The sequence below is a fragment of the Rhipicephalus sanguineus genome, chromosome 3 (assembly GCF_013339695.2).
Source record: "Rhipicephalus sanguineus isolate Rsan-2018 chromosome 3, BIME_Rsan_1.4, whole genome shotgun sequence".
Lineage (NCBI taxonomy): Eukaryota > Metazoa > Arthropoda > Arachnida > Ixodida > Ixodidae > Rhipicephalus > Rhipicephalus sanguineus.
The window spans coordinates 127164382-127304586 of NC_051178.1; the positions used below are offsets into that span (position 1 = coordinate 127164382).

A 140205-nucleotide genomic window follows, 5' to 3' on the forward strand; every position below is an offset into this window, starting at 1 on the left:
TACCAAAAGCAGTAGCCAGCCACTTCAATCAACAAGACCACAATTCGACAAGCCAAACTTTACATTCTACAAACAAACTTCCGGTCACCACGTGAGGAGGAAATACATGGAATCGTATTTGATACACAAATTTCAATTCCTACACCCATCAGGAAAAATCTAGCTGTGGTAATTTGGAATCGTTAAAAGCCATAGCATGATTCCTATAATATTAAGAGACATGAAGTACGCTCAGCTTTCAAAAACCTTAACCTATTCGCAAAATAAAATCCCGACCAGCTCCCATAATACACTATCAATCTTTTTTAATATCTCTTAACCTTGCATTTTAAATGTGCCATACGTCTGTCTAGATATTATGCTCTTAAGATGTTTTCATTTTTCTAGTGAATCCGAACCACGGTTCCTTCCCTCTTTCCGCGCTCCAAAGGCGCTTCTGGCCAGCATTGTCACAGCCCTCGCTTTTCAGGAAGTTCGACGAGTCTTATCCGATTGTTCCCCCCGGCCGCCCCTAGTTCTTTCAACGTTTTTTTTTTTTTCCGCTTAATTGAAGGGCGCCCAATTTTGGAAGCCACCGACCGACACGGATGCATTATGCCAGCCAATTACTTCACCCAAGCACGAGCTTGCTTTCAGGCAACCCTTTCAATATCACTTAAAGTAGGCAGGCGCCATTTTAAACGTACGCCGCCCGAGACCTTCCTCATTCTTTTTTTTTTTTTTTTTTGTCGTCTGTAGCTGCCTTCCCACCACCTTCTGCAGCTCCTTGGCGGACATTTAAACGTAAGCCGCCCGGTTTTTCTCCCCGCCTGTAGTTTCCTTCCTCACCACCTTCTGCAGCTCTTTGTGATGGCTGCACTCGCCCTCTCGCTTGGTTGTACCCGCCCCCCCCCCTTTTTTTCTTTTTTTTTCTTTCTTTGCAGCTACCTTTAACTCTGACATGGCAGACCCGAACGTGTTTGCAAACTCTCTTGAAATGTGGCAAGGGCTTTACTCCTCTGCTTTCGAGTTTCTCTCTTTCCAGGCATCAATTACCAACAGCAACAGACGCGCCGCCGCTGACATGACGTCATCACTAACCCCTTAAAACTAACACGCCAGGGATGACAAGGCGCCTTTGACAAAGATAGGTCCCCTATCGAAACGTCGGCCAGCCTGATCTGAGGCACTTTCTCCTGTTTTGAAATCTATAATCCTCTAAGGTGTCACTTAGTGAAGACTTCTCGAAGGCAACACGACACTGCCGGAAAAAGTTACATGAATTTGGCAAAAACTCTGGACAGCCATACTGTAAACAAATTGTATATTAACAAAACTGCCTATGTGTATTGCCATATTACCGACCGTGTGTGCGGACTTGAGACTCGTGAGGAGCACAACAACAGTAACTCTGGTAATGCTTCCCCCATCACTCTTCCAGCTGCTGCCAGTTCACGCGCCCCAGCAACATAGTTAGCACGAACGCAATCAGCCAGTCAGGTATCAGTGCTGTATTCCAATGTACGTAGTGCATGTAACAAGCGCGACGACTTTTCTTCCATTATTGACACGTGTTCTGCGGATGTGGTACTGTTCACAGAAACTTGGCTGTCTTCCGCAATCCATGACTTGATTTATTGCACTGCGAAGTGGGTTACAAGATTTATCGTTCGGATCATACTGATGGTAGAGGCGGTGGTGTGTTGATAGCTGTCCGGGATACCTTGGTCTCTAGTGCGATTATGGTCGACACTAAGTTGGAATTTGTTAGCGCATGTGCATTTACAGGGCATAGAAAGTTTATCTTCAGTGTGTGCTACAAACCACCACAGTGAAGGCAATTAAAACAACACTCTGACCACGACTAAAAGCAAATAAAAGCACGACGTTCCGGCCCCCGTACGGGAGCCTTGTTCACAAGTGAAAAATGACTGTCTTTTTCACTTGTGAACACAGACAGTCATTTTCACTGTGAACAAGGCTCCCGTACGGGGGCCGAAACGTCGTGCTTTTATTTGCTTTTAATCGTGCTCAGAGTGTTGTTTTAATTGCCTTCATGTCTGTTCCAGACCAGACGGGTTTCCGTCCAACTATCGATTTCAAACCACCACAGTCTTCAACAACATTTTGTCAAGAATTACATGATGTCCTAAATAAGCTGACTATGCGGTTTCCCAAATGTCCTTTATTTCTTTTTGGAGATTTTAATCTGCCTTGTATAATCGGGTCTACTGACCCACCAAGTCTTGCAGCAAATTCAATGGAATGTTCGTCATTTTTTAATGTTTGTTTAGATTTTAACCTTAAGCAACTGGTACTTCAGTCTACTCGTTGCTCACCTCATTCCGCTAATGTGCTAGATTTGCTGCTTACGACCACTCCAGGACCCGTCTCACCTCTAGTCTTTATGCCTGGTCTAAGTGATCACTGTTTTATTCACTGCAGTATTCATGCCCATTTGCCTTACACGAAGCAAGTTAAATTTATTAAAGATTATAAAAACGCCAACTTTACCGCAATAAATAATGAACTTGCTAATTTCATCACAGAGTATATGCCGAGTTTTTATACTCGCACCATTCAAGAAAATTGGTTGATGTTTAAAGAAAGGTCGCTTTTTTGATTGACCACTACATTTCTAAAAAACGACTCCTTTCTCCTTCTAAAGCCCCTTGGTTTAACGCCCATTTGAAGCGCTTACTAAACAAGAAGAAAAGGATTTTCCGCCGAGCAAAAGTGGTAATGACGTCTGAGCGCTGGCACGCGTACTTCGTCGCTGAACACGAGTACAAAAACGCCATAGCACAGGCTAAAAACGTATTCCACAAAACTACCCTACCCGCTCTACTAAAAGATAATCCCCAGCAATTTTGGAATGTAGTTCGTGGCAGCAGATCTACAACTTTTCACTTAATCGATATCAATGGTGATGCTGTTTCTAGTCGTGACTGCTGCAATGTGATGAACGATGTATTTGTTTCTTGTTTTTCTGGCACAACACCCTTTTCCATGCCTTCTGTCGAAGATCCTTCCTTTTTTCCTATGGATTTCATTTCTGTTGATTCACATGGAGTGTGCCGTATAATAGAAAAAAAACGGCAGGCCTGCGCTGAAACCGCAGCAGTCACAGCGAAAGCTGGAAGAGCGGCGTTTCCAGAGCCCGCTGTAAGCTCTCTTGGGGCCACAATACAAGTACACTAGAAAGGTACCCCCTACGCCATAAATCCCAATTTTTGTGAAGTTGGGAACACCTACTAAGCCATTATTCATCATTCTGCGGAGAAGCGAGGCACCAGCTACACATCTGTAAGGCATTATGTGCACTTTGTTGACGCGATGACTGATGACGATGAAGAATTATGGCTCAGCCCTTTGTAATGGGTTGGAAGTTTTAAACGGCCCACCAGTTATGTACTCTGCACTGGGTGACGCCCGGTCGCTATTTCCCTCTCCCGTCATGCTGTATAACATATGTAGACGTGGGAGAGAGACGAGGGGGGCGAAGAACTTTACTGAGACCCCGAGGAAATGGATCATGCGCTTACGGGCTTCCTTGGCAACCAATACAAGTGCAGTTGCGAGGAACCCACTGTTGAAAATAGAATAGTGGGGCAGAGTCTTGAGGGTGGGGACAGGATCGCAAGGAGGAGGAGAACGAAGTGGATTCAGAGCTAGCCTTCATGAAGTAAAGACGTGTTCCTGATCTACGACCACGGGTCCTCGTTATTTACATTTGGTGCCGTGAAACCCGGGATAGGTCATTCGTGGACTACAATTACTTCGGCCGAGCGTCTTCGGAAGGTGCGTGGAACTCTCAGGGTCAGCGTCTCTCGGATTATTACGATCCTGACAGAACTACTGCAGAATCCCGATGCCGAAGCGCGACGTGTCATGACACACGTCAACATTTTGAAGAGCAAAGAAGCTGAGCTCTGCCAGTTGGACAGGAAGATCCTCGACGTTATCGAAGACGAGGCACTTGACACGGAACTCGGGGATTCCGCAGAATACCATGAGAAGGTCTTGTATGCAATCGCTGATGGGCAGTATTTCCTGTCTGAACTCGAACAGTCTGTTCTCCGGCGTGACACGTGCTGTCCTCCTTTTGCTTACGCCAGACGTGACGGTGGAAACTATAACCGAGCAGGTTCGTGTAAAATCGCCGACGACAGTGACAGCATCTCCGAAGGCATGCAAAGAGACATGACAAGTTTCGGAGGCACAGATTCCAACCACAAAAGCGGATTGTCTGCGAGTCCACAAAGGGATGAAAAAGAGAATAATATCAAATCGGCGGTGATGACCTGCAGAAATATGGAGCCACCGAGAGAGGAGGTCTTTTTTGGCAGTGATCAAGCGACGATGATGTGCGTGGAAGGTCCTCCTGAGCAAACGTTGCACGCTGTTAATTGCACAAGAGAGGAACAGCCATTGGAGAACTGTGGTAGTATTCCGAAGAGGGATAAAGAACCGAAAGAGGATCAAGCGATAGCCATTCTCGAAAGTACAGGCGGCAGTCGTGAAAACGGTGGAAGCTGTGGCATGAATAATGAGGTTGAAGTTGATGAACAGTTTGTGTCCAGTGAGCAACTGATGAAGCGTGGAAAGGAAGAAGATGCCGACAGCTTGCCCACCTGCAACAATGACTCCTTCAATGGAGCTAGCAGTCGTGCCGTGTTTTTCTTGGAATCTTCGTCGTTGGATGCACAGCCTGGATGTCAGGATTTTGTTCCGTTCAGCTTCGTGGAACTGGACGAGGTTATGACCGAGCGAAGGGAAGAGCGCATACACAAGGAGGAGAAAGCGCTGCTTCTGCCTCGGGAAGAGAAGTGGAGGGTCCCGAAAACGAAGCCAAAGAAATACCACCACCACGCGAAACTACTGTGCGAGCATCTCAACGAACATATCCCTACCGAGAAGCGGGAGAGTCAGGCACCGGGACTCGCCACTGACGTGTGAACCGATCAGCAGAACAAGCGTCGATATCGGCAACCTTCTCGAAATGCGGGACTTCGCAGGGTTCGGGCCGCAACAAGAAACGTCGCTGCAGGTATCTAGGCACATGGAGAAGACTCCCAAACGCTGCAGTAAACCGTTTGCAGGAGAACCTGAGTGCGGAGTACACCACCAATGCCACACCGAGATGGAAACGACGGAGATGGAAGCGCGCACCTCATTTACACATCGGATGGGCAGGCTTCATCACCGACTGGCGTCTGAGACGCGGCGACAGTGCAAGAACAGCTGTCCGAGTGACGTGACTGCATCACGGACGAGATAATCACAGCCTCTTCCGTTTGTTTGGCTACGGGCCACGTGGTGAACCGGATGGTGCAAAACCTGTGTGTAATGGAAGCCAAAAAATGACTGATGTGACGTTTTTTGTCCTCTCCCCCTCGGAGGATGTTGAAAATAGAATAGTGGGGCAGAGTCTTGAGGGTGGGGACAGGATCGCAAGGAGGAGGAGAACGAAGTGGATTCGGAGCTAGCCTTCATGAAGACGTGTTCCTGATCTACGACCACGGGTCCTCGTTATTTACACCCACTACGCTATAAATCATTGTAATTTCACTGAGACCCCGAGGAAATGGATCATGCGCTTATGGGCTTCCTTGGCAGCCAATACAAGTGCACTTGCGAGGAACCCACTACGCTCTAAATCATTGTAATTTTACTGAGACCCTGAGTAAATGGATCATGCGCTTATGGGCTTCCTTGGCAACCAATACAAGTGCACTTGCGAGGAACCCACTACGCTATAAATCATTGTAATTTTTGAGAAGTAGGGCAGCAGGCACTGTGCCATTTTTCGTCATTCTACGGAGAGCCGTGGTACCTGCTTAACGCATGCAAGGCATTATGCGCACTTTGTTGATTCTGTGCCTGATGACGACGAAGAATTATGGCAGATCCCTTTGTAATGGGTCGGAAGCATTCAACAACCTACTCGTTGTGCAATTCGCATTGTGTGACGCCTGGTTACAAAATTTGCGTTGTGCGACGCTTGGTGCTTATTTTACCCTTCTACCACGCTATATTGCATATGCTAATGTGGTTCCTTCCCGACATGAAGCCTGTATAAGACCTTTTTGCAATGCAGTTTCAAGCACCGGCATGGCTCAGAGGTTGAATACTGGGCTCCCACGCAGAGGGCCCAGGTTCGAACTTCGTTCCGTCCTGGAATTTTTTTCTTATTTCGTTTTTTTTCTTATTTCGAGCGATACTGGTTACGGACACCGGCGGCGGCAGCGGACAACTACGGCGCCAAAAACGGCCGGTGAAATGATCTTATAACAGCTTTCACTGTAAAATGAAATTGTCTAGCTCTGCAGGTAATGGCGACATCAATTCAAAGTTCTTAAAAAACACCAAGCTTTATTCTTCCATTATACTTGCTGAGCTTTTTTCAGTCTTTGCAGTCTTCCACTTTGCCAGATGATTGGAAGGTGGGTAAGGTGGTTCCACTTCACAAATCAGGTAACACCCACTCTCCCCTCAATTACAGGCCAATATCTTTAACCAGTGTACCCTGCAAACTTCTTGAGCACATCATCTATTCGAATTTAGTACCTTTCTTGAATCCAATTCATTTTTTTCGCCTTGGCAACACGGTTTCAGGAAGCACTTCTCTTGTGAAACGCAGTTACTCTCTTTTACTAACGATCTTTTTCGTGCTTTTGACAACAATTTCATTATAGACTGCATATTTTTAAATTACGCTAAAGCATTCGACACTGTTTCGCACACTCTCCTTCTTAAAATGAGCAAGCTAAGTATAGATCCTTACATCCTTGACTGGATTCACTGTTTTCTAACAAACCGTCCGCAGTATGTTCACGCTAATAATTATAACTCTCCTACCGTTGCTGTTACGTCAGGCGTACCACAGGGTTCGGTTTTAGGTCCATTACTTTTTCTTATTTATATTAATGATTTACCTGTCGGAATTAATTCTATCATTAGGCTTTTCGCTAATGATTGCGTGCTGTATCGTGTCATTCATAACCCACATGACGTTTCTACTTTGCAGTCCGACATTGACACTGTTTCTAACTGGTGCGACAAGTGGCTCATGAAATTAAACATTAGTAAGTGTAAAGTTATGAGAGTAATGCATCACAATAAAGTTAATGACAATTTCTCCTATACCCTTAAAAACTCCACTTTAAACCCCGTTAGTAGTTACCGTTATCTTGGTGTGCATATAACCCACAACCTCTCTTGGAATATGCACGTTGAACATGTAATTAACAACGCAAATCGCATGCTTGGATTTCTCCGCCCTAATTTTTCATCCGTTCCTTCAGATTTAAAACTTAAATTGTATACAACACTCGTTAGATCCAAATTAGAATACGCTTGTTCTATTTGGGACCCATTTAGCTCCGTATTAACTACAGCCCTTGAGTCAATTCAGAACCGTGCAGCTCGTTTCGTGCTTTCTAATTACAACTGCTACGCCAGTGTCTCTTCAATGAAAGCTACCCTAGGTCTACCAACACTTAAATCACGCCGTAAGTACTTCCGCTTAAACCTATTTCACAAAATCTTTTACACGAATCCAACACTCAAAAATGATCTTTTCCTTCCCCCAGATTATGTATCACCACGGTTCGACCATCGTCTCAAAGTTAAAATTCCCATATGCCGCACTAACACTTGCCATGCTTCTTTTTTGCCGCAAACAAGCAGTGACTGGAACCACCTTCCTGCCTCCATTGCTGCAATCGAAGAATCTGCCGCCTTCAAAATAGCAGTTATAGATGTATTGTTCTCGGACCACTCCTCTCTGTAATGGAGAGAGACTCGGGAGAGAGACTCGGGAGACACCGTGGTGGCACTGCAAACAAAACTTTATCGCACACACCACGGCAAACAGAACTCTAACACGCACTCAAAATTTACAACAAAAAGTACCATTAGGAAATGCGACGCTATTGCGCAATCACTAACAGACAATCGCAAAACCTTCGAGCTATGCCTAGCTCCTCTCAACCCGAGAGTCTGGCCACTATGGCCTCTCAGTCACTCGCGATACCAATGGAGCGTTCTTACGGTTCGCGGTGTCCGCTGACTCGGTTGGTGGTCCCAAGTCGACGTTTGGCCCCGTCGTCGCAGCTCCTGTCGACGACTCCGGACCGTCGCCGTCGATCAGACGCCTCGCTGATCGTCCTCCTCGCCGATGCTTCCTTCCTTTCGGAGAACACCGGTCTCTCCCAGTTAGGCCTAACTGTCGGCCTCTCGTCAGTGCCACTGGCTCGAACTGTCGACGTGGCTCCGTGATTGTCGGTGGGTCGCCGTCGTCTTGCCGAGCTGTGGTAGTGCCGCAGGTGCCACGAGAACTGCGTGATGAGGCTGCCGCAAGCCCGGGACGCCTCGCTCAGTAGACCCCGAGGTCGTCGGCCACCCTCCCGGGGCATGCACACCGCTGCCTCCAGAACTCAGCCCTGCTGTTCCCGTCGCGGACGCGACGCTGGCTTGCAACACCTTGCTCCTCGACGACTCCAACGAACAATGCCCAACACTTTTTCTGTGGTCTCCCACCTCAGCTCGGACGCGTGGCACGCGCCTTTCTCCGGCCAATGGCTTGCGTCGACGTGCAGGGGTGCACACCATCGGGTACTTTTCCATTCCCCGCACACCATCGACGCCTTGCGCTGTCCGGCGTGCGCCCCTTGCCCCTTTACTCATGACAGCACTCTCTGACAGACAAAAACAGCTCTGCATGCGGTACGGAGTTAAATAAATCCTCGACATCAATCAAAAATAAATATCCTATTTCTGTCTGCTCTTTTAAAAAGGTAATAACATCTGTCGAATTTCTTGTTAGGAATGGATCACGCAAATCAAGGGTTTTCAAAAGGTCAAGTAAAAAAGAGCTGACCTGCTGTAACCTTGTACCGCGTTCACTAACGATACACCTGAACGGCATATCCAGCTTGTGCGTTTTCACAGCGAAAAACACATCCAAAGTTCCTTTCTTGCATTTGCTAATTGCATTGGCTAATTTGGAGAGCTCCATTTCATTACACATGGCTATCGCCTTAGTCTTCACTCTGCAGGCTTTGCGGCTCACCTGTACAAAGTTCTTTGATAATGCTTGAGCGGCCTTTTCTTTGTACGATGACATTGACATCACCACGAATCCACCTTTATCTGCTTGTAGCGGTCGAAGGTCGTTCCTTTCAAAGAAGGAGACAACTTGCTGTGTGCTGTCCTTTGGTAGAAGGTCCCTTTTCCGTGCAGTTCTCACGATGCTGTCAACACCATCTAAAAGGCACCTTTCACCATCTTCCCCAGCTTTATAAGCCAGTTTCCTGTTTAGCGCGAGCAGTTCGTGTGTCGGGATCCTGGGTGGAACGCTGTATTTCGGTCCTTTCTCCAATAAGGCAGCAACGCCTTCAGGCACTGACGCATCGCCAAGAAGAACCAGGCTGCAGGGTTTCACGGGCGCCTTCCCTACTTTCCTTGGCATGAAATGCAGGACTCGTTGCCACAGAAACTCGGTCTTCTGCATTGCGACCCACCTGAAGATCTTCATTTTTTCTTCAGCAATCCAATCCGGGTCACGAGCACAGCACAACACCCGAATCCAATCGTACAGTAGCCTAACCTGCCTCCAAATTTCCGACTTCATGATCCGGCAAATCCGCTTGACGTGACCACTGGACGGTGTAACCATGCCGCAAAATGCCACAATATCTGCCGGCACCAAGCCGTTTCGAATGCAGTAGGTGTAACACCTCGCGCAGCAGATTGCAGAGGCGATGTGACCGATGAGGACATGTACTTGAGCACCATGAAAATAGGAACATTGAAAAGGGCCCACTGTATAAGAAAGATGTTCTAGTAGAACTCGTTGTTGGGCTGGTTGGTGCATTGCATCAAGGAATTATACCAGCCGAAAACAGACGAACACAAGAAACGGTGAAGGAGACAGGAAAGCGGCTAGACTACCAACTCTTTTAATCACCAAAGCGAGGCTCAAATATATACACTCATGCGGTCACATGGTCATATCACTATCGCTCTTTACATCAACCAAACTAACCATATAGGCATAACACAAAGCATGGCATGCTATTACTGTGTCATCTTTGCATCCTCATTTCCTTCTCGAGATTACAAAAAAGATTGCAGGAAATCTTGTTCCATTCTGCGCAATGCCACAGAGCTACCACTACAACATGCTTCGCCCTTCATCGCAATGTGAAAGGCCTCAAGTATTTCACGTGCCATTTTCTCATGACTTCGGCCCAAAATTCTCAAATCAGTCAGTACCGGCTTACATTTGCACTGTTTACAGTGAAGGGCCAGATTTGATCCTGTTCCCTTTTCTAACGATTTGAAATGTTCCCACGCTCTAGTGTTTACACACCGACCAGCAGTGCATTACGTGGGGAAATCGTGTACTTGTTCCGTAATGCTTGCGCAAGCAAGTATTGCCACTTTGTCATGAAGGTCACCCTGGAGTTATGCATATGGAAATGCTCGCGTGCAGCTATGTCTGGTGGCCTCTGTTAACTCAAGACATTGCAAGTGTTGTTAAAGGTTGCTGTACATGTCAGTTGACGCAGAACGCTTCGGTGAAGTGTATCGCATCACTACAATTGCGTTCACTACAATCTTGGGGTTGACCAAGCCGCAGATGGCAACGAATCTACCTGGATTTCGCATTTGTAGAAAACAAATGGCTCTTTGTGCTAGTGGATGCACCCTCCAAGTGGGTTGAAGTGTTCATGATGAACTCAACAACGACCAAAAAGGCCATCGGGAAGCTGCACAGGGTGTTCGCATCGTATGGCCTTCCGCATGAGGTCGTTACAGACAACGAGCCGCAGTTCACTGTGAAGAACTGAGTTCCTGCTCAAGAACGGAGTGCGGCACATCAGGACACCTCCGTACCACCCTGCGTCCAATGGTAACACTGAGAGGTGCGTCCGGATGGTGACACAGGATCTTATGCGACAGATTCTCGACGAAAAGTCATCGGGCCCCACATCACCGCATAGACCTATTTCTGTTCAGGTACCGGAACACACCTACCACAACCACGCGGCAGACACCAGCAGAACTGTTCCTATCGTGGACACCCTGCACTAGCCTGGCTATGCTACAGCCAGACCTGGAGAGACATATGGAAGAACGTTTCTCCAAAGTAAAGGGCCAAGCGGATGAAAAAAGAGGGTTGTGGAGAGCTTATAAAGAGGGCGAAAGCATTCTGGTCCAAGGCCTTCATCCAGGTGAGCCCAAGTAGTGGCTAGGTGTCATCGAAAAAAGGTGCAGTGCTGTTACGTACATTATGCGTGTAGGACCCGGGAACAGATTCGTGCATGTAGACAATTTACGTCCGCGGTATTTTGAGAGCGACGAACAAGGCCCCAGTGAGTCTCCTTGTTTTGTGCCCAGTTCAATTACAGACCCTATGTCGGAAGAGTCTCCAGCAGGGCCCCTTTTTCCTGTGCTGGAATCTCCAAGCTCTGAGCCACACGAAGACTTGGCTCCTTTGAGACAACGGAATGCCAGTATGCAAGAACCTGCATCCCCTCTAGATGCACAGGTGCAGTACTCATGCAAGAAAACCTCCCGATTGGTACAGGCCATAACCATTGCGGCAAGGAGTGTAGTGTCATGCGAAGCCTGTGCGACGTCGCACTGATAGTGCTGTGAGCCGGGCGCTCCATGTTCTTTTCTGGCTCAGCACTCGCACACTGATAAATCGTTTACATTGTTCGCCACTCATGGCCACTCTGGCTCTGCCTCGTCCCTCGCGGCTACAACAGTCACGACACGGATGTCCAAACTCCTTGAAGGCTAGTTGGTTGAACATATCACAGTGGCCAAAGTCCAGAACTGAACTCCATAACCGAGCCAAACTCCAGAATCGAGTGCTTGCACCTCTCATAAATCTACTTGCATGTCGTCGTTGGCGTGGGACTTCCATCGCTTCGGGTCCTTTTTGCAGCCGCCGTTGCCTTTCCCATTCCCTAGTATGGCAGCTTAGTACTAGTGCCAAGCTTGATGGAAGAGCGCAGCTGGGTAACCTTTTTTGTTTCTCATTATTTTTGTCTTTCTCTTTCCTTCTCTTTGTTTATTTTGTATCTGTTTCATTCTATTTCTTCCTCTCTCTTCTTCTCTTATTTCTGTTTCTTCTGTGGCACTTACCCGTTCATGATGATGATAGTCTTCTGGTAGGCCGTACAAATTACGGGCTAGCTGAAACAGCCTCACTGTCAATAGCGAACACACACAAAGACAATACAGAAAGACAATCACTGGTGGTTGTCCAGTCTTTCTGTGTGGTCATTGTGCGTGTTCGCTAGCATATTATGGAAACAGTCTTCCTCCTTTTCTCTTCCTTTCTTTTCTGCAAAGAAGGCGACAAAAACATCCATGTACTTCTTGTGTGGCATGCTCGGTGTGCATGCAAATGTGTATCAGCCACTGTTGTTGACAGTGTGTGCATGCCTTAATGTGTGTGTATTTGCGTGAGACAGTATAGGCCACCGCTGACAGTGATCAAATGTGCGAGGAGTGCATTCCATTCAGACCTTGAGTGCTGCACAGTGTGCCGAGAAAGGGTTGGACATTTGCATTTGCTTGGTGCTTTTTTCGCAATGCAGACACATATGCGGACCCTTAAACACAATATGCTCAAGTTAAGACATTTTTTGGCGCATGTTTCTAAGATTTTAAAATTCCACAGCTCTTACACTTGTGTAACACAAGAAGGCAAAAACTTAGCTGCACTTGGATAACCCATTAAGTTATACAACAGGGGTTAGACTTTGCAAGACAAGGAGCCGCAGTGGGAAGCATGCACGCAGCACTGGGATAACCTTGTGGACGCCGCCATCGAAACTGCCACCGCTCCGTGATGTAAGCGCACAGAGCACGCACACCTGCTCTTGGGCGAAGCAACAACTCTTTTGCTGCAGTGTAGCATTAAGAGACAAGTAACCAGCTGCACTGAGCATTTTTCGCAACATCATGTTTCTCGCGAGCTCTCTTAAGGTCACAGCCAAAGGCTATGCCACCATAGGCAGATTAGGTTTTCACCTCCACAATGTGCACAGACTTCCAACACGTACCTCCTCCTGCATGACAGGGTCGGTGGGCTTCACTTCGGTGATCAGGGTGGGAGCCACGTACTTGTTGTCCACGTCCACATCTCCACCAAACGCAATGGGCAGCCCATCGAGCAGCTTGGCTATCCTCCTGCACCACATGCCAAGCTGTAATAGCCACACACTCATACAGCAGTCTCACCTGCAGTGGTTGGTGTTGACGATGCGACCCAGATCAGCACTCTCTTTGGGCTGCTGGGAGTAGAATTCGGTGATGACCTTCTTGCAGGTGTCCACAAAGTGGGCGTACACAGCTGTGTGGCAGAGCACGTAGTCGGGCGCTATGCATGTCTGGCCCGCATTGACATACTTGCCCCACATGAGGCGGCGACACGCCACCTGCAGGTCCACTGCCTCGTCCACATACACGGGGCTGCATTGCACGTCGCCCACTTAACCACTACGAATAGCCTCTCATATCCGGTCTTGCCCAAAAACGGGCACTTTCAGTAATTACTGAAATTTAACATGCTTTAAGTTTCTCTGGTTTGAAATAAAAATGCATTGCAATGTATTCTTACTACATTTTAAAAATGAAACCGGGCAGATCCTCCGGGCAGATCACTTTCTTTCGACATCCTGATTTTCTGGCTTTAAGATCACTTATGGATAGACCTCTATATCACAGGCTGCTACCTTCACAAATTCGGTCCACACAGAGGCGTATGAGAAAGTTTGCAAGCTTGTCCTAAATGGGCCTTGCAACACTTTTTCAGCATGGCCAGAAAACGCTGCCAATCGGTAGTCGAGGCTCCTAAAACACGCAAGCCTAACATTATAGCGCAGTCTGCAGCCTGGAATTTACAATTAATTCTCAAAGCCAGATAAAAATCGCTCGCTATTCTCTCGACAAATGACTACACCATGAACAAGTCCGCAACGATTGGCTGATTTGAGCATCGCGTGCTGCATAGTTACCGCCGCCACGAGATGCCACAACGTGCCCGCGTGCTCGCTTGCGATCACACTGAGAGTAAGTCACACGTTCAAAGAAAAAGAAGAACGAGCACTAGAGGTCAAGATGCATGCTGAAGAACGAACATAGCTTCTTGCCCACTTGTCATCCCCACCTCCCCTGTGCAGCTTTCAGAGCACTCGTTGGCACGAAAGGAGAAAGTGCTTAAAGCATGCCATAAATCCTTGTAACTCCACTTTTACTTCATGGATTCGAAAAACTTTTGCGGCTGTCGATTCGTGAGGCAATTAATTCTTTCCATGAAGCCATTAGATGATTACTTGGAAAAGTGTTGCAGGGCACGGTAACTCTTTCGTCCCGAGCTTATAGAATGTGGATCGCCAGTGGCCCGAACGCGCCGAGCAAGAATTAAAAAATATGGCCATTCCTATCAACTAGTTGTGCTCTTTAAAAGAGCACATTCCGCAGGCACTAATGTTTCGTTTAAAGCATAGTTAGTTTTTTTCCCGAGCAGCAGCGATTTCTAACCATGACTCAAAGATAGTGGTCTGCTTGGTTTATTTGCAAAAATGGCAGACAACCCGCTAGCGAGACCCTCTCGGAAGTGATGTTCCTTGGACAATTCTGTTGCGTTCGCAAGCGATTTTTCTGCTGTTTCTTGAGACTCTGAGGATGATGCGAAATCATGGAAATATAGTTCGGATGATAAAAAACCGTAGAACGAGCCCGGATCACAGTTAGGTGTTGATCAGTACATTTCACGCTCTAGCACATCGATATTTTACGCCGATTGAATTGTCATGAGAATGTTGGCACTACTATACTTCCCATTCACGAATGACGTGTGGCTGTCAGCGTGACATAGTAGGTACTCTCAATAAAAGGAGTACCGAGCATAAGTTTCAAGAAAGGAAAGGCAAGCAAGTCCGATGAGGATTACTGGTGTGTAGCACAAAGGTGCCCAAAATGCTCCCTTTGGCTTAGAGTGTCGAGCGATGAAAACGGGTGAAAATTAAAGCAACAAAGAAGGAAAGAAAACGTTAAATTCTAGGGCTATACGTCCCAAAACTACAGTGGCAGAACTCAGATCAATTGTGACTACCTTCTAGTTCCTTAACCTTCACCTAAGTGCATGGGCCTTGTTACATCTTGCCCCAACATAATGTGCAGAAAGCACAGGACTGGGTTGATTAGCGGAACATGAGAGAGGCCTTTGCCCTGCAGTGAGCGTAGTCAGGCTGATGATGCTGATGATGATGAAATCAAACCTTTGAGATCATCAGTCTCTGCATCAGAAAAAACTAAGAAAGGCCTGCTAGCGCACTTGTCCCCTGCTTTATGGATGAAGAAAGCTTCCACGATTTCGCGCTCAACTCTATCTTTCTCTTTCCTGAACTCTGTGCAGTGAAAATCAAGGGTACAGCCACAGCGCTTGCAATGCTCACACAAAAATCCTCTCGTTTGATTGCACACATTCAAATTACGCTCTTTAACTCTCTCATTTAAGCATCGGCTGGTCTGACCAATGTACTGGTGACCACATCTGAAGGGAATGCTGTAAACAACGTTAGAAATGCATGCTTTAAACTTGTTTAAACTCTAAGACCAGTGTCCCCTCTTAATATTGGGTGATAACCTCCACCAGCATGTCAACTCTCTTAGGCTTGTCGTTTGCTTTGGAGCGTTTAATATTTTGCAGGAGGGACTCGCATACCGTAGTTGTGAGGGGTAACCTGCACTCTTTAGTCTCAGAACTTGGCCACAGAAACTTTCGGAAAGAGCATGACTCCAAGTCTTATTCACGGCAGAGTTTAGGCAGTTCATTGCGATACTGAGCTCGACAAGTTTGAAAAGGGTCTAGGCATTTTTCAACAAGAGCAAGAACTTTTTTGATTCTTCAGCAAAAGCTGCCCCATTGTACTCTAAAAGAAACATGTAATTATCTATGAATCTGATAGCTTATACCACATTCATTGGGCTAAGGTCAGTGGCTAGGGTGTTGTATCATGACTTGACAAGAACAGGGGCTATGCATGAACCTATGTGATACAAGTACAGATGGCCGGAAGATAGCCGGAGACTAGATAGCAAAATGAGACATCGCACTACGAGAGCCCAAAACGAACTAACCCTTTATTTTCCCGCGTCCCCATCTTTCAGTCTCCAGGCGTGACGCCACAACACACAAAGCAACAGCGGCGCGCGAGGGCGCTGCGTGTTAGCTATTAACATTGTGACACTATGCAAATGGCCTGCCTTTTGCAGAGAGCATATATCATTCCATTTGACCAAGGTGGATTTCAAATAGAACTGAAGTGATTCTAAAAAATGGCTATTAGAGATACCCAATTCAGTTTGGAAAGCTATTTCCCTGTTTGCGGTCGGCTCTTTCAAAATCTTGCATTCACTCCTTTCAAGCGAGCGAGCGCGATGTCGCAGATCAAAAGAATGAAAGAAGTTGGCTATCCCAATTCAGTAATTTCGCTGTCTTGTGAAAAAGTGCTAAGAAGCCTCAAGTCAGTAGAGTGCGAGGAAGGCAGTGCCAAGGCTCATACCAAGCAAGTGGTGGCCATTCCCTATGTTCATTCTCTGTCTCACCGCCTGAAAAAAGTGGCCAGGAATTACAAGGTTGATGTGGTTTTCACATTGCGTCGTGAATTAGGAACAATTTGTGCAGCAGTTACTTGAAAAGACCGTGACAATTCATCCGAGCGAGCCACGTGTAATGTGAAGCATAAAATGAAATTTATGCCTTGTGAGTGCGGGGTGGTTTACCGCTTGCCCACCAGTTGTGGGAAGGCATACGTAGGCCAAACTAGCAGGTGCCTGAATATAAGATTACGTGAGCATCATAGCTCTCTGAAGGGTGCACCGTATTCTCATTTGGCCATGCATTGCAAGAGTTGCGGCTGCGCACCGGTCTTCGGTGAAACTTCCGTGATCTTTCGTCATAAAAACCAGAGAGCACGTGAAGTGGTGGAGGCCTACCAGATAAATAAACATGAAGATTCATGCATCAGCCAGTCGTCTATGGCACTATCACATAATGAAATACACTTGTTGGAAAAGGGGTAGGCATGCGCGTGGTGCAGCGAGGCTGTTCGCAAAGGGACACATCACCCTGGTGGTGCACGTTCCTCTCATATTCAGATAGTTGAATGTGTTGCTCGTTCTTTTGTTATCAGGCAGGGTTTTGCCGTGGTTGCTTTGTTAGTTTTCTTGCGTGTGATTTCTGCGATTAAAAACCAGTTGTGTAGCGCCTGTTCTGTGTCGTTCTCTTCTTTTTCGTGTACGTTTTTTGCGCTTCGCCCACAATGTTCCCTGAAATCTTCAATAGCTCGCTCAATGCAGATTAAGAAACTACTGTGGCGTCAACTATAACATAGATCAATAGCATCTACAGAAAAACCTTTAAGGTTCTTGCTTTAATGAAGTATAGCACCCACTGGGAGTTCATAACGAGAAACGGGTTGTTGACTGGCAAAAGTATCAGTTTTTCCTGCAAAAAGAGACAAAATGCTTTTGCACTTGGTCTCTTTTTAAAGGAGTACTGACACGATTTTGAAGTGCAACAAAACGGACGTTTTTGGTTTCCTTGGCATGTAGTGTTAACGCTCTCCCCACACCGCATCCGGGAAACACGTATAAATATTTAAGTTTGATTTTTAAAGTTTTCATCTCCCAGCATCTGCAAGGCAGCTTCACCGCATGGAGAGCCCTGTGACGTTTCAAGTCGGCTCACTTGGTTTGCGAAATCTGGGTCCTGCATGCAGCCTAAATCCCAGAAATCGCTGTCGGAGGCACTGGACGACAGTTCACTCATCATGAACCACGTTCGACTGACAGCAAAGGACAGCAGGTGCATATTTCGTGGGTTGCTGTCTGTCCGTGACGTCACGGGCCGACTTGACACGTCACTATGAAGCCGCCCTCTCGAAACCGAAACCGAAACTGCTGGTTGAAAGAAGTGGTATTAAAAATACATGCAATGCATCCCCAGGCATCAAGACACTCTTTTTAGGGTTATCGACACCCGTGCTTTCATTTAGAGCAACAATCCGAAAAATTTTTAAATTCATGTCAGTACTCCTTTAAAGGAAAAACTCAAGCTTTTGCCATGTGTCATGCTCTGATACGATGACTAAATAAGGTGTCTGCTTGGTGAGTTTTGGTTGTAAAGAAAACTTCATGACAGTCTTTGGATCTATAACAGAGAGCTGAGCATAAGTATTCATTCTAAAAGACAGGGCGTGCAAACACGGACAAAGAAAAAAAGTCAAGACACCACAAACCGCTGACCAACAACTGCAAAGGCACACAATGGCGGAAAAGAAGAAAGGCATGAAAACTTGTCTGCACGTGCCCAAGCAACCGGTCAACCTATCAATCTGGCAAGTGTGGGGATCTGCGTGAAAGCTAACTGCTAAGGCATTTGATTTCTTTATGCAAGTTTATCTATAGGGAATCCAAGCTCAAGGTTGCGGCGCGACGACAGCGCCGCGCTGCGACTCTGTCGGAAAGCTCTAGAGTTATCGGGTGCAAGCGTGGCCGACTCAGACTCAGCCTCCTTCACGGTAGCGGTAACGCACGTGTTCTTCTGTCAGTGCGGGTAAGTGGGGGGCCATCAGCTCGCCCCGTTGAACCGAGAGGCTTGTTGTGCGAAGCTGCGCATTTCCGCGATGGCAGAAGTGATCCCACGGAAGTGGACGCAAGGTCGGGAGTATTGCTGTGTGATGTGGCTGCCACAACAGTACATACAACACCAAGGCACGCGATCCGCCCGTAAAACTGTATTGGTTGCCGGACGTGTCGCACGAGAAATAAAGGCGGCAAGCGTGGACAGCTGACAGCGCTGTCGAGCCTTCTATTTTGGCTGTCTGTGTTCATCGCTTTCGTTCGTTTCGACTATCTGAATCAGTACGTAACGCGGTGCATGCACGCAGCGACTACAGTAATGATTACTCACTGTCTTCTCGCATTGTGAAAGTCCAGTTACGGTAGTAGGTGAAACAACTTTCTGTTTTGATTCCCCGTGTTCGTGAAACCTACCCGTCGTTGTTGAACGTTCACACTCGCATTATACCATTAGCGTTGCGCGGTTGGTTGAATGCAACTGAACTCGACACATTCTCAGAAGTTCGGCGGCTGTTTCTCACGCGTCGGGAAGGCTGCTTTATCCCGCCGGAACGGACGTCTGTGCATTTGCAGCAAGCTTTGACATCGTTCTGCTTGTTTGCTTTGTTTTTGTCACTTTATTTGGGTGATATATATTTAAGCCGCTAAATATAACTGGCACTTCATACATGCTTTGCATTTGCAATCTTGAAGTAACCCCCTTTTGACTTTGTGCGATTCCCTAGCCGCGTTCGCGCAGCAGGTTTTATACGCCTGTCAATCGATATCCTCATAAAACGAGAGTGTAAGCATGACGCGAGAGCCGAAAAAATGAGGCGAGCAGTTCACCTTACTTCACAGTGGTTAAATCTCAGCCGGCTGCCTCGCGTCTTAATCGGCGGGTGATTCTCCAGCGGCACAGAGGACTTGACTCCAACCGTCTCAGGAAACCGTGCCATGGCCGTATAATTTCTTTTTTTCGCACGCCGCAAACGTTTGTTCACGAAAGCACGTGGCTGCTACTGTAAGCATGTCATGTCAAAACAACAATCATATGATTCGTAGTCTGCACCGCAGAACATCGATAGCGTGTACGGCTTCATTTCGGAGTGCATGTGGACCATTATTCATCTTTAACATGACAGAATGAGACTTACCTCGAGGTACACATCCTACACGGTGTAATCGCAACTTGGGAAATGCATTTCGCTTTGAGTCGGGCGTGTTTTCCGTCAACGACGGCTAACTTCAGACCATCGGGAAGCATGACCGGCTCCATGGAACAATTGACAGTCCATAAGCCAGCGCGTCCCGCCTTTGATCGACACCACACAATGAGGAACAAGGACATTCTTCTTCATACAGTTGATGTGCACTGGTTCAACGTTGGCAACAAAGCTGGTGGAATGGCTGCCGCAGCAAACAACAGGAACACGAACGGTTGATGATGGAGGTATGATAGTGTCGCCACAGACACACAATGCCGTCTCGCCATCCGCAGGGTTTTCCAGGAGTGCTGACGGTTTTGTGTCCCCTTAAGAATATTGTCCCTGTGCGGCAGTCGACAGTGGCACCACACTCCCGCAAAAAGTCCATACGCAAAATAACATCATGTGTCGCCCGGGGAATAATCACGAACTCCGTCGTAATAACGTGGCCTCCCAAAAACACGTCAGCACTACACACACCAACAGCCTGCAGCGGCTCACCACTCACTCCGCAAAACATCGACGCTTCATCCCACTTAAGGGGAGACACTGGTCTCGAAACGAAAAGTTTTATTATTGGAGATATTGTAATGAAATTGGGTGTGTATATGTATTTCTTCCTCCTGTTTTCAAAAATATAATTAGTTTTCATGTACTTCAATTAGTTATCAAATTGTGAGAGCATAAGTGAAATCTAATTAGGTAATTTCTTACGGGTCATTAAGACACTTTCCCTCAGTATTTTTAGGTTCTGTTTAAGATGCAGCTGTAGCCAAAGACCTGCCATGTGGAGCTATGCTATTTATATTGTCACTGAGATATATCATCATATAAGAACTTTCAATTGTATTGACATTGTGTAATCTTGAAATGCAATTAGCTCACATTATTGTTCACAAAATTTCATATGTTCATCTTAGCCACAAAAAAATAGCATAGCTCCACAGTCCTATTTCTTACGAATTCAACGGTATAAAATTTATCAAAATTACCTTACAAAAACATAATGAAAAGATCCGTAAGGCTGGTCAAGTTGGCAAAAAATGTGAAGCTGAGAAAATCGCGTTTGAAGATTGACACGCACTGTATAAATTTCTAAAAGGAACCTTTAACCATAAATTTTATTCACATGTTCCCCATCTGTTTCCCTTCAAAACAAAACAGAAAGTGTCTTGTTCCACCCAAGGAATCATATCTAAAAAAATTTTCCAATGTGCAAAGCATGATCAAAACCCCACCATGACAAGCGGCTGGGGGGTTCTGGAAAAGCCATGGGGTATGAGGCTCAAGCGACTGGCTGCTCATGTCTTTTCAGTCTTTAGGAAGAACCTTCTAGATGTTAGGCAGCATGTTACCCTGGGTAATAGGTTGCTATGCTTGAGAGAATACCTTCAAAGTAGTCCAGGACTGTAATCTTCAGTTGCACCCGTTTTGTGTCTCCTTGCAAGAGTCTTTTTTGTGTTGGTGCTCTTCAGATGAGTTGCATTTGCCTTGCGTAAACGCAGAGAGTCTTTTTCTAGGCTTCGTCGAACAAGGCAATCCCCAGCAATATAGCCCAAACTTGCAGCAATGGACTCGTTGGTTGCCCTTCTTCCTTGGTTGTAGATGGCAACAGCCTCAGCGGCAGCTCGCTTCACACTTTCCAGCGAAGCGTTCCCATTCTTTGAAGTTTGGGTCCAGATGACCGAATGAAGACTCTCACTCGCGTTCTGGGTCTTCCCTTCACAGCACCGTGCCAGCAGGCTCTCATCACTGAGCCTCGCAAAGACTGGCTCCAGAGCAGCCCCAACACAAGCCGGCAGGGCATTCTTGTGTGAAGGTGGACTCTCCCCATTGGCCAAGGCTCTATTGTACTTGCACCAAGAGCTAGCACCCTCGGGGCACTTTGAGTGCTTTGGTGCATCATCTGTCGATGTCATGTGCAGCAGTGTAGCTTCGACTGCCCTCTTCATAGCTGGCACGTCATTGATATTGCTCCTCAGGGCATATCCGTAGTAATTCGCGATCTTCTTGATCTTCTCTTGTGTGAGCTTTCCTCTACCCCCAAGAGACTCACCCTGAGCCTTCTTTTTGTCCACAAGGTTCCGTAAAGCTGCACCCATTCGCTTGTGGACATGGTTGATGCAGTCCTTTTTGTCTATTTGGATAAAGCCGTACACCTCGGCTTCGGACAAGGCATGAAAAGTGCGGCTGTCTCCATCAGAGAGCACAGTCGTGTAGCGCAGACCATGCTTGGCCCAGGACCTCTGAAACATGGTCAGCGCAGCCTCTACTTCCATGCGGCCAGAGTTGCATTCGATGTTTCGTTGGCACTCGTGGGTTGCCAGCCAGTCGGTGTACCCTTCGTCTTGCGGCTGTGGTCCCAGGGCACAGCCGAGACAAAAGTTTGAGTAAACAACATGGTCAATTACAAGGCCAGTGTAGAGCTCAATGATGCAGCCCACACCTATGTGTGAGCTCCGACCTCGCGTCATCCATGAGCCGTCGAACACAACATCGATGTTCCCTATGGGGTTCAGGAAGTCTGTATACAGCTCTTTTATTACTGCCACACTAGCAGCTTCACTTTCAGTCGCTGTGTTTTCGCAGGCTTTCACTAAACTTTTTAGGTGTCCCTGAAACGTCTTGTGGTGCAAGCCTCGGTGCGAAAGGTTCATACACGCACTAAAGTCCGAAAGGGCAGTAACACCTTTGCCTATCATCTGTATCCCCTTCATGGCCCTCATGTTGACTTCGAAGGGAGTGATGGTGGCAGTTCCGCTCACTCTCGGAGAAGAAAATTGCTTCTTCTCGAAATCACAACTGCTGCAAGAAAAAATAAGCTTTACCGCAAGGCCGTACTCCTTGTCCGTTGCCTTCCTCACGCTGAGACTTTTTGCGACGCATTTGTCGCACTTCGCTTGTGCAAAAAAGTTATTCAAAACTTTCATATCGACGAGCAAAAAATCGGTCCCGGCGTCACCGGTCTGGCACTCCGCGCTTACTCCAAGAAGGTCGAACTTGCGCTGGGTAGCCGACTTTCCAGACAGAACGGTCTTCGTTTGCGCCGATCTCTCAACTCGCTGCGCCTGCTCCGCCGTTGAGTAGTACGCGGCATCAACCCGAAGTGTTTCGCTAGTCGAACTTGGTCCCACGGTGTCGTCAGTTGAAGTTCCCGGCAGGTCCAAAGGGTCCGGCCGCGACTCCAACTCCGCTGCCGACGGTGCACTTGTAGCCGGCGCCTTCTTGTTCCAAGCCCGTTTTTTACGGCTTCCAAAAGCTCGTTGCGTCGATGGTTTCAGACGAGAGTCTCCAGGCATCTCGATCGCGTGGAAAAACTACCGGCACAAAGTAGAGACACGGTCCGTCGAGAAACACGCACGATCGCAAAAGCAGGCGCACACAAACGGACAGCCACGGCGGAGAACCAAACACAAAGAAAAAAAAATGACGTGTCGGTCGCGCCAGCCAATGGGAGACTCGGAAAGGCGCGCTTGAAAAGCGCGCCGCGTGAGAGCCAATCAGTGGCCTGGAAACGACCTTCAGAAAACCCGCGACGGCGGCCGTTCTGCTTGAGCGACGCCATTTTGAGATGGCGCAAAATGTGCACAAAGAAAACAGCTTCAAATCTAGCCCAAGATGGCGGCGCTCGGCCCGCTGCAACGCAACGTTACTAGAACAAACTCAGTTTAAAAGCTCCGCCGGAGAGGCGGTCCGCGTGGCGGTCGTGAGAACTAGTGGCGCTGCAGTCACGTCTAGCTCCCGCGGCTGGCGCTTGTTGTGATCGGCGCCGCCGATGTACGAGCGCACGTGGGTTACAGCGTCGTCTGCGCTTTGTTAGAATAACAGAGAGCTGAGCTGTGGTGTATAAGAGCTGAGCTGAGTGTGGTGTATAAGATCCCTTTCAGCTGCGGCCGCTTCTACGTAGGACAGACGGGCCGATGCATCAACCAGAGATTATTAGAACATAAGAGATCGCTAACAGGAGGCTCACCTTCTAATCTATCTTTACATTGTCGAGATTGTAAGTGCACGCCAAAATTCGATGAATGCGCAGTGTTGTACCGTCATAGAAATGAAGAAACGCGCCTGATGATAGAAGCATGGCATATCGAGAATAGTGGTAACGCATGCGTGAGCCAACCGTCGATTAACTTGCATAAAGATGAAATCAAATGCCTTAACAGTTATCTTCAACGTAGACCGCCACGCGTGCCGGATTGATAGGTTCGCCTGTTGCATGGGCATGCGCAGATAAGTTTTCGTGCCTTCTTTCTTTTCAGCCGTTGTGCGTCTCTTCAGTTGTTAGTCGGCGTTTGTGGTGTCCTGACTTCTTTCTTGTGTCCGTGTTTGCACGCCCTGTCTTTTTAGAATGCGCTTTGTTAGCTCGTCATTTTTGCGACTGTTCTTGACCAGGCTTAGCGTCTTGTACGAAGACACCTGTATGATGTAAGAAGCGTAACGAGGGCGAACAGATTCACAGTGCGGTATGCCGACTTGCTTTGCGCCGGGCTGCAAGAGCGGCTACCGCAACGACGACTCCGCTTCACGACAGTTATTCGGACCTCCAAAACACCCTACGCCATTCAAGCTTTGCATCGCAAAGATAGAAGGCTTACTGCGAAATGCAAGGTCTGTGACGTTCATTTTGAGAGTGACGACATTGTAAAGCACTATCGTCGTGTCGTTGCGGGACAAGAAGTTTTGATCCCACGTGGAAAGTGGGAACTCGCGCCAGGTGCCGTGCCGCGCTTTTTCCCAGCACTTCCACCTCACATTTCAACGCCAAAATGTGCGGGGTTTAGGCGCAAATCCCCCCCAAAACGCACGGCGTCCCGCGAAAGCCCGGTGCCCAACTTGGAGGAGCCGCCAGAAATAGAACCGCAAAACGAAAGGCAGGCGATTACCTATATACGCTACCGAGACTGAGAGTTGCATCCCACTGACATTCGATAAGTTGTCAGCTGTCGCTATGCCTTCAAAATAGTGGATTTTCGAGAGATTTTACGACGAGGTATTGAACAAGATGTGCGGAATATTTTACACTCGCCGGCTCGGGAACGGCCTGCTCAGCGCAAAAATTTGACACGGTACGTACACATAGAAAAGACGATGACCAGCGCTGGTCCTCGTCTTTTCTATGTGTACCGTGTCAAATTTTTTGTGCTGAGCAGTTTAATAATGGAATACCAACTAGCCCAATCCCACACTTTGCTTCCGGAACGGCGACTTACTTGTGCAAAAGATAGTTGTAGTTGACGAGCAGTTTAACTGCGTAGTGAACGGCTACAGCACTTAACGCAAACGGCTGTCGTACAGTGTAAGAAGTGCTGCGGGCGTGGAACATCTGCTCGGTGAAGTTGAATAACGACTTTTAGCGACAGAGTACGCGCGAATAACTGCTCGGTGCTCACATCACGGCCGCTCTGTTCGAATTGGTTAAGGTACCGTAGAAGGATGCGACTTAGAAAGATGAGACACCGAAAATACAACTATCCGCTGAAAAAATTGCTCAGAGACGACATCTATTCGATGTAATCGCACACTGAGATTTCATTTACCGAGTTCTCGTAAAATTTTCCGATTTTGGGTCAGTATCCCTTTAACCGTCGCGAAAACGTGTCTTGTAAACATTGCAAAGCATTGGTGATGTTTTTCGAGAAAGTTTTTTTCAATAAATTGTAGAAACATGAGTACTGTTTTTCTAGAACGTTTTTGTATCTCGAGTAAGTACGCTTCTTTGTACACTATAAAGGCTTTTACAAACTAGTTGGGTTGTTCTTGGTCTAGATAAGACGGCAGCGGCTAAAATTGTGGTGGTAGTTGTAAAAATTACGCTGAAAACCCTCAGTCGCTTCGAAACTTGTGGGGTTCGTGGTCGTCCGCCCCAAAGAACGCCGTCGGAGACTGCTGGGCAACTAGAACATTTATTAGTTAAACGAAACTTCAGCGGTTAGGCAAAACAACAGTAAAACTTCCGGCCCCTAACCTTGGCCCCGGCGGGGCGCACGCCGCGTGCACAAGCGCTCTCCGCGACAGTCTGTCGGCCACTCTCCCATGGCTGTCCACGGTCGCTCTTTATACGTTCCTCCTGACGCGTGGAGCATGCGCACTGCCGTCGGATCGTAATCATTGTGTCGTAGGATCGTGTCGTAGTCATTGGGGGAGAGGGGGTTTATCGGCGGCGATTCCCACAAACTCCTATGCTTGGAAGTTAAGCGCAATGTAGACAGCTCAAATATTGTCACAGGGTCGTGACGTCGACGAAGGCAGCAGTCAGCAGGTCCGAGATGAAACTATTTATTTGGCCGAACTTGTGGCCGGGAAACTGAAAGTCAAACTACAGCAACACACTGATAGCGGCGAACAGAGCGTCGACCGTCGATCAACTGACAAGCGGTCAAGCGCGTCGGCTTTTATACAGGCGCTATCGAACTTTCCAGCGATATCGCTGCTGGCGGCGTTATCTCTCGACAAAGCTGGAACATTCGCGCGCAGCGCGCAATCTTACCAAAACGATCTACTACAATCGCGAAGCTTCTCGAACACTGCTTCGCGGACAGCGTCGAGCGTTGATAACCGTCATTGCTGGTCAAACCCAAATACATCAAAATAAAACAAGTGGGCGTGGCAATATAGACCGAACATCGAGTCTTAGTCAATCAATGAACAACGCACGCGGGCCAATGCATAGAGACGACCTTATGCGTATCCACCTAAGTATCCACCTAACAGTACTATAAGAAAGCTGCCGCGCAGTTGCCGCGAGCAACTGCGCGGCGGACCTCAGCGTTGCCGTGGCAGCAGACGACGCGCCGATAGTGGCGCAAGACGGAACTGCAGCGCCGCTAGTTCTCGCGACCGCCGTTCGGACCACCCTCCTCCGCTGGCGGAGATACGGAGCTTTTAAACTGAGTTTGTTCTAGTAACGTTGCTGCAACGCTCATGGCGCGCGCGGGAAGTTCGAACAAATTTCGTCCTTTTGGGGACATTTTAGTGCTGCCGGGGTGCTTTGAAAGCCGATTTTATCGCGTTTCCCGACCGAATTTAGCGTTAGCAATTTGAGAGTAGGTGCTCAGAAGTACAAACGCCTCGAAAATAAGCTTTGCGAAAAATCGATTTTTTGACCATTTTTGACCGTTCCAAGACCCGCGTCTCCCCTTAAATACAACCTTTTGTCCCAACGTATTTTTAAAACAAGCACACATGACCGAAATTGTTGCCCCCGTGTCTAGCAAAGCCATCACAGGCACATTGTCAACAAAAACACACACTTTGTTCTTGAGCATTAACATAGGAGGTATTTCTCACATTAGCACATCTGCGGCGACCTCACCTCCATCGGCCGCGCTTGCTAGTTTTCCGATGGCAAAGGAGACGTAGTGCAACGCAGCGGTGAGGGTGAACAGGGAGCACGAGGACGTGGTGGTGTCATCAAACTCCTGTCAGATGTCGGGGAGCGATTCCAGAAGCTGCGTGCCCAATAATCGTCACTAGGAGGAACGTGTGTTGCTCGCGGGACGCTGTGAGGTCGTTCGGAAGGTCGTGCAAATTGCGGTGGTTGGCCATACCGCGGGGCTACGCGACAGTTGCAAAACTGCGAGATGTGCCCTGGGACACCGCAGGAGTAGCAGACTGGGAGAGGTCAAAACCTTGATTGTTCTTTGATGAACCGAGCATCATCTGCTCTGGTGTAGTGGGTCGGTTCGTCTCGTACATCATAGCGATAGATGTCACGTCGCGAGAAAGGTGGACGCTGAGCGCGCCGGTCATAGCTGGGAGCTAGAAAGCGCGAGGTCCTTCTTGACTGTGGGGCTGCGTTGTACTCTACAGCCGTCGTGGTGGTGCCGTCGTTGCAAACTCGTACCCCGCACCTCCACCACTCTGTTACGCGCGAAGGCGACTGGGACGTTACGGCTGAAGGGGCCATTGGTTAGGTCGCGAAGGTGAGCGCAGAAGCGGCCAACAGGTTGTCTCCCTCAGCGTTGTCTTTTCCCTAGCTGCAGCTCGGGACGGCCAGCAAGTTCACTCTTCTTCGTTGTCCTCACAGGTATGTGCAACAATATATATGTGACGCTTCCCTCTTTCTAATAAAAAAAAGTCGAAAGTCGCACAGTGTGTGTCCTGTCTCTTCCCTGTCCGCGTCTTCAAAGCGCACCCACATTGTCGTCATGCCTGTAGTCTTCGCTCACCAAGTCATGTGAGCACAAAATGAATGGCAGCTTGAACGCACAGGTTACTAGTCTTTTAGACGTAGGTTATCCTCGAGTTGCAATGGCCCCTATCGCTGAACGTTTAAAGGAGTCCCCTTTGTTAAGTCCGAGCATGGTTGCAGAAAGCAGTAGGAAAAACATGTCGTAGGCAGGCACGTAGCCAGGGGGGGAGCTGAAATTCGTCCAGCCTTCTACCGTACTTACTCGCATAATTTGCGCACTTTCGCGAATTTGGAGCTCAGAAAAGGGGGTGCACAAATTACGCGAAGATTTCGCGAGCACATCTGAAATAACGCACAATATATGGTCCTAACACGCGCGATATAATACATTAAAGAAGAAAATAAATTATAGCGCAAACGAAGGGTTTTTAACAGAATTAGCACGTACTTTAACCAGCCAGATTCGGTCATGCACGGTCTAGTCAGATTCACTGGTTGAGAAGTCCGACTGAGAATCATCGCCGCGGCCGCTGTCACCGCCCTCCCAAAGCGTGTCGTCCTTGGTTCCGTCAAGTGCGTTGAGGCGTCTTCTTGAAGCTCTTCGCGACAATGCTGGGAGTAACGAGGTGCCACGGCACGGCGATACCCGTGGGCCTAAGCTCTCGCACATATCTGAAAAGGTATTCTTCAACGGCAGGAAACTTTCCATGCTTCGGTCCTCGGAACGGTCTCCTTCCCGGTCTTGTATTAAAAAGCGAACTCTTCTGCGGCACGGTTCCCGTTTCCTTAGGCAAATTCTATAACAGTGAGCTTGAATTTTGCCGAATAGTTATTGTAGCCCAGCGCAAGAGAACAGTGAAAATGCAAATGGCTGATCGCGAAACCTAAACTGCCTAAACTTCCGAAATCAACGAAGGCTGCGTCGCAGCGCGGACGCAGAGGAGGAGGGTCAGCACAGGAAAATGTTGGCGCGACTGGCCCTCGCACACCTCCGATGCAGAAAGTAGTCCGTGCCATGTCGCGTGCATGCATTCTCACGGCGGGAGAACGCTCGAACAGTTCCGACAACCGGTGAACAGGTTTAGGTGTTCGGGTACGGTTGGTACGGTCTCGGCGGTTTCCGGAGAATAGAACGAAGTAATCGGAAGAAGGGACTTTGCACTCGCAGCCTGTCTTGTGTATGACTGCGCTCGCCTCCTCGGTGAGGGCCGCGGGGCGCGGCCGCCCAAAGTTTCCCTGCGCGCGCGCGCCGGTGAGCTGGCTCGAGCGGGCCGGGAAGCGCAAAATATGCGAGTAAATATTTTTCTTGCAATACTTAAACGGAGAAATTTTGGTCTGTCTGTCTTTCTGTTTGTCGGCACGTCACTCGATTCAGCCACTCGGCCAAAGTTGAACCACTTGCCCAAGGGCCAGCCATCTTGAACTGGTACGGCTGTTCATACTTGTGAACGTTGTCGATCAAAAAGGAAATATCACGCATATCTGAGGCGCAACATCACTAGGTAAGTGTTAGGTGGTGTGTTCCTTTAATAGAAAATGCATACGTACGTAATTCTAAAGACCCTAGTTTCTTAAGCTGCGCTGAAAATGCGACTGCGCTGAAACTTGCCTTCCTCCGTGCCCTCTGCACGAGCTCATTGTTGTGTTTCGGTTTCGGTTCTGTATTGCACTGTACGAATGCTATGGGGCGCCGCTCTGGCATTCCTGTTTTGTGGAGAGTGTGTGGAGAGTACTCGTTGAGTGCGGACGTTTCTTCTGCTTCAGCGCTTCGCGCCAAACCGTGTGTTCGGGCTGGCTGGCGTCCCCGCCGGTCGCGTTGGTCACCGACGGTCTTCGCCTGCTGCTGCGCCGGGACTACCAGCCCGCAACACAGCACTCATGTTTCCCGACGTATTTCCAGATGGCGTCCATATCTCACGCAGCGCCTCTTCTATCGTCTTTAGACGACATTTGCAGCGAAGCACGCAGATACGCGGCCAATTTTTTTTTTTAGCAAAGCTGGCTAAATATTAGGGGTGCGCAAATTATGCGAGGGCACAAATTATGCGGGTAAATACTGCCGGGAAACTTTTTTTTTCTTTTTGCTGTGACGTCCAACTTATGCTGACCGGACCCCGGGTCTCGTAAAGTGCTTACACCCATTCTCTTGATGCCTCGAAGAAAAGAAGACCCCTTCCCCTTGCCCTTCCCGCCGGAGGCGACGAGGACTGCATTCCGCAGCGGGGTTCTAGAAAGCTTCTGTCAATGGTCCTCGCGGGGCCCACCGCGCAATCACCAGGATCGGGTGGCAGCGTCCTTGGGCAGCGGTCACTGTGAAGGCAAGGCGCCGTGCGTGCCCCTCAGTTTAATGGCATGGGCAAAGCGGAGCGCCTATTGTTGATTCCGTTCATGACACTTTGCTATAGCCCCTGTGCCGAGCCGGGCCAGCCATCCCGTCAGCAGGGCCGCTGCCTCCACTGCTCCCGGGGCTCATTATCGCGTCGTCCATGAATGACCGCCTGCGGCACTCAGGGAGAAGGAGCGGCAACTACGAGGAACTGTATCGAAGACGCCTGTTACAAGCGTTGAAACACGACCTTGACATCTGGTTGTCAGGCACCGGGGAAGCGGGAGCGATGGGGATGGCCAGAGGCTTTTCTGCACAGCGCTCAGAACAATGCGTGTTCGACATAAGAGATGGCGCGCTTTGTTTGAGCGTTGAAATTCCTGGACGCCCCCGCATCTACGGAAAGTTTGCCAGTTGCCCTCTCCAAGTTTTGCGCTTGTGCATTTTCTTGCTCTGCTTTGCCTCAGGAGAGGGTTTTGCGTGGCTGTGGGCTATGAGGGCGGTCGTCGGACCGATACAAGCTGATCGACAATGAAATATGTTGCGTAAATAGTGACAATTGGTTGGGCGTCAGAGAGAGGCGGAGTCCGGGCCTATGAAAAGCGACCGCGGGACCATGGTCAAGTGGAGGAGTAGAAAAGAGCATTAAAGAAAAGGTCCCGGGTTTTTCTTCTATCCGCTTTTTCATGTTAGTTGTACACTTCTTTTAAATAAATTTTGTTGCTATGTTTTATTTTCACTGTACTGTTATTGTAATGCCTTGCCATGTCCCATAGAGGCAACATTTCATTTGGTATTACGTGCCAAAACCACGATATGATTACAAGGCACGCGTAGTGGGGACCGGATTAATTTCGACCACCTGGAGTTCCTTAACGTGCACCGAATGATAAGTACATGGGTGTTCTTGCATTTCACCCCCATCAAAAATGCGGCCGCCGTGGCCGTGGGAATCACACCCGCGTCTTAGGACTTGACAGAAAAACAGCTTAACCGCTGAGCTACCACCGTGGGCAAAGCAACATTTCAATGCATGTACACACCGGATTTTCCGTCCAATCGCCTGCCACAAAGCGCAAAGCATCATTAATTATCATCATCAACTAATATCCTCTAGCGGGCACGGGCCGGGCCAGGTCAGGTCAGGTCATGAACACGCGCGGCCTGGATAAGTTTAGTAATGAACGCCCGGGCCGGGCCCCGGCTTGGAACCACGGGTCTGGACCGGGCTCGGGCTGGGTTCGGTCATGTACGTCCGGGCCGGGCCCGGGCTTGGAACCAGCACTCTTTACCTTTGTTGTCTCGTTTCTTCCTAATCGTTCTATGCGCTGTTAACATTTTGAATTGGAACCATGGGTCCGGGCTGGGCTCGGCATTCATAAAGCGGGCTTGGGCTGAAAAAACAGGCCCGTGCAGTGCTCTTGTCTGGACCTCTTTCTTGTGTCCGTGTTTGCACGCCGTGTCCTTTAGAATCTTATCTATGCTTTTTAACTGTGCTAGGCTCAAACCTGAGCATAGATTCCTAGTGAGTAAAGGCAAATAATTTATGTCGGAGTGAAAGCTCAATGTATGACAATGTCTAAAACGGCAATATTACCAACAGCTGTGCCCTACTTACCGAGTAATTCAGCTAAATGTATCACACGATGAGCGCCACGAATGGGACGTTTTCGAAGTGATCCCGATGACGTGAGAGAGTCCGACTACAATTACAACTAATCAAACTAGCTGAAATAAAAAAAGAACCTTCCGTGCATCAAGAGACGTAATAAAATGCTGCTTGTTCGTTTCTGTTTTTTCATGGAGAAAAGAACCTCTTTGGCGTTGCCATGTGGAACGGCACGCGTGGTTCAAAAATTCTGTTTTCAGCGAACTGCGCTTCGCCTCGCACCCTGCTTCGCCACATGCATGTGTTGTTGCCGGATGCCCAAATGGTGCCCGCCGCCGCGCAGTAAAGGTGGGCAACGTTGGGCATGGCAACAGTGACGTGAGAAAGACCGCTTTCAGGTGGGTAATTTGAAGTGCGCTAAAGTGATGCGGACCACTAAACATAATGTTATTTCAAAATAAGCACTTCCTTGGCACAAAAGTAGCACTACGAGGTTTCTCGACCGCTATTTCAACAATCAATGTTGACTTAATATTTGCCTTTAGTGTCCCTTTCACTCATTTCTTTCTGAATTGAAATTCCTTCGCGTATGCTGAATGATTTCAATACTGCCTGTCTGGCTTTTTCGCTGTAAGTGCCAGTAAACACTTCGTGAGCATGCATATAACGTGAGAAACAAGACAGGGGTGTGGCTGGCCCTTCAGTGCGATAAATGTGGTTGTAAACGAGAATTTCAAATGGTGTACTGTCATTGTAAAGAACAGAAATGAAGAGACACGCCAGATTATTGAAGCTCACAAGATCTACTGCCTCAAAGACAAATGAACGAGCACGCCATCTATTTCTTTATCAGCCAAATACATTGCATATCTCACTGGTACGACACATGCATGTTAAGGGTTTGCCTTTTGCTGTTTATTAACCAATGTGTGTTCCAACATAGCTATAAATAAGGGCACATTTCCCATCAATAAACTGTTGCTAGCTTGCACTTCATCTGTCCATCTGGGTTCTCGCGTTCCTTAACAAGTACATAATAAAGCCATGGAAGGTATAGGGGACGTCAGTTATACTGTTTCAAGCGTATTGCAGCAATTATGATATAGATGTGAAGAAAGTAAAATGAATGAAACGACAACTTACCACCGGCAGGGACCAAACCTGCACCCTTAGGATAACGCACCCGATGCTCTTACCAATTAAGCTATGGCGGTGGTAGTCCCCTCATCCATGCTATTGGGTATTTATGCGCATGCAAACCTGGGCGTGTTAGTCAGAGCCGCTCGCAGCCATGACGGCAAGTGTGGAATACTCTGTCTTTTGCCAGATGGCGTCACGTAGCACGTGAACCTCTAACGAACGGACCGCTCACCAGTAAGCCCTCGCATACTACCTGAAGGCATCAAGTCTGCCGGAACAAGACTCTCGCTATGGATGAATGAAGGAAGGGAATTCTGAGGGCTCGTTGTCTTTCTTTGACACAGCCTTAATGAAGCCAAGGAAGGTATAGGGGACGTCAATTATACTGTTTCAAGTGTATTGTATTAATTGTAATATAGATGTGAAGAAAGTAAAGTGGATGAAAAGACAACTTGCCGCCGGCAGGGACCGAACCTGCAACCTTCAGATTACGCGCACGATGCTTCTGTTTTCTGCGCATAACAGTCTACATTCTGATCAATCTCCTTTTGTTGAAGCCTTTGCAATGTGAACTGCAGCATTGTCGTGAAGCACGCGGGCACCATGACGGAAAATTCTATGCCTCTTCTCATTTACCGCATCGAGTTGCTCATGCGAACATGCACATCGAGTTGAAATTCGTACACAGGCCCCCTAATAGATGACGCTATGTGCGTCATGCAGTAGTTTTGGAATTGCTGCGAGTTTTAGATGTGAGGCTGAAAACGTACGGAATTACCAGAATGTCTTGAGTGAAAATACCAAACCCAGGTGCTAACCTTTTGCCACCCAGTTCAAGGGTGACCGGTGTGAGGTGTTTCTGGGCAGCAGCGTAGATTAGCTTGCCCACATGAGTGGAGCCCGTGTAGAAGATGTAGTCAAACTTCTCAGTCAGAAGTTCGGCCGATTCCTTGGGTCCCCCGACAACGACAGCAAAGCACTCCTGCATAGAGAACAAAGAAGCTATCATTGTTCAGGGTTCCAAGAAAAAAAAAAGAAATAATAAAATCACCGCCCAAGCACTCGACAACAGATGGTTAACTAGGAAAGCTAAAACGTGAGTTAGGAGTGTATTCGTTTGGGCTAGTTGGTATCTAGTCATTGCTACATTACTGCGCACTGCTTAGAGGACGTGTGTTTCTGCAGTTCTGTCCTTGTCCTCTAAGTGATGCGCAGTAATGTAGCAATAAAATGCGAGGCCCTGGTATTTATCACTGGGTTAATACTGTGGAACAGCACGCGCGCCCATTTCCTTTCCTTAAGGCTGGCGCGATCGCGAACTGACGGCGGGAGTCAAGGGACCACTAGGAGAGGAGCACCGTCGCCCTTTCCGGACAACCCCTTCTTTCCCGCCGCTCCTCGCGTCAGTCCTCGCATCCCGGCTCGCGGGAAAGGTAACTCGACCTGCGAGGGAAACAACCCTCGCGGTGGGGAGGGACACGGGAGGTGAATAAAACATCTGGGCAGACGAGCAGACGGTCTCTCGTGCCCTGCTGACCTGCGAGGTAACACCTCACCGCCCCGAGACCCGCCAGCCGAACATAGACCGAAGGTGTAAGCGTTACCCTTTGTTTTCTACGAGAGCGGACTATCCCTCTACGCGACATTTATGCGTTATTGCTAGCGTAGCAATAAAGTGTTGTTTGTTGTTCTAGCCTGTTGCCTTATTCGCCCGAACCCGTCGTAGCTGCGATGACGCACGCTATGGGAAGGGGACGTTGACACGGTACGACTACTTGCGGCTGGGACCGGAGCTAGGCTTCTGCACCAGCCGTGCATAGATTCATGTTGTGAAACGTGCTTTCCGACTAATGTCTTAGCACCACGAAATCAGTGCGATATGAAATTCATTAGTATCACCTGAAAAACGGGGAAATATCAAGTTATCCAGGCCCGTGGCAATACTGCATGTTACATCAGCCGCGTCACTATGTGACAGCTATGAATGAAGGAAAGACGATTACTTTTAAGGGCTCGTTTCTTACTTAGACACAATATTAATGAGAACCAACACACAATAATGCCACATTTGGCATTACTATCTGTAGGTTCTCATTAATATGCGACCGCTAGCAGCGCAGTTTTATTTTCACGCAGTAGACAGCATGCTGCAGCCAGATGTACGGGTTGCCGTGCAAAAGGAACTGTTTTCTGTTTGGCCATGTTTTGAAATACATTTTAACACGAAAGCGTTATTTGGCCAGGTTTGCGAAAACACGTGACCTCCCCCATCGGCACCGACGCTGGCGCCAACGTGTAAAGTGTTGTCGACACTGCTTTGGTGCTACCAAATCATGTAAATAAAAAATACGGCAGATCCCACACACTGTGGGAATCTATGTAATGCGAAGCAGCTGGCAAAGAGCTGCTACATGGCCTTGTTCGTTTTTGAGGCAAATGAATTCATTCATGCCATGGCATTTCGTTCACTATATATCGTATGTGTGCCATGCATGCATGCATGTCCAATCCCGTATGTACAATGCTAATGAAACGTGTATTCTGGAATATACGATGCATGACCTGTCATTTATGTTAATCACGCACTCGTGTCATGCCATACTGATTTTGGTATATATCCAGTTAACATCCAGATATGTCATACACGACATGCGTGTCATGGTTTTCATGTTGCCACCTCTCATTCACGTTCGTCATACAGCCGCGTGGTGTAGTACCAGTTTGGTGTATATCAAGTGAGCGAAACAGCAGCGATTGGACAATGAGCGTGGCGTGTAAATCATGCCGTAAATTGTATGCATATCATGATTTTCAAGTTACCACTTGTCATTTATGTTTGGCATACAGTCATGTCTCGCAATACCAATTTCTGTGTATATCAAGCGAGCTAAACGGCCGCGAGTACGCCATGAGCGTGGCATGTAAATCATGTCGTACATGCCTTGCATGTCATGATTTTCATGTTACCACCTTATATTTACGATCGTCATGCTGCCGTGTCGCGCAATACCAATTTTGGTGTATATCACTCGAGCGAAACGGCAGCGATCGGACAATGAGCGTGGCATGTAAATCATGCCGTAAATTATATGCATATCACGATTTTCAAGTTACCACCACTGATTTACGTTCATCATAAAGTATCGTCGCACAAAACCAATTTTTGATGTATATCAAGCGAGCCGAATGGCCGCGAGGACACCATGAGCATGGCATGTTAATCATGTCGTACATGACTTGCATGTCATGATTTTCCCATTATCACCATTGATTTACGTTCATCACACAGTACCGTCGCGCAATACCAATTTTCGTGTGTATCAAGCGAGCCAAATGGCCGCGAGGGCACCATGAACGTGGCATGTAAATCATGTCGTACATGACTTGCATGTAACGATTTTCACGTTACCACCTCTGATTTACGTTCATCATACAGTCTCGTCGCGCAATATCAATTTTCGTGAATATCAAGCGAGCGAAGTGGCCGCGAGTGCATCATGAGCGGGGCTGTAAATCATGTCGTACATGACTTGGATGTCATGATTTTTCCGTTACCACCACTGATTTCAGGGTGTCTACCGAATTGACATTTCAAAATTCCCCGAGTTTTCCAGGTTTTCCCTGAGTGTTTTTGCTAAAGTTCCCTGAATGAAACAGAACTTTGTTTTATGTCAAGATGGGTAGACACCATGTCGCTCGATGATGTCACTCTCGAGTACGCACGTTAAAAAATCAAGATGACTTAAGCCGATTTGTAGAGTACAGAGAACAGTTAAGCCTCAATATAGCGAAGTTGGTAAAATCGGCAATTTCCTTCGCTATATAGAAACTGAAATTTGACCTTTCATGCAAAGCATAGTTAATATAATAATAATATCTGTGATTTAACGTCCCGAAACCACCATATGATTATGAGGGACGCCGTAGTGCAGGACTCCGGAAATTTCGACCACCTGGAGTTCTATAACGTGCACCTAAATCTAAGTACACGGGCCTCAAGCATTCTCGCCGCCGTCGAAAATGCAGCTGCTGCGGCCGGGATTCGATTCCGCAACCTTCGAGTAAGCAGTCGAGCGCCATAACGACTAGACCAGTGTGGCGGGGCCATGCAAGGCAGAGTTACCGAAGGATTAATTTTAAACTTAAAATGCCACAAAAATACGGCAACATGAAAGAACTCTTTTTCTTTTTTTTGCGTGAAAATAAAATGAATTTCATTGAGCCTGAGGTGCAGCAACCACAGCTAGATGCCTTGCCAGAGTGTCACGTGTAAAGACGAAACAAAGGCGGGTTTAACGCACTGTGGAATTGAGCTTATTCTGCTTCTGCGGGTTGTTGTCAAATCCTCGCGCGTTGCCCACAGCAGTGCGACGCCTTTGCTATCATGTTGCCCAGCTGAACCATTTGCTCTTCACGAATGCACAACATCGAAAACTATCGCACGTTAGAAAAAAAGAGTCACAGTTTCACCGCGTGAGTGAAATAGTTAATGCAAGCAACAGAGGAATTTTACACGAATATAGGCTAGCAGCTCATTCTTTCAGGAAACAAAGCCACTGCAGTAAAAGAAGTGACCTATCTATGGCTCAGGGGCAGATCCATGTGCGTACATTGGAATCAGGGGGAGGGGGGGAAGGGGTACAAAGGCTGAAGCCACCGCCTCAGCAGTGCATTTTGGTGGGTCACGCATATTTACACCAGCACAGAGGGGATTATGAGGGTGCCTATAAGAAGCCTTCAATGGAAATGGGGACTGGGAAGCAGGTGAGAGGAAGAGGGCAGGGATAAGATTCTCTTTACCACCTTTGTGCAGTGGTACGCAAAGCAACCTGACAAAGGGGACAAACTCGACAAGCAGTCTGACAAAGGAGGTGGACGACAGGTACTGAAAGGAAGTGGCAGAGGCTAGCTTGGGGAGGGGGGGCGATCGCCGCTACCGCCGCCCTGCCCTTTGGATCCGCCACTGCTATGGCTTCATAGCAAGTTTTGCAATTAGAGCCACAACACCTACAAAGGTATGAGCTAGAGCACTGCACGGACCCGGGCCGACCCGAAAGCCCGGGACCGGCCCGCGGGCTGCGCCGTCCGCAGATTTTTCCGGCGGGCCCGGGCTGGGCTTGAAAGTGCGGGCCTGTGCCGGGCCCGCGCTTGAGGCTGCGGGATCGCTCATTAAAAGGCCTAAGTCGGGCCTTCGAGCACACGCGAACGTTATGCATTGCATGATCTAAGGCATTCTGTGCGAAGCTGAAGTGACACGTGCAAAGAGCTGGCTCTTAGTAAAACTCAGCAAAGCAAATCGAAGAAAAACAGTTGAAGTTCTGTTTTTTTCTCCAGTATGGATATATTATATCTATACTGGTGGTGCGTTTACTTTATGCTGTAAGCTCATGAATTCACCTCTCTCTCTCTCTCTCTCTCTGTGTGTGTGTGTGTGTATTCGTATGCTAGATGACCTGATAGGACAAAATCGTACGATCAAAGTAACATGTGCACCAGCATAACAATAACAGCACTAAGAATGGGCCAGATCACGGTTGTTCCCATGGGAGGAATAAAGATTTCGGTCTATTATTTGAGACTGACACATACGGTATACATTTCATTTATAATCCTTGGTGTTACGCGCCAAAACCACGATATGATTACGAGGCACGCCGTAGTGGGGACCGGATTAATTTAGACCACCTGGAGTTCTCTAACGTGCACCTAAAGATAAGTACATGGGTGTTCTTGCATTTCGCCCCCATCAAAATGCGACCGCCGTGGCTGCGGGAATCGCACCTGAGTCCTGAGACTTAACAGCGAAACAGCTTATTTATTTATTTATTTATTTAGTAATACTGCAGACCACAGTGTGGTCCATGCAGGAGGGGCTGTACAGTGATTACAAAATTATAAAGAACATCGCAATCACAGCGAGAACACAAAAATAAGAACAATGAGAAGAAGGAAACGCAAGAGAAACATCGATTACAATCACGACACAAAATACAAGTTTTCCAGTTCGCGTACAAAGTCATTGGCATCAACAACAGTGGAGGGTAAGGCATTCCATTCAGACACAGTTCTAGGAAAAAAGCTGTATTTATGGGATTTTGTTTTCGCGAAAATTGGGGCAAGTGCCCTACTGTGGGTATGTCAAGTTTTTCTAGTTGAGTGGAGACGTACACAATCAGGCATAGTTACTTTCGTATTTCCGGTAAGACACTTTTGAAGAAAAGTCAACCTACTGATCCTTCTGCGCGATTCTAACGAAGGGATGTTATGTTGCTTCATTAGTAAGGAAGGCGAGTCAGTGATCCTATACTTATTAAATATGAAGCGCACTGCTTTTCTTTGGACACGTTCTAGTTCTTGAACATCACTTTTGTTGTGGGGGTCCCATACAATTGAAGCATATTCTAAATTTAGTTCTGACGAAGGTGTTATATGCCAGAAGCTTAACTCTAGGAGGTGCGGTTTTCAGTTTCCTTTTGAGAAACCACAACTTCTGCAGCTCAGAGGTACAAGTAGCCGATATATGTGTTGACCAGGTGAGTTTGTTATTGATAGTGACACCCAGATATCTACATTTGTCTACCTCTTCTATATCACGCTGGTTAATAGAGTAAGTGAACGTGCTAGGCATTTTCTTTCTCGTAATACGCAGAAGTACACTTTTTTCTGTGTTTAACTCCATGTCCCATCGAATGCACCAGTCCCCAATAGCCTGTAGGTTTTCTTGTAATAGTACATGATCGTTTGGAGCACGAATTTCTTTAAAAACAACGCAGTCATCCGCGAACAGTCGAATGCAAATGTCATTATTAATTAAGTCTGCCAAGTCATTAATATAAATTAAAAATAACAATGGTCCCAAAACACTTCCCTGAGGCACTCCAGAAGTCACATACAACAGTTCTGAGGAGTGATCCGAAACTTGTACGAATTGCCGCCTGTCTCGAAGGTAGGTGCCAATCCATTTAACAACATTTGACGGAACACCCAAATATTCCAGCTTCCGTAATAACTTTCCATGAGGCACTTTATCAAATGCCTTCGAAAAATCTAAGAACAAGGCATCCACCTGTCCAGTCATATCAAGGATATGCGAAAAATCGTGTACTGTTGTTACAAGCTGTGTAACTGTTGACAAGTTCTTTCTAAAACCATGTTGATAGGGTGATAATGCATTGCGTTTTTCAAGAAAATCAATAAGGTACTTTGAAATGACATGCTCCAGCAACTTACAACATGTGCTTGTAATAGATATGGGCCGATAGTTATTCACAGACAAACGATCGCCTTTTTTATGAATGGGAGTGATGCGCGCTAAACGCCAGTCGTCCGGAATTTCGCCTGTGGCAATTGATAAATTGAAGAAATCTGTCAGAAAACGAGATACCTGCTCTGCGTACCGATGTAAGAAAGCATTAGGGATACCATCCGGCCCTGTCGGCTTTTTTGGATTAATATTAAGGAGCATAGACACGACGCCTTCATGTGACACTGCTAAATCGTCAGCTGAACATGAATCAGTGCTCTGAGGTGCATAACTATCGCCTCTCGAAAAAACACTGTGAAAGTAATGATTGAAATGCTCTGATATCTGCCGAGCATCAGTAGCTATCATGTCACCAATTTTTATTTTAGAAACATCCTGTCTGCTTTCCTTTAAAAACCGCCAGAACCTTTGGCTGTCGCATTTAATGAACTGAGAAAGACAATTATTGAAGTAGGCACTTCGGGACTCTCTTAATTTCATTAATAGGCTTTGCTCCAGTTCAAGATAAATAGAGCACGACATTTTTTTCTGCTTGCGGAGCCGTTTAATTTTACGTTTTGTATGAATAATATCCCTAGTTATCCAAGGGTTAACACGTCGCTTCTTAAGGACTTTGGTAGGCGTAAACTTTGTAACGCAAAAATTTATTGCATCTCGCAACGTCATCCATGAAGTCTCGATGTTGTCAACTGCAAAGTCAAGATGTATGTCTAGGTAATCAATCACTGAAACGTCATCGGCGTTTTGAAAGTCCCAAACGAATGAAGAATATTTCGCTAGCTTCGGCCTATTACTTGTTAGCTGCCAACTGAAATAGATTAGATCATGATCTGAAATTCCGGGCTCTACTGATGTTGAAGCACCGTTAAATATTTCTGTTATGAATAATAGATCTAGAATGGATTTACCATGTGTGCACTGACGCACCATCTGCTCTAAATTTAAGCAAAACATCACATCCAATATAACATCAATTGTTGTGGAACATCCATATTTTAATTGATCCCAGTTAATTTCAGGAAGGTTAAAATCACCCGTCAAAATCACGTTTATATCACGTAGTCTGAGTAAATGTTCGTGCAGTTTTGACAAGTACCAGTGATGCTACCGAGGACTTCTGATTTGGAGCAATTTTTGGAGCAACAAAATTTCCGTTTTGGAGCACTTTGGAGCAGCAAAATTTTCATCTTGGAGCACTTTGGAGCAGATAATTTTGCATCTGGGAGCACTTTGGAGCAGCGAATTTTACATCCTGGAGTGCAATACAGAAGCATATTGCATTAACATTCAAGCACCTGAGTATTATTATGGGGCTCTTATGAAGGCTAGAAATATTTCGATTCATGGCAAATCTCATGGAAAAAATCATCTCAGGAGCATAGGCGTGCGCACAGGGGGGGGGGGGGCTTAATTACATAAGAAGGGGGGGGGGCGCAAAATCTGCCCCGTACATTGACCCTTGCGATAGCAATTATATGGACACTCCCGGCGGATTTTTGCCGTCGCCGTTGCCGTAATTTTCCGTATAAAGTCCAAATTAATAACATCACCAGGCGCATTCTAGCCGCGGGTAAAAGCTCGCGAGCGCTAGCGACGAACGCGGCTGAAGCGGAGATTAAACTAGCCGGCCGTCTGTCTCCGCCACACGGACAGCGCATGAGATAACATCTTCCCGCGTGCGGGCCTGCCGTCGATTGCTCATCAAACAGAGAAGAAACGCCCCGCCCGTCTTTCGTAAGGAGCATGAAGAGACGCCAGGGGAGCGGAAGGGGGGGGGGGGGGGCATCGTTCGAAGGGCGCAGTCGCTTGCGCGCGCGCTACCTCGCGGCATCAGGAGACGGCTCGTAAACTTGCTGTGCTCTCAACGCTTACTTCGCGTTTAGAGAACTCAGAGCAAGAAAACACCTCGGTTCCTGGAGGCTCCATATTCTCTTAAACCAGTGTTTTGTTGAGTTACGCGAGATCGGATCCAAAAGAGTTAGCTGCTAGTCTTACTTCGTTTCACAATACAATTTTTTGATATCGCATTCATTGCTTCGCTCTTAAAGGACCCCTGACAGCAAAATTTTTGTTGGTGACTTTTTTACTGTAATTTGTAGCTTTGGGTCTGGTAATCCCTAAGTTAAATCGTAAATGCTCTAGCGTATCGTATAACTAATTCTAGCGTAGTTAATTGTGACCATTTTAGCGTCACTTCAAAACGCCCGCCTAAAAACCACAAGAAACTAGCGACCCATGCGGGGAGCGTCAAAGACCACGTGCACTCAAGCTGTGGTGACGTAGAAAGCGCGGTTTTCAAATCTGGGCCCCGCGCGCGGTAGAGATTGAAAGTATGTGGGTGCCTCGGTATGGGTTAAACCTGTTAAGCGCGTGACCCCTCACGAAAACTACCTCGAGAGCAGCCCGACAACAAAGCGAGAGGGGTGCGGAACAATAGGCCTCGCCGGGTGCCAGTCGTCGTATTGTGCATGTGCGCCCCGCAAACGCACGCCGCACGCTTCGACACAGTAAAGGCCGAGACAGACGGTACGATTTTCCATGCGATGCGGCGTCCGACACGGCGGTGGGAAAACCGGAATGGTGACCTTTCATAGCATCGGACAGCCACCATTCCCTCGTCCCCACCGCCGTGTCGGACGCCGCATCGCACGGAAAATCGTACCGTCTGTCTCGGCCTTAAAGAGAGTGAAAGCATGGCTGGCAGTCGGCTCCAAACACACTCAGAGATCGTCGACGTCATTGTTACTAGCGGATCGTCACTCAGGGTGATTTTTGTGCAATGTATCACACCGAACACGTAGCACTAGTGTCGATGTTGCAGGGCAGCCGATTTTTTGTTTTTTCTCCTACGCTGTTTGACATCGAATTAAAATAACTTCCACGCGACGGATGCCGTTCAAATTTGGCCAAGAAGACCTATGCATACCAAGCGATCGAATGATGGGCACATCTCGATCTTGAAATTTGATGTCAGTGCTCCTTTAAGCGAAACTGAGTTTTTTTTAACCGTTAGCTATTGACCCCCGAAAGCGAGGGGCGGGCGTGTAACATGGCGTAGCCGCTTCACTGTGGGCCGTCAGCGACGGGCCCGCTACTGACAGCTGCGCATTTGCGGCTGCTCCGACCAGGAGATATGATTTTACTAATGAGATGACATTTTTAAAAAAAGCAAGCAAAAAATTCGAATTGGAACCCTAGCACGTGAGCTCGAAAGGGCAGGGCCTTTTAGCGGGTATTTACCGCAGAGTGATTACAAACTCGGACGTGCTGGCGGAAGGAATTACGAAAAAGCTGTTCTGGAGGAAGGTCCATGGATAAAGTATATCTGAGGAAAAGTGTCAACGCGTTTCCACCGTTCGCGTGCTCTTCCATAAACGCAAAGCAAGGAAAATTCGATATTGTCCCATATATCTACTGCGAGCGATCCCAGATTTCATTCCGCGATGTCCGGAAACAGAAGTAACAGACATTTTAGCGGCACTCATGTAGTTATTACTGAACATTGCTTTCCTTACGTGCCGTGCGGCTCTTGAAACGAGCTATCAGAAGCGTTTCTGGAACAGACGACGTCCGCCGATGAATCGCCGTCGCACTTTCTCGCTACCACTCACTCGCTACCGGTCAGTGGGCACGGGAAAGTCACCTGCGACACCATGGCTCAATTCCGCTTCGTGCGACTTTTTTACTTCGTGCAGGCTCTGGTCCGTTTCGCCACTTATCCGAGCTGCGACGTGTCACGCACCGTCTATCTGATGCCTACGGATCAACAGTCAAATCAGCCGGTGCACAGCGACAGCGGTGAAACGCCGTACCATCTGATGACTTTCAACGATTATCCGCAAGACGCATCGCTCCGCTTGACCCGGACAGCCGCATCGACAAAGCAACCAGTTTCAGCGCAAGTTATAACCAGGCTCGGAGCTTCGCATCGCTTCAGTGGGCACGGGAAAGTCACCTGCGACACCATGGCTCAATTCCGCTTCGTGCGACTTTTTTACTTCGTGCAGGTTAGTAACAAGTGTTCCCTGTTCGCTAAGCGCACTAGCAACAGATGTACTTTGCTTTTCCCGTGCCCCCACGCACTGTGTACCGCATATGATGAATATGTTCATGTACTTTCTAAGCTGTTGTGTTGCGGAGATATTGAAAGCAACCCCGGTCCCGATGAATGGCAAAAAGAAGTGCTAACGATGTTAAGAGAACTAAAAGCTGAGACGGGTAGGCTAGCCCAGGGCCAAGTGGATATCTCGGCTAATGTCGCAACGGCGCAGAAGTCTTTCGAAGAAAAGTTTGTCGCAATGAATACGCGAATATTGAAAATCGAGGCCCAATGTGACAAAATCGATGACGTAAAAGAGCGGCTCAATCTAGCAGAAGAGGCCGTGAAAACCTTCGAACAAACAAGCACTGTCATGAGTTCACGCCTTGACGACATTGAAGACAGGGCGCGTCGTGATAACCTAATCTTTCATGGTATCCCGGACGCTAAGGAATCGTGGATACAAACCGAGGAAAAAATTGTAAGCCTTCTGACGCAACATGTCGACCCGAACATAACTGATGATGTAATTGAGCGTGCGCATAGGTTAGGTGGCAGCTACCAAGAAAACAGGTGTAGACCTGTCATTGTCAAGTTTAGTCGTTTTAAGCTCCGGCAGCAAGTTCTTTTTAAGCGAGCAAAGTTTAAAGGTATTAATGTTTCCGTCACAGAAGACCTTTCAATAGCCACACGAGTTGCACGGAAAAAACTATTTGAGTTTGCAAATTCATTACCACAGTCACCAGCCTTCTCAGTTCGGCATGATAAGTTGTATGTAGGTAACACCTGCTACATTTATGACCGTGCAACTGATGGTATACTAGAGAAGGAAACTCGTAAGACTACAACTCCCGTTCCAAACGACAGTGTCACCCAAGATAAGCCATCGGGTAGTCGCAATGGACCTGCCTTTAGTACTCGTAACCGCAAAATTAATGCGAATTCTACTCATTCCAGTCGTTCTCACAAGTAACAATTAGCCGGAGGTAGGAATGATGACGTGACTGCTCTTTTCAAAGTACCTGTTCTTTTTTCCAACATAAGGAGCATTATGAAACACAGGATTCAGCTTAATTCTATTATTTCCTCAGTGGAGGCAAAATTAGTAATATTAACCGAGACATGGCTCAACTCAACGGTGGAAAATACAGAAATTTTCCAGACTGACGTCACATATGACGTGTATCGGTGCGATAGAGAGGATAGACAGGGTGGTGGTGTATTGATAGCCGTATCGCAAACAATTTCCTCTTTTCAAGTAGAAGTTGTGTCCTCTCTGGAAACAGTCTGGGTTGGTATTTCAAGTAAGCACACAAAGATTATATTAGGCGTATGCTATCGTCCTCCAAACTATACATCGTCATTCGTCGATGAATTGCATGACGTTCTCGGCTATGTCGTCACTCGGTATCCTTCGTCACCAATTTTTCTTTTTGGTGACATGAATTTTCCTAACATCACCTGGCACACTGGTGTTCCTCTGCTCGACCCCTTTTCAACACAATCCCAACAGTTCCTAGATTTTTGTAATTGTTTTAACTTCACCCAGGTTGTAACGAAACCAACAAGGGTAACTAATGAATCGTCTAATACATTAGACCTAGTTTTGTCAACACATCCAGACTTCATATCCCCAATTATCTATCTTCCTGGTCTGAGCGACCATTTGGTGTTGCATTTCGACATCACCATGTCTTTTTCACGTGGAACTGAAGAAGACAAGTACATCCGGGACTACCGCAATGCAGATTTTGACGCCATTAACCAAGATCTGTGCGCGTACTTAGACACATTTTGTTGCAATTTTGAAGAGAGAAGTGTACAAGAGAACTGGGATCTTTTCAAAAACTTAGTTACTAATCTCACCAATGCGCACATTCCCCTTCGACGCATACGGAACAACACAAAAAGACCGTGGTATAACACGCATCTCAAACGTTTATCTAATAGAAAAAAGCGCCTTTTCCGCACAGCCAAGTTGCAAAATACTAGAGATTGCTGGGTAGCGTATCAAAATGCTGAGGCAGAATACGTGGAAGCTGTGCGTGCTGCTAAGAATCGTTTCCAAACGCATACGTTGCCTGAATTGTTATCAAGGAACCCCCGGCAATTTTGGAACGTTATCAATTCTAACCAAAATGCGGATTTATCAATCAACAATGACTCTGGTGAGCCGCTACCAGCATCTGAATGTGCCGCGTTATTTAACAATATTTTTTCAGCCAATTTCTCGGGAAACACTGCTGCACCTGTTGACGCAGTTGTGTGCCGTGACTACCGCTCAATGTTTCCTATCACTTTTGATTCTGCAGGAATTTCGAAGTTAATTGACACCTTAAAAACATCCTCATCATGTGGGACTGACGGTATCAACTCAAAGTTTCTCAAACAAACAAGCGCATATTCGTCTCTCTTCTTGTGTAAGATTTTCCAGCAGTCACTTGACCAAGCAACCTTGCCGCTGGACTGGAAGGTCGGTAAGGTTGTGCCGATACACAAGTCTGGTAATAAACACTCCGCTCTTAACTATCGGCCCATTTCACTAACGAGCATTCCGTGTAAACTAATGGAACATGTACTGCACTCGCATATTGCGAAATTTTTAGAATCGAATTCATTTTTTACATCGGCCCAACACGGTTTTAGGCGTACGTTTTCCTGTGAAACCCAGTTGCTTGTTTTCACTCATCACCTGCATACCATTCTTGATAAACAATCTCTAATTGACTGCATTTTCCTGGATTTTGCAAAAGCATTTGAAAAAGTCAATCACGCTTTACTAATGCATAAGCTCTCCTCTCTCAACCTTGACTCGAATGTACTGGCATGGCTCGACTACTTTCTAACAAACCGTCTTCAGTACGTCACTGTTAACGGTCATGACTCGCCGGAAATAAGTGTAACATCGGGTGTACCGCAGGGCTCAGTTCTGGGACCTCTGCTGTTTTTAATATATATTAATGACCTCCCTGACTGCGTTTCTTCATCCGTTCATTTATATGCCGACGACTGTGTGCTTTACAGAGAAATACGTACCGATGATGATAGGAACATCTTGCAGACAGACTTAAATAACATTAGGAATTGGTGCGATAAATGGCTTATGAAATTAAACCCCCAAAAATGCAAGCTAATGACCGTCTCCCGCCAGTTTAATAACTCCTCAACATACAAACTTGGTGATGTTTATCTTGACCACGTGTCGTCATACCGGTACTTAGGCGTTACCATTTCTTTCAATCTAACATGGAATGCCCATATTAACGTCATCACGAACAGTGCTAACCGTACATTGGGATACATACGTCGAAATTTTAGCAACGCCCCACTTTCCTTGAAGATGCTTCTTTATAAAACCCTCGTGCGCTCGAAATTGGAGTACGCTGCCGCAATCTGGAACCCTCACCACGAAAACTTGATTAGGCACCTTGAGCTAATTCAAAATAACGCTGCACGTTTTATTCTATCGGATTATCACCGTACATCAAGCGTAACAGCAATGAAGCACCATTTGTCACTGCCACCTCTATCACTGCGTCGCAAGTACTTCCGCCTTTGCCTTTTCCATAAGACCTACCATCATCCATCACTGCGTAACGAGCTCATTACGCCTCCCACATATCGCTCCTCTCGGATCGACCACGAACACAAGGTTAAAGGTACTTTCTGCTACACAAACACATTTTCTTGCTCCTTCATACCGGCCACATCAAACGATTGGAATCAGCTACCAGGTGACATCGTTTCCATCTCTGATCACTCCCTCTTTCGTCATTCTTTATCAGTTCACCTATTTCGTGATAGCTCTCCCTAGTCATCCGATCTATTCCCCCTCCCTACGAATTTGTCTCCACGTGTCAAGATGCCAGCGTTTTCCAGTGGATTCTTGATTTTTTCTTTGTGTGTGTTATTTCTCTTACTTTTATACTTTCTTGCTAGTACTGTATAATTTTACCACATTCACTAGTTATTTGCTTCTTGTGATTTGCTTATTTTTACGTTTCACTTTTGTTGCGTTTCATTGAGTAGAGATGTTTTTTGCTTTAGTCTTGTTCATGTATAAAATAGCACGTTTTTTTTCTCGTTGTTTTGTATTTTTCATGTTGTAACCCACTCCCCTCTGTAAAGCTTCGGCGATTGAGGGTAACAAAATAAATAAATAAATAAATAAATACCGATAGGCCTAGACGTCACGAGCCTCTGCGGAGAGCGCGTTTTGCTGTCGAGCCGACCTGCAGAACAGAAGCTGCGCCGGCACCGTGCATGGCATCGTGGCTTACTCGGAACGCAAGCGCGAGCGCTATTTATTCAGCGGAATAATTGTTGGTCCATGATTGCGACTATATTGGCAGTCCCAAGATCGAGCTGCACGTGTTCTGACGCGCCGGCTGTGCGATTGCCGGTAATAGACGCCCCCAAACCCGAGACTTTGGCGCAGTTTGGCGCAAATTTCGTCGATATTATCAGGATGGCGCAGTAAATACAATTTGGCGCACTTTGGCGCAATTGGCGCAGAAGTGGAATCACTGCAAGTACAGATCATTAGAGTCGGGCGGGCGGTATACTGCACAAAGGTAAAATTGGATTCCACAAAAACACACGTTTAGCAGCAAACTTTCGTGGTCAGCAATTTGATCTCCGACAGCAATATCAACAGAATGTTTTGCAAGAACAGCCACGCCTCCTCCTCGAGAACCCCTATCACGCCTATACAAGCAGTACCCTGGTGGCACAATTTCATCAACGCGTATATTGTCATGAAGCCAAGTCTCAGTGACCACGCAGACATGCGGGTCGTATAAGAGTAGCAGGGATTCAAGTGCGTCCGTTTTATTCACCACACTTCTAGCATTCAGCGAAATGAGGCGGAGCTGTTGTGCGTTCAATTGCTAGCTCTGAGACAATGGGGCGTTTTTGCTTGATATTGCTTTGCGTGTCATACTAGCATCGTCCCATGCGTACAACTGATCATCGATGCGCAACTTATCATTTACCAAGCTTATTCTTTTGCCTTCGCCTTTATCATCTTTAGCGCTGGCCCAAAGCAGCTTACGTTTACGAAGTGTGTCCGCGCAGTAATCGTTTTGTAAGTACCGTATTTATTCGAATATAGGTCGACCTTTTTTTCCCAAAAATGTTGCCCATAATCAGCTATCGACCTATATTCGTGACCAAAGAATCTCGACCTATATTCGCGATCAAAGCGACCAAAAGCACCGCACCTATGCCATTCAACTGCCGCGCCTGCTGTTCTTCAAGCAGTTCCTGCTACATACGCACATTATATACCATAAAATCTGGTATAAAAACCGTACTCGTTCGCCTTTTCCGACTAAGTAACTAAGAAAAAAAAAGTTATTTGTGCAATAGCTGCACACCGCCTTTTCAAAGCCCCCGCAAAATGCAGCCGCTCCGCCATGTTTGCGCTGGAACCCGTGATTTCCCTAGGTAGGCCGTGAAGTCCCTAGCCCCCTAGCCGTGCTGCCTGCCGACGCGCAGCCGCACTGGCACTGGCCTAAGGCCTCACTCTTTGTTTGTTGTTTGATCTGACGTGACGGTTCGCATTTGCAAATGCGCGGTTGCGACGGTGTCACGTCGGTAGCGCTACACAGCTGACTTCAAGCGTCAAGTGATACTTTTTGCCGAGAATTCCAGCAATTGTGCCGCTCAGCGCGAGTTCGACGTAAAAGTTGATTAGGGGTTGGCGGAAGCAGCGGGACTGACTGTTCGCGTGCAATGGATGGCGTCGTGCTTTTCGCGGCCCAGCAACTGGCAGGCATGACGCTCTTGAAAAAGAACTGAGGCTCCGGGCGTCAAGGAGGCCCTGCAGAAGGCCAACAGACCTGGTCGTCATACCGCTAGGTATGACGTCCCGGCTACATTAAGGACCGGGTGGCGAAGAGTTACAAAGAGTGGCTTGAAGGAGGATGCTGCAATGACACCGACGGGACGCCGCGAGAAGGGCTTCCCTCAATGAAGTTGCGACGTGGGTGAAGGACGCGCGGAAAGACTTGCCAGCGGAAATTATCGTGACTGGCTTTAAAAAGTGCTGCATTTCCAACGCAATCGATGGCAGCGAAGTCGACGTCATTTGGGATGCCGAGGATGCCTGCGAAGAATCCGACAACCTTCCTTGCACATCTGACGAACATGACACTCCCGGCAGCGACTAGGGCGCTAAGTTAATTGTAAATAAAGGTGTGCTATGTTTCAATTTTCCTGTTTCTAAAAAAAAAAAAAACATGGGTCGACCTATTTTCGAATATTTTTTTTTATTTCTGGTAGAGTGCTATAAGTAGGGGTCGACCTATATTCGTGCCCGACCTATTTTCGAATAAATACGGTATACGTTTGTACCACTTAGCTTTCGTGCGTTACGCTGCACTGCCTCTTTTTCCCTGTAGTCTTGAAAGTAAAAAATAATGGGTCTGTTTGCTCGAGGTTTACCAAGCCTATGAATGTGACCAACAGAAGTGCAGTTCACGCCGAGCTTTTCTGCAAAAATTTCCTTGATTACTTTTTCACGCAAGATTGACTCGGACTCATTCGGAACGCTTGGTATGCCAAACACTATCAAGTTCGATCTCCTGCTTCGATTTTCTAAGTCAACTAGTTTAACATAGGCTGACTCTTGCGACTCTTGAATTTTGGAAATAGCTGACCGTAAATCGCCACCTGCATTTGTCGCTTGATACGATGGTTCAACTTTTTCTTCTACTTTGGTCAGGCGAGCTTCGAAACTTGATATTCTATTTTCTGTTCTCTCAAGACGGCTCTTCAAGTCAGCAATGTCAGCCCTTATAGCCTGTTGACCATCCATAAGCTTCTTAAACATGTCTTCAACAGATGTCCCAGGATTTTCCACGACATCGCCACAGAGCAACAATTTACAAGAACAAAAACACTCATACGCTATGGTAATGCACGTTTGTGGGCACGGCAGAATAATTAAAAATCTCTCATCGCTACGTACAGAGTAGGGGTAACTAACCTGCACGAAGCAAACAAATCGCATGGTCAGCGATCGTAGTCGATGCGCTTCGCCATGCCCACTGACGAGATCCACGTAAGGCACTTGTTTTATACTGTTGGTGGCCGTTGACGTCACGCAGCCCTGTTTAGTCCATGGAACTGGAATGCTCGTGACAGAGACTAAGTTCCCAGCACGATTGCCGCGGAGCTACCACCGCGGGCAAAGCAGCATTTCCATGCATGTACACACCGGATTTTCCGTCCGATCACCCGCTACAAAGCCCAAGGCATCATTAACAGGCATCACCAACAATTAAAATCCTCTAGCGGGCCCGGGCCGGGCCTGGTCATGAACACACGCGCCCTGGCTAAGTTTAGTAATGAACGCCTGGGCCCGGGCCGGGCTGGGTCCGGTCATGTACGCACGGTCCCGGGCCGGGCCCGGGCTTGGAACCACGGGCCCAGGCTGAACTCGCACTTCATAAAGCGGGCCCGGGTCGGGCCGGAAAATCGGGTCCGTGCAGTGCTCTAGTATGAGCCGTCTGCAGATCCCCTCTAAAGATATCGCGAAACGCGACCACACCCGCTGGTACAAAGTACGCACTTCCTGTCGGACTCACGCAGCCCCCCTTCCCCTCCCCAACCCTCCGGCTCCTATCTCCATGTGCCCATGGCGCGAAGGAGACGGTCGGCTTGTTTCATCTCTGCTTAAGCCCCGTTCATCGGCAGCGCTCGCGCACTTTATTTTATTTATTTTATTTTATTTATTTACAGAATACTGTCAAACCTCCTTGAGGGTTATTACAGGAGTGGAAAAGATACAAACATTGTACAAACATACAAACATTATGCAAGCAAAGCAAAGTAATGCAATGGCCAATACAAGAGTACAATAGAATAAAAACGCATACAAGAGCAATGACATCATCACGTACAAGTGTCGCGATCATCAACATACAAGCATAGCAATACATTGCCTGCAACCAAAAGATGAAGATAAAAAAAACGTTCAAGTGTAAATGCCTTCACCCGTAAGCGAGTAGGTTAGCACAAAGAACTCGGGAGCACCGACATGAGGTTTTCAACACTTTCTAGAAATTTATTAATTGTTGGCTGTGCTACAGTAGCGGAATCAAGCGCATTCCATTCTCTTATTACGCGAGGAAAAAATGAAAAACGGAAGGTATTGTTATGGCAGAAATATTCTTTGAAGATCAGGTCGTGTTTCTGGCGCACTTTCCCTTTTTCTTTTATAACAGTGAAAGCTGAGGCATTAGTTTTAAAGTGGCCGTTCAACAATTGGTAAAAAAACTTCAACCGGTGTAATTTTGCTCTATCGCGGAGCGTAGGTAGCTCTGCTCGGTGCAGAAGCTCGGAAGGGGAATCCGTTCGCTTATAGCGGTTAAAAATAAATCTTACGGCCTTGCGCTGTACGCTCTCGAGCATAGCTGTGTCAGTATTTGTTGAAGGAAACCACACTATATTCGCATATTCCAGCATCGGTCTGATAAAAGTAATGTAAGATAAGCGCTTCGTATCTGTGGTAGCGTAACGTAGTGTCCGTTTTAGGAAGAATAACTTGTTCATTGCCTTTTTCGTCACCTGTTGTACATGCGCAGTCCACTTGAGGTCAGATGATATTAAAAGCCCTAAATATTTATACTGAGTTGCTGTGCGAAGGGTGACACCATTAAGCGAGTACGGAAATAATAGTTTGCTTTTCTTTCTGCTTATGTTCATCACGACCGTTTTTTCAGAATTAATAACCATCTGCCAGTCTTGGCACCACTGGGCTACGTTGTTTAGGGAATTGTTAAGGGTAACCTGATCGCCAACGTCCTTGATTTCACTGTAAATCATGCAGTCATCTGCAAAGAGTCTAATTTTAACGTTTACTGTGTCAACAATGTCATCTATGAATAACAGGAACAAGAGCGGAGCAAGAACAGATCCCTGCGGAACGCCCGAGAGGACTTTAACCGTGTCAGAATTCTGTCCATTATAGTGCACAAACTGGTAGCGATCTGAAAGGTAATCACTAATCCATTCAACTATTGGGCCATTGCCTAGTTTTTCTATGAGTTTAGTGATGAGTTTAGAGTGGGACACGCGGTCGAAGGCCTTAGAGAAGTCTAAAAAAATTACATCGATTTGCGATTGTTCGTTTATTGCCAGCCCAAAGTCATGTATAGCCTCTACGAGTTGAGTGACAGTAGATAGCCCACTTCTGAACCCATGCTGAGAAAGAGAGATGAGGTTGTTTTCTTCTACGTACTTAGTTATTAATTTTAAGATAATGTGCTCGAGAATTTTGCAACTAGTGCAAGTTAAAGAAATTGGCCGGTAGTTGGATGGGACAGAAGTATCACCAGATTTGTGCACTGGCACGACTTTCGCGATTTTCCAGTCGGCCGGAAGACGGCGATCGCTAATTGACTTTGTAAATATGAGATGAAGGTACCTGCTAATGGGTTCAGCATAGCGTTTAAGGAAGGTGTATGGTATTTCGTCTGGGCCACTACATTTCTTTTCATCAAGTTCTAAGAGCAGTGAAAAAATGCCGGGTGCTGTCATATTCAACGATGGAAGTGATCTGCCTTGGCCAACGTGACGGGAACCCGGTGTAATATTTCGGAGGTTATCAGTGCTAAAAACTGAGTGAAAATACGAATTGAAATTATTCGCCTTTATCTTGCCCTCTTCAGGTGGGAACACTGATAATGTCGTTCGCTTTACGCTTATGTAGCGCAAGAATTTATCGGGTGCGCTTTTGATAAACTTTTGCAGGGTGTGTCCATAAAATTGCCGTTTTGCATCTCGTAACTTTCCTTTTAAGGTCGACGTTAGCGTTGCTATTTGAGAGCTAGCTCTTCCTAGCGTTTTTTTAGTCTTCCTTACACGCTTGATTTTGCGCTTAAGGTGAATTATGTCGCGGGTAACCCATGGGTTGTGCTTTCTTGTAACCTGTTTTCGTTTGGGAATAAAGTTAGATATACAATGCATGATATGATGCTTAAACTGTGCCCACACATCATCTATGCTCGCGTTATTATCTGCACATAGCTCAGAAAACTCGGGATACTCGTGGGACAGGTAGGTCATTATTGCCGCATCATTAGCTTTATTAAAGGAGAGCACATATTTTACTGAGCCAGTTTGCCGTATTGGAGTCGCAAAAGACAAAGTACACAGAACTATTTTATGATCCGATATGCCGTCAATTGTTTCAACAGTTGCGCTGTCGGTGGAAAAGTGATCACTTACAAATACAAGGTCTAACACTGAGTGCGACTTTCCTTGGATTCGTGTATTTTCAACAACAAGCTGGGTTAGATTGAAAGCAAATAAGAAGTCGATGACTATATTGTTCGACAGAGGACCTGGACTTAATGATGACCAATTTACATCAGGTAGGTTGAAGTCACCCGCCATGATAATCCTGCCACCGAGCGTATGCAAATTCATGTAATCCAGGAGGGGATTGAGGTACGTCGCATCGGCATTCGGGGGCCTGTAAACGGCTCCAACGTACACGGACCCGTCGTTCAGGAGAAGTTTACACCAAACTGCTTCGACACCATGCACCTCCGGCATGACCGTGTAAGCGATTCCCTGCCGCAAAGCAATTGCTACTCCTCCGCCTCTAGTGTCCCTATCTTTGCGGACAATTGTGTAACTCGGTCGCACGATTTCATGGTCACATATATTTGAATGTAGCCACGTTTCACTCACAGTTACAATATCAGGTTTTAGAGCCAATAAAACAGCTTCAAATTGTTCTACCTTATTCGCAAGACTTCGCGCGTTAACATTTAGAAGGGTTATGGGCGTTGTCGTCGAGTAGACTGCGCCGTTGATAGTTGCTCTTCGTTTTTTTTTACTTCTTCGATATTTTTACTGCCTTCATCCCAAGTAAAAAGACGACCGTTTATCTGAACTTTGTCAAAAACTTTCACTCGCAATAGAGTCAGGCCCGTAGCCAGCCCCCCCCCCCTCCCCCCCCCCCGAAATTTTTATGATACATGGTGTTTTACCGAAAATAAATAATGAAAATAGGCGTTTTTCTCAAATAGTCAAAGCTTTCAGCAAGTGCCCCCCCCCCCCCCCCCCGAAGAAAATTCCTGGCTACGGGCCTGCATAGAGTATACGATGCGCGGGGTGATGTAATCGCGATTTGGACTTGATAAGGAAGAACATGGCGAAGGCCAGAAATTCGCCTGGAGTGTCTATATGATTGCTATCACAAAAATAAAAGCAGAAAAGCTGCGGGCTAAGATCGCATGAAAGCACGGCAACTGCCTGAATTACGGCACATCCGATTATGGTGGCCATGTTTCTGTTTTCCGACATCGCGCGCCGAACCGAGCAAGTGGGACCCGTGCCGGTGTCGCGAATTTCGGTCGCTGCTATGCCTAGGCTCTGAAAAGTTTTGTAATTCGGCTTTGTAGCAAAACATCCACATAACTTAAGCAGTTGCGTGGCTGATAATTGAGAGCTGCAGCCCCAAAAAATATCGGTTGACTGCCTAAAACTTGTTTCAGCAGTGCCCTCACCAGGGAAGAAAAAGAAAAAAGCTTTCACTTGCTGTAAATGGGCCTGTAGTTACGCTTGCTCTCGCCTGGAAATGTATTCTATTTTTCAGAGCCCTAAATAACATCTTTGAAGCTCTAGATCAAAGCGAGTGAGCTCTCCGATAACCGTCAAATAGCGTCGTCGTCTTTTATCTCGCCAATCGGGATGGCTTTCAAGATACTAGCCTTGTCGACGACATCCGCTTCCTGAATGATCGCGATCGCTTGCAAGATAACTCAAGCTCGTTACATCTACTGCTACCGCCTCTGCAACTAATCATGCTTGTTACTTGGCACGCGGTGATAACAAAAACACCATATCGGGCGCTAACGCACAGCACGCGCGACAAAGAATACAGAACTACACGGCGTAGTCACAGAACACCCTGACAACATTGCGCGATACGATGTGCCGTTTTTCATGGTTCCCGCCTGCCACGCATTAGCCGGATTCTCTCGCACTCCACCGCTCCGAAGGCGAGGAGAGCATCAAGATGAGCTCCTTCCCCACAGCCGCAGCAGCCGTTCGATTTGAAAAATGCGTTCACAGAACCTCGAGCCGGCTTTACCGCGACTTTCTTTCCCTTTCAATAATGTTACTGTGGATTTTCCCTGGTGGGAACAGAATTTCCCTGAGTTTTCCCTGAGTTTTTCCAGACTATCGAAAATCCCTGAGATTTCCCGGTTTTCCCGGTCGGTAGACACCCTGTTCACTGATGGTTGGTTGTCGATCTCCTCCGGCGTCTTCCCAGCTTTCTGACAGACGAACTCACGTAGTTTGGAAGTCGTGATACTTTCAGGCAATTGATACGTTTCTTCATCCACGTCGCACGTCGAAAAATATGGCCTTTCACTTGAAATTCGGGATAAAGTCAGTTATCCACATACAGAAAACCTTCGTTAACTCAAACTCGCATATCTCGAAATCTCGGTTAAGTCGAAACTTTTTTTCGCCGTGCATTAACCTCCCATAGGGAACCCAAGCTCAAGTTTGCGGCGCGACGACAGCGCCACGCCAGCCACGCTGTGGCTCTGTCGGAAAGCTCTGAACCTTATGCGCGGCCGACTCAGCCCCTTTCACGGTAGCGGTAGCGCACGTGCGCACGCGTTCGGGGCCGTCAGCTGGCTACGTTGAACCGAAAGGCTTGCTGTGCGAAGCTGCGCATTCCCGCGATGGCAGAAGCAACCCCGCAGAAGCGCAAGCGTGGTCCGAAGTATTGCGGTTTAGTGGCCAGCCACAACAGTGCAGACAACACCAAGGCACACGATTCACGTGTTAAACTGTATCGGTTCCCGGGCGTGTCGCACGAGAAATAAAGGCGGCAAGCGTGGATAGCTGACAGCGCTGTCTCGCCTTCTATTTTGGCTGTCTGAGTTCATCGCTTTCGTTCGTTTCGACTACCTGAATCGGTAAGTAACGCGGCGCATGCACGCAGCGACTACAGAAATGATTACTCGCTCTCTTCTCGCATTGTGAAAGTCCAGTTACGGTTGTAGGTGAAGCAACATTGTGTTTTGATTCCCCGTGTTCATGAGACCTACCCGTCGTTGTTGAACGTTCACACTCGCGTTATACCGTTAGCGTTGCGCGGTTGGTTGAATTCAACTGAACTCGGCACATTGTCAGAAGTTCGGCGCCTGCATTTCACGCGTCGGGAAGGCTGCTTTATCACGCCGGAACGGACGTCTGTGCATTTTCAGCAAGCTTTGACATCGTTCTGCAGGTTTGCTTTGTTTTTGTCACTTTATTAGGGTGATATATATTTAAGCCGCTAAATATAACTGGCACTTAATACATGCTTTGCAATTGCAACCTTGAAGTAACCACCTTCTGACTGTGCGATTCTCTAGCCGCGTTCACGCAGCAGGTTTTATACGCCTGTCAAGTCGATACAGTCAAACCTCGTTAATACGTACCCACTTTAAGCGTACTAACGGTTAAAACGTAGTTGCGATGAATCCCCGACTGAGTCTCATAGAGCCTGATGCATTCGCTGACCGCTTAAGCCGTAGTGCTTCGTCCTACGCCTACCGGTTAGTGCGTACCCTACGTACCGCGATAACTTTTTGTGCCATAAAATTTTACTGCGCCGCTGAACTTCCGGACCCCCCAAAGTGCCGCCAAAGGTTTTCCATCTTCGAGAAGTGCGTAGATCGGTCGATCGCTGATTCCGACTTCCGCGCGATTGCGACGATGCTTTTGCGAGTAAGCACCGGGAAAGAACGAAGGTGAGGCGGCGGCCACCGAAGAACGTGCTAGCATGACTTATCGCCGACAACCTTATCACAATAAGTATCTTCAGATACTTATACAGATACAGGTCGGGCTCGCGTGCGGCGCAGCACTACTTTAAGCCTACTGCACGCTTTTAATAGGCGACAACCTGAACGCGCTGGGCCGCCGATCGCTGCCGCCTCGTTGTGCGGGGCCGTGTTCAAGCGCGCGCCGCTTTGTAGAAACGAAAGCAGCTCGCTCTTGCGAATTTGAGCGTTGCTGGTCGCGGGCGACGAGAAACCTCTTTGTATTGACGCTATCACGATAAACGCACGCGTACCTACAGCAAGCGTAGCGCTGTTGTAACCATACTGCACGCTTTTATTGGGCGACCACGCAAACGCGCTTCCGTCCGCTGCCAGCACCGCTAGAGCGTCGCAGAGTGCGCATCGCTTGCAGGAAGTTCGTCATCGCCGCCGGCGCGTTAACTGAACCAGCTACTCGCCGCATCTGTGCACGGTCGGAGCTAAGTGGGTACGAAGCACACTCCCACGACAAATGCGCGTGCAGTGCAGCAAGCAGCCCGGCAGTGACGGCGTGAGCCGAGAAGGCCACGCGCTGCACGCAACTAGCCAGGAGACGATCGGCTCCACGCAGCCGTACCGCGTTTCACTGAAACTGTCAGTTTTCGTTTAGTAGCAGATCGCGGTACAGACGCACACACACATAGCCGACACTGTCCGTTCCGTCGCTATGTCGGTCACTGCGTATACCGGACCCTGTAATAGTTCCGAAATGCTCATTCGCGTCGCCACCGCGCGCTATCGGCACTACCGGACGGTCGTGCGAAAGTGCCAGAATCTTTTCTCCACTTTGGCAAAAACAAAGAAAAGGCTTTGCAATGGGTAGTTTAGGCAATATTTGCTGTGGCACTGCATATATTTCTTTGCTGGCGGCGATGGCATACGCGAGGAGATGCAAAATTTTACTTGGTGGTTAATGCGTACTACCGTTTAGTGCGTAGTTATGCGGCGTTTCCGGCAGGTACGCATTAACGAGGTTCCACTGTATCATAAAAAGAGACTGCAAGCATGACGCGAGAGCCGAAAAAACGAGGCGAGCAGTTCATCTTGCTTCACAGTGGTTAAAGCTCAGCTAGCTGCCTCGCGTCTTAATCGGCGGGTGATTCTCCAGCGGCACGGAGGACTTGACTCTAACCTTCTCAGGAAGCAGTGCCATGGCCGTATAATCTTTTTTTCGCACGCCGCAAACGTTTGTTCACGAAAGTACACGGCTGCTACTGTAAGCATGCCATATCAAAACAACTATCATATGATTCGTAGTCCACGCCGCAGAACATCGATAGCGTGTACGGCTTCATTTCGAAGTGCATGTGGACCATTATTCATCTTTAACATGACTGAATGAAATTTACCTCGAGGTATACGTCCTATACGGTGTAATCGCGACTTGGGAAATGCATTTCGCTTTGAGTCGATCGGGCGTCGTTGTCGTCGATTGTCTGCTCTTCCCTGTTAATGTGATTGACGAGCCTTTCTCATTTTATCAAGTTCGCTTTTCGGAAGTGCCAGTCAAGCTTGAAAATCCTTTTGAAGCCGCACTGCAAGCGGTACATTGTGAGGCGCCGCAAGTGCACCGCGAGAGCTCTGCACGTGCACGGAAGCGAGCGGCAACGCGGTGAAGAGAAGGGAAAACGCTCGCTGCTTACACCCCAGTTTCTCTTTTTCTGCCAGAGATGGCGCTGCCTGTCAAGAGCAGCAGCGCCGCTAAGCGTTGCTTGGGAAGCCTATAGGTGCTACATATTTGCCCCTTCTTATCTCGAAACGTTTTCCGGAGGGACCAGCGGATATCTCGAAATCTTGACCGGGAGGGCAGAAGGCAAAGCCTACTCCCAACAGGAAACGAGGGCTCCGTGCGAACGCTTAGCTCTTACTATACATGCCGAACGCGGTCATGAAGGGCGAATTTGAAATTCCCGTGGACGCAGCCGTTTCCTATCAGCCTTGTCAAGCAACTGTGGGGGTGATCACGTGTGCGCACCTGCGCGCGACTTATGCACGGTGGGCGGCGTGTGCAGCGTGCGCCCGTCAGTACGCAACCTAGCCCTTGCATGTGCGAGCTGGTATTCTTTGTTTTCCTCGTGATCTGCGCACGACGCATCTTGAGTTCAGTCTTGCTGAGTAGTCAGTGGTCTGTGCAACGGACGCTTCCAAATATCGACCAAGATGTCCCGCCCAAAGCAGCGCAAATCTCTGACGTTGGAGAGAAAAGTCGCGTGAATCAAAAAAAGTCGCAAAAGCAGGTCGAAGCAAGTCGTGCATCGCCAAAGAATTCGGCATCCCTTTGTCAACCCTCTCGACAGTGCTTAAGAACAAACAAAAGGTGTTGGAAGGCTTCGAGCAAAGCTTCTCGAGCAAGCGGAAGCGCATTCGAACGTCCAAATTCCCGGACGTCAAAGCAGCACTTCTGTTGTGGCTCCAAAACGTTCGAGCAGCCAATCTTCCCGTGACAACCCAAATGATGATGGAAAAAGCAGACGCTTTGGCACTGCAGATGGGTCATGCGGACTTCAGCTGCAGCAATGGCTGGTTCGAGCAGTTTAAGAAGCGAAATAACGTGTCATCGAAGCCTATCGACGGCGAAAGCGGCATTGTCGACGAACATGCTGCAGGCACATGGCGCAATCTATGCCTTGCCGAGCTTCAAAAGGAGTACGCGGACAAGGACATTTTTAACCTCGACGAAGCCGCTCTCTTTTACAAGATGCTGCCAAACCGCACATAACACACCAAAAGGCGAAGCGTGCTCAGGCGCTAAGCAACAAAAAGACAGGATAGCCATTCTTTTTGATGCCAACACTACCAGCGATGAAAAGCTGCCCCTCCTCATCATTGGCAAGTCACTGAATCCCAGGTGTTTCCGAAATGCACGACTCCCGAGGGATGTGACCTACCGCGCAAATAAAACGGCCTGGATGACGGCGGCGCTTTTCGAAGAGCATGTCCGTGCACTTGATCGGAAGATGGCAAAGGACGGTCGGAAAGTGTTGTTTGTTGTGGATAACTGCCCCGGTCACGGAAAAATTGACAACTTGGCGGCTGTTACGCTGGAGTTCCTGCCGGCGAACATGACATCCGTTTTCCAGCCAATGGATCAGGGAGTCATTGAGATAGCCCGCAAGTATTATAGGAAAAGCCTGCTGCACCGAATTCTGCTGTCATACGATAATGGGAAAAAGTATGAAATCGATCTGCTGGGTGCAGTCAATCTGATGGCCGAAGCCTGGCGCCAACTACGCCCGCTGGCGATTGCTAACTGCTCCGCACATGCAGGGTTTTCTCGCGTCCTGGAATCAATCGAAGAAGACATTGGCGCAGATTTCAGCGGCTGTGATGAGCTGTGCAATGAAGTGCACAAGGCAACTGGCTGCATGAGCGATACTGAAGATGGCGAGATCGCCTTTGAGGAGTATGCGCTCTACGAGGCGGACGTCCCCGTTACCGGAATGCTATCGGACGCCGATATCGTTGAGATGGCTGTGAACGACGCAGATGACCATGCAGACGAGGAAGAGCCTCGAGAAGTGCCTACGACGACAGAAACACGTAACGTGCAGCGCTTGCTCCGCAACAAGGTCGAATGCAGCGGTGGCGACCATTGGCTCATGCGATGTGTTGAGCAACTGGAGAACGCCTTTCTCGGACCGAACGCGAACGTGAAACAGGCAAGCATCACGCAGTTTTTTGATCCTCGGTAATACATTTTTTTTTCCCTCCGAATTCTTGTGCCTTTACTACGGTAGCTGTCTCATGCAGTGGAGCTTTTCCTGGCACCACTGGCTTTTCTTTTACAGTGACCTGGGCAAACATTTCCGGCGTTTTGCTTAACTTGAAATACCGCTTATCTCGAAATTTTCCCCGGATTTGACGGCTTCAAGTTAACGAGGGATTACGGTAGTTGCATTCTTAATCCTGTCGAAGACTGCACCAATGTAACATTCCAACACTGACAGAGACAGAAGATTTTGATTCCTCCTTCTTTCTCTTTCCCCAGTTCCCCCGCCAAAGCAGTTCTTCGTCGTCTTTCAGTCGCTACAAATGTACTGATATAACGACCACTTTTCGCGGCACTTTCGAGATCGTTATAAACCGGTTCGACTGTACATGATTTGGTACAACTAAAGTGATGTTGACAGCACATTACATGCAGCCTTCCATTTCATCGTCAAGGTACTGGAGACAATGTTGACAAATCTTCTGCCAATGTCGACTCTAAGCCTACAACGTATGCATCAGACTCGCTGCAGCTACGTGTTGCAAAATCATTGTTCATGCTGTTGCAACACTGCCTCCACAGAAGGCGAAGACCAACTGATGTGGCGCACAAGGGTGTGCTCCCTTCGAGTCGGAAGTTTTTATGCCGCGAGGACTCCGCTCTCCTACCCCGTGGCTGCAAGTGGTTTCTGCATCAGTTGTTGGCGTCGGCATCAGTTATGGTGGCATCACGCATTTTCTGCACACGGCTTTTGCGGGTGCCAGAAGACAAGCCTGGCCATGTAAAACTTTTGCGTTAAAATGTAGTGCAAAACATGGCCAAAAATAACACAATTCCTTTTGCACGGTAACCTGTAGACATAGCGACAGCACGCTGTGCGCCATATGAAAACGAAACTGTGCTGATAGCTGTCGTATAGTGACGCAGTGAATTGACATGCAGTACTGGCATGAGCCTGGATAGCTTCATATTTCAACATTTTTAGGGTGTTACCAACAAATTTGATATCGCAAGTGGACTTTGTGACGTGAAGACATTATTCGGAAAGCACGTTTCACAAAACGAGTCAAACGAGTACGAAATCAAAGCCACGTTCATGGCAAGAGCGTCAGTGGCAGAAGTAGTGACATGGCCATCCCACAATGGCAATGGAATGCACTTTACAGCAGCCTCATCTCGTGCTCGACTACGGTCTGCCTGCATCACATTTGTTCAGAGCGAAGTGGAAATGGTGCATGTCCCTTTCGATATGAAAGCTCAAGTGAAAGGAATGTTCGCACGCTGAGGACAGCTATGTTACGTGTATATTGCATGGCCAAAACCTGTGCTCACTAGTGCTGCAAACAAAGGTAGTGAGCTGCACGTCGACCAGGAAAAGCTTATACAAGCCAAAAATGGGGAAAATATCCGGACTTCAATGACAAGCTCACACACATTTTCAAGCAGCTTCGTGTAGACCGAACTAGTAGAATGGCTCTTGAATAGACACACGATCAAGGAGTTTCCACAAGTGACCTCAAGGCCAGCAAAACTGGATTGCCGAAGGAAAGGAAGAATAAATTTCGGTTTGTATGAGGGTGCAATGTGCTTGCTTTTTTTTTTTTCTCGATTAAGTGTGGTGTAAGCAGATGCCACACTTTGCACTCTTGTGCTGCACTGAACGCGCTGGTCGAGCTACCCTATCTGAAATAGTGCAAGGGTGCGGTGATGACCGTTTTCCATTGGTCAAAGTTCGTGAATAGAATTGGATTCATGCGCATTACTCGGAAGCTCTGCGATTTGAGAATGAAACCGTTATACTTGTTTTCCGGAAGTTCGAATATTTCGAATCGTACAAATCTCAGTGCAAACCAAATCAGATAGCAAACACTATTAGAAAAATTTTCTAAAGTTGAAATATTCGCACACTCCTACTATGACCCGACATGCACGGCACAGCATCTGGTCAATGAAGTTAATTATTAAAACTTCAGGAGTTTCACAATGCAAGTGGTTGTAAGAAGGGAGGCCACTGAGGTAGCACCATTGATATACAAGGGATGTGAAGCAAAGCACATGTACCATATTTTTTCAAGTATAACACACCCTTGCATACGATGCATCTAGCTCGGCTAGATAGTACTGACTGAATGTTTCCATAATACTAGTGAACATGCACAAAGACTACACAGAAAAACACAGAATAACCTGTCCCGTCCCTTTCTGTGTAGTCTTTATACGTGTTCGTTAGTATTATGGAAGCAGCCTTGCATACATGCCACGCGCCCAACTACAAACTGCAGAAAATAAAAATAAAAAAAGTCTCGTATTATGCCATCCTCACATTGGCCAACTAGTGCACCAAAATTCATGCATAACATGCAACCCGACTTTAGCTCCAAAATTTCTGTATGTACGGGTTATATGCACTAAAATATGGCACCAGGCATATGCTTCAAGCCGATAGAAAAACAGATCTAGTCAAGGAGGCACTATTTTAACTGCACGTCGTCAGTGTCACAAGCCAATCAATTTTTGCCAATTTGAAAGGGATTGCATAAGAATGGAAGCTTGAGCGAGTTGGTATGCGTTCATCTTTGTAAAAACAGCGCTCACTAGACGACGACGAAGTAAAAGAAGGCACAGGACAGGCGCTGACTCGCAACTAAAGTTTATTAGGAAAAACACGCAATATATATAGGTGATGTGCAACAACAAAACAACAAAAAAACACCAAAAGCGAATAAGATCCAAACAAGTCTCAAGCAAGTAAAAGCAAAAAAAATTCGGCAGATCCCACGTATCGTGGGAATCGTTGTTATGCGAAGCATGCGCGGGATCGTGACTGTGGCATATTTTTTTTACACTGAGCGAAACCTTACGGAATGACGCTAGAGAAATGTGGAAGTGGTATACGCACACTCATATGTTGAAGAGTCCCATATGTATTATATCGCCAGTTGTGTGCAGTTGCGTGACGATGCCAACAACAACATGGGTGTTACCAACACCAGACGCGGTAAGCTGATATGTAGAGCTCATATTCTTCAATACTGAATAGTGCGAATGCGAACAGCACAAAGAAGAAACACATATGCACAGGACAGGCGTTACTCACAACTAAGCTTGATCCACTAGTTTCCCTGGATATACATACAGCCGAGTGGCACGCGCAGGCGTACTGCGCGTACGTTACATTCACAGTTGCAGCTGTTGCACTTGCGTTATAGTTGCTATGCTTATGCTTGTCCGTCATGACGGAGAACGCACGCCCGTTTCACGAAGCCGTGTGTATGTGTAGAAGGGGTTCTTGGCAGTTCTTGAACAAGGTCATCATCACCGTGGTCAGTGAGCACCAGCAGCTGGACCGGACTTGTTAATCGGATCCGTTCGTGAAGGCGGTTACGAGCGGTCTAAGTGTAGTGAAGTGCGAGGTATAGCACAGCTGGTGGAAATCCTGGATGCCTCTCATAATGAAATGATCCATGATGACGTCTGTCCTGGACGTGGCAGCGAGGTTTCTTGATGCGCTTTCCATATTCAAGCCTTCTTTCACGCAGTATAAAGACCACGCATTGTTGGGTCTTGATAAGTCGATGTTGAAGTCACCGGTAATGTTGAGAGGCCTGGTTTTCTCGGCAGATTTATTGTAGGAAGCATTGACCCCGGTTTTGTGTATACGACATGGTCTACGTAGCGGACCACGTTGGTTGAGCGTCTTCCAGGGGTCTTCTGTCTTCAGCTTCCTCACTATCCTTGCGTCCGCCGCGGTGGTGTAGCGGTTGCGGTGCTCGGCTGCTAATCCGAAGGTCGCGGGATCGATCCCGGCCGCGGCGGTCGCATTTCGATGGAGGCAAAATGCTAGATGACCGTGTACTGTGCGACCTCGGTGCATGTTAAAGAATATCAGATGGTCAAAATTTCCGGAGCTCCTCGCTACGGTGTCTCTCGATCATAATCATACCGTAGTTTTGGGACATAAAGCCCCAACAATTATTATTATTATTATCACTTCCCTTGCGTGTCAATGTGTGTGTTCGCGGTTGCTGTGTTGGTTGAGACTTTGTATCACCTGTGGCACATACCCGCATAACATGAACTCTGGTATGCGGGTATGTGCCACACGTGACTGAGAGAAAGGGTTTCATGACGTACGCGACAGGTATTTTGCGTTATTCATGTCGTGACCAGTGAATCGTGTTCGTCATACACTGATCCCCTGCTGTGCCAATTTCGGTATATTACAAGTTATGGAGATGACCAGGAGAGCGCCCAGACGTAGGCGGCTAGATGGATAGATAGATAGATAGATAGATAGATAGATAGATACGTAGATAGAAACACCCAAAGTGCCTGAGGTTCGCTAAGAAATGCTTCGCATTTAAAACAGGTATCATAGTCTGCAGGTGCTGCAAAGGTACGAAAATTCTGCGTCACTCAGCGAAATCGATGGCATGCTAACACACTTATCTCCTTTTCTTCTAATGTGGAAGGCCTCGATCACTTCCCTTGCTACCTGCTCTTTATGATGCGATAAAATCATTGTGTCACTGAAGAAGGGTGCGCAGCCGCATTCGTGGCAATGAGCGGCGAGAGAAAATGGCTTTGTTTCTGTCAATGATCGTTCGTGTTCACAAAGACGAACGTTAACGCATCTTCCGCTTTGGCCAATGTAAGTTTTTCCGCATGATAATGGTATTTGGTATACTATGGCCTCCTTGCAATCTGTATAGTGGTAGGTGTGGTTAATTGCACAGTTGCCAGGAACACTTTCCCTGTCGTTCCTCTGCTTATCAATGCTTTGCTGTACCTTTGCACAAATGGACACCAGCTTATGAGGAGATGAGAAAACTACGTCGACGCCATATCTTTTGGCCACGTTTTTTAAACCGTGTGCCACTTGGTGAGTGTACGGTATCACCGTGTACTTTCTTGCTCTGGCGGTCCGCTCATCATTTCCAGGCTGCGTTCCATTTGTTTTTAGGTGCTTGCGCATCTTCTCGCACGCTTGCACAATTACGTGTTCCGGAAACCCCGCTTGCCTAAGTCTAACTACCTGTTCATCAAAGCTTAGTTGCAATCTATCCTGGCAGGACTTCTGCAATGCAGCACGGACACAAGAAAAGGCTAAACCGTGCTTTATTATTTTTGAATGATTTGATGTGAAGTTCAGAAGTGGCTTCAGTGAACGAGGATGGTAGCGCCAACAAACATGAGTGGGTAAAAATTCTAACTGCAGGTCTAGGAACTGGAGGGCTCCGTCCTTCATCATCTCAACCGTGAAGTTCAAGCCACTGCCGTTCTCGCGGAACACCTTCAAGATATTAACTGAATATCGACAATAATCGCCAGCTTCGAAAAGCACTAAATAATCATCAACATAGCGGAAAATATGTTTTGCCATTCCATCTAAACCTTGTGCCAGCTTCCTGTCCACAAAGCTCAGAAATATTTCACACAGAATGGGCGCAACTCTAGAACCAATACAAATTCCTTTCTTTTGGATGTAGATATCTTCTTCGTGTTTAACAAATGTGGACTTCAGGTAGAATGATACTAACTCTAGAAAGGATTCCAGAGGAACTTGACAACTACTACAAAAGGCGTGTTCATCGTTGAAATCACATACGCACATTTTCACACTTCTCAAAATAACCCCGGTAAATGTCAGGCTGTCAGTGTTGACGTAGAAGACTTATTCTACTCAATACCGCATGATGAATTATTGAGAAGTTTGAAAATGTGCGTATGTGATTTCAACGATGAACACGCCTTTTGTAGTAGTTGTCAAGTTCCTCTGGAATCCTTTCTAGAGTTAGTATCATTCTACCTGAAGTCCACATTTGTTAAACACGAAGAAGATATCTACATCCAAAAGAAAGGAATTTGTATTGGTTCTAGAGTTGCGCCCATTCTGTGTGAAATATTTCTGAGCTTTGTGGACAGGAAGCTGGCACAAGGTTTAGATGGAATGGCAAAACATATTTTCCGCTATGTTGATGATTATTTAGTGCTTTTCGAAGCTGGCGATTATTGTCGATATTCAGTTAATATCTTGAAGGTGTTCCGCGAGAACGGCAGTGGCTTGAACTTCACGGTTGAGATGATGAAGGACGGAGCCCTCCAGTTCCTAGACCTGCAGTTAGAATTTTTACCCACTCATGTTTGTTGGCGCTACCATCCTCGTTCACTGAAGCCACTTCTGAACTTCACATCAAATCATTCAAAAATAATAAAGCACGGTTTAGCCTTTTCTTGTGTCCGTGCTGCATTGCAGAAGTCCTGCCAGGATAGATTGCAACTAAGCTTTGATGAACAGGTAGTTAGACTTAGGCAAGCGGGGTTTCCGGAACACGTAATTGTGCAAGCGTGCGAGAAGATGCGCAAGCACCTAAAAACAAATGGAACGCAGCCTGGAAATGATGAGCGGACCGCCAGAGCAAGAAAGTACACGGTGATACCGTACACTCACCGAGTGGCACACGGTTTAAAAAACGTGGCCAAAAGATATGGCGTCGACGTAGTTTTCTCATCTCCTCATAAGCTGGTGTCCATTTGTGCAAAGGTACAGCAAAGCATTGATAAGCAGAGAAACGACAGGGAAAGTGTTCCTGGCAACTGTGCAATTAACCACACCTACCACTATACAGATTGCAAGGAGGCCATAGTATACCAAAATACCATTATCATGCGGAAAAACTTACATTGGCCAAAGCGGAAGATGCGTTAACGTTCGTCTTTGTGAACACGAACGATCATTGACAGAAACAAAGCCATTTTCTCTCGCCGCTCATTGCCACGAATGCGGCTGCGCACCCTTCTTCAGTGACACAATGATTTTATCGCATCATAAAGAGCAGGTAGCAAGGGAAGTGATCGAGGCCTTCCACATTAGAAGAAAAGGAGATAAGTGTGTTAGCATGCCATCGATTTCGCTAAGTGACGCAGAATTTTCGTACCTTTGCAGCACCTGCCGACTATGATACCTGTTTTTTTGCTTTTACTTGCTTGAGACTTGTTTGGGTCTTATTCGCTTTTGGTGTTTTTTTTGTTGTTTTGTTGTTGCACATCACCTATATATATTGCGTGTTTTTCCTAATAAACTTTAGTTGCGAGTCAGCGCCTGTCCTGTGCCTTCTTTTACTTCGTCAACGTCTAGTGAGCGCTGTTTCTACAAAGTTGAAAGGGATTTTCAGAAAGCTCATCCCTACTTGAGAGGGTTATACAGAACAGGTATTTTTCATCGTACAAGACGAAGATCACAAATACAGGTCAGTGCCTCGGCTTGCACTTACAGGATCCAAGTACTTGGGCACCATTTCCTGGAGGAGCTTGGCCGTGGCCGGTGCCTGCTCGGACGGCTTGATCACGGCACAGTTGCCGGCTGCAATGGCCCCAATGAGGGGGCACAGCGTCAGCTGCAGCGGGTAGTTCCAGGCACCTATGACCAGGGCTACTCCGTAAGGCTCACTGTGGATAAGTGCCTGGTCCATGAGAAGCATCACATTCTTGGGAGCCTGCACCATTCACACCCAATCAGAGGATTGGAAAAATGGGTCCGCTTGATCGTGTTAGAGGTTCACAGCAGAAATGAACAAAGACTTTGCTAGTCTCTCGTTCTTTCACTCTGTGGACCATGAAATGCGAGGCACCTGCAAGCAACTTGGCTGGACACAAGTGCAAAAATTTGGACATAATAATGCGATTAAAACACTTTCTAAGGTTGAAGGCTGGCCTTGTTGGTACAGCGCATTACATATTGGACTGCACAACACTGGGGGGACACAATGATCAGGTAAGAAAGCCACTTTTGAATTGTTGAATGATTTGTTTGTTTATCGACAATATTATTGACCTCAAGAGGACACAACACAAAAGAAGGTTACGCGTGGGAGAAGCGCTACATTCAACTGTTTATTCCACGATAGTTGAAAGTATATTTGTTTATCTTTTTTTTTGTTCCTGCTGTTACATTATATTTTCGCACTCATTCGGCCAACAAGAAAACAAGTTGATACATGTGCACTCTGCTGTGTCTCACCTGTACATACCATCAGTGTTGCAATAGGCAGATGTGAAAATGTGTGTCAAGGTAGTTTGTCAGCTGTGCATTTATCAATGTGGTCATGTTTTTCACCATAGATGTTACAATGCAACATCTGTGGTGAGAAACCTCCAAGACAAACAACCTTGACACATTTTCACATCTGCCTACCCTTTGAATGCAAGTTAATTCTTCAATAGGACAAAATGCACAGTGATTTGGCAACAGTTCTTTGGGTCATAGTTTGCAAAGTGCCCACATGGCCTTGTGCGTTGTAGAAATGTTATCTGGGTAGCATAACAAAACACGAACACCAGAAGAAACGACGAGGACGAGACAAGTGCTATCTTTCAACAATGAAAATTTCATTTCCGGGATTGGTCGAACTTGCACACCCCAAAAGAACCCTGTGCACAGCGATGACTGACCGGCAAGTCCATTTCGCCACCCTTGTTGATTTCAGGCCTAGTGCAGCTTGGAAATCATTGCTACGTTCGTCAGGGACGTAGCCAGAAAGTTTTTTCGAAGGTGGAGGGGAAAAGAGGTTTCAACGACCCTTTATGTAGGTTCGTGCGTGCATTTCTGTGTATATACACATGCAAAATTTAAGAGCTTCAAAGGAGGAGTTGATCTAGCCCCTACCGACAGAGCGGTGCCATGAGCACTGTCGGCATCCGTCAAAACAAGATCACCATGCTGGCCGATCCACAATGGCCTGCTGCACTTCGAGATGCGGCAGACAAGTCCACCTTAAATGTAGTACATCAACCACTAAGAGGCACAGACAAGTGTTCGAGCACTACCGTTCTGTTGAAGACCGATGGTTGCACACCAACAGAAAGGCACACAAACACGTGTTTCTGTGCCTATGACAAAACTCACAATTTCCTAGTTCTCCGAGCCCAACTGCAATCTATGAATGTTGCTGCAATTTCAGTTGTATGCATAACAGCCCACGCGGTGGTAATGACGGCATCAAAAATTGTACCAGCACCTTGTGCTGGGAAGGCCACAACGTGTAGAAAGGTACCGGTACTGCAAGATATAAGCAGCGTTTTCACTGGAGCAACATTGGGTGAGTTAAAGATGGAAGGGTATGAAACTCTGTCATCTCCTTTCATTTTGAATCTGTAAGATGAATAACTCTTGTTTGCCAGATTAAATCTTGAAAACATCTTGTGCATTCATCTCAGGTTGACGCTAAGATGCTGCAATACAAAGCTCTGATGGTAACGTATGGGTGTATGGCCCTTTTATGTAATGAAGTGTTTATCCGTGCTTTTTAAGGTATGCACAAAAGGAGAAGACTGTGTGTTTCACAATGCACTGGTGCAGCCGAAGTTTGTGGCATTTGGGTACCACAAATATCCCAATTGATTCAGTAGCGCGTCGGTTGACTCGTGCAGTGCCCGCCCAACCTGGACCCACATGAAGGCGGGCTGTGACACCATATGTTCAGGGTGTAAGTGAGCCCCTTGCAAGAGTGCTACGTTCTTGCGACGTGCAGGTTGCACACGTTCCATCCCAGAAACTCCGGCACCAACTCGTATGCTTAAAGAACCCTCTCAAAAAGGAAAAGTTCCTGGGTGTCGTGTATATCATCATACGCAAACTGTCCTTACGTCTACATGGGAGAAACCGGCCACTTTAAGACAAGACTTCAACAGTACAAGAACGATGTCAAGAAAAATCATGCTGCATCCAATACCGTGGCTGAGCCCTGTGAAACTATGTTTCATGTTATCAACTGGAAAAACGCCCGTATGATTGCCAGGGAGAAATACTCTGCTGCATGCCTTTAACTCGAGTCCTTGTTAATCTAAACCATGCCTCACACTCTTAATCGCAATGAAGGTAATCTTCCACCGGCGTACGCTAGGTGCCTTAGCAAAATCATGCGCTGCAGATCAAAAGGCGAAGAGCTGTACCAATGTTTCCATTGTTAACATGGCTGGCGTGGGGGAGCCGAAACGCTAACACGTTTGTTTTCTAAATGACGCTGCGCCGAAAGAGCGCACCAACAACCAAACAGGGCCACGAGATCAATGCTTCGTTGGCAAAAGAAGGCCTGACAACTAGCCAACGTAGCCGTGATCCGATGCTGCAACCCAACCGAAATGCCAGACCTCGACATGCTTATCGACGGCCACAGTGTCGTCACTCTGGTTGACACTGAAGCCAACTACTCTGTGATCACTGGGCCATTCGCCGCAAAGTTGAAGAAAGTCAAGACCGCCTGGCAAGAGCCCGAAATCCAGACAACTAATTACGTTGACTGGAGTCAGCATGGCGAGAATCACAATTGCAGAATATTAAAGTGATTAATGCCTCATGCTTCTGAAGTAGTCTCGTCTACATGCAATACATTGGTGAGTTCAACATTCACTCCCCTATCCTTGGCTTCATTGTTTCCAAGTGCATATTCTGCATACACCAGCCGCAGTGGTTACGGCGCTCGACTGTTCGCCCGAATGTTGAGATGGAATCCCGGCCATGGTGGCTGCATTTCAATGGAGGCAAAATGCTAGAGGCCCATGTACTTGGATTTAGGTGCACGTTGAAGAACTTTAGATGGGTCAAAATTTTTGGAGACCTCCATTACAGCGTCCCTCGTAACTATATCGTGGTTTTTAGATGTAAAGCCCCAACAATTATATATTATTACTATTCTGCGTATAAACACAAACAATATGGAGAGAGAGAAAACAACTTTATTATGCAAGTGAAACAAAAACCATGGGAGGAACCCCTAGTCCGGGGTCCCTAGGACAACTCCGGCGACGTGTCGAGCCCATTGTATGATGGCTCGCAGGACCTCGGGAGGTCCGTTGCTGAAGGCATCGTCCCACAGCTCTTTTTTGCGTAGCGGGAGAGGAGGGGCGGTAATGGAGGGAAAAGGTTTGCCGTGCACTCGATAGTGACGTGGAAGATGGAGGGTCACTCGCCGCCCGGACAATTGTCGGCATAACAGTGTGGCCAGAACTTGTTCAGGGAGACAAGATTAGGAAAAGTGTCGGTTTGCAACTGACGTAGTGCCACTGCTTCCTCTCTCGAGAAGGAGGGTGGTGGCGCACGGTGAGTGCAGCGAATGCTTCTATAATGATGGAGAATGTCTCCGTAACGCAGCAAGGGATCAACCCACCCTGAACTGGTCGTTTCACCACGCCGGGCCGCCCGGAGGGAAATATCGCGGCAACTGCATGTGCGCGTTTATTGCCCGGCAGCGAGGCATGACCAGGGGTCCACATTAGGTGGATGCGGGAAGGTGTGATTGAACCATTTTGCGGGATCTGTTTGAGAATTTGTTGTGCCGCTCTCGGAATGCCATGTCCTGATAGGAACGGCCGGCATGCCTGTTGTGAGTCCGTCAGTATATACACTTCCCCTGGAACACAAATGGCGTGTCGAATGGCGAGAGCAACGCCGAGAATTTCTCCATACGTTACATTAGTGCCGCGCATTGCAACACAATCCTTCAGGGATTCAGAGCCATCCAACACTACGGAGGTATAGCCCTCTTGAGTGCGCGCTGTGTCTGTGTATAGAGCCTGGGATTCTGGGATGTTTTCGAGCATGCGGTTAAGGTATCGCACAGCAGCTTTACGCCGTCCATTGTCATGCACTGGGTGCATATTACGCGGCAAGGGATGAATATTCAGTACCTTGCGTAGGGCGGGCGATAAGGTCGTTGGGCGGGTTTCAGTTTCAAGTGGTGGGACAGAGTGCCCTAACCGTGCGAGGAGATGGCGGCCAGCATGTGTGAGCAAGAGGCGCTGGCGGTGACTGACCCAATGTGCCTCTAGTAATTCTCCTAGTGTGTTATGCGTTCCTAAATGAAAGAGACAGTTTGTGGAAGTATAGTGCGGGAGGCCATGGGCCAGCTTCGTCGCTTTACGAATGAGGGCCTCAACGCGAAGTTGTTGCGCTTGGGTCAACCGCTGAGAGGGAAGATGGTATGTATGACGGCTGATGATGCATGCCTCCACCAAGCGCAGCAGGTCCTCTTCTCGAAGACCCGAGCGCCTGTTAGAGACCCGCCGGATCATGGCCAGAATTTGCTCAGTTTGTCGGGATAGAAGGGAAACAGTATACAGCATAGACCGCTTATAACGTAAGTCGCCGGAGTCGCGAATATCCACACTATAAGCGGTACCGCACTACAACCAAAACAACATTTTTGAAAGGTTGCACGTGTGCAAAACATTACCAACGGGTAGGCGCGCGATTCCGACTATCGAGGCATGCGACTGGGACGTAAGTTTGCGTCTGCTTACATTTAGAAATGTTGAACGGTTAGCGTCCGCGGACCTGCGGTGCCGACATAACGAACGCGGGAAAAATGCGCCGTCACGGGAAGTCACTGCGGTAGCACACTGCGCGTGCGCCATGTCGAAAACGGTGGCGACCACAAACCAACACTCGAGTGTTTCACACGCACGCCCGCGTTTTCGTTAAAGATGTAAGTCACCCCTTCTAAATGCAACAACTGCAAAATGTTTCATTGACTCGGCACCAAACCGCAACTTCTGTAGTCCGCGGCTGCCGACATGGCAGCTACACTCTAAAAACTAAGAGAGTGCTCAGCACTCTCTTTGAGAGAGTATATTCTTGTCCCATATTTAACTCTTTTCCAGAGTAAATCACCTCTTTTTGAGGCAGAGTATAGTAATGCCCCCAGAAAGGGTTATAGTACTCCACCTCAACAGAGTAACATAACTCTTGTCGAAGCAGAGTAGCCGTACCCCTGCGAAAGGGGTAGTAGTACACCTCAAGAAAGAAATAGCAGAACTCGGGCCAAAATAGGGCCTTAAAATTGCGTTTGAGAATTTATTCATGCGTAGATCGTAATGATGACATAATAACGAGCACTGCGACAAAAAAAAAAGACGTGAGAAAAAAAAAACATGCGCAAGTGAGGTTCGAACCAGCGACCCTCAGATTACGAGTCCGATGCGCTACCACAAGGCCACACTCTGAGACGACGAACACGTCCTTTTTCTTTCATGTCACTGATTGCACTGACCATATCGGTGATCTGTCTTCATTTTCTTGTTTAGAAACGCCGGTTTGAGTATCTCTGTACATGCGACAACCAAACACAAGATAGTTCATTTGTTTGTTTCGTGCTTCCCGGTATCAGAACGTCAATCCGGCCCGTTTCTCAGCAAACAAGATTAGCGTATACGCTAATCGCACATATCCTCGGTTATAACCGAGGATATGTGCGGCATTCGCATTGACCAGCTAAGCGGTTAGTCATTTCTGTGTAGAAAACGCTGCACTTCTGAACTGCACATTGAACACTTCAGTTTTCGTCACGCTCTTGGACATATTTTTGGTGATTATTGTTCACGTTCCACGACTACAGCCGTAATAGCGCACTCTAGCCGTACGGACCATTTAGCCGTACGGACTCCGTGCGCGACGTTCGAGCAAAAAACGTTGATACTGAAATACGACGAATTTAAAAACCTTTCGAATGTAGTTTCGATCGTCGACCGACTCGATGAGGTGATATTTGCTTATTTAACTCCACAAATCCAAAGCTAAAAACGTGGATATTAGGCTTTATTCCAGTGCCTTCCTGTACGCTCAAAAGCACTGGTAGGCGCTGGATTCCAGTGCATTCCAGTAGACTGAAAAGCACTGGGAGGCGCTGGAAACGCTGCTTTTTTATTCATCCTCTCTAGCCCCGCGACGAATGCAGTGCTTTCTACTGTATATGCGTGTGCTTAATAATGAGTGGTCATCGCTCGCGGTATGCCGGCACATCGATAAAAATATAGAGAGGAGCAGGAGCATAACTGCGTTTTACTCTGTCACGCCAGAAGAGTATACGGGCATTCCACTCTCTCAGGTAGAGGTGGAGTATAAGCACATTTCGCTCTCTCCTTTCGTACAGAGTGAACGTGCATTTCACTCTATGCGATGCTTTGCGAGAGTAAGAGAACGCTCTGAGGAGTAACTCTGCATTCTTACTCTTGCGATACGCTTACCAGTTTTTAGAGTGTAGCGCTCGTTAGGCCTAGCGTGCACGTTGCAGCTTGGCATGCCGCCACGAGAAGCTTGCCCTAGGCAACACGGAAAACGGGCGTAGAAGAGATCGCACTCGCGAGCTAAACCGAGGGCACCACGCGTGAAACGCAGTTTCGGTTCGTGGTCGGGAGAACAGCCGCGGCAACTATCCTGAAAAAGTCTCTCAAGCTTGTAAGTCCGCCTGTTGGTGGCAAAGGCGAAAGCTCAATCGCGTCTCAAAGCATTGTTACTTGCGGGGGAATCGAGGTTGCACGCGCGATATCTGCGCTCTACGACGAAGCAACTATTTCCCGACGGAGACAAATATCGGTAACGCGCTCTTGAGCGGAGCGCGCATGTCATGCGGCCGGGGCAAAGCGCGCATGTCAAGGGGGCAAAGGCTTCTCCGTCGGCCACGCAACCGCTCCCCCTCCTCACACCACGCACCCGCGCCGGGCTGCTGTCCCCCACCGCCATCCCCTTTTTTTTAGAATAACAGAGAGCTGAGCTAGTTGGTAAGTATTCATTCTAAAAAGACAGGGCGTGCAAACACGGACACAAGAAAAAAGTCAGGACACCACAAACGCCGACTAACAACTGAAGAGACGCACAACGGCTGAAAAGAAAGAAGGCACGAAAACTTATCTGCGCATGCCCATGCAACAGGCGAACCTATCAATCCGGCACGCGTGGCGGTCTACGTGGAAGATAACTGTTGGGGCATTTGATTTCATCTTTATGCAAGTTAATCGATGGTTGGCTCACGCATGCACTACCACTATTCTCGATATGCGTGAGCCAATCGTCGATTAACTTGCATAAAGATGAAATCAAATGCCTCAACAGTTATCTTCCACGTAGACCGCCACGCGTGCCGGATTGATAGGTTCGCCTGATGCATGGGCATGTGCAGATAAGTTTTCGTGCCTTCTTTCTTTGCAGCCGTTGTGCGTCTTTTCAGTTGTTAGTCGGCGTTTGTGGTGTCCTGACTTCTTTTTTGTGTCCGTCTTTGCACGCCCTACCCCTTTTTTTTTCTCTCTCCCCCGCCGGCGCATCTCCGCTGAGAAGCACGCTCGCTCCCTCGCATCTCTGAGAATGTTCCGGCAGCCGCATTATAACCGGTCTTTCATCTCGGGGGACTGCACAATAAGCGGTATGCGTATACATGGAGTTCTATGGGAGGGTAAACGGGAGTCAGAAAAAATCGCATTATAGCCGGTACTGCACTGTAAGCGGTTACGTTATAAGTGGTCTGCGCTGTAGTTTGACCTGCCATCCGCCTGGACGTGTAGGCCGAGGATGCGAGCACGGCTGACCTGTGGTATGGGTATACCATCCACGTGTACAGTGGTGGGCGGCATCGGTGAGGGGCTGCGGGAGCGAATGATTATGAGCTCCGACTTTTGCGGAGCACAACTTAAGCCCCCTTTTCTCGCATACTCGGAGACAGTGTCGATTGCTTGCTGCAGTCGCTCCTGGATAGCACCGTCGCAACCGCGTGTACACCACAGAGTGATGTCGTCCGCATAAATAGCGTGAGCGACATCGGGGATCTGATCGAGAAGCCCGGGGAGCCCTGCAAGCGCGATATTGAATAGAGTGGGGGAAAGAACAGAGCCCTGTGGTGTCCCACGCCCTACAAGGCGGATTGTACCTGATCGATGCGGCCCGATTCCGATGGTAGCTGTGCGGTCTCGAAGAAATGCGCAGATATAGTGTTACATACGAGCCCCACAATGCAACTCTGCAACATTGCGAAGGATAAGTTCATGTGCAACATTATCGAACGCCCATTTGAGATCTAAGGCGACAAGTGCTCCCATTTGGGCGCGCAACAGTGGTCCTAAGACTTCCTCCTGTAATTGTAAAAAGACATCTTGGGCTGACAGATGAGCTCGATATCCGAATTGAGTGTTAGAAAAGAAAGAGTGTTCTTCCAGGAAAGGTTGCAGGCGCCGCAAGAGTACGTGCTCCATTAGCTTACCAATGCATGATGTTAGAGAGATGGGCCATAGATTTTCAACCTTTATAGGTTTGCCCGGTTTAGGGATAAGTGTAATGTCAGCATGTCGCCACGCTTGGGGAAGTGTGCCTTCGCGCCAGTATTCATTAAAGATATGGGTGAGGTAGTTGATATCCGCGTCACTCAAGTTATGAAGGGTGGAAAATCGGATTTGGTCCTGGAGCCGTGTTTCGTCGTCAGTCTTGTAGGACCACCCGCACCTCGTCCACGGTTATGTTGGCATCCAGCAATTCATTCTCCTCACCCACATACAGGTAATCAGGGTATTCTGGTGGCGGGCCTGTGGGATTGAATTGATGTTCTAGTTCCGTGAAACAATATGGAGAAAGGACAGTGGCGTAAATCCCGGGGGGGTCAGGGGGGTCCTGACCCCCCCTGTGTTTAGACTGGGGGGGACCCCCTATGCAATGCCCCCCCCCCCCCCTGAGATTTTGCATTCGAACATCTTCCATCTTGACTTGCTTGAAGTTTATTTTCACACGTGCCATTCAAAATCGCCCCAGAGTTCCAGCTCTCAGATACAACGAAAGAAATAAGCACAATTCAACAACTTACGATCATATTTTTACGACATCTTCCCTGTGATGTTCAAAGTCTGCAACCCATCCATAGCACCAATCACGAAAGCCGCTGCCATGCAGCGGCCGTTTATCCACGTGGTGACGTATCATTGCGCCTTCTAACTCGCTGAGAGCAACGAGATTCGTGAAGACATTTCTTCAGCACCGAGTCTGGGGCGAGAGAAATTGAGTAAAAGATATTCGGCCTTTGCTTGCAAATATCGCCACAAATGAGTCATCTTTTCACACCCAACTGAAACTGCACGCATTTTTCAGTACCCCTATTCATTCAGTCGCCCCCATATGTATACTTCCGGAGCCCCTGGCTGCGCGCGCGTTTTTGACGAACTTCTGGGCCCGATCCACCCGATCGTTCAAACTACAGTGTTCTGGAAGTGTTCGCAGCGTCACCTTAGAGTCACTTAGAGTCAGAGGTAGCATATGCAGTAACTCTACGTCACCTGAAACTTTCCGGCGGGTTGCAGGGCGCGGCTAGCTCGCGTTGCTGTTTTGCGCGCAAGAAAAGTCTGAATTACGGTGCGCAACACACGAAACTTCTTTTCATGCAAATTTCTGTGAGTTGTGAAATAAAGTGCTGTCGTTGTGACCGATTTACAGAGGGTGGGCGATATTTTAATAGGCTATGATGAATATGAATGCTCCTGCGTGTGGGGCGTTCAAGTTTTTTTTTTTTTTTTTTGTACTGCTGGTCGATACGATTTTCAATGCCCTTTCGCCACTGTAGCGATCCTAGCGACTTCACTCCCGCCTTTCGAGCCCCACTATACCGGATATAAACAATGCCTCATTTTTTATTTATTTGCTTTCGCATGAGCTGGTCTCTGCGACTAGCCTACTTAATGCTGTTTTTTTTTTTTTCGCGAATCAATAATCGGCGGAATCACTTGGCTTTGTATTAAATGTATCCGCACGGTAATCTTAAATTTTTTTTATTTGCAGACATAGATCATACAAGGTTACCAAAACTGGTTGGACTCGTAGGCTATATATATTGGTACGTGCGGGTCCAATGAAAAAAACAACAACCCATACATAGGTATTATGAGTACATAACAAGTAACATACATTACGTGCGTACATTTTTATTACACCGCAGAATTGCACCACGAAAATAACACTCGACAGCGTCACGTGCTGACAAACTAATTTTATTTACATGGAACCCTGCCTATGTATGCGCAAATGCTGGCCATATCACAATATGGATTAACAATGCATGCATGGTCACTCGTTATAAAACAATAAACTGCCGATGACAACCGTCGATCTAACTGGAGCATCTCAAAGGAGCGCAATCCCCGTGGGCCTCCCCCGCTACTTCAATCATCCCCCCTAAATCTCTTTTTTTTTTTGTACATCGATCTCTATCCAGCCCGTTTCATCTGGCAGTAGTTCTGTGCTTAGGACTTCGAGCGAAACAAGCAGCCAGAATTCTTTATCATTTTTTAGAAGTACCCTGACCGCTTTACCAAAGCACAAGTAAGGTTTTGCTGTCACCGCCCTCGTATTTTCTTGCTTTTATTGTTATCGCACTTGACTTTGCGCGGTCACTCTTAGCTTCGTTGCGTCCAGCTGTTTTTTGTTGTCAAACGCTGCACCAGAAATTTCTCTGCACGTACGCTGCATGCTCTATGTGCACGACCGCCGGAGACTGTAAAAAGCGCCTCCCTCCAGTCCAGATGCAGCGGCGGGCCGTCTTTGAGACAGTTGCAGTGTACGGATAGACACAGATGCCGCTCCTTCAGAAAAACAAGCATATATAAGTGCAGCAAAGCTGCTCGCGTGGTGCCGACAAAGGTCCTTCAAGCGAATGAATGGCGGGAACATGCGCTGCAGGGCATGCACGAATGGAAACAGTAGCTTCTACTACTTGGGTAAGCTTTAAAAAAGAATAAAATGCTCAACCCCCTTCTCCCTCCGTTTTTTTTTTTTTTTTGTGATCTCTTGTTGTGTCATTGTGGTGGCCCTCTCCCCGCCTCCAACCCCGCGTTTGTTGATACCCCCCCGGAATTACAGCGTAACCAGCGTAACCCCGACCAAGAGGATGCGCTTCACACCCCGCAAGAGAAGTTTTCAGGAGAAACTGGCGCCAAGACCCCTGGCGGGCGCCCAAGCAATCGACGCGGAGAGGGCCGTAGAGGCGCGGCGCAGAGATACGGCAGTGAGCCCACTGCCCAATTCTAGTACACTGTAGTTCAAACGAAGACGCCTGTCCTCCGGTTTCACTTTGTGGCGGAAAAGCAGGGGGGCAAAACTTTCTTTAGTAGGTTGGACGACGACAGAGAATCAACACGTCCGCTTGGTTTGAACGCATCACGAAGACTGCTTTGTTTGTTCACTATTTACAGTGCTCTCGTAGAGAGGGAAAATGAAAAGGAAAATAGAAATACAGAAACACAAGCACAGTCAAAAGATTTGCTCTGCACCCCGCACGTGCAACAAACTTGAAGAACAGCGGGAGAAAACGCTTTCCCTGTGTTGGGTGACGCTCCCTGTGGCTTTCAGTGTTCTTACACGGGGTGGCCAGGGCGCGTGGGTCGTAAAACGACGAATGTCAAGGACGTTCTCCGCTCTTCCCGTACTCATTGTCGCCTTCAGCCTCCTTGGTTGCAACCCCGAAAATGCGTCCCCCGGGTTGCCCCTCTTCCTCCTTTTCGCCGCGGGGTTTTCCAATTAAAGCTGCTTCGAAGTGGGGGCTGCTTCCCAATATTCGACAAATACGACATCACTGGTCAGTCGTTCGGCAGTTTCAGCCTGCACGCGTCCACAGAAGTGCTGCCAGCACTGCAACCGGCCGCGCAACCTTCTTGGCGTAATGTGCTTGTGACTTTCAACTGGACTGGGAAGATGCCGCACAAGCGGCAGAGTTCGCTGAGCTCGTTCTTTCTGCCGAACTCCAAGCGACCTTCTTCGGAAGACAATGTCACCAAAAACACTGATGAGGTGAGCCTTTTATGTAATTGATCATTGATTATAATTTTGTTTTGTCGGGTACCCTTAGTGCAACATACAAGGATTTTTATTCTGATTAAAAAAGGGGGAAGTGACAGTTACTTGAACGCCGCCTTGAAAGCCCAAAATGGCTTGCAGTCATTAGACAGGAGGTTAACTACCACGTTACGTTAAACAACGAACAGAAATATGCTAGATAACTTTTAAATCAATGGTTTCGTGAACTACGTTGCAACTAGCTTCAATGGAGCTATTATTAGGACTACCCTAATTCATACAATTCGCTAAAAAGCAAGGAATGTTTGGTGGTTTCATCCACCGGTTCCAGGATCACGCACCGAAGGAATTAATGCCATTTAGAAGAGCGGCGTCGCCAACTCTTCATTATTTAAGAATAATAACAGAGAGACGAACTAGTGAGCCGCAAGCGGAGTTTGTGGTGTCTTGATTTCTCTCTTGTTTCCGTGCTTGCACGCCCAGTCATTTTAGCATGAATCGTCATCGCCTTGAAGTTGATAGAAGCGCACGCACAGCAGTGACATGTTATCAAGGCATTGAGTCCAGTGACGAGCTACCCGAAAACTCTTCTACGCACCATCTACATGGCTTTCCTAGCGCGGTTCTTGAATCACGCGAAGGAACCTCGAAACTTTGTAATGTTCAACCTCCCAGCTTTCCTGCAATATGCCAGCGGGCGAAAGTTTCCCCACGCACGATCTCCAGGCTGGTGGCTAACTTTCGGACAGTCTGTTTATTCATGAACAAAAGTGCTTACAATCAACGAACACGTAGCCGTGAGAATTTTTCGAAACGCTGCTGTAATAGCTGAGTTACACGTGTTTGATGATACAAAAAAGGCCCTCGCTCGTTTCTCTCTTTCCTTCGTTCATCAGCTCGTCTCTCCTCTCAACACATTCTCGACTCGCGCAGCTGTGTAGCCGCGCGTCCTCTCACTCCATAGGGAAAGGGCGCGGCGCCGAGTCCACACACCCTCGCAATGTGAAGGCTCAGAGTTGCGTATTTGCGAAGAAAAAAATATTAAAAAGCGCATACTTGAATCTCCCGTATATTAATGACACAAAACATCCCATGATGGCATGATGCCCTCTTCGAGTTTATTCGGACATCAAGCAGGAAGTGATGTAACACATAGCGAACCGTCCAAGGGCGTCGCCCCATGGCTCCTTCAATCAACCGCTCCCGCGGTGAGAAAGCAAGGAGAAGGCTTTATGTGTGTACCGGGCTCTAATTTTGTTATGCAAACATAAGCTGCGCAACGAGTTCTGGATATCTGTAAAAATATTTTGTGTATGCACCTGATGAAAGGGACATGAAAGTGACTTCGGTCACCTCTAACTTTCTTTGTCATATGCTCTTTCGGAGAGAACGAGGCGAGGGGGAATAGTGTGGGGTCGAGTGTGGAACACTCTTTTTTCTGCCTTCTTGGCGTCACGTAGCACGTGATCTATATACGAGCAGGCAGCTGACCAATAATCCTAACACTCCTAAGTTTCCTGAAGTTTCAATCCACATATATACCCTATAAAGTGGACAGGGAGATTACCGCTGCCGTAGCGAAGTGGTAGAGCATCGGACGCGTTATTCGAAGGTCGCAGGTTCGGTACCTGCCGGCGGCAAGTTATCTTTTCGTCCACTTTACTTTCTTCACATTTATATTCTAATTACTACAAATAACACCCCCTATACTATCCTTGGCATTGCTGTGTGTTAGTTCTCATTAATACCAATGTTTCGCCATACTAGTGAAGATGTCGCGAGGTGCTGTAAACTCAGATGAGCATTCACGCTTGCTTCAAAATCAAATTAAGATAACTGAAAGCTAACGTCCGCCAGTTATAAACGGCCAGAAGTACCCTTGCACGCATACAGACAATCAAACAATACAAACATCTCGAGGTTTCAATTTTGGTGTCAGTGTTCCTTTAACGTTTGTTTCATATCCAGTGTGTAGATTCATCGAATGCTCATCGGCTGTTTGGAACTGTGTTGTAGAAACTAGTTCAGAACGTTGTATGACTCATTCGTCGCGCAGTGCAGATCGTCAAGAGCATTGCAATAACGCGATATATGGATATTTGTGTGTTTTCTTTTTGTTTTATTGTAAAGTTTTCATTTTTGTGTAAAATAAAATGCACATTTCTAATAATCAAGATGGCTGCCATGCAAAGTCCGGGACCCCCCCTGTGGTTTTGATGGATTTACGCCACTGAGAAAGGATACAGCATTGCCCAACACCTCTTCTGAAACCCTAAATCATCTGTGTAATAAAATTCTTTTTACCCAGTGATTCTCATTTTGCGCAAAGGTATTTCAGGAAAACAATGAGGTGTTCAATAAAATTTGTTGCTGGTCTAGTTGGTGCATAGTTAAAATATAAGACGGTGGCGCAAAATGGGACAAGGACGAAACAGGAAGAGACGTATACAAGCGCACACTACCAACTGATTTATTCTCGAAAAGACGCTCAATATATATGGAATTACGCACATGTGCAGACGGCCGAAATCAAAAGCGATCTTGCAAAAAAAAAAAAAAAACGCACTGCTGTGCAGGACAATTGAAGGAACACTGACACACCCACTCCCGTACAATCTAATGAAATAGGCCTCAGCCAGTTCTCTTGCTACTGCGTCACAACTTCGCTTTTTGCGCCACCGTCTTATATTTTAACAATGCGGTGTTCATGAATTCTCATTTTTAGCGCAAAAAGAAGGTGTAATGATAGTAACTGTTGCCGTTTGATGTCCCAAAACCACAATATGATTATGAGGGACGCCACAGTGGAGGGCTCCAGAAATTTTCTGGTGTTCTTCAACGTGCACCTAAATCTAAGTACACACGGGCCTCCAGCATTTCACCTCCATCGAAATGCAGCTGCAATGACCAGGATTCGAGCACATGACCTTCGGGTCAGCAGTCGAGCACCATAACCAATAGACCACCGTGACATGTCAGCGTGAAAGAATTTCTTGGCTAGGTTGGCTGGTTTTACAGACACTCAGCTGGTATCCGCAAAAGCCACGTCTTGAAAGCACGTGACCTCACCCACCGAAACTGACAAAGAGCTGGTGTAGCTTGTGGGAGAGCACGTGCGCCCATTTTTCTTTTCCTTAATGGTGGCACGATCGCAGTCTGGCAACAGGGACAAACCGGCCACTTAGAAAGGGACACCGTAGCCCCTTTTCCTGAGAACCCCTTCAACCCCGCAGCCAGTTCGCGCTACTCCCAGTTTTCCCACTCAAGGAAGAGGGTAATGTTCCCCTGCGAGTGAAAAAGCCCTTGCAGGGGGAGGGAAGACAAGAGTGGAGAGGAATCGCCACAGCAGAAGGGAAAGTCCCGATTCCAAGCGGGAAAACAGGTCTTCATTACAAATGATTCAGTGTTCTCATATCGTCAGGGATCAGGGTTGCAACGTGGGCTTGTTGGTTACTCATTTGAATAGCTTTTGGTGTAGTGCGAAAGGAAACACGGACACGAGAAAGCACACAGGAACACCACACTAGCGCTGTGTGGTGTTCCTGTGTGCCTTCTCGTGTCCGTGTTTCCTTTCGCGTCAGGGGTCCTATGCAACTTTTGTTCAATACGTTATATGGCTAGAGTCTGATTAAAGGCATCAGTACAGCTGAAAAGACAAAAATACAGTGGTTTTTTTGTCAAGTTTCCATCTGAAGTTTACGATGTGCTCTTCATTACGTTTTTTGAACGCTGCTTGCTATATCGCCACCTACAAAACGCATTAAAGAAGCAAAAATATTGAAACCAACATTGTACTCACTTTTTCAGGCTTGACCCACTTCTCCAACTCCATGAGCGTCCCCTTAATTTCATTGCGAGTGTATTGGATTTCGAAGAGAATGCTTTCGAACTTGTTCTGCAAAAAAAAAAAATGCACTGTCTTAGCAAGGAGCCAGGCTCCCAAACTAAGTGCACATTAACACAAGTTTTTCTACACTTGTTCGCAAAGGTAACTGCATTCTGCTCCAGCAGCTGCTTTTGTATTTTTCATCAAGTAAGCATAATGAAGCGAGAATACACCAGTTTCCCAAGATAGGTGCTACCATTGTCTAACACAGTCAACAATTACAAATTGTCACACGGGCACTTTTAATCACAGTCAACAATGGCCACTACTGCACTGTCCAAACTAATCCAGACTGATGTTGGCACAGACATCCATCAAAGCATGAGCCAGATTACGATTAAATCGACCATGTGACACTGCTAATCTATTTCCGCCCATGCCAGTTAGGGACTCCAGACAATGTATAAACATTTTAGGAGGCATTACCTAAAGTTGCCTGCACTGCCTTTGCACACACCTATGCAATTATTTCATCCTTCCCATGGTAATATATTAATGCTTATCTGTTAAATTAACATAATATCTAGGGTTTTATATGCAAAAAGCACAATACAGTTATGAGGCACACCACAGTGGAGGGCTCTGAAATTTTGACCACCTAATGTTCTTCAATGTGCACCTAAATCGAACTACAAGTGACTCTAGCATTTCACCTCCATCAGAATGTGAACGCCGCAGCTTGCACTGAATCCATTACTTTCCTGTCAGCAGCTAAGCACCGTAACCACCGTATCACCACAGCATCTGTCAACTTAACAAACGACGACAAACGTTTAGAGACACTATCAACCCAAGAAATGACAAGAGGATACAATAATTTGCACACAAAGTCAGAACTGAAAACACTGTAATCAGGAAAACAGTCAGATGTGTCTGGCTCAGATTACGCATGTCTGCAGCAGAATTAAAGGCAAATTGAAGCTCGGCAAGGATATGTGGTGTTCTAGGCTGCAAAGAGCAGCGAGAGGTGGTAAGGAGTGTTAAGCGATGCCGTTGTAGGCAGCGAGTAGATTTACAGAGGCATACAAAACAGTCATATGGCATGAAAATATTGAAATGATGAACGTTGCTACATGAAAGATATGTGCCTTTCTTGGTGCTCTCTGAAACTGACTGGGCAGTATAGAAATGTCCCCAAGTAAGTAATCGTCGTGCACTAAAGCAAACAAGGCTTCCAGCCCTGGTAAACGTTGTACTTATTACAACTGAAAAGAAAGAAAGATCCTTTAGAGGGGCACTGGAAATGGTATTGCGTTCAGAAAACATTTTAGGGGCAGTACTGAGCAAGGAACACAGTCACTCGCTATTACATCCTGCAGAGATGGTGGTGAGAATTAGAGCTCGCAATAGTTACATTCTAAAAGAAATCTCTTCGAGAGTAGTTATTAAAGTAATAAGTAATGCCCACTGCATTTGTGGCAGTAAAAGAATATACTCTTAGCTCGTGTATTTCCATTTTACCACTCCCTCAATAGCACTCAAATATTTCTAGATCAGATTTGATATAAACATACCTCTCAACTTTTCGTGCATAAATGGTGTCTGGCTACACGTGTGCCATTGATTCCTGCTTTAATTTGACACGCTGAGCGACAATGACCCAGTCGCTTAATGTTACAAGTCGTGTGTATGACGATTTACCGCAAAATGCCAAGCAAGCACCCCCCTACGGTGAAGGATAATCCAACCAGATTTGGAGGGGGGGCGCTTGCTCGGTCCCGGACCGAAATTCAAGATGGCAGTGGGAGAGCCACTAAAAATAAAATATGCCCATCCATGTTTCTAATTAAATGTTTATTTATTTACTGTTTTTATTCCGCCTCGTCACTGTCAAACCATTGAAGCAGCGACCGGTTTGACCAATATACGACCAGCCACATGACAACGGAATTTCATGAACAACATTAGATACGCATTCGGTGTACTCATTCTTGTGGTTCTTTTTACACAAGCGATGCTCGTCTTGAAAAAAGAAAGTGGCCGCAGGGGAGGAGGGGGGGGGGGTGTGCTCAGATCTCCCGAAAAAGGGAGGGGGGCGCTTGCTCGGCATTTTACAGTAATTCATAGATTTGATTGGCATTTGTATATTGTCTTAAGTGACATAAATAGGGCAATCAAGAGAAATTCTGTCACGCAACGTTTTCTCATCTCTGAAAGATGAGAGTCAAAGTATATGTATGCCTTGGCAAGCAAAACTATTTTATTCATCACAGTAATATTCTTGGACATAAAACAACAAAGTTTCAACAGAGAATAAAATATTAACAGATTCAGCAACACAATAATAGTCACTCAGCAAATGGCTCTTTAAGTTCCCCACATTACAGATTAAAAGCCTGGGAAGTACTGGACACCGATTGTTTTACTTTTTTGAAGTCTTATTTCTACGGCTGGCATCAGAAGCATTCGTCACCGCCGCCATGAACTGCATCGCTAGCAGACTTTTTTCAGAAGCTTCAAGTCATGCAAGTTTGGAGTGCTTGCAACTAACAACTTCAAACAGGGTGGCTAGATACAGCTGAACTCAAGGCGCTGCCGAACAATATTCATAATGAAGGGTGAAATTCAGGACATTTTTGTATGTTTTGCAGGATGCGGGATTATAGCCCTGAATGTGGGACAGACCCAGAAGTTACTATTGGGAGCAATATCATTATTTGAGGTGGCTCCATATGTGTGATTACAGGAACATCATCTGGCCTTTTTGACAACTGGTGTTTACTGTTCCCTCTGCTTTCACAAGCGTATTATTCCCCAAGAGAAGTTACCGTTTACTATCCAAAATTTTGGTTTCTCTTTGAAACGTCCCACTATTAAGCTTTTTCTGAAATAAACAGCATATCTACAACAAAGTTATCACAAGTAGGTTCAATAACAAATTCTGCCAGATTGAGAGGACACGACCTAATATGTTCCATGAATATCCATGGCATGGGTTGCTCCAATACACTGCTGTCAAATTTAACCCACCCAACATCATATTTGAATTCGGGTGCATAGCGGGTCATCACTACGAGAGGATTCATGGGCATGGTGGAGAGCACAGAAATAAAATAGCTCTTTGCCCACATGTTCAACAACAGATGTTCCCAAAAATGACACATCAACACTATTCTTTGAAATAGCTCCGCCATGAGAAGCACAATCACATCTGCATCCCCAGGGGCACAATGTCACGTATAGCATGGCCTCAGTCAGTATAGTAAAGAAAGAAGAGAATACACCACAGGTGGGTTACGTACAAGCACTTATTGGACCCTTAGACGTTAAACTGAGTGAAGTTCCTTCCATTGACAAGGAAAGGCACAACCTTAAAATCATTTTTGACAATATATATCCAAATCATGCCAAAAATTTGCCTTACCAGATATTAAACGGCCTACTACAAAGGCATTTAGAGGGGATACATACGACAAATATCATAGCTACAGATGCCTCACAATCCGAAGAAAAATCTGGCATTGGTATTTTCTCTGAGACCTTCAACTGGTCATTTTCATTAAGACTTCCTGATTTTTTATCAGTATTTTCGGCGGAATTTCTAGCGGTAATTATGGCTTTACGAAAGCTGACCCCATCAACATCAAGAGTTGCAATAATTACAGATTCATTATCTTTGTGTTCAGCACTCGCTGCAAATAGCGAATCAATTATCACGTAGGTTTCATTTTCTTGTTCCCAGCCACGTAACTTTAGATTAATCTGGGTACCGGGACACAAAGGGATAAAAATGAATGAAATGGCGGACTCTCTGGCGAAAGCTGCTCTCAGTGGTCCCATATTCTCAATTATTCCCATAACAGCACTCCTAATTCGTGACAGATTTAGAAGGCGTGCGATAATTCAAGACTCCGGCAAAACATTAATCACTCATCTAAACGAATACCGACCCCTCTTGTTCCCTTGGCCTAGGAATTTCTGCTCAACAAGAAAAGAAGAAGTTATTTTTACTAAATTACGATGTCGCATTCCAAAACTAAACTTTTATACGCATAGATCTGGTCTGGCTCTCTCCCCTCTTTGCTCGTTTTGTAACCAGGACGAAACAGTTGAACATTATTTCTTATGTAACCGTTTCAATTTACTAAGGAAAAATATTCTCATAGCGGCGTTTAATCGAATTAGATTGGATTTCATTACTTCTAATATTCTATCCTTGGGAGCCTCCTCATTAGGTCATTGTCACCGGGATGTCTGTTCTGCTGTACAAAAATTTTTAATTGAATCAGGGCGGTTTTAACTCTGAATTTTAAATTAGCATTATGCATTTTTTCTTACTCTATAATTCATTAGTCATAGAAATCATATGTGGCCACTTCTACTTTAAATTAATCGTTTCTTGGCCAATCCCCCAGAGTGGGTGTGAGCCATGCATAAAGGAAATCATCATCATCATCAGATGTAGAGCATGGAGTAACAAAATATTCTGCCTGTTATCAATCTTGTAGGCAGTGCTTTTTGCCTTTTAAGACGCAGCTGGTCAAAGCCCAATGCATTTCATCATGCCTTTGCTGCATAAAGAACCATCATCCCAATGAATGGAGAATCGGCTGTCACTGCCAAACTTATCCTTTGTTCCATGCTCTCTCTCTTGCTTCATGCTGGCACAAATAAGCCGACCTTTCCAAGTCTCTTGTTTTCGAACATCTATCTCCCAAAATCATTTAGATGGCCTTCACATATTTCGAAAACTAAACTTATGCCCTTTATTGACTGAGCCACTTCAAACTTCACTAGAAAACATTTAGAATGTTCCATGCCTGACCATTCCTTTGCAAGGGTGGATCTTTGGCCTTGTTGGTGCGACATATGCATAACGTTAAGCGCAATACCGAATCGACGAGGACGGGACAGGGAGTGACACACACACAAGCGCTAACTTTCAACAATGCTTTATTGTGAGCCGGATCACTGCATAAATACATGAAAATTGCGGACATCAGGCATGCGCAAATGTGAAGGATCTAGAAATGACAATTCTTTTCTGGACAATGATAATGAAGGTGCGCTTAACCGCGCATTGCAGCACGTGTGGGTGTTCGCTTGCTTTTCATGAGTGCTCTGTCGTACGCACGCACAAAGATGAGACCACGCGGTTGATAGTTGAATCAGCCACCATACACGAGTTAGGCCAAGATTGTGTCAGCGCACCTTCATTATCATTGTCCAGAAAAGAATTGTCATTTCTAGATCCTTCACATTTGCGCATGCCTGATGTCCGCAATTTTCATGTATTTATGCAGTGATCCGGCTCACAATAAAGCATTGTTGAAAGTTAGCGCTTGTGTGTGTGTCACTCCCTGTCCCGTCCTCGTCGATTCGGTATTGCGCTTAACGTTATGCATTCCTTTGCGTCTCCCCTCTCGACCGTGGTATCGCCGTTCGAAAAAACAGCGCATAATATGCGGCACGTCAAAACATTCAATTGTTTTTGTTTATTCCCCTGCACTATCCCTGTACAGAACAGCTTGCCCGACCCGTTGAATTCCAATCCATTTCGTCAGTTATTTTTTGCTTCTTTGTTGGGAGTTTCTTTCACGTGCTCAACACGGACTCTGTGAAGTCAATCGCCCCTGTGCACGGCCCACAATTACTGTTTTTAATAGCGCTAAATGAGGCCCATTTTTTGTTCCCCTGCTAGTCCCGTGTTGCGTAACCAATGACGTTTCGCAAGTGAACCGAAACGCGGGTTGGCAGTGTATTCGCGTGCCTGCTGCATCGAAATTCACTCGAACAGCTAGACTGACCTTGTTGAGGTCTTCCTTGAGGGCGTCCACAAAACGGTCGTGGTAGTCGGCGAGAAATCGGTCCATGGCCTTGAGCTGCTCGACACGATAGCTGGTGGGCCGGGTTTTGCCAAGCTTGAAGGACCGCCGCAGCTCGTCCATGCGCTGCGGACAAATTGTCACCCAACGCGGCCAGACAAGGCAGCATAGAGAAAGTTACCTTCGAGTAGCTGCTGGACATTTTTTCCTCACCTCCACCAAGGCCGGCAGCTTTGTGGACAAAAAATAAGGGAATACTTAGTGCAGCAAACACGCCTCAGAAGTTTTCAAGCGGCGGCCGTGCGAAGAAAGTGCAGACGCTAACCTAGATAGCGTTCTTTCTAGAGCGAAAGCAATCACAAGAAGCACAACAGTCGGGTCACACACACACATACGTACACATGACGCTGAGCGAAAACGAGCACCTCGCGGTGGTCAACGCAGGATGACAAACACACGGAGCAGCAAATACTTGGACAGCCGGCGTACGCACAACCACACATTGGCCAGCGCGAAACACGATAGTGAGGAGGTGGTGACGCTTGTCAATTTGTATTTTTAATCAGCGCTGCCAAGGCGCCGCAGCGCCACGCTGAAACCTGGCGGGCGTCGTTCGCAACGGCGATGCGCGCTGTGGCACGCTTTCGAAACTGGCGTGCGGCGCTTGTAAACTTTCTGCGCTGTGCGCGAAATCAAGGCCGCAGAGTGACCTCGCGTAGGCGAAAACTTGCTGTGCACGTGAGCGGAGGGAGTTAAAATGTCTGGCGTCGTAGCAACATATGACTCCCCGCAGGTTGCACTGTAGAGACTTTGTAGACAGCACTCGTCCTGTGGTTTTTTTGTCTTTAGTCCCGGCCTTCGTGCTGTAATATTTTGCTCTATGTAGTACATACGTGAGATCAATGCGGGCTTCCCTTTTTTCTGTTTATTTCTTTTGTGCGCACGAGAAAAAGCATTACAAGCACATCTGGGATGCGTACCCCCCAGCGGCGTACCAACTTGTTCGCGAGTGGGGGAGCTGCCGTCCCTCCAGGCCCGTAGCCAGGGAGGAAGAAAGGGGGGGGGGGGGCTAGCCCCCCCCCCCCGTAATTTTGGTGAAGTAGGTGCTTTTAACAAAAATAAATAATTAAAATAGGTGTTATTCTCAAATGGTCAATGTTTTCAGCAAGTGCCCCCCCCCCCCGAAAAAAATTCTTGGCTACGGGCCTGCCTCCTTCGCTCCAGATATATATATATATATATATATATATATATATATATATATATATATATATATATATATATAGTCGAAGAAATTAAGGAGCACACTTACGAAAATTGCATATTTTTACTCATTTACGTTTCGGCTGTGGCACGGCCTTCGTCAGAATAAACTGAAGTACAAGCACACAGCCGCTTTTATGGGCATCAACACGTGGGTGAAGTGAATGTACAAAATTTACAAAACAATGATAAGACAGATGCAGTACTACATCAGGCAGCATCAAGGGCATGAACAAGCGCTTATAACGATGAGCGACCGCACTAGTCTCGATGGTTGCACGTGAAGAGACAAGACGATAACGATTGTTCAATAATCGAACTGTTTTGCAGATGTGTTAGGCACGTTTCATTGAAGTTATGACAAAAATTCGAACATCAAGACATCACAGGAATGATATTCCTTTCCGATGAAAGAAAATGAATTTCCTGAAACAGGAAGACCGTTTGACCGGTCTATAAAACGTTTACTGCTGCCCTTTGCGTCGTCGATTACATTATGTAAAGGCAGGCAGGGCAGAATAAAATGATGACAGAGCGCTCTAACGTTGAGAGCTTCTACTCAGCGGTAGCCTTCTGTGCAGTCATGTAGCGCAAAGCGCGAAAGCGTAGGCGGTCCGCACCGCAGAGAACCTACAGTGCGTGGTCGCGAGACATGGGAGACAATCTGCACAGCAGAAGCGCAGGATAAATTTCATTATATAAATAAGTGTTTATTATGTAGAAGTAAAACTTCGCCTCACTTGCTAGTTTCCCAGTCTGCAGCCGACAATGACCACTCTCGAAAGTGGTGGGGCTCCGCCCCCCTTGCCCCCCCCCCCCCTTCGGTAGATACGCCTATGGCGTGCCCGTTTGCTCGACAGACTGCTCGCACATTCTATTAATTACGTCGGTTGTCGAAGCGCTCGTGCTCGAGGACGCGTGAATCCGATTCCGAGCCGCGGATGCCGCATTTCTATGGGGGCAAAATACAAGAACACCTAAGTGCAAACACATGCACGAACATACGTAAGCGTTGATCGGCTCCCCCCACTCGAAATAAATTTCTTGCTACCCTCTTGATTTACGAATTCCGGCGACCTACGGCGTGCCTCGTAATTGTATCTTGGTATTAGCTCGTAAAAGCACAGAATCTGGTGTGCTGTAATGATGGCACCAGCGCACGAGAGCTGCCCGCACGTGGCTGCTCTGAGAGGGAACATCGACGCAACAGCACTTACTGCGCACTCTCTCTTTTTCCCGGTCGGCGCTTTTCCTGTTCAGTCGCATCGGCCGAAAGTTTCCTTCTTGTATATCGGCGACGGCCGTGAAACGAGGAAGCGTCAACGGCGAAAGCCGAATGGCGCCTCAGCCGAGGGGGATATATTCCCGCGCCCAGTCGCAACTTTCATGAGGAGGTGATCTGTGAAGTACGTATACAGTGACCAAAGAAGTGCTAATATATTGCATCAAAGAAAGAGATGAATGTGAAAGCGCGTTGCGTCTGATTCAAGGAGGTTTCACGGCAGGAGTTTACCTTCAGTCTAAGTATAGGCCATCGATAAGAACAATAACTGGTGGTGCAGTACGTTAAAGAAGAAACAGCCAATGATAAGAGATACAGCTTTTAACGAAGTACGGAAAGGACAAACAGCCATATGCGCTCCCGTTTTACTGCGATAAATATATAAAAACCTTCGCTGTAGGTCACTAAGAAAACCGTCTGGGCTTGTTGGTGCAGCATGGCACAGGATAAGTGAATCGCAGAAGACGAGGACGGTGAGGCTTGATACGCGAGCGCTGACTTACAACAATATATTTTATTTGGAAACTATAGCAACCACATATAGGGCACAAAAACGCGTGACACATCGCATGTGGGCCATCCGCGCAAAATTTGTATCATAATGTGAACCCAGTACCTATAGGCAGACTGTTTTGGATCCATCTTCTTCCGTCCAGCGTCTGCTGATCTTCGTGCAAAACTTGCGCCACCGCCTCCTCTGCTTGCGGCCATTGCCAACTTCTGCTCATACGAATAAGCACGACGTTTTTCTGCCCTCAAACCTACAGACATCCTCACATGTTTTTGTTCGTGTTTACGCGCCTCGCCATGCTCTTCAGCCCCGCCATGACGGTCCCTTCCCAGTCATCAAACGTTCTGAACATCGATCATTTCACAATCCTGCGCAATGGGCGTGAAGACACAGTCGCAATCGAAAGGATAAAGCCGGCACCCACTATCAACTGCTCCGTTTGACCACCTCTTCAACTACCCATGTCTGCAAGGGGCGCCCACCTGTGGCAGGCTTTTCTTCTTCTGGCGCAAAAAAAAACGGATAATTGACGTTTTATAAACGTTTATCCCAGACAATAAAAAGGTCTAGAAGACGTCACGGAATAGAAGTTGAAGGTCTAGAAAACGTCGTATGTGTCGTCTAATGTCTGGCTAGAATCCGTTTTCAACACCACCTAGAAAACGTCGGAAAAAATCCCATTGTATAAAAAGGATTGCTGGGCACCTAAAATATCCCATTGCATTGTTTTTGAAAAGACGTTTTCTAGACCTTTTTAAGAGGCAGAGAGATGGACCGTGAATTTATATTTTTTTTGGCATAATAACGTAGATTTAATCAATGGAGATAAGGTATTAGGCCAACATGAAACAAGGAAGGTGTTTTTTTTTCTTCGAGCCTGGTGGCAGACATGTCACCGCCCCGTTATAAAGGGGACGCTCATAGTATCCATCCATCCATCCAGCTTCTTGCAACATGGAGTCTTCCATGCCGCACGTGAGCTCCGCATACCAGGTACGTTTATTTTTGAAATAACCAATTCAGTCTTTCCGACAGGGAGCTCATATTGCTCAGTATTAAAACAAAGGTGCTCCTTGTTTGATTCGCAAGCAGGGTTTTGCTTTTCAAGCTTTCATTGAAGTGAAATATTTTGTTTATATGCCACGTTGCACATGTGCAACAGTGGGAAGTAGTGTCCCACTGAACGACTGTTGCATATATGCAACATGACTCCATCCTTCTGATTAGCAGTGTGTTGATGTTATTTGGTTTTTATTTATTTATTTATTTAAAGTACCTGCAGCGCCCGAAGGCATTATTGCAGGGGGAAATACACAGGGTAACATATGCTTACATAAATGGATAACTATGAAAACAAGATCCAACAACAACATAAACAACAAAAAAAAAGAAAAAAAGAGAAAAAAAACTATGAGCGTAACAGCATGTCTCTGAACGAAGTTTCAGTGCGACAGTCAACAATCTCCTGTGGAAGCTGATCTGGGAGGATGTGTGTGGAAAAAACGAGTATAGGTATACGTTTGTTCTGCAAAAACTTTCTCTTATTTTTAGAGGGTGGTCACTTCTGTGAGACAAGAAATGGGGAGGTAAAATGTAAGATCCTTTATCTATTTTGACCAAGCCATGAAAGATTTTGAAAAGCATTTCTAATCTAATGTTTTTTCTACGTGTACTTAGTAATTCCCACCCCAACCTATCCTTTATTGCAGTAACACTAAACCATTGTGCTAGAGACAACCTGTGCGGTTTTCGAGTGCAGTAAAATTGTTTTTAATTTATTTTATTGGAATCTGCAGGCTGGTATGTCGTCGTCTTTGTTCTGTGGATTGCCCAGGAGACGACGAAAGCGTTTCCTTGGAAATGACAACTTGCTTCACCATATTGACTGCAACCAGAGTGACATATCCGATGAGAGCAACGATGATGAATTGGAAGTGGCAACTGTTGATAGAAACTCTGAAGACAGTAGTTCGACGGGGTCCGAGGATGAGGTCACGGCACTCACAACAGGCTTGAAAGCGACATACGCGAAAGAACGTAGAACTTTTTTTCAAGTCCTCGTTTGGAGAGCGAGCTGACATGCAGGAAAATCTCATACATTATTGGCACTGTTCGAGAGAACAGGTCGCAATCATGCAAGTTGATGAACGAGAAAGAAATGAAAAAGAAATGTCGTGGCTCATTGGACTTCTGTGTTGCGCGTCGTGTGGTCAGAACAACATGGTTGCCGTGAAGTGGTTCGACAGCAGGCCAGTCACAGTCATCTCCAATTGTGTGGGCGTTGACCCCATAACAACTGTCAAAAGATGGGACAAGAAGCAGAAGACACACATTCCAGTTGAGTGTCCTGCTATTGTGCCAATGTACAATATGTGAACTGGTGGTGTTGGCCTGCTAGAGAAGATGTGCTACAGCTATCGCTTTCCAGTGCGGGCAAAGCGATGGTACATGTACATATTCTGGCACACCGTCAAAATGGCCGACGTAAATGCATGGTTTCTGCATAAACGCCATGCACAACAGCAAGGCAATCGTATAATGTCTCTGCGTAGTTTTCTGTCGGAGCTTGCGACCGCATTGGTGCTTTACACAAACCGTGCACCTGGACGACCATCTAAGGAAAATGTCCTAGTCGTCAAGAAGGTCCTCAGTGCAGTACCATGAGACGCGTGAAAGGACGGAACGCAGCATTGCCCACTTTGGAACGAGCGCAGAACCAGATGCAAGGCATGCAAAGGGGGCTACACCTTTGTTTCTTGCTCAAAGTGCCAGGTATATCTGTGTCTCAATAAAGACCATAATTGCTTTATCCACTTTCACGAGGCTTACAACACCTACGGACAATCCATTTCGGATCATTGTTTCATTCTTTAATTCAGAAAAAAAAATTATGTAAGCACAGCTATCGTCTACCTCTCCTTATACCTTCCGTTCCATTACTGCCCAGTGTTGCATATGTGCAACAAGCTGTAATTTCAAGTAAACACTTTTCATGACTATTTTTATGGTGTCTGTTTCTTTATTTTCGTTTTAAATGCATGCCTACAACTTTTGCTCCTGTTTTCTTTGCGTTTTCTGGGACTGGGAATTACTGGGTTAGGACGTCGTGCAGGATCTCTTTTCTTTTTGCTGTTTTGTTTTTGTGCATGCAATTAGTGCACGTTTATAGTGCCACGCCCGCTTCTTCTTTTATTTTGATGTGTTCGAGTTTGACCAGCAAGGACGGTTATCAACGCTCGACGCTGGCCGTGAAGCAGTGTTCGAGAAGCTTCACGATTTTAGTAGATCGTTTTGTTAAGATTGCGTGCCGCACGCGAATGTTCCAGCTTTGTCGAGAGATAACGCCGCCACCAGCGATATTGCTGGAAAGTTCCATAGCGCCTGTATAAAAGCCGACGCGCTTGACCGCTTGTCAGTTGATCGACGGTCGACGCTCTGTCCGCCGCTATCAGTGTGTTGCTGTAGATTGACTTACAGTTTCCCGGCCACAAGTTCGGCCAAATAAACAGTTTCATCTCGAACGTGCTGACTGCTGTCTTCGTCGTCACGACCACGTGACATCTGGTGGAGGTGCTGCTTCATGATCCGGACGCCACCGCGGGGCGCTGACCCAAGCCCAAGCCGAGAAGAAGACGACGCTAAGGACAACCCGGATCCTCGAACCAGCCGCCGGCAGAAGGGACTACAACCAGAGTACGGGCTCCTTCCCGAAAACACCAGGCAGCCGAAGACCGTCACATCGACCGCCGAGACGATGACAGACCCCCTGCCACCTACAACGGTAGTGATGCAACAGCCAAGGGAACCACCGACTTTCCGTGGATCGTCGTTTGAAGACCCGGAGAGCTGGCTGGAGACGTACGAGCGAGTCGCCGCCTTCAACCACTGGGACACTGAAGAGAAGCTGCGCCACGACTACTTCTACTTAGAAGACGCCGCGAAGACGTGGTTCGAAAACCATGAATCGAGCCTTCAATCCTGGGACCTCTTTCGGACGACGTTCCTTAATACCTTCGCGAGCATCGTCCGCAAGGAAAAGGCCGCTGCTTTGCTGGAGACAAGAGCACAGCTACCGAATGAGGCGGTCACCATCTACACGGAAGAGATGACGCGACTTTTCCGCCTGGCTGATGCTGCGATGCCTGAGGAAAAAAAGGTCCGCTTCCTTATGCGGGGAGTGAAACAAGACCTCTTTGCAGGATTGGTGCGGAACCCACCGAAAACTGTCATCGAATTCCTAAAGGAGGCTACAACAATTGAAAAATCCCTCGAGATTAGGACGAAGCAATACAACCGCTCAACCCTGTCGACAGGCTACACAGAAGCGCACTCGCTAGGCACCGACGACCTACGGGAAACCATCAGAGCGATAGTGCGGGAGGAGCTGCGCAAGCTGTTGCCTTCAGCGCAGCCTCAAGTGGATTCGATCGCCGACATGGTCCGCGAGGAAATCCAGCAGTCGCTGGGCACCCCCGATGCAGCGCAGCCGCAGCTGCAAGCAATGAACTATGCTGCAGCAGCCCGACGCAACGCCCCCGCTCCTCGTCCACGTCATGACGCCGCGCCGCCGCAGCAGTTCGGCCGCCAGACGCCGCCGCCGCCACCACCACCAACGCCCTACCGTCCTCCTGTCGCCCGGCGCTATGCCCCGCGCTATGCCCCAAGGAAGACCGACGTTTGGCGCGCCCCTGACAACCGCCCGCTCTGCTACCACTGCGGGGAGGCCGGCCATACCTACCGCTGCTGCCAGTACCGTCAGATGGGGCTACGCGGATTCGCCGTCAACGCGCCGCGCCCCCAGCCAGGCGAACGGCCTCGCGACATCGACGACTTCCTCACCGGAACACAGTGGCAAGAACGACGACCTTCCCGCTCGCCGTCGCCCGGCCGCTACATGTCACCGCACCGCCGGCAGTACACTGGCCCAAACCGGGGCCGGTCGCCTAGCCCGTATCCGGAAAACTAAGGGCAGCAACCGATGGAGGTGCGGTTGCTGCACGACGAAATGCCGAAGATCCTCCGCGGCCGCCGACGACGACAACGCGAGGAGACCTGCAGAACACGACGCGAAGCAGACGAAGTCCTGCCGATGAAACCTCGCGGACCGAAGTAGACCTGACGACGCAACGGGGAAGCAGCGGAACAAACCGACGTAGCCGTGACCCCACGCCACGACCTAACTGCAACGCGAGACGACGAACTAGCGACCTCGACGTTCTTATCGACGGCCACAGCGTCACAGCTCTCGTCGACACCGGAGCCGACTATTCTGTCTTCAGTGGACCGTTCGCCACCAAGCTGAAGAAAGTAAAGACCGCTTGGAGTGGACCCGAAATCCGGACAGCTGGAGGCCACCTGATAACGCCGATTGGTGTCTGCACGGCGAGAGTCACCATCAATAACCGGACTTATCCTGCGAGCTTTGTAATCCTACAAAATTGCTCTAGGGATGTGATACTTGGAATGGACTTCCTAAGTGACCACGGCGCCGTCATCGACCTGAGATCTGAGTCGATAACGCTAACCTCAGACAAAGCGCTCCCGCCCCACGCGACGCCAGGGAACCATGCATTGAATGTGATAGAAGAGCAGGTGACCGTTCCGCCCCGCTCCAGCGTCATTATTTCCGTCGGCACCGAAAAACCTGCGAACCTTGAAGGCGTCATCGAGGGCGATCAGCAACTACTCCTGAACCGTCAAATTTGCGTCGCAAGAGGTATAGCCGAACTGCGTGACGGTAAAGCAAAGGTAGTGCTGACAAACTTCAGCCACGAATATAGGCACCTCAGCATTGGTACGACGGTTGCCTACATTGACGAATGTGTAGCCGCCAGCGATGCTTTCGCCCTCTTCGATGCTGCCGAACCTGCTTCGACGAATAGAGGTCCCGAACCGGATTTTGACGTCAACCCGAGCCTTGCGAAGGTCAAACAAGACCAGCTCAAAACCCTGCTCCTGCAATACAAGGACTGTTTCTCGTCGTCATCGCGGGTACGACAAACGCACCTTGTTAAGCACCGCATTATAACAGAAGAAGATTCTCGACCACTCCGTCAGAGCCCCTACAGAGTTTCGACTCGAGAGCGCGACGCGATAAAGAAACAAGTCGACGAGATGCTACGCGACAACATCATCCAGCCGTCGAAGAGTCCGTGGGCGTCACCCGTGGTGTTAGTGAGGAAGAAGGACGGGACACTGCGCTTCTGCGTTGATTATCGGCGCCTGAACAAAATCACGAAGAAGGACGTGTACCCCCTCCCACGGATAGACGACACCCTGGATCGACTTCACAACGCGACGTACTTTTCATCGATGGACCTCAAGACCGGCTATTGGCAGATCGAAGTAGACGAGAGAGACCGAGAAAAGACGGCTTTTATAACACCCGACGGCCTCTTTGAGTTCAAGGTCATGCCTTTCGGTCTTTGCTCGGCACCTGCGACGTTCCAGCGCATCATGGACACTGTACTGGCCGGATTGAAGTGGCAGACGTGCCTTGTGTATTTGGACGACGTCGTCGTGTTTTCCTCGACCTTCGACGAGCATCTCCGGCGGCTCGAGGCAGTACTTCAAGCAATAAAGGCCTCTGGACTGACCCTGAAGCCAGAAAAGTGCCGATTCGCGTACAACGAGCTCTTGTTTCTGGGCCATGTGATCAGCAAGTCTGGAGTGCGCCCAGACCCGCGGAAAACAGCAGCCATCGCCGACTTCGCGCCTCCACCGACAGAAGGCCGTGCGCCGAGTTCTCGGCTTATGCGCCTATTACAGACGCTTCGTCAAAAACTTTTCACGCATCGCCGAACCACTGACGCTTCTCACGAAGACTAACGTGGAATTCAGGTGGGAAACGGAGCAAGTGCAAGCATTTGAGGAACTTAAACGACGCCTGCAGACGCCACCCATACTTGCGCATTCGACGATTGCGCCGACACTGAAATACACACCGACGCTAGCAGCGTAGGACTCGGTGCCGTCCTTGTGCAAAGACTGACGGGCTTGAAAGGGTTATCAGTTATGCTAGCCGGTCACTATCCAAGGCAGAAGCCAACTATTCCACAACAGAAAGGGAATGCCTTGCCATCATCTGGGCTACGTCAAAGTTTCGCCCCCACCTCTATGGCAGGCCCTTCCAAGTTGTCAGTGGACCATCACGCCTTATGCTGGCTAGCTAACTTGAAGGACCCTTCAGGTCGTCTCGCACGATGGAGTTTGAGGCTTCAAGGAATTCGACATTACCGTCGTGTACAAGTCCGGACGAAAACACTCTGACGCCGACTGCCTCTCTCGTGCCCCCGTCGACGCGCCGCCGCAAGACGACGACGATGACGGCTTCCTCGGAACTATAAGTGCCGACGACTTCGCCGAAAGGCAACGAGCCGAACGCGGAATGGGGGGCCTTATGGAGTACTCGAGTGCAAGACCGCCGTTGTTCCGAAGGTATTCAAGCGAGGACTGTCGTCGTTTTTCTTACGGAACGGCGTTCTCCTGAAAAAGAACTTCTCGCCACTTCGAACGGATACCTTCTTGTCGTGCCATCAATCATTGCGACCAGAAGTCCTCCAGGCCCTACACGACGACCCGACGGTGGGACACCTCGGTGTTTCACGCCACCCTCGCCAGAATACAGGAAAAGTACTACTGGCCACGCCTTGCTGCCGACGTCGCCCACTACGTCAAGACTTGCCGAGATTGCCAGCGACGAAGACACCACCGACTAGGACAGCGGGACTTATGCAGCCAATCGAAACACCTCACCGGCCGTTCCAGCAAATCGGGATGGACCTACTGGGCCGTTCCCGACGTCGACTTCCGGCAACAAGTGGATCGTCGTAGCGACTGACTACCTCACCCGCTACGCGGAGACGAGCCTTGCCCAAAGGCAGTGCCGCCGAGGTAGCAAAGTTCTTCGTTGAGAACATCCTCCTGCGTCATGGCGCCCCAGAGGTCCTCATCACCGACAGAGGTACGGCGTTTACTTGCTGACCTAACCTCAGGCAATACTGAGATACAGCCAAACAAGCCACCGCCGGATCACAGCGTACCACCCACAGACCAATGGCCTTCACCGAGCGGCTAAACAAGACCATCGCCGACATGCTGGCCATGTATGTCGACGTCGAACACAGACGTGGGATGCCATCCTTCCGTATGTGACCTTCGCATACAACACGGCCATGCAAGAAACGACGCAAATGACGCCGTACAAGCTGGTCTACGAGGAGCCCGGCAACAACGCTCGACGCAATGCTACCAACCGCCACGACGAAGAACGATCTCGACGTTGCCGTCTATTTGCAACGCGCCGAAGAAGCTCGACAGCTCGCCCGCCTGCGCAATCAAGAACCAGCAGAGGGTCGACAGCCGTCACTATAATCTTCGACGACGCCACATGGAGTACCAACCCGGGACCGTGTGTGGGTCTGGACGCCGATTACGCCGACGTGGGCTCAGTGAAAAAAAAGTCACAGTTTCGCCGCAAGGGCGAAGCAATGAATGCGATAGCAAGAAATTAATGCTATACGAAGTGAGGCTCGCCAATGGATACTCTCAGTTTGAACAGCGTTCCTGTTGCAAAGCGCCGAAGCAGCGAAGGAAACTAGCGTGCTTCAACTGTCGAGCTGTGACACTTGATAGTTCGCGCTCATCTTCTGTTTGTTCGTTTAGCGGCGTCCCTTCAGCTCGAGTGACTTTCGTACGCTCGGTAACATGAGCGCGGACATCACGGTGAAAGCGTGAAACATTCCTCTTCCCTTCACCGCGAGAAAACCGCGCGAGCAGACAACGGAAGGGCAATGTTCTCGCTGCGCAAATATAAGAAGCGAGCGAGCTCGACGACGACTTTTAAATGCGCCCGTCGCGCTGCTAGCGCCATCTCGCTAGTAATGAAGAAAGCTTATTATCGCCTGCCGTCTGTGAGTCCGTCCAGCGGTAAAGGGTATGTATATAACGCTCGCCGTTAGCTACGTGGAGGATCTGCGTTTCGTGGCGTAGTGGATAGCGCCACTCGCTGCGGAACAAGAGGTCCCTGGTTCGATTCCGCGCTTCGGAAGCATTTTTCTGAATTATTTTTCTTTGGGGCTTTTATATATATATACATACATATACATATACGGTGCATGACGGCGACGGCGACGGCAAAATCCAGCCGAGACTGTCCATATAATTGCTATCGCAATAAAACTTCTTCGGCGATACTTCGGCCCATACAAGGTGCTTCGACGTCACGGCGCTCTTGACTACGAGGTCGTCCCGGACGGCATTACGAACTCCCAGTGACGCCGCGCACGACCTGAAGTCGTCCATGTCGTGCGCCTTAAGCCGTTTTTTGCGCGTTAGCGAACCTGAGAACTCTACTTTTTCCTTTGTTATTGTAATTTATTTGTGCATGCACTTGTTTTTTCCTTTGCATGTTCTGTTGCAAGCATCGGGACGATGCTTTTTCAGAGGGGGGCAATGCCACGCCCGCTTCTTCTTTTATTTTGATGTGTTCGAGTTTGACCAGCAAGGACGGTTATCAACGCTCGACGCTGGCCGTGAAGCAGTGTTCGAGAAGCTTCACGATTTTAGTAGATCGTTTTGTTAAGATTGCGTGCCGCACGCGAATGTTCCAGCTTTGTCTAGAGATAACGCCGCCACCAGCGATATTGCTGGAAAGTTCCATAGCGCCTGTATAAAAGCCGACGCGCTTGACCGCTTGTCAGTTGATCGACGGTCGACGCTCTGTCCGCCGCTATCAGTGTGTTGCTGTAGATTGACTTACAGTTTCCCGGCCACAAGTTCGGCCAAATAAACGGTTTCATCTCGAACGTGCTGACTGCTGTCTTCGTCGTCACGACCACGTGACAATATCAGAAAGTTGAAGTGCGTGTCAATTTATGGCATAAGCATTTTTTTAGAAATCACGAAAATTGCGCGTAATTCGAGATATTCATTATCGAATTTTAAGGGCGACGTTGAAACTGATCGCGCACGGAGCGAAGAAAACGCGGCCTCTTTGTTAGGTAAGACCGGAACTACACGTGACAAGAAAGCGACGAATTTGAACCAAGGCGCGCCGAAGCAGAATATGGTAGTGAAAATTGGCAAGCATTCTGAAATACACGAGTAGACGGCTTATTCTTTGGGTGCGATGCGTGGTGGTGATCTGTTTATTTCTTAGACTATAAACAGGAGCGAAAAACTATTTCGCCTGTCTGCAAGAAAAAGCGCCGCAGTGGCCGCCTCTGATTTTTATGCTTCACTTAGAACAAAAAGGTTGATATTGTGGTTTTGTTGCGCACAGCTCGAAAGAAACAGATAAGCACCAAAGACCACACGCACATGTAAGGCGATCCGCCGGCGCAAGTGAGATTACTTGCCGCTTTTCACGAAAAGACACGGTCATGAAACGCCTCTACTGAAGTTTCGTCACTTCCTTGTCACAGATAGTTCCGGTCTGACGTAACAGAGTGGCCGCGTTTCGTGCGCGCCGGGCGCGACCAGTTTCGATATCACCTTTAAAGTTCGATGCTTAATATCTCGAATTAAGTGCAACTTTCGAGATTTCTAAAAAAGGGGCATGACACAAATTACCATGCACTGTAACCTGTTAATACAAACAACTGCACTCAAGTCAATAATTGAAATGTTAGTTAACGAGTTTTTTTAGCGACACCGCAGACTTGAGTCAACGGAGGATTTCGACCCCCTCCAACGCCTCGCCGTGCGTGGCATTGCCGTGTTCGGGAAAAGGGGGATCCTGCGGGTTGAGCCGACGCCTGGTGACTGGACCTTTAGGGCCCCTCGACAGAGGCAACACACCCCTTTGGCCCCAGCTTCACGTAGACGGCACCCCTGGGCTGACCCATCCAGGGAAATCGGCAGTCGCCTTTTCCCTATCTCTCTCTCTCTCTCTCTCCCTCTCCCTACATATTCGCCTTTCTCCATAGGTCGGCAAGCTCACTCATGAGTCGACTCACACAGACTCACCCAGACTCACATCGAGCTATGAGCCTGAGTCCGAGTGAGCCCGAGTGAGTAATGTTTTGGTGAGATTGAGTCCGAGTGAGTTCGGTTGAGGCAAATTTTAGTGAGTCTGAGTCCGAGTGAGTACGGTTGAGGAAAATCTTGGTGAGTCTGAGTCCGAGTGAGTTCGGTTGAGGCAAATTTTAGTGAGTCTGAGTTCGAGTGAGTCCGGTTGAGGAAAATCTTGGTGAGTCTGAGTCCGAGTGAGACCTAAGGGCAAAATAAATTTCATGAGTGAGTCTGAGTGAGCTCCAAATTTTTTTGCCGACGTATGGTGATGGCTACTCAACTTCAGCCTTATGGCGGCTCACACTGATACTCACTTCACTCATAGATACTTCAGCACACTAGCGTTCATACGCCAGCTCAACATTTATTGATCAGAGGCGTGCCTTGACCCCCCCCCCCCCGCCCCCCACCGCGAGTTTCTTCAAAGAAAGTTCTTGATACAAATATCTCGTGTGAGTCACATCTTTCAATAAAAATGTCCTTACTAGCTTGCAATTATTGATAAGTCGTATGTGAAGGTATGAGATCAAAATGAGTATCGTAGAGTACCGATTATGCGATATAGTCGCGTTTAAGTGCGTTGACATCCTGATCAAAAAATCTAATTCCACGCTAACGGACTCATGAGTCGACTCATTCAGAATCAGACTCAGATCGAGCCGTGAGTCTGAGTGAGTCCGGTTGAGAAAATTTTAGTGAGTCTGAGTCCAAGTGAGTCCGGTTGCGGAAACTTTTGGTGAGTCTGAGTCCGAGTGAGCCCTAAGGGCAAAATATATTCCATGAATGAGTCTGAGTGAGCTCCACATTTTTTGCCGACCTATGCCTTTCTCTCGCACTTTTCGATCTCTCCTGTCCTCTCCTCTCTTCCTTTTACTTCTAGTTTTCCTGGAGGCGAGGGTTAACCTTGTGTGGCTATCTAACCTTGGCTAAACCATATTGGGTTATAGTAACCGCGTACTGCTGGCGTTGCGCAGGCTTTCCCACATGTTCTAGCACGTCCCCTTGTTGGGCTCCGTGGTGGGTGGTAGGCGCCGTTACCGAAAACTCCACTTTTTACGATGGGGTCGTCGACCCCCTCTGTAACCGATCGTGCCCCGAAAAGGGTACGCACCGAAGCGACTTCACTCCTTTGGCCCAAAAACAGAGAAACTTTCCCGAAATACCATGTCCTCCACTGTGACCAATCGTCTACGAAAACTAGAGCAATCTCACCCTTTCTTGTGGCCAAGTGCCTGAAAGAGACCATTGGAACCGGTTATAAGGCTACAAAGATGGCAAGTGGCGATTTGCTCCTCGAACTGAAAGACAAGGAACAGTACAATAAACTCTCACACCTCGTAGCCTTTGGTAACATCCCCGTCTCTGTGAGCGCACATCGTACCATGAATACAGAGAAGGGCGTGGTATCTGACGAAGATTTGATAACACTGAATGAAGAACTCCTTGATGGATGGAAGGACCAAGGTGTAACACATGTCCAGCGCATCAAAATCAGACGTAACAACAACGAAATAGCAACGAAGCACTTGATACTCACCTTCGGTGATACATAATCTGGGGGAATGAAAAGATCATGCCATGAGTGCGGCTTCGTAAACTATTCTCTCCCTGTCGTCTTTAACCGCTTCATAATTGTTGTTTTTTCAAACTGAGGCACGCATGCGCATTGGTTACAACGGGTAGCTAAATTTCCGGGTTAGGTTATCTGCTGACAATTATACCTGTGTTCTCTAAGCCTTGTGTTAACGCATCTTGACGTCTGCCCGACGTACCTCAGTGAATCACTTTGCGAAAAGTAGCAACATAAGCCTCCGTAGCACTAAAACGACCGCCAGGTATGCCCGTATGGTTTTAACGCAATGCAACACCGAAAAAAAATCACAGTATCGCCGCAAGGGCGAAGCAATGAATGCGATAGCAACAAATTGTAATTTTATACGAAGTAAAGCTAGCAGCTAACTCTTTTGGATCCGATCTCACGTAACTCTACTATTTATGCTTGGCTTTAACTGTCTTAACGTCGTGAAGGCCAATATACAGCGGAGCTGATGGGGAAGCATCAGCGATGAAATGCAAAGTGATGCAAATCTATAGCCTAACATGGGGATGGTTTAGTACTGAAGGAACCTAGCTCCTCTTCGCTTGACCACCTGCATGTCTCCAACCTGCAACTCGTCTCCCTCCTTCACTCGCCTCCACTATACTATGCTATATCCTCTCTCCTCCTCTTCCTCTTCTTCACCCTCACGTCCTTTCCCAGCCTTGCTATAGTATACCGTACATGGCTATGCTATGTTTACCCTCTCCCCTCCTGAATTATCTCCTCCTCACCCTCACTTCCCTTTCCTACCCCTTTTTGTAATATGCTATGCATGGCTATGCTATGTTCTACCCTCCTCCTCCTTTCCACCCTATCAACCCTCACATCACTCCTCCTCACCTTCACTTCCCTATCCTACCCCTTCCTATACTATACTATACTATACACAGCTATGCTATGATCTTACCCTCACCCCTTCTCCTCACATCACTCCTCCTCCATTTCACATCTCTTTCTCACCCTCTTGCTATACTAACTATACATGGTTATGTTATACGGTGCCCTCTCCCCTACTTCTTTCCATCCTCCTCAACCTCCATTCCCCCTCACCCTCACTTCCTTTTCCCAACCCCTTGCTGTGCTATACTATACATGGCTGTGCAATGCTTTACCCTCTCCCCTCCTCCTTTCCATCCTCCTCATCCTCACATCACTCCTATTCACCCTCACTTCTCTTTCCCACGCCTCCTCCTCCTCGCATTTACTCGCAACTTCCCACACATTACTCCGGCCTACTACCTGTGCCGCTGCTCCTCCTCTCTGCTTGACCACCTGCATATCCCCAACCTTTAATGGTTCGGTTAACTTTTTCCTGAGCTTTTTGCCTTCCTTTTCCCAAATGTAGGGTGACAAATCCAATTTTACGTACAAATTATTTTTACTAACTTTCTATTTTCTCCTCGCTGTCTCCCTTTCTCTCTCTGCTGATCAGACATACGTTAGACAGCGTGATACCAATGGACGGAAACGCATGCAGGACAGATGTTTTAGAACTGGCACAAAAGCTTTTATCTTACTATTATCATTGTTAGTAATAGTATATAAGGCTTTCATTCCTCGACAATAATTAATTATGTTGTCCCGTAATGGGACCAATTCAAAACGCGCGCCGAGTGAAGCGTGGTTTCAAGCAAGAGGAGACATCCAGGTAATCTAAGGAGGTGAGCATGTGGTTTTGCGAGGCACTGATCAACCGAAAGCCAGCCAAACGTATAGGGGACAGAGAGGACTCCGTGACCAAGCCGCCTAATTGGATAGCTTGCATAGTTCCGACAAGAATCGGCGCGCTCTGCTCAGGCTTACCAAATCGTTTACTCTGTTAAGCCTCAGTCGATACCTCCCCACGTTTAACACGGGTTTGGAGAAGACGCTTTCGAAAAAGGAACAGAAGGTTAGAAAACGACAATCATGCGTGCGAAGAGCAGATCGGAAGGAATCTTCTGATCCAGTCTTATCCCCTATGGAATTCCAAGACACGTCGCGCAAAATAGTCAAGCGAACAGACAAGCGCAACCACGCTCGTTTGATCGCTTCGCCATCAGAAAAGTGACTATGCGGCAAACAATTGCAAACGCTCTCTATGGCCATAGTAGACGTGAAATTGCAAAACCAAGTCAGTTATATGCGTGCCTACCGGTACGTGTTGATACAGGTGACCATGTAAAAAGAAACTGAAGGACCAGTAAATAAAAAAACTACAAAGGAGATCATACCGATAACGTGATTTTTAAATGCTGTTTGCATGCGTCCTTTGTTTTTTAATGAGGTGTCACATATCGTAACGCTAAGGGCTTTGCTCTGCTTTTGGTATTCACATTGTTATTCTGATAATACCATTAAAGGAAACCTCAGAAGACAGAGGAACATTGTAATTATCAAAGCATTCACTTTAGTAGTGATGCTTGTAGAAACTCTAAATGTCGGCAGAAGGCGGAATTCGTGCAAAACATCCATGAGGTACGGCCCGGAAACAGAGTCGGAAATTACAAAGCTTTTTTATTATAGTTGCATGACTGACGTATCTTACTCGATTATAATTACAATCAGCACGAACATGGAGTTTGCATATACATTCTGCATTATTCCAGAACCCGCATTTTACTAAGTTGCTGCACTGAGAACACGTCCTAGCTTAGCGATACGGCAAAGATTATGCGTACGCTAATTTGATGCGCTTGTAGCGAAGCCTTCGAACTTAGTAATGGTTTGCGCTCTCCAGCGCCTTCTTTTTCGTCCTCTTTGGTTTCCCCTGAAAGGACGCCGCTCGCGCTGAGAGTTCGTGCCTGTCGCCATTACGCATTATCGCTGAGTGCCGTCTAATAAACACCCTAACACGCTCTGCTGACATTATATTCAATACTGCGTCAGATACATGCAACAGTAAGCTGGACAAGCTCAAATAACATCCGAATGAAGACCAAGTTCGTTGTTTCACAATGTGCGGTCTATAAGTTCATTTTAGCGCAGAAAGCGGTTGCAAGTCATGGAAACAGGCAGATATTTAAAAAAAAGCACCTCCCTCCCCCCCCTCCTCCTCCTCCTCCCCAAATCGAAATGACGCTTTTCGTCAACTTTTTTTTTTTTTTGCAATCGAAAGAGGAGTACATGTCATGTATAAGCAATGAAGCACCCATTTCATTCCCGCAATACGTACGCAACTGCTCGCGCGTAAAAGATGCTCCTTTCTGCAAAATATTGTCATAGGAAGGCAACTAAGCCACATCGTCGCTATAAGATATTCACCCTTATTGGGCCGAAAGTGTCTAGTGTCAATTTAGCGGGTCTCTCTTCCCTTTGAGAAAGGAAAAAAAAATGTTCGAGATCCGCTCAGAACCATCTACTTCGTAGTGAACTGCCAAGTGGCATAGGTGCACGGTTGGCACGCATTAATATGCGCCCTGTTCAGCAGAGGTGTGCTACAGGCGAGTGACGTTCGCCCCCTGTATCGACCATATGAAAGCTTTATTCGAGCGACGCTTCGCAAGCCACTGAAGAAAACTGTAGATATTGCAATTCGTCCTACCAAGACACGCCAGCCAGGGCAATAATGGATGTGCTGCCCACTTTTGAATATATTGCTACGGATGGCGACGTAAATGAAAATATATTTACATGTTAATCGCGGGGGAAGATCAAAACAGGCAAGATGGCGGATAGAATGTCATCAAGAGCACCCCGTTGTCGTCTTCCTGACAGTGACAAATTTTGTCGTCATCGTAATACTTTGAATACCTCGACAATATGAGAAGGGTTACACTTCCTTACGCTAAAAGTGGCTGTGGAAGATCTAGAAGGCGAAACGGCAGGCTGTGCAAGGAGTGGTGCCACGAGTGCTTAAAGCGACCCTTTGTGCAAGGGTAACCTATCATTCGCTTGTTCCATAAACGGGTATGACAGCTTCTCGATAAAAGCTGACTAGACGTCTGCTCTACTGATGCGCACGCGATACGAGCACGAATGCTATCTTTATTGCAGTAGTCAATACTAAGTAATATTTGCTCCTTGAGAGAGAAACGCTTTAAACGTCGAGCGGGAATAAAATTAGCGATGACGTAAGAAGAAAGCGGACACCATTCCGCAACAGATGCATATTTTAGCAGGTTAATGTTCATACTTCAATTTTCGATCAGTCTTGATTTATCAGCTGTGATAGTACGACGAGTGCGAACTTTTTCGCATTTTCTTGATATTAGTAAATTCAAAAGCGCACTCCAGACGTTTCGTACATCAGACGTGAGTGCTCCGAGAGTGAAACTAGAAATGTGTTGCGTGCACTTAAGTTCTTGCCTAGACACATTGAGCGTAGAAAGAAAGCTATAAACAGTTCCCACGTTTTCCAGTATAACTATCACCTACATTGCACATTAGACTGTAAACTTAGCCGAAGAAAAATTATTAATGAGTTGCATTCATTTTCCCAATTAACGAATATAGAAGGCACTCGCGAAACCTCGTGACAGATCTGTTATTTATTGTAAGTGACGCACAAACACATATATGTATTACGCTTTACCCGGGAAACTGCAGGTAAAGCACAAGAAAAAGAAATGCGGTGCACGCCGATGAACGTATCAGCGAGGAAAGAAAGAACGAACCAAAATCTAGCAAAGAATGCTATCAAGCTCTCTCAGGAAGGCCATCCAAACGGGGCATGCTTCGACGCTCGGAGTGATGAATATGTGATGAGCCATCGAACTTCCGCCGAAGCATACGGGGGGCGGCTTTAAGAAGTGGACTGCCTGACAGAGCGCAAGATGGGTATCGTGTTTGCCCATCTCGGCATTACGTCACGCCTCACCCCGTCGATTCCCGACTTTCTCACGTCCATGCTCGTTCTTCCTCTGCAGCATCGCAACTGAAGTCGACGTCTGAACGCAAAAGCTGCACAGTTCGTTTTGTCAGCGATGCCACAGTGGGAAGCCAGCGTATACGGCTCTGGCGACCGTGCAAGCGCCGGAGACTCCTGTGCGCGCCAAAAAAGTATTGTCAACACCGTCTGCTATTTTTTTTTAATTTTTACCCTATAAATCTCTGACCTTCAGGTAAATCTTCCGGCGAGCATGTTCGTAGACGTTATACTCAAGCTGATGAAATTAACGGGCCCTAGTATATTTTACAGCGCGAAACATTTAACTAAGCTCGTGTTTTTGAAGAAAGAGAAAAACTTGTCATCCACCCATCCGTAGTGCGAAGCCTCAAGAAAATGCATACGGATTTTTCAGAGAGGTTTACAAAATTTCGTCTTGGTCCAACCTGGCGGGCTTACTGGGCAGGTAACGTGTTTCGCTGTTTGTTAAGTTCGAGAGCACGGGTTCAGTTCACTGTAACGGCGACCGCATTGTGATGGAGGCTAAATGCAAGAACACCAGTCTATTTAGATATAGGTGCACGTAAGGGAGTTCCAGGTGGCCAAAATTAATCCGGAGTACCCACTTCGGCGTGCCTCAAATTCATATCGAGGCCTTTGGCACGTAAGATCCCGCAGTTCTTTTTTTTTTTCGTCCTGATGCGAGATTCGAATCTGGGAAGAACGCCTTTCCAGGGTGGTCGCTCCGCCATCCGAGACAATAAGCTAATCTGCGGGCTTCCTCAGAGCTTATGCGCCATGCTGGTGGTTACATGCAGTGCACTACCTTTAAAGGGGCCCTGCAACACTTTTCCAAGTAATCATCGAATGGCTTCATTAAAGGTGCTTGTTGCATCACAAATTGACTACCGAAAAAATTTTTAGAATCCGTCAAGTACGAGCAGAGTTACAGGTACTTGTCGCACGCTTTAAGTGCTTCTCTTTAAGTGCTTTCTCTTTAAGTGCTTTCTCTTTAAGTGCCCTCTCGTAGCTCTTTAAGAGCTACCAGAGGGGGGGGGGGGTGACAAGAGGGCAAGAAGTTACGCCCGTTCGTCAGAGCGCCTCATGACCTTGAGCACTTTTGCTTTTTTTTATTCTTCGAACGCGCGGCGTACTTTCAGTGTGATCGCGAGCGCGCCACTGATCTCCACTAGGAGGAGCTGGATGGCGCATCGAGCACGCGGGCGTGAAGCCACCGGAAGCCGCCGTTTTTGTCCCGGAAGAGAGCTTTTCTTTCTTTTTTAAAGAAATACCTGCCTGTAGCGCAGTAAACTGTACGAATCGACCGGAAAGGTCGTCAGGGAAGACCAGTGGCGTAAATCCAGCAAAACAACAGGGGGGGTCCCGGACTTTGCATGGCAGCCATCTTGATTATTGGAAATGTGCATTTTATTTTACACCAAAATGAAAACTTTACAATAAAACAAAAAGAAAACACACAAATATTCATATATCGCGTTATTGCAATGCTCTTGACGATCTGCACTGCGCGACGAATGAGTCATACAACGTTCTGAACTAGTTTCTACAACACAGTTCCAAACAGCCGATGAGTATTCGATGAATCTACACACTGGATATGAAACAAACGTTAAAGGAACACTGACACCAAAATTGAAACCTCGAGAAGTTTGTATTGTTTGATTGTCTGTATGCGTGCAAGGGTACTTCTGGCCGTTTATAACTGGCGGACGTTAGCTTTCAGTTATCTTAATTTGATTTTGAAGCAAGCGTGAATGCTCATCTGAGTTGACAGCACCTCGCGACATCTTCACTAGTATGGCGAAACATTGGTATTAATGAAAACTAACACACAGCAATGCCAAGGAAAGTATAGGGGGTGTTATTGTAGTAATTAGAATATAAATGTGAAGAAAGTAAAGTGGACGAAAAGATAACTTGCCGCCGGCAGGGACCGAACCTGCGACCTTCGAATAACGCGTCCGATGCACTACCACTGAGCTATGGCGGCGGTCATCTCCCCGTCCACTTTACAGGGTATATATGTGGATTGAAACTTCAGGAAACTTAGGAGTGTTGGGATTATTGGTCAGCTGCCTGCTCGTATATAGATCACGTGCTACGTGACGCCAAGAAGGCAGAAAAAAAGAGTGTTTCACACTCGACCCCACACTATTCCCCCTCGCCTCGTTCTCTCCGAAAGAGCATATGACAAAGAAAGTTAGAGGTGACCGAAGTCACTTTCATGTCCCTTTCATCAGGTGCATACACAAAATATTTTTACAGATATCAAGAACTCGTTGCGCAGCTTATGTTTGCATAACAAAATTAGAGCCCGGTATACACATAAAGCCTTCTCCTTGCTTTCTCACCGCGGGAGCGGTTGATTGAAGGAGCCATGGGGCGACGCCCTTGGACGGTTCGCTCTGTGTTACATCACTTCCTGCTTGATGTCCGAATAAACACGAAGAGGGCATCATGTCATCATGGGATGTTTTGTGTCATTAATATACGGGAGATTGAAGTATGCGCTTTTTAATATTTTTTTCTTCGCAAATACACAACTCTGAGCCTTCACATTGCGAGGGTGCATGGTTTCTAAAGCCCTAACCCCCCGTACGCGTTACAACGCGTCAGCTCGTGGCGTGTGGACTCGGCGCCGCGCCCTTTCGCGGCTACACGTAGCTGCGCGACCTCTCTTTCCATAGCAGTCGAGAAGGTGTTGAGAGGAGAGACGAGCTGATGAACGAAGGAAAGAGAGAAACGAGCGAGGGCCTTTTTTGTATCATCAAACACGTGTAACTCAGCTATTACAGCAGCGTTTCGAAAAATTCTCACGGCTACGTGTTCGTTGATTGTAAACACTTTTGTTCATGAATAAACAGACTGTCCGAAAGTTAGCCACCAGCCTGGAGATCGCGCGTGGGGAAACTTTCGCCTGCTGGCATATTGCAGGAAAGCTGGGAGGTTGAACATTACAAAGTTTCGAGGTTCCTTCGCGTGATTCAAGAACCGCGGTAGGAAAGCCATGTAGATGGTGCGTAGAAGAGTTTTCATGTAGCTCGTCACTGGACTCAATGCCTTGATAACATGTCACTGCTGTGCGTGCGCTTCTATCAACTCCAAGGCGATGACGATTCATGCTAAAATGACTGGGCGTGCAAGCACGGAAACAAGAGAGAAGTCAAGACACCACAAACTCCGCTTGCGGCTCACTAGTTCGTCTCTCTGTTATTATTATAAGGTAATGAAGAGTTGGCCGAAGCGTCTAAATCACTCTTCTAAATGGCATTAATTCCTTCGGTGCGTGATCCTGGAAACCACCAAACATTCCTTGCTTTTTAGCGAATTGTATGAATTAGGGTAGTCCTAATAATAGCTCCATTGAAGCTAGTTGCAACGTAGTTCACGAAACCATTGATTTAAAAGTTATCTAGCAGATTTCTGTTAGTTGTTTAACGTAACGTGGTAGTTGTCCACCTGTCTAATGACTGCAAGCCATTTTGGGCTTTCAAGGCGGCATTCAAGTAACTGTCACTTCCCCCTTTTTTAATCAGAATAAAAATCCTTGTATGTTGCACTAAGGGTACCCGACAAAACAAAATTATAATCACTGATCAATTACATAAAAGGCTCACCTCATCAGTGTTTTTGGTGACATTGTCTTCCGAAGAAGGTCGCTTGGAGTTCGGCAGAAAGAACGAGCTCAGCGAACTCTGCCGCTTGTGCGGCATCTTCCCAGTCCAGTTGAAAGTCACAAGCACACTACGCCAAGAAGGTTGCGCGGCCGGTTGCAGTGCTGGCAGCACTTCTGTGGACGCGTGCAGGCTGAAACTGCCGTACGACTGACAAGTGATGTCGTATTTGTCGAATATTGGGAAGCAACCCCCACTTCGAAGCAGCTTTAATTGGAAAACCCCGCGGCGAAAAGGAGGAAGAGGGGCAACCCGGGGGACGCATTTTCGGGGTTGCAACCAAGGAGGTTGAAGGCGACGATGAGTACAGGAAGAGCGGAGAACGTCCTTGACATTCGTCGTTTTACGACCCACGCGCCCACCCCGCGAAAGAACACTGAAAGCCACAGGGAGCGTCACCCAACACAGGGAAAGCGTTTTCTCCCTCTGTTCTTCAAGTTTGTTGCACGTGCGGGGTGCAGAGAAAATCTTTTGACTGTGCTTGTGTTTCTGTATTTCTATTTTCCTTTTCATTTTGCCTCCCTACGAGAGCACTGTAAATAGTGAACAAACAAAGCAGTCTTCGTGATGCGTTCAAACCAAGCGGACGTGTTGATTCTCTGTCGTCGTCCAACCTACTAAAGAAAGTTTTGCCTCCCTGCTTTTCCGCCACAAAGTGAAACCGGAGGACAGGCGTCTTCGTTTGAACTACAGTGTACTAGAATTGGGCAGTGGGCTCACTGCCGTATCTCTGCGCCGCGCCTCCACGGCCCTCTCCGCGTCGATTGCTTGGGCGCCCGCCAGGGGTCTTGCCGCCAGTTTCTCCTGAAAACTTCTCTTGCGGGGTGTGAAGCGCGTCCTCTTGGTCGGGGTTACGCTGGTTACGCTGTAATTCCGGGGGGGGGTGGGTATCAACAAACGCGGGGTTGGAGGCGGGGAGAGGGCCACCACAATGACACAACAAGAGATCACACACACAAAAAAAAAAACAACGGAGGGAGAAGGCGGTTGAGCATTTTATTCTTTTTTAAAGCTGACCCAAGTAGTAGAAGCTACTGTTTCCATTCGTGCATGCCCTGCAGCGCATGTTCCCGCCATTCATTCGCTTGAAGGACCTTTGTCGGCACCACGCGAGCAGCTTTGCTGCACTTATGTATGCTTGTTTTTCTGAAGGAGCGGCATCTGTGTCTACCCAGGTGAAAATATTGCAACTGGTAACAACTAGCCCCAACTGGGACCAGTTCAACTGGTTTATGGTCAAATTCCCAGTTGGGACCCACTGGGACCGAATTTCCAACTGGGACCCACTGGCAACTGGTCCCAACTGGGAATTTGACCATAAACCACTTGACCTGGTCCCAGTTGGCACCCACTGACAACTGGTCCCCACTGGGAATCCTGCCATAAACCACTTGATCTGGTCCCAGTTATTTGCAGTTGGCAGTGGGTCCCAGCGGGGGCCAGTGGCTCTTACTGAGATCTGAAGAAGAGCCAGTTGCCCGTTGCAAATGGTGTCCCATTAGGAACTACTGTCTGAAGCTGGTCCCATTAACAATGAAACGTGATGTGTCCTGGGGCTCCAGTGCAAGATAAAAAAAAAACAACCTTGGATACTCCATCAAATGTTTATTTTACTAACATTACACAGCAATCAATTTTTTTTAGTGTTTGGCGGCAATCCTGAATTTTTTCCGTGAGACGTACCCGTGACCAATGGGAGAGCGTTGCTGAAAAATAAGAGGTAACATATGTTACATGCATGTCTCAGAATAGCCATATCAATTTATTATACACAGCAGACCAGCCTTCTAAAAATTCACACTACGAACACTATTTCTGAGATCATGACGAATGTAATCCGATTTTTTTTTTAAGTCGCTTACCTAAGCGCCAAGAACATAAGAACTACGGGCAGTAAGGCGATCGAAAGCATCTTTGTTTCCACTCGAATGTATGTACCTACAGATGCAACAGGTTCGGGAATATCCATTTGCAGTGCAAAATACGGGCCCCTTTGCGCTTTCTTTAAAAGTCGCGGACGGAGCTACAAATTTGCACGAGTATACTTTATAGTTATTTAGCATGCCGTTCAAAATACTATTGCACGGCACTCGTTTTCTGTGATGCTCCAAAACAAATTGCAGAAAATTAGCAAGCACTCCGCACAAACCCCTAAGCAAACATATTACAGAGCAGTGCCGGAAGAACTTGTTTACAATGCGGCGTTCCATCGTCTGAACACTCAAAACACTTTGCATTGCATTATATCAAGATGTTCTCTAGGATATTGAACAACTAGCACTCGAAGCATAAGTGATATATAGTTACCTTCAAACGGCTGCATCGCCGACAAGGCGCAGGCTTGCACAGGATTCCGCACACAATGGATCCACATATCCGTGTTCACAGGAAAAAACACTTGTCCGGCGTTCACCCACAAAGACTTCCAGAGATGAAACTGTCGGACACTAATTCGAGAAAATCTAAATTACGCACGCCATGACTGCACGTTCCTTTTGAAAAAACAGCACAACTAAGCACCGCTTCCACGGACCACCACCACAGAACACTTCCGCCACTCGGCCGCTATGAGCTAGCCCTCGTACACATGTGGTGTACGAAACTAGTATGGCTATGTTTCTAAATTTTCTGCCTTTATTATCGAGCTTCTTTCTTCCATTAACAAGTGCGAAATTGGCATGAAATAATTCTTTTCAGTTTATTTTATGTGTAATCTTTGTTTCATTACTTTGTTTCATAACTTGTTGGGAAATATGGTTAAGCTGGTGCTTAGCACTGTGTCATTTGAATGACTTGCTAAGTTGCACAAAATATATCGCGTCGTCATAAAATAAAGAAGAAATGAAAACGCGCCTTCATCAGGCGGGAGTGATCGCAACTTAAAGAACCGCAAAAAGAGTGCGTGAAGCTTGCCATATACCTCCCTCTCCTGGAAATAGGATTCTGGGCCTTCGCTCTGTTGTAGTTCTTGGTCGACGGTCGCCCGATAACCTTCGAATCACGCTCTACTGTACTTTCCTTGCGGGCCCCGTGGCTGTATCTGATCGAGCGGCGGAAGTACGGCGGAACTCAGTTGCGTTAGATGTCTTCGTCGCTGGGCGTGGCTCAGCGAAAGCGGCTGCGTGGTTGTAATACTATTAATGGCCAGATTTAGTTGAGCGTCCGCAACAACGTACGGACTCAGGCTGCCATAGGAAATGGCTGGCAGGCTGCGTCCGTACGTTGTTGCGGACGCCCAACTAAATCTGTCTAATATCTGGGGTTTAACGTCCCATAGCCACGATATGATTATGAGGCACGCCGTAGTGGAGGGCTCCGGAAATTTCGACCCCCCCGGGGTTCCTTAACGTGCACCTAAATCTAAGTACACGGGCCTCAAACATTTTCGCCTTCATCGAAAATGCAGCCGCCGCGGCCGCTGCGTGGTTGTCGCTACTCCCCATGCGCGGCTTGGCATGACGTCACGAGGTTACATCAGGAGTTCTAGCAGCTGCGACGCCGCTGGTTGCCATGGCTATGGCACGTCTGGCTTTTCGTGAAACGCGCACGTTTTAACGGCTGCTTAAAGGCCAACTCCGGCGATTTTTCGAGGTCGATGGATCTCAGTGAAATTCGCTGGGTATGTTCCTTTGCACGTTTCCGTCATTTATGCCAAATTACAGGCTTGAGACATGCGCAGATTGTTTGCAAATGAATTTTAAAGATTGTCTGCAAACGCCCTCCTGGCTTCCCACAATTATTGGCAACATTGCGTCTGTGACGTCAGTGTTGGCAAGGCGGCGGAAGTGACGCAGCCGAGGGCACCGCTAACTTCGGCGCTTAGGCCGCTACAGCGAGCGTCTGCTGTGCACAAGGCGACAGACAGCGTTGGTTTGGCCGGCGCTTCGCTGGTCGTCCCGGTTGTCACAGTTTTCATACTCCGCGCCGGCGTGACCGGCATGCCTTGCACGACTTCCGGTTCGTTCGTAACAACGTCTACGTCATACGTAGACAGTACACTCGGTTGGGTTTCGGTTTCGGTGTTGCGCTTTTTTGCTTATTTAAAATTATTCTCCAATTTGCCGAGTATTTCTGCTATCGGGCCCGTAACAGGAGCGTCTCAGGAACATAAAAGCACCTGTCGAGGCAGTTGGAGAGAGAGAAGAGAGTGTGGCGTGCGTAGCCAAGGAGGTTTAGCGTGCGTTTGTGTCGGCAGCATCGTAGCAGCATGTCGGCGGCAGTCTCGCAAGTGGTAGCGCTCGGCTCTGCTCGATTTTTCTTTGTCGTACGTACGGAAGTAATCGCTGTGCTGCACACAAGCCAATCGAGCAGGCATGCTCTCAGTCAGACAACGGCAGTATTAACACCCCGACGTCAATCGGGCCCGCTTCGCCTGCGGGTATCCGCGATGGACGTAAAAAGATTGACAACAGCTGATGACAGCAGTAGTGATGCTAAAGCAAGCGTACAGAGTCGTCCACATTTAAGCTGAACACCTCATTAGTATTCAAGACCTCATTAAAGCTGTTGTTTAATACATAATTCGGAAAATCATTACTGTGTTTGTCGACACCATGATTAGACGTTCTATATATAAACGGGCATTGCACTCGTGAAGTATAAGAAACGTTCTAGTTTTACCGGTTTGAATACTAATGAGGTGTTCAGCTTAGATGTGGTCGACCCTGTACGTTTGAGTGCACTAGCTGTGTTGCGCATTTGCGCAACGGAATAATCGACGATAATATACGATTTAAAAAAATACATATGGGGTTAAACAACGCGAAGAGGAGGATGATGTCTAAACAAGAAAAGATAATTCATTCGCAAACCATGAGACACTATTTTCTTATTATCTCATCGTCCTATCATCGGTGTTCATAACGGCCCCTTACAATACTAGGCCAGTGATCAGGTACCCTTCTGTGAGTATGACACAAAAAACTCTTGGATAAAACCCATTCGCTCAAGTCCAGCATTGCTACGTCGTACATTCGAGTTCAATTTTTTTTTTTCGTTCACTGTGAAGAATCGTACAACCAGAGTAACTGGTCGCACTTCGAGTTAGCGTACAATTGGGACCATTTGCTTCCAATATAACTGGATATGGTTTCCAACTGGGACCAGCTGCCTCCAGTTCAACTGGTCATGGTTCCCGTTGGTGGCCAGTTGAGTTGTAACTGGGACCAGTTGCAATTGGAATCAACTGGAACCAGTTGAGTTGTAACTGGAACCAGTTGCTAACTGGAACCAGTTGCAACTGGAATCAACTGGGACCAGTTGGTTTCCAACTGGGGCCAGTTGGCCCGCAACTGGGACCATTTGATCCCAGTAAACACCAGCTGAAACCAGTTGGATTCCCAGTTACACATTTTCACCTGGGTATCCGTACACTGCAACTGTCTCAAAGACGGCCCGTCGCTGCATCTGGACGGGAGGGAGGCGCTTTTTACAGTCTCCGGCGGTCGTGCACATAGAGCATGCAGCGTACGTGCAGAGAAATTTCTGGTGCAGCGTTCGACAACAAAAAACAGCTGGACCCAACGAAGCTAAAAGTGACCGCTTAAAGTCAAGTGCGATAACAATAAAAGCAAGAAAATACGAGGGCGGTGACAGCAAAACCTTACTCGTGCTTTGGTAAAGCGGTCAGGGTACTTCTAAAAAATGATAAAGAATTCTGGCTGCTTGTTTCGCTCTAAGTCCTAAGCACAGAACTACTGCCAGATGAAACGGGCTGGATAGAGATCGATGTACAATAAAAAAAGAGATTTAGGGGGGATGATTGAAGTAGCGGGGGAGGCCCACGGGGATTGGGCTCCTTTGAGATGCTCCAGTTAGATCGACGGTTGTCATCGGCAGTTTATTGTTTTATCACGAGTGACCATGCATGCATTGTTAATCCATATTGTGATATGGCCAGCATTTGCGCATACATAGGCAGGGTTTCGTGTAAATAAAATTTGTTTGTCAGCGCGTGACGCTGTCGAGTGTTATTTTGGTGGTGCAATTCTGCGGTGTAATAAAAATGTACGCACGTAATGTATGTTACTTGTTATGTACTCACAATACCTATGTATAGGTATTTTTTTTTCATTGGACCCGCACGTACCAATATATATCGCCTACGAGTCCAACCAGTTTTCGTAACCTTGTATGATCTATGTCTGCAAATAAAAAAAATTTAAGATTACTGTGCGGATACATTTAATACAAAGCCAAGTGATTCCGCCGATTATTGATTCGCGAAAAAAAAAAAACAGCATTAAGTAGGTTAGTCGCAGAGACCAGCTCATGCGAAAGCAAATAAATAAAAAATGAGGCATTGCTTATATCCTGCATAGTGGGGCTCGAAAGGCGGGAGTGCAGTCGCTAGGATCGCTACAGTGGCGAAAGGGCATTGAAAATCGTATCGACCAGCAGTACAAAAAAAAAGAACTTGAACGCCCCACACGCAGGAGCATTCATATTCATCATAGCCGCTTAAAATATCGCCCACCCTCTGTAAATCGGTCACAACGACAGCACTTTATTTCACAACTCACAGAAATTTGCATGAAAAGAAGTTTCGTGTGTTGCGCACCATAATTCAGACTTTTCTTGCGCGCAAAACAGCAACGCGAGCTAGCCGCGTCCTGCAACCCGCCGGAAAGTTTCAGGTGACGTAGAGTTACTGCATATGCTACCTCTGACTCTAAGTGACTCTAAGGTGACGCTGCGAACACTTCTAGAACACTGTAGTTTGAACGATCGGGTGGATCGGGCCCAGAAGTTCGTCAAAAACGCGCGCGCAGCCAGGGGCTCCGGAAGTATACATATGGGGGCGACGGAATGAACAAGGGTACTGAAAAATGCGTGCAGTTTCAGTTGGGTGTGAAAAGATGACTCATTTGTGGCGATATTTGCAAGCAAAGGCCGAATTTCTCTTACTCAATTTCTCTCGCCCCAGACTCGGTGCTGAATAAATGTCTTCACGAATCTCGTTGCTCTCAGCGAGTTAGAAGGCGCAATGATACGTCACCACGTGGATAAACGGCCGCTGCATGGCAGCGGCTTTCGTGATTGGCGCTATGGATGTGGTTGCAGACTTTGAACATCGCAGGGAAGATGTCGTAAAAATATTATCGTAAGTTGTTGAATTGTGCTTATTTCTTTCGTTGTATCTGAGAGCTGGAACTCTGAGGCGATTTTGAATGGCACGTGTGAACATAAACTTCAAGCAAGTCAAGATGGAAGATGTCCGAATGCAAAATCTCAGGGGGGGACCATTGCATAGGGGGTCCCCCCCAGTCTAAACACAGGGGGGGTCAGGACCCCCCTGACCCCCCCGGGATTTACGCCACTGGGGAAGACATTTCACGCGTAAGTACCTCAAAGTTGCATTACTTTTTACGCATTTTGTACGTTGCAGCACTCCGCCGTATTCGGACGGTGTCGGCACGGCGTCTGTCATCTTTCGTGTAGCGTTCGTCGGCGTCTAAAGTGAGGCGTAATCGCAGAGTTTAAAAAAAAAATAAAAAATAAAAACGCTCATAACAACAGCTGCTACCCGAGAATATTTGAATTGCGCGACTGAGACGGACAGAAGACGCCAGCTTCCGGAACAACAGGGGACCTTCCGGTGGCTTCACAAGCGCCCGCCTCGCAGAGTGGGAATGCGCCGTCGAGCCTTTTTAATGGAAGTCAGTGGAGCGCGCGCGCGGGCACGTAGCGGCATCACGCGGCAGCCAAGGGAACTATGCAGCTCATGATATTCAAATCAGCTAACGGCCGTGGACTATGGGTTTATGACGTGGTCATTTGGGTTTATGGCATCATTTGTTGAGAGAAAAGCGAGTTATTTTTAGATGACTATAAATTCCAGGCCGCGTGCGGCGCTGTGATTTTTGGCTCACGTGTTCTCAGGAGCCTCGACTACCGATCGGTAGCGTTTTCTGACCTCGCTCAAAAAGTGTTGCAGGGTCCCTTTAATGAATATTATCCAGCATAACATTCCTCGATGAGATGAGGTAGTAGTGTTGGCAGAAAATATTGTTGGGGGGGGGGGGGGGAATCAACCATACTTTATGTATGTTTGTGCGTTTGTATGTGTCCCTGTATACAGGGTGTCCCAGCTATCACGCAGCACGATTTAAAAAAAGAGGAACGGCGTTACGCGAAGCGAACCTGCTGCATATTGTTCCTAGTACACTGGAGTAGCCACTGCTTTTTTTTCGTTAACGCGGTTTAATTAGTTAGTCATAACTATATTTGTAACTCGACAAGTACTCACCTAATTGTCAAAATGTCAATTAGGCGTATGTAGGAATGTTCAAAGGACATCTAACTGCGCAATTTTTAACAACGTACTAATTACGTGCTCATTTTTTCCGGCTGATAAAGAAAGCACGCGAAATATGAAAAATAACACGCGACTACGCTCCCGCCCGCAAAGGAAACCAACGCCCTCAAATAAGCTTACTGCAAACAACCGCTTTGCCTGTTGTCCGTTGCGAGAGACAGCGTTCCGCATTTTGGCAAGTGTACAGGTCGGGCGCCAACGATATGCGTGCAATTTCGCTGGGATTCATTCCGTTCGATACTATGCCACAATCATTATCTATACCTTACGGCCGACTGTTCTCATTGATAACGCGGCAGGTGTTCTGATTACGGCCTGACTGTAAAACCAAGCGGTGCGTTTCTTAGGCCGGGAAGTGGCAGATAGGGCGATGCATTTTTTTTTTCTTTCTGCATTTTTCCCTGATACTGTCTGCCTCATGAGAGCCTGTTTAAGGGCGCGGGCTGTCTTGATCAACCGGAAAAAATGAGCGCGCAATTAGCACGTTGTTGAAAGTAGCGAAGTTAGATGCCATTTGAACATGCCCACATACGCCTCATTGACATTTTGACAATTAGGTGAGTACTTGTCGAGTTACAAATATAATTATGACTAATTAATCAAACCTCATTAACTAAAAAATAGCAGTGGCTACTCGAGTGTACTAGGAACAATATGCAGTAGGTTTGCTTCGCATAACGCCCTTCCTCTTTTTTTTTTAAATCGTGCTGCGTGACAGCTGGGACACCCTGTATATTACACATGCAAAAGTGAAAAATTTTGGGAAGTTTGAAACCCACCAAACCCACCCCCTCCGTGGCTGTACGCCAGCTGAGATGAGGTAGTAAGAGGTAGTAGCGCAGCTTTAGTTTCCAGGCGACAGAGCGCAGCAAGATGTTCGCTACACTGAGAGAAAGAGAGAGAGGAAGGAGGAAAGAACAGGGAAATAGCTCAGCTGGTATAACCCCTAAATACGCGGGAATTGCGTCGCGAGCGCCAATTGCTCTCCTAGTACTTGGTAGGCCCAAATTCCAAGCAAAAATGGATAAATAAATTAAAATACCAATAACGCTGTCATGCAACGGTTTAATGATGCGTCCGCCGCGGTGGTGTAACGGCTACGGTGCTAGGCTGCTGACCCGAACTTCGCGGATTCGATCCCGGCCGCGGAAACGACAGGAGCCTGACTGCATAGAATTTTGATAAAAAACCTGTAGCGTCCAAAAAGAAACACCCTCTATATGAGAGCTTGTACAATGTCCATTTGTGTTTGGCAGCTGTAGCACCGTCAAACACAAAGAAGGACGCACGAAACGAACGCACAAGTATACTCAGGCGAGCGCGAACTAACAACTGTCACAGTTGTTACTTTTTTGTGTTCGAGCAGCGCGCTCCTTTTGCTCACAGACAGCGGCACCGCTCCGCCTCGTCTAGCCTCGCCAACACAGAGCACCGTGCGAGAGAGAATGATTGAGAGATATGAGGCGCGTTTGTGGAGTATCGTGCATCTGCCTCGTTAGCTTAGTCGGTAGAGCGCCGGGCGCTTATCGTCGCGGCCACGACGTCGTAGTTTCGATTCCCAGCTGGAGAACCTTTTCTTACAGCTTTTTCTTTCTCATCCGTTGGCGTTCATTTCATCAACGTCATATCCGTGACGGAAATACGTCACTAAAGTCTTGGTGGAACGCGGCATAAAACACTTTTGTGTTAAAGAAACGTGTACAGTGCTCGTCGATTGAAACGCGATGCTCGTAGTGCGTGGCTGCTGGCGGTGACGGCGAGGGCGATAACGTTCGTTATATCCGGTAGACAGTCGTTCGGTCAGTGGTTCTTTGTAGCGCCAGGGAAGCGCTGCTTTCCATGGCTTCAAAACACTGCGCTCACGTGCCGCGGCGGGCGTTACGATAAGGTCCGTGTTGTTTTCACGCTACGAATGATTGCAGCACTGCGCCGACGCCACCGAAGACCACATACTGAACGACTGTTTACCGCATGTAGTCACCACGCGTCCCAAACGCTCTCGCCGTCACCCACACCGCCAGCAGCCACGCGCTCCGAGTATCGCGTTTCAGTCGCCGAGCACTGCACTACATGCAGACAGCGACAGGAGCGGACAATGAGAATAGCAGCCGAAACGGTAAGAGCGAAAGCGCCACCCATTGGCAAAGTAAGGTATTGGGCTAGTCGGTTTTGCATGATTAGAGAACTGCGCTGGTCGTGTCTACTTCGTAACGTGTGTCCTCCCTAACTCCTTTTGCCCCTGTAACTGAACGCAGTTTTTCCATCACGATGGTTGGCACAACGAACGAAGCTACTAAATAAAGATATGCGACACCAGAAAAAGACATGAAATAGCCAAAATCACATTTTATCTGTATATATAATTGCGTCCATTCGCTTTATTACTATGTAGGTTAACATAAGCAAACGTTAGCGAATTTTGGATCGGCTACCAGCGCTATGGTGACGCTTCATTTCCAATACTGAAACTAGCCCAAGTGTCCACCCACTGGCGCGCCCTCAGTAGATGAATCAGATACAAGAGGTTCCTGCCTACTCGAGCACCTGATCAGCGCTCGGCGACTGGCTTCTGCCTCCTTTTGTCGTGTGCTTCTTCATCTCTCGTCACACCTGATAAGGTCAAGTTTTTGCGAGTGGCATTGTCTCCTATCCTTTAAAAAGATTCTAACTAGAAAGAAGAAATAAAAGCCGAATAAGGACAAGAAAGGCGTGTGGCCTGAGAAGTCGTAAGGCACGCATTCAGAAACGCCTTCGCGATAAAAGCAACGAAAGGCGAAAGTAAGCACCATAAGTCTCCGCCAGGGATCGCTTTCTTCACCAATAAAGAAAGCACGGCCGGTATTTGCAAAGTTTAATATTATTTTCATCATTTGTCGCCGTGAGTGAGCGATTACCTTGCTAATCACACTGCTCTGGCGTCCGTGCCAATGACGGAGGACGAAAAGAATGCAACACAAAAACTAAAGCACACCGTCCCAGTGCTGATGCAATGTCGCGTACTTTTTGGCCAAATTCTGTCACTCCCTTATCGTTCGATAAGGCGAGCGATACTGCACCATCACAACGCGAACTGAGGTGAAGCAGAGTTTCAAGGGCTCGTAAATTGGCCCGTCACTCTTGACATCTCTAACGCTCCCCTCGAAATTAAATTGCGCTGTCTCCGATGGTTCTTTTATTAAAGTTTCGTGAAAGACTGGGAAGTCATAGTCTGCCACCTTATGTCAGCTAAAAGACAGACTTCCAAGTCTCATGTATTGAAATGAAATTTTGCTGGCCTCGAAGAGAGCGCGGACTCTTTCTTTATTGCTTTAACTATGCCCCTCCTCGGAAAACGCATAATTTCTATATTTACTATATGTTATTACAACCAGCGCGCTCGACGCACAGCGTTTGTTAATGCATGCTACTCTCTAAGCAATCAGCCTAGGTGGAAAGGAATACGATTACCACCCTCCCCCCACACACACACACCACAAATGATGCTAACAAACAAACAGATTTCAGTTTCCGTCTATCCCTTCACTTTCATCACATCGTCAACATCGTCATTATAACATCCTGTCTAATTTAATTGAGAATCCATTCACAATGCTACCCACTACTGAGACACACCGGTATCTTTCCAGAAGATTGCGCCGCCACGGTGGTCTAGTGGTTATGGCGCTCGACTGCTGACCCGAAGGCCACGGGATCGAATCCCGGCCGCGGCGGCTGCATTTTCGATGGAGGCGAAAATGTTTGACGCCCGTGTACTTAGATTTAGGTGCAGGGTTCAAGAACCCCAGGCGGTCGCAATTTCCGGAGCCCTCCACTACGGCGTCCCTCATAACCACATCGTGGCTTTGGGACGTTGAACCCCAGATATTATTATTTCTAGAAGAATACATTCAGCATGACATGCACCTTGTTCTCGAAGGGTTAACTCTTTCGTGACCGTGGGAAAATTGGCCACATTTTGTATGTTTTAGTCATTATTTTTTTATTATAAGTAATATGATAGATACAGTGTACTATTATATATCAATATAAAGCTAAGTGATTGTGCTTTTTAATGGTATTACTTTAAAAAATTAATATCAGAGAATAAAATGCAAGAATATTCAAGAAAAACAATATTTATTGAACATTGCATACAACATTTTTAATGTTGTGCTCCTAACATGAAAGAAAAATATAAAAATATTCTTAAATACACAAAATTTTCGCTCAACAGTCTTCTAGATTACAGGAAAGTTTGAATGATCTAGCTCCAAAATCATATGAGTTACCCTTTTTCTTTTGTGTGTGTGCCCAGTGAAAACTGCACTGTTCCATCAGGTTACATGGTTATATTTTTTCCCTCTATAAAATTTTTCAAACAGAGTAATAATAAATACAGTTGAGAGGAGGAATAAATTTTCTATGTTACCCCTGGGTATTTTAGCAAATTATGCTAAATAGCAGCACAGAAATAAATTCAGATACCAAAAGGTAGGACGCGGCACCAAAACACGTTAAAGTATGGCTTCACCACACACAATAAAAATATTCTAAACTTGTAGGCTGAAAAAAAGTCTTCACATTTCAATATCCGACACTATCGACATATATACTATAGGTGGAACCATGTCTGAAAGCTCTAAGAGGTAAAAAAATTTTTTTCAGTGTGCCAGTATAGGCAAAGCAGGCGTTACAGGTGGCATTTGTCCGGTCGTCAAGTTTCTTGTCCTCTTAGCACTTTTTGTATTTTCTCCGCTTCGTCAATCGCTAGCACTTGTTCTGAATGTACTTGTTTTGGGGATGTGTAGTCGTGGAAACTCGATAATACCTATATAGAGCGACAGGAAAATGAGATTCACCATCTCTGCGGCCGCGACTGCATCCGAAGAACCATCATCCTCGGCATAAGATTGCTTCTACAGGATTCGCAACCACACATACTAATTTTTGTTAACACAAATCCTGTTTATTACTTTCGCTGTGGAAAAGATGACCAAAACGCCGATTTTCCTTGTGACACATATCGCTTCACTGCGCAACACTACTCTGAGGACACGGCCGGGTAACCTTCTTAGGCTGAACATTACTCTCTACTGGCTGAAGATGATGTCACTAAATCTTCACCATATACTGTTGAGACACTACAAAGAAGAAATATAATAGGCCAACATCCTTACGACATTTCAATCGGAGTAAAAAAACGAGCTCGCTATCACGTTAAACATGAGGCGATGCGAAGCCGGAGCACTTGCACGATCGCGTTCCGTTGGCGTTCGTTGGGCATGCTACCGACATCGGGCATGCTACCGACCTCGCGTCGTGGAACGAGAAGAGGAACGCTACGCGCGTCGTGTCTTTCCTCTAGTCTGGCCGTTAATTCTCACAGGGCGAGCGGGGAACGCAGTCGACAGGCGCGCGAGAGGGAAGCAGCGTAGGAGAGGAGAGAGAGGGGGAGGGGACGCGCATGCGCTGGCGCTCATCGCGGCGTTGCGCAGGAGAGAATTTCGGCATGTCGAGGCCGCGTTTCAGAGGAGTCAACCGAAGCAAGCGCTGCACTGAACGCGCGCAGCGCTCTACCCGCTTTATATTCACACTTGAAGGAGAGGAGACTAGAGGAGGAGTAGCGCATGCGTCGCGAGAGCAGAAGCGAGAACGCAGGAGAAGCGCAAGCAGGTGGTAGGAGAGAAGTGGAGAGAAAGTAACGCGCAGCTGTTGGAGATAGGGAAGGGGGGAGAGTTGCGCAGGCGCAGTGTGAGTGCGGACGCCGACGACAACGCGGGACATGCCGCCGCTATAAGATGCTTCGCATCCAAAATCGATGTACCTGAAAGCGTAACGCACTGATCAACACCTGACTGCGATCCAGGCTCGGTCTATGGTTTTTTGTCATCCGAAGTATATTTCCATGATTTGACATCATCCTCAGAATCAGTTCTGTTAGAAACAGCAGAAAACTTTCTTGCAGACGCAACAGACTCGTACAAGGATCAAACATTTCTGAGAGGGTCTCGCTTCCGGGTCGTCGGCCATTTTCGCGAACGAACCAAGCGAACCGCTATCTTTGGGTCGTTGTTAAAGATCGCCGCCGCTCGGGAAAAAAAATCTAACTACCAAGGAAACAAGGCATTAGTGCTTATAGAATGTGCTAGATGGTGTAATTAGTTGCTAGGAGCGCCCGTTTTCTTTAAGTTCTCGCTCGGCGCGTTCGGGTCACCAGGTGACCCATGTTCTTTGGGCACGGTCACGAGAGCTAATTTCGACCACTGGGGCTCTTTAACCCTTTGAATGTCAAATTGTTTTTGAAAAAAAAAAACCTTCCCAGATGGTCAATTACTTTACTGCGGATTTTCAATGTACGAAATGGGTGAAGTCGGGAAAAAATGGTAACAAAAGATCAGGAACTGTATTTTGGTGTCAGCATCACTCAGAACTGCAAGATGTTCAATAGTACTTGAGAGCGTGGCATTCCTTGAAACACGGATCTACTCATAGTACTTTATCACAGTCTGCACGCATAAAACACGTGTCCGTTCTCCTCTAGAAGCGACGAGCTGTGTTGGCATGCACACGGCATCTTCTCTGCGTGCGACTGCCTTGAGCAGAGTTAACTCGGTAAACAAGGAGAGCGAGAATACCTCGCGAGCGTCGGTGATAAACAAGCTAAGAGCAGCGCCAATAAAGATGGAAATCAACTTACGCTGTCCCTGCGCTCCCGTCTCTGCTCTTGTCCGCGTTCTTCATAGGCGCGTTGCTTCTGGGGTGATCTGAGAATGCGCAGCCTACCGATACTACTTGCCACGCACGGCCGTGACAGCGTAGCGCCTAGAGTCGACTGACGTGGCGATTCGCGTATAGGGAAGTCGTACAGCTCCAGTGACGCTTTCTGCACCACACTTGGCGTTGCATTGCCTCCGGGATCGGCGCATCTTTGACCGATGCACGATGTTAACTGATGACGTCATGTGACGTCATCAGGCGGCGTCCGTCTACGAACATTAAAAAACCGCGTGACCTCCTCCGAGCACGCGATGACATCACATAATGATGCCGCACACGCCGTAAAAGCAAGCAGGTGTGCCATCTACAGCTCCGCTGTGATAACGGGCCATTTTCTAACACGGCGTGACAGTTTCGGCCAGACTAAGAGCTGATGATTTGATAGAGCTGACGCGCTTCGCAAGCAGAATTCAAATGTAGCGATGATTTGTTAACTAGTGCACGGAACAGTGACCTAGTCCAAGTGCCTGGAGAACAAGTAAATGTCAAATGGTAATGACTATAGTGTTCAGCTGGCAGTGCTATAGGCTAGAAAGAAAAAAGGTGTAAGGCAAGAAAAAAACTCAGTAATGCGTTTAACCGGACAGTGGAAACCTTGTGTTTGCGGTGACACTAAGTAATGTTATCTGCAAACTGGGATGTCAAAATAACCGAACATCGGTTTCTTACTTGCACTTTACCCTGCGTCGCACATGCAGAGCAGGACGTTCTCGCTCTTTTTTTTTTTACTTGATATACGTGTGTACACACGCACGCTTTTTTTACGTGTGGTGGTTCAAAGAGAACACCCTTCCAATCTACCTGCCTATATTTGGCACGGTGCATCTACTCAAGGTACTTTTCCATTGCCCCAAGCGCCAAACTTTGAAGCCAAGAGGCGTACTTTCTCTCATAACGAAGTTTTAAAGCTCGCCTCATACGCAACACGGCCTCACACAAAAAAAAGTCATGGACACGCAGAGATGCGTGAATAAATAAAGGTGAATGTATAAGAAGAGATCACATGGCTGCAGCTGAAGTTGAGCAGCGCCCTCTTAAAGGTGTAAAAAAAATGTCTAAGTTGGCTCTTTTTTTACCCCTCTGCCACATAACGGGATAGTATACGCAACGGCTACACAACACCAACGGCATCACCCAAACTTTGCATGCTAAGCGTGGTACCGGCATTCATAGAACAAAAAAAGTAAATAAGAGCGCGTCAGTGTGAAGGCAAAAGGGGGGGGGAAGGGGGTGGCAGTGTGTTTGGATCCCCTAATTATGTAAACACGGACGGGCTCGGCGTGCCCTCGAGAGACGTTACATTTGCTGCCTAATGGAGCGCGACGCGGCGCAGCTGTCGCCATCAGCGCCCACCGACGGCGGGGCTGACCACGCGGAGCACGCATTAAGGTGCGCGCGCGCGGCGCGCCGCACGGCCAATTTCGCCCGCTCTGAAATAAAGGAAAACACTAACCGAGAAGGACCCCGGCAGCGTCGCCACGAGCTGACACCCACACCGTGCACAGGTGCCGGGCATCGCTGCACGCGCAGCCTCTTTCTATCCGCTCCCTTCGTAGCCTGTTTGACAACTCTCACGCGGCATCTTCTCTCTCTCTTCTCGAGAAATTGATCTACCGTTGAAAGGCCCCTAACTTGGCGCCAGAGAGAATTTCAGAGCGCCACGGTAAAACGCGGTAAGCTGGTCGCTTTAAGTTTCATGCTAATAACGCGTCCTGCCCAAGTGAAGTGGTGGCCTGGCGTCAACGACCGGACTACACGTGTGTTCTCATTACCGCGGCAAACTCTCACGCGAGTGTGTTCTTGTCTGAAAGTCAATTAGTCCGATTAGCATTAGGAACATTTGCAGTTATGCTTGTCTCATAGCAGTCATCTTTACTCGGGTCTTGCGTTTCCACGTGTAAAGCGGCGGGTAACCAATGCGACTTGTATGTCAACGTTGCGTGTTGCCGTTCGCATTGCCTCTCTCCCACCTCCCACTTCTTAATTTATTTTGCTCGCTGATATCGTACTAACAAGCTAATTTTAAAGCGGAATAGGGATGAGTTGAATATGCGCCCAACACCTAAACAACAAAATAAATAAGCAAATAATTAAATTGTGCTGAAAAGTTTAGACAAGCACTTTTCTTCCTCATTTCTGAATATTATACGCGCTGCATTTTGCTGCCAACTTGGCCTCAGCCTACGAGAATGCTACATCTATCATTGGGCTTAAGAAACTATCGTAGAAGTCACAAAGCTTTCTGTTCGTAAGAATTTTGCTGTGATCGGTCAGCCACCTTTAGCGACGATCACTATCACTATCACTAATCGCTGGGTCATGTTCTGATGATTTTTGGTTGATGCAGCGCACACGGGACGAGGACAAAGAATTAAGAAGCACAGGACAGGCGCTGACTCTCAACTAAAATTTATTGGGAAAAAACAAGCCTATATATAGGTGATGTACCAGAGTTGTACGTAAGGCTTTACAAGTAATCGATTACTTGCAATTAATTATATTTTCGTGCAATTTTGTAATATAATCGATTGCTTTTTTCGAAGCTGTAACATTCTGGTTAATTCTATTACATTTTCTTGTAATTGATTACCGGTAATCAATTACGTTTTTTAACTAAAATCAAGTCGTAATCAGTCTCCTACAGCAGTTTTCGTCCCGAAAAATATGAAACCGCGGAAGGTTTTCCTACGTTATAATACCGCCCTTCCAGTGGCGTAGCCAGGAATTTTGTTCGGGGGGGGCTCACGTTGCAGCGCGACCTCCTCATTGAATTTTTAGAACGACTAAGTATATGAATAACATTTATTTATTTATTTATTTGTTCTTTCTTTATTTATTTATTTATTTATTTATTTATTTATTTATTTATTTATTATTTATTTATTTATTTATTATTTATTTATTATATCCTCAAAGGTCCCATATGGGACTTTACATGAGGGGTGGCGTCATAAAATGGCGGTATCGATGAAGGTGTATGTTAGGATGTGGTTGAGTCTGCTTCCTGGATGGCATTTTTGAAGCGCGCAAAATCGCGGATGACTGCTGCTTCGTTCGGAAGGTCATTCCAGTCTCGGGTGGTGCGCAAAAAGAAGGGCTGCTGAAATGAGGTGGTGTGGGCACATGGCGGAATCACAGCATTTGGATGACTTGTGCGATGACCTCGATGGACCGGCTGGATGAGGTGGTTGTCACGCGGGGTTGAATAAAAGAATCTGTGAAAAAGGCAGAGACGTGCAATACGACGACGAAGAGCGAGGGTAGAAAGATTTAACTGGGATTTGAGGGCGGAGACGCTCGAGTAGCTGGAATAATCTGAAACAATGAATCTGGTTGCTCGGTTCTGTACTGACTCAAGTATTTCGATATGATTAGTTTGGTGGGGGTCAAAGACAGCAGCTGCATACTCAAGTTTTGGTCTGACAATGGTGTTATAAGCGAGTAGTTTAACGGAAGGTGGTGTCATGGAAATGTTACGGCGTGTGTACCCGGAGCGCGGTTATCGGAGTGAATTATGTGATTTATATGGTCGCCCCAAGATAGGTTACTCGAAAGATGGACACGCAGGTATTTATTCGAGTCAGTAGCAGCTATATGACAGTTGTTGATTGTGTAAGTAGCCGGCGTGTGGTTTCGGCGACGATGGAAAGAAATTAGTAATGTTTTTTTCGCATTAAGGGACATCAACCAGGTGGTACACCACTGCTGAATGCGTGAGATGTCATGCTGTATACAGAGGAGACATCGGTGGGGTTATTTATAGGGCGGTAGAGGACACAATCATCAGCAAAAAGATGGATGTTAGATTCAACGGAAAGCGGAATATCGTTAATGTATATTAGGAATAAAAGAGGCCCTAGGACGATACCCTGGGGCACGCTGGACAAGACATGCGAGAGGTCGGAGGAGTGATCATTAACATGCACGAATTGTTTACGGTTTGTTAGGAATGCTTTAATCCAGTTAAAAACATGCCGATGAAGGTTTAGACGCGAGGTTTTTTGAAGGAGACGGGAGTGAGGTACCATATCGAAGGCTTTTTCAAAATCTAAGAACAGTGTGTCAATTGGGATGTTACGGTCCATATGAAGGTGAATGTCGTGCAGGAATAATGTTAGTTGGGTCTCGCATGAGTGATCTTTACGAAAGCCATGTTGATTTGGGTGAAAGAAGTTTACGGATGATAAAAATGTAGCAACATGAGAAAAGATGACGTGTTCCATGATCTTTGAACAAACACTAGTGAGCGAGATTGGTCGGTAGTAACGTGCAAATGAGCGGTCACCTTTCTTGAAGAACGGAAAGACCTTCCCAACTCTCCAGTCTAATGGGACTTCACCTGTGTCGGGTGACTGCTGAAAAATGATTGACAATATGGAACTACATACATGTTTAGTATTTTTCAGAATTTTGGCGTTTATGCCATCTATACCGCATGACGAAGAGTTCTTTAATTGGTTAATAACTTTTACAATTCCCTCTGAATTGAATGTAATCTTTGGCATTGGCGGAAAAGCAAAATGCGGAAAATCAGGAAGTTCGTTGTTAGGTTCGTTAGTAAAGACTGAACAAAATGCAGAGTTGACGGATGGAACGTCGCAATCGGCAACGGGGGATCCAGAAGTGTCACAAAGAGAGACTGTGGTTTTGTCGTCCGGTTTCATAATTTTCCAAAAGCGGCGTGGGTATGTACATGTATTACCATGTACATACATTGTCACTGGTATTACCATTAATATGTATTACCAGTGACAATTTGTATTAGATGCTGCAAATCACTTCTTGAATGCTGCCCTCTGTTAAGAACGAGTAAGAAATGTGTTTTTTCGTAAAAATATTATGTTGGCATGCCCGCAAAATCTTTCCAGGAATAACTGTCTTCAATCTTTTCAATATTTGTGTTTGTGTGTGTGTGTAACAGGTACGGCAAATATCACGTAAACTTCGGAACTGCATCAGCTTTGAACTGAAGAGGTGCCCGATAACAAAAAAATGAAGTCCACGAAATAACCAGGATTTTAATGCAGATTGTTTACGCAAAATGTTAATCTTTTTGCACAAATGATGCGGCCAGGGAAAAGCAAGAATGGGAAAGTACAACCTCGAATACGGGCAAAATATAGTCACCGGAAACAGTGCGCATTATGCTTACGCAAAACTTCACAAATGTACATTTAAATATGCATTCAATAAACGGAACTAAGCAATGATCACTATACATAATGGCCAACTGATATGTCCTTGGGCCAAGCTGCTGTCTTCGGACGCACCATGTAAACAGAACTATAAGGAAGAGCGCAGAAATAACGAAAGAAACTACTTCAAAATTGTTTTAAAAAGTGCGAACCACTATTGTGCACTCAATTTAAAGGAAGGTTGCCGCTTCTAGTTCAACAAACAATGCTGTTAGTACGGCTTCTCAATAGTTGAATTTGTTTGGTAACGCCGCGTATGCCGACCTCTCAGTGAACAAGGTGAAGCTGTCGATTGGCTGGTAATGTCCACCTGATGCCCGTATTCTTATGTTTATATTAGGTCACAGTGTTAACTGCTAAAAGGTACAAAATCCTCACGGCTTTAAAAGGTGGTGAGCAATAATATTGCGTCAGAATTACGGGCTCATTGACCTGAACTCTGCAACAGTAGTGTCTTTTCCTTTCGTTTGCGCTGATTTTGTCCTGCTCGGTATCAAAGGACAACGTTGACCCCGGCGAGGAAGCTTAGCGAAGCGGTCAATGACTTCCGACACGCTGATGTCGACATTTCTGTGGGCGTACAGAAGTGCCTGGCCAACCATGCGTTCCTCAGACATCGTGGAGCGTAAGTAGTTCTTAAGTAACCTCATGCTTGAAAACGTTCCCTCTGCGCTGGCAGTGGTCACTGGAAGGGTGACTAGAATCCGGAGTAGCTTGTACACATTCGCACAGAACCTGCTGTCGCAATGAGAGAGGGCATCGGTTCCTGTACCGGGGCTCTGGTTTGCTGCTTTGTTCGCCCACTTTGTCCCCATAGTCGCAGTTCTCCAAAACCAGCCCTCGTTTCGACGTCATGCGCAAAAACGGTCAGGAGATTTTCTGCTCCTTTCTCCCGATCATCTTGCATTGGTGGTATTGCGGATGATACAATTATGAAAAGTCCTTTAGAAGTGTCCTGTGCTGTTCGAACCGTTGGTTTAACTGGGCTAGTACGTGGTTCATGAACGGAATGAACAGGGTTCTGCGAAAATATTCTTCCGCACTTTCGAATGCATTGCTCCCAAGGTTTGCTTCCGGACACCGGCTCGACGGCTGGTGATCTCCACATTCAGTTTTTCTGCCAATGCCTGCATTTGTGCAAATATTTTTGAGAAAGAAACATTCGTGTTCTTGCGGTCACTTTCAATTGTCTGCTGTATCACTTCTATGTCGTCAATGGCAGCGCTCATGTCGATACTCCTCGTCTGCAGCTTATTGACAGGCAAAGTCAGTGCTAACACGTGTTCCGTCACATGCAGGCTTACAAGGAACGCTGGTGAAAAGAGTGCCAACATTAGACCTGTTTGCCTGCACTGGACTTTCGGCCATTTCCGTTAAACTTAGTCTCCTCTAGTGCTGCGATCAACGGCTGAAAGAGGGCTCACAAATGAAAGCACTGCATCGTGCTTCTCGGCCCAGCGCGTTTCGCATAGTCCCAAAAGGCGCTGCCTTCTAGGCTCAGGACAGCTCAAACTTATCACTTTTCGCAAAACGTGTGAGCGGCTAGAAGATTTACGAAAAAAGGCTGACGGTCGCCTTCAGAGTCCCAAAACAGTTTCGAATGTCTGTGATGGAGCATGCTGCACACAACAACTAGATAAAGGGAGTGACACGCGCAGTGAATACATAGAGTGCGGCTGGATATTTCTCACGGACAGCAGCTTGAACACCATTCGTTTTGTCGGCCATCGAACTTGCACCACCGTAGCCTTGACCACGGAGATGCTGCATGTTAATTCCCATTTCTATAAGGAGCCTTATGATGGTGTCGGCCAGGGCCCGGCCATTTGGTCGTGAATTGGCACAAAGCCTAAGAACACTTCTTCGATTCCGTTCGCATCCTTATTAAGGTACCTTGCACAAACAGTAAGCTGCTCGATACCCGCAACATCCGTCGTTTCATCAGCAAGTACGGAGAAGCAGCCTGCAGCGTTTACTTTTGCGACTAGGCTTTCCTTGATGATTGCAGCAGAGATTTCTATAATGTGGTTTTGTACATATAAACTAAAATATGAGGCCTTATTGGGCAACTTTCCAAATGCTTTTTTTTTATCTGTGTCGCCACAATCCGCGCGCATGCGAAGCAGCTCTTTGAAGTTGCCTGTATTTGTAGAGGAGGCTGTGCTTGAATTCATGGGACCACTGTCTCTATGTCCACGGAGAGCCACACCTTGCCACCCGCAAAAGAGAACTGTCTCAACAATAGGCTGTAACTTCCTTCGGATCTCTCTTATTTGAATTTGCCTGCCATGGTCCAGCTGATCAACAACACTGAGCACACATCCTGAGAAGGTTTGAAGAAAACTATCGGCTGCCAGATGAGCGTCAGTGTGATATTTAGTGACTTCATGTGCACCGAAGACTTCGAGGGCGTGCTTCCACTTTTGAAATGGATTGGATACGAGGGCCTTAGTGCGCGCATGTTGGCCCTTGCCAATCTCACTTCTGCTAAAAAGGACACACACTCGGCAAAACGCACCCTCTTGAAGCGCTGAGAAGCTAAGCCATCGGTACCTGTCCAGCCAAGCCACGTAAACATTCGTTTCTGCTTAAAAATCGTTCATAGACTAAACATATAGCATGGCGGAGGAATCCAAGGAGAAGCTAGCAGTTGATGTTTTGTGTCATCATCCACTTTTGAGCCATCTGCGTAGAGCCCGATATCAAACTTGCTTCTGCTAACATTTTGAGGGTCATAAAAAGATAAATAATTAAATAAATGATAATCAGGCTGAAGCCCAATAAATCCCACCACCCGGGTGACGCCGCTGGTTGGTGGTGTATGAGAGCACGAAAAATTTCGGGGGGGGGCTGAAGCCCCATAAGCCCCCCCCCCCTGGCTACGCCCCTGCTTGTGATGTCTTGCTTTCGCCGCGTCAGAACATGCGCCCTGGGCCAAACAGGGTAAACTAAGACGGCGCGTGGTCATATTAGGATCGAACACTTTTTCGGGTAGCAGCTGGGATTCCCTAAAGTTTTGACGGTGCATCATAATTCGGCTGCAGCGCCCGTGAACGCTTCGCCCTCGCAAGCCGTAATGTAACACGCTCCTCAAAGTTTGCTTTCGCCGCATACTTAGTCTCTATGCCGCGAAGCACGCTCTACAGGAGTCGTTAGCAGAACGTGCGCATCGCATGGGAGAAAATGTTGTTGTAGCCGCGTGCGCTACTGTTCTGTTGCTTGCCAGTGTAACAGTAACAACTCGCTGCGAGTTGGCTGTTAAATGGATTTCCAAAGTTTGTTACCCGCGGTCCCCTACGGCATCACTATGTGCAACTGATCGTTCCCAACGGCACTTGTTTCATTAGAGGTATATCTCCTTCAAGGCTGCGATCATCTATTATCAGATCAAATATGAAGGGACCACAGAACGTGGTGAAATAAGGTTTATAAAAAAAAAATCTCAGGTGTTCTTATCCTGTATCGAACAAACTAGCCTCGACTTTGTTATTTGCTTCTGTGTGATCGTATATGATGTATGCATGTGAGCTCATCTTTCACACTCGTCATCTGAAGCAGCATGCTGGGCACATAGCGAGGTAATTACCTCCAGCCCTGTTATGGGTTGCTTATCTCTCTTTTAACTTTTGTACGCATGGCTATATCAGAGGTACTTATATTCTTTACATTTTCTTTCTTTTTTCCATTCTGCAGACCTATACTCAACTACAGCTGTCGTCGGACGGAACCGTACTACCATGAGAGAAATAAAAAAATAGGCAGAACATATCCCTGATGTCTGTGGATCTAAAAGAAGCTTTCTCGATTTCGGAGAATAGCAACATTGGAATACTTCATGTAGTATGTGCAAATTGCAGGGTTTTTCTGTTTTCTTACAGATTACGGCGTGTGCATAAGGTTTAGGGTGTCTTTTTTTTTTCTTTTTTCTTTCTTTTTCTGCAGTGCTTAGATATTTTGAGGGGCACTATTCGCGACCGAGAGAAACTGATGTTTTGCCATCCCTTTCATATACGTGCGATGACGCCAATTGTACGTCTCGTGACTACAGCCCCGAGCCGTTCTTTGTGGGAAAACGACGGCAAAATAACAAAGACCGGCGAAGCATTGGCCTTAAGAGAGCTAGCCGGGACTAATACCGGGGATTCTTCTCAAAGCATACGGACCAATGAGCTCCGTTCAGAACATCGACTTTCCTGTCGGCTTATCAAATTTAGGCCAGTACATGCAGTGTTCTGTCCACGCAGCAAGATTCAGTACGAATGTATAATGAGCTCTCTGCTGACGCATTAGTTTTGTCTTTCCAAGACGTTCGGCTTCCTTCAAAAAACGCTGTCACAATTTCTTTTGATCACGATTGTGCTTGAGTGGTCGACACAGATGAACACAAGCTCCCCTTGAAGATTGTTAAAGTACGTATAGAATACGATCTCACGTCTTCCCTCTTAAGGTCAGCAGAGACACCTGCTCAAAAGTGATCTAAGGTTGAACGAATGGTATTAATACGGTGTGCGCTCTTGCGGTACGTTTTCTTCTCTTCTTCTGCAATATTTTTACAGAAATATCGAAGAAGCAAAGAAGACCTCGCGTTAAAATTAAGCGCGGCCTTCTGAGCATG

The 140205-nt window shown here is 47.2% G+C and overlaps 2 protein-coding genes across 3 annotated transcripts; one reads left to right on the forward strand and one right to left on the reverse strand.

The window, feature by feature from the left end:
• Positions 1 to 12959: 12959 nt before the first annotated feature.
• Positions 12960 to 91678, reverse strand: LOC119387120 (aldehyde dehydrogenase family 3 member B1). 2 transcript variants are annotated; one of them, XM_037654428.2, is made up of 8 exons: positions 91551 to 91678; positions 91333 to 91382; positions 91134 to 91277; positions 85300 to 85395; positions 69184 to 69405; positions 33872 to 34035; positions 13249 to 13479; positions 12960 to 13197 (listed from the first exon to the last, which is right to left on the reverse strand). In XM_037654428.2, exons 1-8 carry the CDS (start codon positions 91552 to 91554, stop codon positions 13035 to 13037), a joined length of 1074 nt encoding a protein of 357 aa, XP_037510356.1. In that variant the 5' UTR covers positions 91555 to 91678; the 3' UTR covers positions 12960 to 13034. The 2 variants fall into 2 exon arrangements, with proteins under 2 accessions (XP_037510356.1, XP_037510357.1); XM_037654429.2 differs by having other exon boundaries at positions 91477 to 91651.
• Positions 91679 to 95137: 3459 nt separating this feature from the next.
• On the forward strand, positions 95138 to 96583 carry LOC119385827 (uncharacterized). Its single transcript, XM_049414124.1, has 3 exons — positions 95138 to 95200; positions 96004 to 96225; positions 96422 to 96583. Exons 1-3 carry the CDS (start codon positions 95162 to 95164, stop codon positions 96581 to 96583), a joined length of 423 nt encoding a protein of 140 aa, XP_049270081.1. The 5' UTR covers positions 95138 to 95161.
• The last annotated feature ends 43622 nt before the right edge of the window (positions 96584 to 140205 follow it).

Excerpts from the sequence above, each read along its gene's own strand:
- LOC119385827 (XM_049414124.1), top strand. The coding sequence starts at position 95,162 with ATGGAGTCTTCCATGCCGCACGTGAGCTCCGCATACCAG. Across the intron at positions 95,201-96,003 it reads ACGTGAGCTCCGCATACCAG|GCTGGTATGTCGTCGTCTTT; the intron begins GTACGTTTATTT and ends TGGAATCTGCAG. Across the intron at positions 96,226-96,421 it reads CACTCACAACAGGCTTGAAA|AACAACATGGTTGCCGTGAA; the intron begins GCGACATACGCG and ends TCGTGTGGTCAG.
- LOC119387120 (XM_037654428.2), bottom strand. Across the intron at positions 34,036-69,183 it reads TGCCCAAGTACTTGGATCCT|GAGTGCTTTGCTGTCGTTGT; the intron begins GTAAGTGCAAGC and ends TTCTCTATGCAG. Across the intron at positions 13,480-33,871 it reads CTTGAACTGGGTGGCAAAAG|CCCCGTGTATGTGGACGAGG; the intron begins GTTAGCACCTGG and ends CGTGCAATGCAG.